Consider the following 137,642-nt stretch of genomic DNA (forward strand, 5'->3'; position numbering starts at 1 on the left):
CACCTGAGGGCCAGGGCCCCGGTGCCGGGTGCTGGAGTGGCCTGGGTCCTGGTCACCGTGGGGTGGCCCTCAGGTGGCCTGTCTCAGGGTGGGTGGTGTCTGCCTGTGCTGAGCGGCCCCCGCTGGCAGCCCTCTGGCCCTCAGCTGGCCTCTTCCAGGCTGCCCGCCAGGCCCCCATCTCCCCTCACCTCCCCGCGGCTCTCCAGTGCCAGCCGTCCCCCTGAGGTTTGAGCAGGACTTGCCAATGATGGACATGTGGCTGTCATGGTCCCCCAGGAGCCTGGTCATGGCCCTCTTGCCAGGCAGCTCTGGGGACACCCTGGCCAGCTACAGGGCCCGTGATGGGTGCAGTGCCCAGGGTGTGCTTCCTTATAGCACTGTCTAGAGTGCCAACAGCCGGCGGGTCTCTGGACCCGTGAACCTTGCCCCTTGGCCTGGCCAGTTGCTGCCCCCAGATCCCAGCCTCCACCTTGCCTCCCCTTGCCCACGCCTGGTCATAAGGCTGCAGGCTGCCTCCTGCCTGTTCTCTGTTCTCACAGGGGCAGGGACTCCACACCGCAGCCCCACCACCTCCCGCTGCGCTGGGCGGAGGGCCCCTCAGCACCCAGCCCGGGGTCCCTGATCACAGGGTAGAGGCTCCCAGCCCCCTCCCAGATCTACGTGTGCGACTGACCCCTGCCTGGCCCTGGCATCCCCTTAACTGCCCTGTGTCCTGCTCTTTGCCATGTGTCGTGGAGGGCTGAGTGGGCGGATTAACTTGTGTTCAAGAGTCAGAGACGAGGGGTCAAGCCAGGCGCGATGGGCAGCGGGCAGACCCAGGCTGGGCTCCCTGCCCGGGCAGAGGAGGGTCCCGCCCCCTCCAGGGCCACTTCAGAGGGAGCCCCCGAGGCCCACCCTGTTCATCTTGATGATGAAGCACGGCTTCCCTTCTCCAAAGCCGAAGTGTGGGTCCAGCAGGCCCGAGCAGTTCTGCAGCATGTCCACGGTGAATTTGCAGGAGAACTTGGTGTGGTTGGGGGCCCTGAAGCTCTCCTGGAAGAAGTACTGCTCAGAGGTGCAGTTGATGTTGTCCTGCTGGGCCGCTGGAGAGTAGCCTGCGGGAACACAGGCCTGCCAGGCGCCCTCCACAGCCCCCGCACCTGCCACCGCCCTCTGTAGCTGGCCGGGCCTTCGAGGGAGCTGGGAGACCCCAGCTGCTGAGTGACTCCTTGGAAAGTGTGGGACCTCAGAGAAGGGCCCTCGCGCCCTACCTGCCAGGAAGCTGCGGAGGGTGTGCGTGAGGCCTGCCCAGGAGCTGTTGTCGGACACGTTGTAGCAAATCTCCAACCCTCTCTCCCCGTAGACATCAGGCCTCAAGGTCACCCCTGGGGAGAGGGCACATGGCTTTCTCCAGGTGCTCGGGTACCCCAAGCATGGCAAGCCCAGCACGGGAGACTGGTCAGCCTGGGCTCAGGGTCAGGGCCTCTCCTGGGGAGGAAGCTGCAGCTGGGCTTGCGCTGGAAACTCAGGGATTCCAAGCACATGTCACCCCTGGGACCCTGCCCGGGAGCCAGGGAGTAGCCAGGCTGGGCCTGATCCAGAAGCTGGGTGCCCAGCCAGCAGGGGAGCCACGTGCGCTGTGGGAGCAGGCGGCTGATGGGACTGACCCCAGGCACACTGCTGTCACTGTCACGGCTCAATGGAGTCTGTGATTGGCTCTCCGTGAAAATGCACACAAGAAGACCCTTCTCTGGGTCTAGCCTGGTTCACAGCGGTTTTGTGTAAAAAATGAAGGCTCAGAGTGCAGGGGAGCAGGAAGTCAGAGAGAGGCCGTCCCTGTGGCACAGGGCAGGCACGTCCTCCATGGCTGCCCTTCCCCTGACATGGGCCTGACGGCAGCTCGCAGCGCACACGCTGGGCTGCCACACGGTCCCGTTTCCAAGGCGACTGCCAGCCCCTCTCCCTGCCATCTGACTCAGCTCTGGTTCCAGCCACAGTGCACTGGGAGTTTGTGGGGGGCCGTGTCCACCCTGCCTGTTCTGCTCCTGTCTGTGTGGCTGGCTTCTGGGTGTGGAAGCTGGGCGCTGCTGTTCTGTGGGTGCTGTGAAGGCAGGGGCTACCCCTGACTTGAAGTGACACCGTCATGTCTTCAGGACAGGCTGACAGACAGGCCTTGGCCTCGGGCAGCCAGGCCCTCTCCCCTCCTCCTCCAGGCCTGTGGCGCGCCAGACACGCCCCTCTCTGACCCTTCCTCCCTGGTCTCCGGGCCCTTGCCAGGGCCTCTTGTGTTCTCCAGAGACGTCCCACCAACATGTGGTGCTTGAAGCGTGTGAGAACAGTTTCCTCGTCTCTGACAGACGTCTGTGGTCATGACCGAAGCTGAAGCAGAGTGGGCCCTGTGATTAGGTCCTGTCCTCTTTGGGGAAGCTGAGCCGTCCCACCTGCACTTACCCGGGGACTTTAGCTGGTCCTGGTAGTCAGGCGTGTACGGGTCGATGGTCTGCATCAGGACGTAGAGGCACAGGGCGAAGAGCCCCGTCATGACCACGTAGAAGGCCACGTAGTACAGGCTGATCCACACTGTGGGAGAGCAGGGTCAGGAGCAGCCTCTCCAGGGGATGTCTGTCCAGCAGGGATGGCACTGCTGAGCTGCAGGGGTCCCGTGGGGACCCTCCTGGCCAGCAGAGCCACAACCGGGTTCTCGGATCCTGAAGGGCGGGTGTCAGGGGTTGGCTCTTCAGGGGCCCACGGACTCTGCTTGCTGAGGACCTGCCTGGTGGGCATGCCCCGAGTAGGTCTGGGCCACCCTGTTTTCTGTGGGGGCGTTTCTGCCTCCTGCAGTGGCCTGAGGGGACACCGGGCCTTTTCTTGTTCTCCTCACCCCCGAGGAAGGGTGCAGGCCCCCGCTGGTGGCCGAGGGGGGCGGACTGTAACCAACCAGCCTGGTCCAGCAGCATCTTGCCCAACTCTGGGGATCAGGGGGCCTCCGGGGTCATCTGGTGACCCTGGCTTCCTGCAAGGGTGAGACCGACACAGATCAGAACCCCTGGACAGGTGCCCCCTGGGGACCCAGGGAGGAGCGCCTCTCAGGGAGGTGAGAAGCCCGGCTGGTGCTCGGGCCTGGGCCTGGAGTTGCACCAGGAGCAGGAGTGGAGCATGGCTCAGTCTCCAGAGCAGGCCTCCCCAGGGAGGGAGGAGGCCCCCTCGCCCGGAGCCCGTGCAGGAGTGGAGCATGGCTCAGTCTCCAGAGCAGGCCTCCCCAGGGAGGGAGGAGGCCCCCTCGCCCGGAGCCCGTGCAGGAGTGGAGCATGGCTCAGTCTCCAGAGCAGGCCACTCCAGGGAGGGAGGAGGCCTCCTCGCCCTGAGCCCGCGCACAGGGAAGCGCCCGCAGGGACGCACGTTGGGAAGGTGATCCCGCGGACTCCGAGGAGGGGCAACACAGGGGGAGGGCGAGTGAGGAAGGGGCCCACAGCCCCTCCACCTGCAGGCAAGTGGCGTGCAGGCCCCAGGTCTGGCTGAGAGGTGACCTGAAGAGGCGTGAGGAAGAGGCAGACGCGATGCCGCTCCCACGGAGCCACAGGAGCGGGCAGCTCTGTCCCTGGCCGGAGCCAGCCTAGGGCTCTGGCCCGCCTCCCCTGCCTCCCTCACCTCCAGCAGGAGTTCTGGATGAGAACCGCCTGTCTAGATTCCGTCCAGTGAACTGCTTCTTTCTGCAAGAATCCTGGGTCTGCCACGGGGCCCCTCCTGACGTCCAGCCCTGCGGGTCAGTGGCCCTCGGCCCCTCATCTCGCACCACCCTGGACAAGCATCCTGAGCAGTGTCCCCACGTTCCCCCCACGTACCCCACCGGATCGGGGTGCGGCCCAGCATCTGCCCCGTGTCTGGGTTCCAGCAGTAGTGCTGGAACTCGGCCATGCGCTGGCCGCAGGACTTCTTCTCCTGCAGCGCGGCCATGTCGCCAGGTGGAGGGCAGCTGTTGTCCTGTGGGCCTTATAGTCTCCGTGCGTGGTCAGAGGCACCGGGAGGCCTTATCAGCTACGGGCTATTGGCTCTCCAAACACAGGCCCGGCCCCTGGAGGCAGCCGACCCTGGCTTCCCTGTTATCACGGCCTGCCCTGTCCTGAGACGCCGGGAGATGCCCTTGGCAGGCGCTGCTCCGATAGCGACGAAAGGCACACGTCTCCCTCAGCAGCAGAGTCAGGGCACAGGGCTGGGCACGCGACTGCCACTCACAGCTTGCCACCTGGGGCCCCGGGCGGGCTGCCCTGGGAGCCATGTCCTTCCACAGCCGGGTAGGACGGAGCCGCCCTGGCCCCTCACAGGACTGAGGCAAAACCCGGCGGGAATAATGGGCGCTGCACATGGAGAATCGGCCAGTGGGGTTGATCCAATGTCATCCATGTCCACCCTGGCTGCCCTCGCATGGTCACCTCCTGGCTGTCCTTGCATGGTCACCTCCTGGCTGTCCTCACATGGCCTCCTCCAGGCTATCCTCACATGGTCACCTCCTGGCTGTCCTCACATGGTCACCTCCTGGCTGCCCTCTCATGGTCACCTCCTGGCTGTCCTCGCATGGTCACCTCCTGGCTGTCCTCACATGGTCACCTCCTGGCTGCCCTCTCATGGTCACCTCCTGGCTGTCCTCGCATGGTCACCTCCTGGCTGTCCTCACATGGTCACCTCCTGGCTGCCCTCTCATGGTTACCTCCTGGCTGTCCTCGCATGGTCACCTCCTGGCTGTCCTCGCATGGTCACCTCCTGGCTGTCCTCGCATGGTCACCTCCTGGCTGTCCTCACATGGTCACCTCCAGGCTGCCCTCGCATGGTCACCTCCTGGCTGCCCTCCCATGGTCACCTCCTGGCAACCCTCGCGTGGTCACCTTCTGGCTGCCCTTGCATGGTCACCTCCTGGCTACCCTCGCATGGTCACCTCCTGGCTGTCCTCGCATGGTCACCTCCAGGCTGCCCTCGCATGGTCACCTCCTGGCTGCCCTCCCATGGTCACCTCCTGGCTGCCCTCTCATGGTCACCTCCTGGCTGTCCTCACATGGTCACCTCCTGGCTGTCCTCACATGGTCACCTCCTGGCTGTCCTCACATGGTCACCTCCTGGCTACCCTCGCGTGGTCACCTCCTGGCTGTCCTCACATGGTCACCTCCTGGCTACCCTCGCGTGGTCACCTCCTGGCTGTCCTCACATGGTCACCTCCTGGCTGTCCTCTCATGGTCACCTCCTGGCTGTCCTCACATGGTCACCTCCTGGCTGTCCTCTCATGGTCACCTCCTGGCTGCCCTCACATGGTCACCTCCTGGCTGCCCTCACGTGGTCACCTCCTGGCTGTCCTCGCGTGGTCACCTCCAGGCTGCCCTCGCGTGGTCACCTCCTGGCTGTCCTCTCGTGGTCACCTCCTGGCTGTCCTCTCGTGGTCACCTCCTGGCTGTCCTCGCATGGTCACCTCCTGGCTGTCCTCGCATGGTCACCTCCAGGCTGCCCTCCCATGGTCACCTCCAGGCTGCCCTCTCATGGTCACCTCCTGGCTGTCCTCGCATGGTCACCTCCAGGCTGCCCTCCCGTGGTCACCTCCAGGCTGCCCTCACGTGGTCACCTCCTGGCTGTCCTCACATGGTCACCTCCTGGCTGTCCTCACATGGTCACCTCCTGGCTGCCCTCTCATGGTCACCTCCTGGCTGTCCTCGCATGGTCACCTCCTGGCTGTCCTCGCATGGTCACCTCCTGGCTGTCCTCGCATGGTCACCTCCTGGCTGTCCTCGCATGGTCACCTCCAGGCTGCCCTCGCATGGTCACCTCCTGGCTGCCCTCCCATGGTCACCTCCTGGCTACCCTCGCGTGGTCACCTTCTGGCTGCCCTTGCATGGTCACCTCCTGGCTACCCTCGCATGGTCACCTCCTGGCTGTCCTCGCATGGTCACCTCCAGGCTGCCCTCGCATGGTCACCTCCTGGCTGCCCTCCCATGGTCACCTCCTGGCTGCCCTCTCATGGTCACCTCCTGGCTGTCCTCACATGGTCACCTCCTGGCTGTCCTCACATGGTCACCTCCTGGCTACCCTCGCGTGGTCACTTCCTGGCTGCTCTCACGTGGTCACCTCCTGGCTGCCCTCGCATGGTCACCTCCTGGCTACCCTCACGTGGTCACCTTCTGGCTGCCCTCGCATGGTCACCTCCTGGCTGCCCTCTCATGGTCACCTCCTGGCTGTCCTCACATGGTCACCTCCTGGCTGTCCTCACATGGTCACCTCCTGGCTACCCTCGCGTGGTCACCTCCTGGCTGCTCTCACGTGGTCACCTCCTGGCTGTCCTCACATGGTCACCTCCTGGCTGTCCTCACATGGTCACCTCCTGGCTGTCCTCTCATGGTCACCTCCTGGCTGCCCTCACATGGTCACCTCCTGGCTGCCCTCACGTGGTCACCTCCTGGCTGTCCTCGCGTGGTCACCTCCAGGCTGCCCTCGCGTGGTCACCTCCTGGCTGTCCTCTCGTGGTCACCTCCTGGCTGTCCTCGCGTGGTCACCTCCAGGCTGCCCTCGCGTGGTCACCTCCTGGCTGTCCTCTCGTGGTCACCTCCTGGCTGCTCTCACGTGGTCACCTCCTGGCTACCCTCGCGTGGTCACCTTCTGGCTGCCCTTGCATGGTCACCTCCTGGCTGCCCTCTCATGGTCACCTCCTGGCTGTCCTCACATGGTCACCTCCTGGCTGTCCTCACATGGTCACCTCCTGGCTACCCTCGCGTGGTCACCTCCTGGCTGCTCTCACGTGGTCACCTCCTGGCTACCCTCGCGTGGTCACCTTCTGGCTGCCCTCGCATGGTCACCTCCTGGCTGCCCTCTCATGGTCACCTCCTGGCTGTCCTCACATGGTCACCTCCTGGCTACCCTCGCGTGGTCACCTTCTGGCTGCCCTTGCATGGTCACCTCCTGGCTGCCCTCTCATGGTCACCTCCTGGCTGTCCTCACATGGTCACCTCCTGGCTGTCCTCACATGGTCACCTCCTGGCTGTCCTCACATGGTCACCTCCTGGCTACCCTCGCGTGGTCACCTCCTGGCTGCTCTCACGTGGTCACCTCCTGGCTACCCTCGCGTGGTCACCTTCTGGCTGCCCTTGCATGGTCACCTCCTGGCTGCCCTCTCATGGTCACCTCCTGGCTGCCCTCTCATGGTCACCTCCTGGCTGTCCTCGCGTGGTCACCTCCAGGCTGCCCTCGCGTGGTCACCTCCTGGCTGTCCTCTCGTGGTCACCTCCTGGCTGCCCTCACGTGGTCACCTCCTGGCTGTCCTCGCGTGGTCACCTCCTGGCTGCCCTAGCATAGTCACCTCCAGGCTGCCCTCACATGGCCTCCTCCTGGCTGCCCTCTCATGGTTACCTCCTGGCTGCCCTCACATGGTCACCTGCAGGCTGTCCTCACATGGCCTCCTCCTGGCTGCCCTCACCTGGTCACCTCCAGGCTGCCCTCTCATGGTCACCTCCTGGCTGCCCTCCCATGGTCACCTGCAGGCTGTCCTCACATGGTCACCTCCTGGCTGCCCTCCCATGGTCACCTCCAGGCTGCCCTCACGTGGTCACCTCCAGGCTGCCCTCACATGGCCTCCTCCTGGCTGCCCTCACATGGCCTCCTCCTGGCTGCCCTCACGTGGCCTCCTCCTGGCTGCCCTCGCGTGGCCTCTTCCTGGCTGCCCTCGCATGGCCTCCTCCTGGCTGCCCTCACCTGGTCACCTCCAGGCTGCCCTCTCATGGTCACCTCCTGGCTGCCCTCACATGGTCACCTGCAGGCTGTCCTCACATGGTCACCTCCTGGCTGCCCTCTCATGGTCACCTCCTGGCTGCCCTCGCGTGGCCTCCTCCTGGCTGCCCTCGCGTGGCCTCTTCCTGGCTGCCCTCGCATGGCCTCCTCCTGGCTGCCCTCACCTGGTCACCTCCAGGCTGCCCTCTCATGGTCACCTCCTGGCTGCCCTCACATGGTCACCTGCAGGCTGTCCTCACATGGTCACCTCCTGGCTGCCCTCTCATGGTCACCTCCTGGTTGCCCTCTCATGGTCACCTTCTGGCTGCCCTTGCATGGTCACCTCCTGGCTGCCCTCTCATGGTCACCTCCTGGCTGCCCTCATGTGGTCACCTCCTGGCTGCCCTCGCATGGTCACCTCCTGGCTGCCCTCGCATGGTCACCTCCTGGCTGCCCTCGCATGGCCTCCTCCTGGCTGCCCTCGCATGGCCTCCTCCCTCCAGGATCCCCTCTCCACGGTCACATCAGGCTCCCCGTTTATCCTCAGGTGTGGCCGCCGGCTCAGGACCCAGGCAGCCACCTGCCTCTTTGGGACGGGGAACGATGAAAACCAAGCAGCCACCATTGTGTGTTCTCTTCGAGGTTGTTTGGAGCTGTCCTCAGGACGCGAACCCTGAACTCAGGTGGAATGGCCTCAGTCTAGCTGGGCCTCCGTGGCTTCCTCATGGACACACGATCTGAGGCACTCTGCGTCCTGACTCAGTCCCAGGCAGTGCCTGCTGAAGTCTAGCTGCTCACAGCCTGTGGCCCAGAACCCAGGTGCTGGGATCTACGCAGTTCTGCCTGGAAATGTGGAGATGCTCTGGAAATGAAGAGAATACCCATTCTTTCTTGAAGGGCTTGAGCTCAGTCTTCCTCACCTGGCCTCTGGGTTTCTGGAAGCAGGCCCTTGTGCAAATGCCACCTGTTGTCAGAGTGGCCTTCCGGACACGTCCCTTGGCAGAGGGGCTGAGACCCAAGCAGTTTCCCCGCAGTAACTGTAACTCTGGGCTCGGGCGACGGGGTCTATTTCCCACCCTCCTGCCTGTCCCTGGCTGGCTGGCACCAGACTTGGCCCAGTGCAGAGTCAGGTCTTTGACCACCACCTGTGGTCAGGGGAGACCACACGAGGAGCCAGAAGTCCCGCCCACCCAGGTCACAGGAGGACTTGGACTTCTGCCCTTCCTGGTCATGGTGAAGCCTGCCTTCTGATGTCCTAGTGCAGTCAGAGAAGACCAGGCAGAACAGAGGAGTCAAATAATTCAAAATGTCTAGGTTTCAACCGGAAGTGCTCGTGCTCGTCACACTAAGAACCAGGAGGATAAAAATGAAAGTCGACCATCTACGAGTGTGATCGTCAGGTGAAGAATGTGGGGGTCAAAACACTCAAGGGCCACTACAAACATGCCTACGGCAAAGGAAACAATGGATAACCCCGGCCTCGAGGAAAGGGAGGAAGCCGGAGAGAGCCAAGGGGAACTGCACGAACCCATCCGTGGATCCATCAGTGAGGTCAGAGCCACGGACGCACCACTCCCCAACCTGAAAGAAGGGGCTGGTCCTCGAAAAGATCAATGAGGTCGACGAACGCCCGTAAGAAACAAGACGCTGGTCACCAGGGTCAGGAGCGAGAGGGGTGCCACCAGGCGCTGTGGGAGGAGGCAGTGGGGTAGTGCGGAGAGGCAGACCTCTGTGGGGAGCGGCAGCGGAGATTGGGCGTCTCTGATGACCTCATGGCTGTGGCGTGCCTGGTGCCTGGGAATGTTCCTGTGCAGGGTGCCCTGCATGAGGAGGCTGTGGCAGAGTCCTGTCAGTTCTGACCTTGACCTCAGGCACACAGCTCCTGGGAACAGAAGACTGCTTATGCTCCACCACCCCAGTGTTTCACCAACAGCTTCCCTGGTTCCTGCCCGCTTTACAGTGACTTTAAACAATGGACTTTCTTGAGAGTTAACATTGCACTTTGCAACTGGATTGCAACTCTGGAAAAGCCACGTAGATGTCCTGGTTTCTGTAACTTTCCTGAATACAAAGAATAATGGTTGCATAGTCTTTAACCTGATAACGAACCTGATAATGAGACATATAAAGATTGCTGGCGTGACTCTTTAGACCTGCATCTCCGCAGAGAGCAGAGCTGCACCTGATCCCAGCTTCATCTTCAAGATCCGTGTTGGTGAATCTTTATTTTCCAATCCCCCTCCGCCCCTCCCTGAACTGAGTTTGGCCGTGCTGGTGGCCAAGGCCTCCTTAGGACACACCACACACCATCTCAGAGATGCTGAACAGTCCTGTGACTACTGAGGAAATCAATTCATAATTTAAAATGTCAAGACAAAAAAATCTCCAGTCCCAGGCTTCACTGGAGAATCCTACCAAATATTTAATGAAGAATTCACACCAATTCTTCACTTTTATCTTCTAGAAAATAGAGGACAAGAATATTTCCCATTCCATTTTGAGACCAGTGTTAGCTGGATCGTAAGCCAGATGACAGCTGGGCTGTGGGCCAGCAGCCCTCGGGAACATGGGCACAAATGTTCTTTAAAACATGGGCAAGTGAATTCAATGATGTACGAAAGCGCACACTGTGACCAAGTGGGATGCGAAGTGGGTTTGTTGTAAAAAAATCAAGCCGAGTTACACACCATATTAACAGAATAAGAGAAAGTCACACGACTGTGTCCATCTATGACTCCATCCGGCACGGTGTGTGAGAGAGCCGAGTGGGAGCCGGGAAGGAGTCCGCTCAGTCTGATTGGAGTATCATCACACGCTGGGGCTCATGGTGGCCCCAAGGGACGTGAGCAAGTCTGCCCAGGCAGGTCGCAGCAGTCACTCAGCCGGGCACTGAGGTTCTTGCCGGCCCAGTGCACAGGAAGAGGAAACGAGGGCTTCGGGCGGAAGGAGGCCTCACCGTCCCCCTCTGCAGGCATGGTGGCACACACCGAAGTCCTGAGAGACTTGAAGGGAAACAGCAGATCAGTGAGCAGGCTTGGCTGTCAGACGCCGATGACGTTCAGAGAGCAGCCATCTTCCTAGGTGCAAGAAACACACACGGATACTCAAAGGGCAGTGCCGTGATGACGGCTCCAACCAAAAAGGCTATCAAGGTGTCGGTCTAACTAGACACGCACATGACGTGGGCGCAGCCCTCTGGGCGGCGTGCGAGGAAGTGGAGGTCTCAGTAAGGAGAACAGGTCCACTGACTCAGCACAGTGGAGACTAAAGTCTCCAAACTGATAACTCTTATCAAAATCCAAGCAAGATTAGCTTGGAGATACAGATAGAAATTATTCTAAAATTTATACAGAAAGCCAAAGGAACCAGAATAGTTTAATATTTTCTTCCATATTTTGAATAAAGAATCTTTGAAAATGTTTCTGACAATCAGGAAAAACTTGGGAGGACCAGGTCTGCCCAGTCTGGAGCTGGTTACAGCTTCAGTAGTCAGGAGAGGCCAGGGGAGATGCAGCTCTGGGGACGCAGCTCTGGGGACGCACTCACGCAGACGTGCCCCACTGACTACTGCAAAGGTGCAGAGGAAATTTGAGGTGTGGAAATAGCCCCTGCCAGGTGGTGTGGAGGCATCTGGACCTGCACCAGACCCTCCACTTAAGCTCCACACCTGGCCACAGATAGCTCAGTGGGCCTCAAACCCAGGGTGACATGTCAGGAAAGACAGAGGAGGGTCTTCAGAAGCCAGGGCCGGGTGAAGTTAGGCTGGACGCCAAGCCTGTCCGTGAGAGGGTGTGGTCAGCTGCACTTCAGACGGTGAACCGTGTCTGCTCTGTGCAGCCACATGAGGAGACGAGGCGGGCAGCTGCCAGGAGAGGACTTGAGAACCCACACTGATAAAGGACGGTGCTGGGGCGTGAAGTTCGCTCCAAACTCAGTGGCAGAAAGCAGACCTTCAGTTAGAGGGGACACGCACAGAGGACACCAGCAGGGGCCCTTGGGAAATGCAGACCCAAGTCCCCGGGGGCACCAGCACCGGCCAGGACTGCAGAGGAGGAGACAGGAGGGCCTCCAGCCGTGGGCCTGTGAGGCAGGGTCTGGTAGGGCAGCCCCCGGAATGGTCTGCAAGCTTCCCAGGGAGCAAAGGCAGCCCTGCCGCACGATCCAGAGTGGCACTTGGGGACAGTCTCACCCACACGGAAGCCACACAGTATCTGCAGTGGCTCTCCTTGTGGTAGTGGAACACGGGAAGCAGTGGCGGGTCCAGCAAGCTGGCTTCGAGTCCAAAGGGAAGGACAGTCGTACGCGCCAACCTGGGTGGCCTCTGAGCCACGCTGAGTGCAGAGCTGGACTGGAGGCTACTGTGAGGTCTGTGCAGACAGCGACCTTGGATGCTCAAGGGCTGCAGACTAGCAGTCGGCAGAGGTGGCCGGGAGGTGTGTGGCACCGAGGCAGCACAGGGTCCTTCTTCCCTGCTGTGCCGGGGTCTGGACTGCTACCCTGGGGGCTCTCTGTGGTTCCTTGCAATGCTGTGATCAGAGATGATTTGGAGTCAAAGCACACCCCACCCTCTGGGCCATGTCTGCTAGGTCTGCGTCACCCTGGGGGAGCAGACGCCTGCCTTTGCCGGCTGGGCGCTTCCTGGCAGAGCCTGGATGCCCACTGTGGGCCCCTCCAGAGCATCTTCCTCAGCCCCATATCTCATGTGGGCCATGACAGGTGTGTCCCCTGGGAGCCACCAGAGAGGGGGGTCTGCGCCTGCCCAGGCCCACTGAGGTGGGATGCCTCAGCAGGATCCAGGTGGCTCTCCTGGCTTGGGCACCAGGGGAAGGCAGCAGAGGTTGCCCCACACCAACAGAGCCATGAGAACCACTGTCCCCTTTGACTCTGGTGACAAGAGGAGGTGAAGTGTTTGGCCCAAGGTCACCTGCAGCTAGGGGGCAGGGCTGGCCTAGCACCGGGCGTGGGGACACCACTGCCCCGCCAGGGTGTTCTCTGAGAACTGGTGCAGCAGCAGTTCCCCCCAAGGTGGACCGGCCACATGGTCTGCAGACCTGTCCTGGCACGGGTCCTCTTCTTTCTGTACCCCTGGGCCCCTCCCCTCTGTAGGCAGGAACAACCCCTGTTCCCACCTCCTTTTCCACACCATGCTGAACACTGTGGTATGTGCGGCCCACCTGGTGAGGCCAACCCTATGGAGATGGAGTTCCTGCCTGTTCTCCTAGGCCCAAAGTGGGCATGTCCCTGTGTGTCACTGTGTGTGTATCAAAGTGTCCCAGGGCACCCTGTCTGAATGTCAGGTGTGCCCAGGTGTGTCCCCATGTGTATTTCCAGGTGTCCCTGCATGTCTGTCTGAATCTCAGGTGTGTCCAGATGTGTCCCTGTGTGTGTTTTGAGGTGTCCTGGTGTGCGTGTCCTGGTGTTCTTCTGCCCAGTCTCTGCTCACTTGTCCTCTTCCACCTGCCTCTCGGGCCCTGCCCAGGCAGCTCTGAGGTCCGGCTCCTGGCCCGTCACCTGTGCTGTCTTTTGCAATCCTGGTCTGAGGAGAAAGTGACTTGGAGCTGGCTGCTCAGCATGGGCCCTGGCCTCTTCTATGGACACCCCTGGACAGCTGTCCTGGGGTTCTCCTCTCTAAGCTTCTATTGGCAGGTGGTTTGCTTCTCACTTGTAATTTCCTTAGCATAAATATTGAATGACTGACCAACCTTACAGAGGATCTCTCTGGGTTCCCTGTCCTTGCTGGCCAGGGTTCCACAAGGACAGGCTCCTGACCCTGGGGCCTGGGTTCGTCCTTCCTGCAGGAAGTACAGGTCTCTGGCTGCAGGGCGCTGAGCTGCCGCCCCGCTGATCCGCTTTGGGGCAGCTTAGGGGATTTCCTTTTCTGAACCTGGTAGTCACCCCCAAGGTGCCCTCCCTGCCCTGGGCTGGGACTTAGGCAGTGCTGCGTCAGCCCCGGGTTCTCTGGGGCTTTGCAGCAGGTCCTTAGGCATCCTTGCCACTGCTGGGAGGTCTTCCTTTGTCCCCAAGGGCAGGAGCAGGCTACAGGCCAAGGGCATCGGGTCAGCGCCAAGGGCTCGACTTGGCTGATGGCGCCTCACGCCTGACGCGGGCAGGAGGCAGTGCCAGCATGGATTTTGGGTCTCTGGAGACAGTGGTGGCCAACTCTGCTTTCATCGCTGCCCGGGGCAGCTTTGACGGGAGCAGCGGCCCTTCTTCCAGGGACAAGAAGTACCGGGCCAAGCTCCGGCTGCCCCCGCTGTCCCAGTGTGAGGGTCTCCGGGACAGCCTCAGCCTGGAGTTCCAGAGTGTGTGCTCGGAGCAGCCCATTGGCAAGCGGCTCTTCCAGCAGTTTCTGAGGACTGACGAGAGGCACGTGCCGGCCGCGGAGCTCTGGCAGGACATCGAGGACTACGACACTGCGGACGATGACCTGCGGCCTCAGAAGGCGCAGGCCATCCTGGCCACGTACCTGGACCCCCAGGCCAAGCTCTTCTGCAGCTTCCTGGATGAGGGGGCCGTGTCGAAGGTGAAGGGGGCGGTGGGGAGCCAGGACGGGCTCTTCCAGCCGCTGCTGCAGGCCACGCTGGCGCACCTGAGCCAGGCGCCCTTCCAGGAGTACCTGGACAGCCTGCACTTCCTGAGGTTCCTGCAGTGGAAGTGGCTGGAGGCCCAGCCTGTCGGCGAGGACTGGTTCCTGGATTTCAGGGTCCTCGGGAAGGGCGGCTTCGGGGAGGTATCCGCCTGCCAGATGAAGGCCACTGGCAAGATGTACGCCTGCAAGAAGCTGAACAAGAAGCGGCTGAAGAAGAGGAAGGGGTGCCAGGTGAGGGCAGCCGCCCAGCGACAGGGACACACTCTTGGGGTCCAGATGGAGGCCGGGGCTGTGGAGGACCTGCCAAGGGCCCGTGTCCCTCGGCACTGGCCCTGGGGCCTGCAGTCCTTATTGGGTTTCTGGCCGGCGGACCCCGCATGTCAGGGATTGCTCTCTGGAGGCCCCCCACCCCCGGAAGTCCAAAGCCTGCTGACGCTGAGACAGAGGAGGCACCGGGGAGGGGGGCCTGGCACCTTGGACTGGCTCCCCCTGTGGGAGGCAGAACCGGCCTGTGGGGCTGAAGTGCAGGGACAGCCTTCCCGGAAGGGGAGAGGGCGGCACTGGCCTGCTCCATGTTTTGTTGGCTCCTCTGCTGGCTCTGGAGTGTCCAGGCAGGGTCAGTGGAAGCTGCTCAGCCTCGAGGGACACAGCTCCTGAGGCCAGGTGTGATTGTGCCCAGGTGGCTGGAGACCGTCTTGAAGGGCAGCTCTGTGGGTAGAATTCTCACGCCAGGCTGTGCACGTCCAACCCACAAGAAGCGTCTCGCCTGACTTCAGCCTCCTTGGGTGCACCTGCAGGGTCAGCAAGCCTGGCCCCTGTCCTGTCCTTCACCAAGGGGCCTCACGCGGTCTCAGGATAAAGATAGACAGTGAAGCAGAGCTCATGGTGCAGAGGCTGGCAGGACAGGGCTGGGTGGCTGCAGGAGGAGTGACTGGACCCAGGAAGGACTGGGAGGGAGGGCCAGTGCTGCTGCAGGGAGGTGGTCATTGGCTGGGTGGTGGGCCTCCCTTGGCTGGAGCTGCCCCAGAGGCCCAGGCCCAGTCTGTGGTGACCTCTCATGCCCATCCTCTGTGGAGTGGGTGTGTGCAGAGGGTTCACGTCATTTCAGTTGCTTTCGAAGCCAGTTCAGTCTGGGGCAAATCTGGCCCCGTTGCCACTGCGGGGGGAGCAGGGTCCCCTCCACGTGCCTTCTGGTCTACAGCCTGAACCCCCTCTCCCTCCAGGGTGCCATGGTGGAGAAGACCATCCTGACCAAGGTGCACAGCAGGTTTATCGTGTCTCTGGCCTACGCGTTCGAGACCAAGACTGACCTCTGCCTGGTGATGACCATCATGAACGGAGGCGACGTAAGGTAGAGGTGGTCCAGACCAGGGTGTGAGCGGAGTGGGCCGCTGGGCCCGGGGAAACCTCCGCGTCCTCCAGGAGCTGGCATTGGTCTCAGCCCCACACTGGGGCAGCAACCCTGCAGTGGCCCTGGCCTGGTTGGTCACAGGCCCCTGTGGTGCCAGCCCACACGGCTCTGGAACCGGAGGAGGCTGAGGGCCTCGCCCGGAGCTGGTGCCTGCTGAGGCCCACCCAGGAGGGAGCAGGGCTGGAGACACCAGGGGCCAGCGTGGACTCCCAGGAAGGTCAGAGGGCCAGGGTCCGAGTGCCAGCTGGTGGCCTGATCTTCTGTCTATAAAATGGGACACCGCCACACCAAGGTTCTTGCTGTCCTGGGGACCTTGCTGTCCTTGCTGCCTGGGCAGGTCCTGGAGCGTGGGCACCAGCCCAGCAGGGGGAGCTGTGGCTGTGAGGTCTGCGCTTGTCCCTCAGACCTGGTCCCCGCCCATGGACCCTGCTCTCTGGCTGCTCGGGTTCTAGTGAGGGACATGAGGTCCACACAAGCAGCCTGTGAGGGCCCAGGGCGGGAGTGGGCGGACCACAGGTCAGCTGGCCTGCGGCTTCTCACCCGCCCTCCTGTTTTCTCTGAGGCCGGGCCTGGCCACTGTCCTCCAGCTCAGGGCACCCACCTCCGTGTAGCTCTGGGCTTCGCTTCTCTTAAGATGTGTACAGCCATGTCAGGGTCAGGGTGGGTTTCAGGGTGGGGCTGGGCAGAGGACCCTGTGAGTCCACCTGGGAGCTCGAGGTTGGGTGAGGACCTCACACACCTGCTGTGGACCATGCATGTCTGCAGGATCTGGTGGCCACTGGGCCCTGGGTCTTCCGTGGTCCTGCAGGTGGCCTTGGGCTCAGAGGCACAGGCCCCAGACCGCAGCTCAGGCCTTTAACAGTCGCGGCTGGGGCGGGAAGCTGGGGCCTCTCCAGAGCAGGCTGAGCCCAGGCCCCAGCGTCCCCCGCGTGCTGGCCTCCAGGTACCACATCTACAACGTGGACGAGGAGAACCCTGGCTTCCCGGAGCCGCGGGCCATCTTCTACACGGCCCAGATCGTGAGCGGCCTCGAGCACCTGCACCAGAGACGGATCGTCTACCGCGACCTCAAGCCCGAGAATGTGCTGCTGGACAATGACGGTGGGCGTGGTGGACGGCTGGCAGTGCCGGGGTTGAGGCTGGCTCAGGCGGTCTCGCTCTTTTAACAGTTTCCCAGCGGTCACTGCAAGAGCTCTGAGTCCTCGGCTCCAGGTGCCCTGGGCTGTGGAATACTAGAGCGGTGACTCCTGTGTGTGAGGTCAGGAGGGTCCCGGGCAGGACACGGCCTGGAGCTCGAGGCCACCCGTGCCACAGGCAGAGGGTGCAGAGGCACGGCCCAGGGCTGGGGCAGAGGACCTGGTGGCATGCAGGGTCACCCCAGCCTGCTGCCCTCCTGCCACCCGGCCAGGAGGGTGTGTGTGCTGCCTGCTGTGTGCACAGGCGCCTGCTGGCTGCTGCCTTGCCAGGCGCCCTTGCTCTGCAGAGCAGTGACCGTGGCCTGTGCTTGCGTCCAGGCAACATCCGCATCTCTGACCTGGGGCTGGCCGTGGAGCTGCAGGAGGGGCAGAGCAAGACCAAGGGCTATGCAGGGACCCCAGGTGAGGCGGGGGCAGGGCCTGGGAGGCTCTGCACCAGGGGAGGTGTGGGCAGGGCCTGAGGCCCACCAGTGGACAGTAAGAGTCCTGCAGGGCTCTGAGCTCACTGCTCCTGGGGTCACCTCTGCCCACCAGCCCGACGTGCCGCTCGCCCACTCACCGCAGCTGCCCTTGGGGTGCGAGGGGCAGGGACCCAGGACCTCAGGCTCCCAGTCTCAGAGAGTGAGGGCATCCAGAGCGCTGGCCAGAGGGGAGCGAGCCGAGGGCGAAGGTCAGGGACTCGCTCCCCCAGTGCCACCCCGCACTGTCCTTGCAGCATGTACCACAGCGCGGGGTCTGTACACGTGTGTCATGCGTGAACACTTGTGAATGCTGGCACCGCCTTGCCCGTGTGTCTGCCTGACCCGTGTGTCTGTGCAGGTATCTGTACACACACACTTGTGCCCTGTGTGCAGGTCGCTGTGCACCAGGGCGTGAGCTTGTGCTGTGCCTCATACTGCCCGCCAGCAGAGGAGTAGGTAGCACACCTGGAGGATAAAAGAAGAGTCTCTGGAGGGGCATACTGCAGGCTCAGGAGTGCTGTGTGACGTTGGGTGATCTGCTTAACGTCTCTGGCCTTTGGTTCTGATGCACACCACAGGGGTTTGTGGTGAGGATTGACTGCAGCTGCTTGCCTAGTAACTGCGCAGAGGCCAGGGCAGAGCCAACCCTGTCTGCTGGGACGCGATGCCCTGCCTGAGCTCTGGCGTGGCAGTGGGCCTGCAGTCGCCACCACTCCCTGGTCAGAGCATGAGCTGGCCCATGGCCGTTGGCAGAGGCCAGGGCCTCCCTGTCTCCCAGTCTCTGCTTGCTGAGGATGGTGCCTTCTGTGTGCAGGGCAGGGACCGGGCATGAGATACCCAAGAGCACAGGACCTGCAGCCCCGGCGGCGTGCGTTGTGTCCAGCGAACCGTCTCGTCCTCGTCTGTGGGACAGCAGGGGCACCTCTGGGTGGCGTGTGGCTTGGGGTGCAGCACCTGGAGTGGCAGGATGGGCTGTGCTGGCTGGGCTGAGGTGGCCCAGGGCAGCGGGGAAGATGGGCCAGGACCCTCCTATTCATGTGCAGCGTGACCGTTACAAACGCCAGTGAGGTGAAGATGAGGGCGCTGGCCATGGTGGCAGCTCAGCTGCTGGCCTGTGGGCCCAGCCTGGCTTCCTGCTGCCTGCATTGGCCTGAGCAAGCTCCGTGGGGGCCATTAGCTCCTGCCCTGCGGCTGCTAGCCCTCTGCATCGTGAGGGTTAAATGGCACAGGGCTCCAGCGGCACTGGGTGGGGGCAGCATGGGGTCAGCTCAGCAGGTGCCGCCAGAGGTGCCCGGGGATGAGGTTCCCCGGCGAGGGGGCAGGGCCTGACCTGTGGCCTCCGCCAAGGCAAGACACCCGGGTGTCATGCCCATTCCTGGGGCACCTGGCTAGGATCTGTGCCCTTGAGTGTTGCACAGAGCGAGCCGAGAAGCCTGCAGGGCCCCTCGGCCCCCGAGAGCCTGTGCGTGACTAGCTTGCCTGGCGTGATCTGCAGGATCTGGGAGTCCGGGCTCCAGAGGGAAAGGAGGCCGGTTCCACGTGTGCAGGGAGCCTCCGCCCAGGGAACGAGGGCCGTGTGGGGTGCCGTAGGTTGTCAGGGCGGGAGGCTGTGGGTCTCCTCGGGTGGAGACCAGCCTGCTGCCAATGTCCGGGGCACAGCACTTTCCGTCCCAAGTCTCAGTAGTGCTGAGATGCTGAGACCCCCCAGGGTGGTCATCGGAGGTTGGCCGGCGGTACGGGGGCAGGGCCGCCGGAAGTGCCACCCGTCTGAGTCTGCGGTTTGTGCCTGGCAGGCTTCATGGCCCCCGAGCTCCTGTGCAGCAAGGAGTACGACTTCTCTGTGGACTACTTTGCCTTGGGCGTCACGCTCTATGAGATGATTGCGGCCAGAGGCCCTTTCCGAGCCCGAGGAGAGAAGGTGGGTGCTGCCCAGCAGCGGTCTTGCCCTGGCCCTCGCGGGCGGGACGGTGGGGTGGCTCTGAGGACCCCTGGGGCGCAGGTTTAGGTCGGGGTCTTGCTCCTGGCATTGCTGACTTGAGGGTGACACCCCTGGCCCCAGAGATGGTCCAGGCCGCAGCCCCCAAGGCTGTGGGTCCTTTGGCCCCAAAGTGAGAGGTGCAGATGAAGCACCCCATGGAACCTGCTGCCCTCCCTGTCTGAATGGCAGGTCGAGCGGAGGCGTGGGACTCATTCACAGGTCACAAAGGGGCTGCTTCTGCACTGTCCCAAGGCCTGGCCAACGCACCTCCACAGCTCCCCGGCTGCCAGGCTGCCCACGGGGATGCAGGTCACAGTGGCTTATGCCCCTGGGACAGTTGCTACTCTTCCTTTCAGTACAGTGAGCTACCCTCCTCCCCAGACCCTAAAAGCCTGCTGCCTCGCATGGGCACAGCGCTGACCTGGGCATCCTGGAGGGAGGTGGCCCTCTCGTGGTCTGCGTCCAACCCTGTCTCCACGAGCATCTCAGAACTCAGGCTCTCCTGCTACTCAAACAAGAGAGAGCCCCTGCAGGTGCCTCTGCCCAGCTCAAGGCCAGCAGGGCGGCTCTGGGTCCATTCCCTTGGCAAGTGTGGACAGAGCCCAGAGGACACGTGGCTGAGGCGGGGCTAAACTAGAAGCCAGGCTCCAGGGTCTCTGGTATGTCCTGCCGATGGGCACAGCACCTCACAGTGCCCTCAGATGCAGCCCTGTCCTGCTCTGAGCCCTTCACCCTCTGACTGTCTGGGGGCCCTGGCTCTGCCTGGTGGGGTGCAGGCCCCTGTGCTGGTCTCCCCAGGACGGGAGTTGGACGGGCTGAATTCTGAGCTCCTGGTGGTCCCCTATGCTCAGTCACTCTCTGCCTCTGCCTCTACCAGGGCTGTGGAGGCCTCGGCAGCCGCTGGGGGTTGCACAGGCTGGGCCACACTGTCTGCACCTCACGTCGCCGGGGCCTGGGCGGTGCTGGGCCTCCACAGTGCTGATCAAGGCGCCCAGACCTGTCCTGTTCCGCCGTGTGCAGTGAGGTCTTGGCCCAGCACCAACTAGGCAGCGTCTTCTGATTCCTATGCTCCCTCCTTCAGATGGAACCCCATGCCAGTTCCCGCAAGCCAACCAGCTTCCTGAAAATCCCCTGCTCCCCACCTTCAGCCTCTGGGGTGTCACCTTAGGACTGCACTCCTGGGGCTTGGTTATTGAGGTCTCACAATGCTGACCCATCTGGGGGCAGCATGCGGAGAGTCCTGTCACCTCCCAGGGCAGAGGGGAAGTTCTGCTGGGCTGCAGGGGTGTTGGGGAGGAGTATCCAGCCTGGCCTGCAGGTGGGCTGCTGGGACATCAGGGAGGAATGTCCAGCCTGGCCTGTGGTGGGCTTGGTGCATCAGGGAGGTGTGTCCAGCCTGGCCTGTGGTGGGCTTGGTGCATCAGGGAGGTGTGTCCAGCCTGGCCTGTGGTGGGCTTGGGGCATCAGGGAGGAGTGTGTCTGGCCTGCAGGTTGAGAACAAGGAGCTCAAGCAGCGAATCCTCTCAGAGCCGGTCAGTTACTCAGACAAGTTCAGCCAGGCCAGCAAGGATTTCTGCGAGGCGCTGCTGGAGAAGGACCCGGAGAAGCGCCTGGGCTTCAGGGACGGCAGCTGCGACGGGCTGCGTGCCCATGCCCTCTTCAGGGACATCAGCTGGAGGCAGCTGGAGGCTGGTACTGTTGGGCACCTGGGCCTGGGGGCTGTCCTGTGTGGGCCTTGGTGGCCTGCCCTGTCCTGGGGCTATGAGGTGGGCAGTGCAGGGATGCCTGTGGACCACAGCTGCCTCCCGCCCAGCACACCACCCAGCCCTCTGTCCATCCCCAGTGTGCCGGGTCTGGGCATTGTGGTGGGGTGTGACCCTGAGTTCAGCTGGGTGCCCACAAGAGGCAGGGAGCCCATGGTGTGAAAAGGTGCTTCACGACCAGTAGCTGTCCTCGAACTGTGTGTCCTCGTGTGTCCACCCGTGTCTTGCCTGTGCCTGCGAGCGTGCGCGGGCAGGTTTGTGATCTGTGCGCATGTGTGCTCCCGGTGTGTCTGTGTGTGCACCCGAGAGTGACGGGGACGACCAGCCGTACCTGCAGGAGCCTGGGGAAGACTTGGACCTCATCTCTGCACAGTGCTCAGGACAGAGCAGGGGCCACGGGGAGAAGCTGACCGGGCAGGGGTCAGAGCCCCCAGAGTAGGAAAGATGGGCTCCACTTGGGAGAGCTGTCAGGACGTGGGCCCCAGGGAGGCCAGGAGTCAGGCGGGTGCTGGTCCAGGAAGCCCCAGGACTGTGCTCCGTTGGGTCAGGGGTGAGGTGGGGCCTCTCACCCTGAGGAAGGCTTGAGTCAGTATCAGAGCAAAGTGCGTGGGGAGGAGGACAGAGGCCTCGGCCTCGGGAACTGCGGCAGCCGCAGCCTCTCTGCACCCACGGGTCTGCTTGGAGGCGGGAGCCAGTGGGGATCTCCCAGAACAGGAACAGCATGCACTGAGAGGGGCCTGGGGGGGTCTATATGCACTGAGAGGGGCCTGGGGGGGTCTATATGCACTGAGAGGGGCCTGGGGGGGGTCTATATGCACTGAGAGGGCCTGGGGGTGTCAATATGCACTGAGAGGGCCTGGGGGGGTCAATATGCACTGAGAGGGGCCTGGGGGGGTCTATATGCACTGAGAGGGGCCTGGGGGATCTATATGCACTGAGAGGGGCCTGGGGGGTCTATATGCACTGAGAGGGGCCTGGGGGGTCTATATGCACTGAGAGGGCCTGGGGGTGTCAATATGCACTGAGAGGGCCTGGGGGGGTCTATATGCACTGAGAAGGCCTGGGGGTGTCAATATGCACTGAGAGGGCCTGGGGGTGTCAATATGCACTGAGAGGGGCCTGGGGGGGTCTATATGCACTGAGAGGGGCCTGGGGGGTCTATATGCACTGAGAGGGGCCTGGGGGGTCTATATGCACTGAGAGGGGCCTGGGGGGTCTATATGCACTGAGAGGGCCTGGGGGGGTCAATATGCACTGAGAGGGCCTGGGGGGGTCTATATGCACTGAGAGGGGCCTGGGGGGTCTATATGCACTGAGAGGGCCTGGGGGGGGTCAATATGCACTGAGAGGGCCTGGGGGGGTCTATATGCACTGAGAGGGGCCTGGGGGGTCTATATGCACTGAGAGGGGCCTGGGGGGTCTATATGCACTGAGAGGGGCCTGGGGGGTCTATATGCACTGAGAGGGGCCTGGGGGGGGTCTATATGCACTGAGAGGGGCCTGGGGGGTCTGCATGCACTGAGAGGGACTGGGGGGGTCTATATGCACTGAGAGGGGCCTGGGGGGTCTATATGCACTGAGAGGGGCCTGGGGGGTCTATATGCACTGAGAGGGGCCTGGGGGGGTCTATATGCACTGAGAGGGGCCTGGGGGGGTCTATATGCACTGAGAGGGGCCTGGGGGGGTCTGCACGCACTGAGAGGGGCCTGGGGGGTCTATATGCACTGAGAGGGGCCTGGGGGGGTCTATATGCACTGAGAGGGGCCTGGGGGGGTCTATACGCACTGAGAGGGCCTGGGGGGTCTATATGCACTGAGAGGGGCTTGGGGGGTGTCTGCACGCATGGGGCCTGTCAGGGACTGGTGTCCTGCATCTGCTGGCTCCTGGGCATGTGAGCAGAGGCTGACTTGGGAGGGAGGGCCAGTGGGGTCAGTCCGCATTGAACTCAACTGCAGTGGCAAGCCCCAGCTGGGGCCCGCTGGGTGCTCTGGGGCCACAGAGAGGTAGAGGGAGCCACAACAGCGGCTAAACTTCCCAGGGAGGGTCAGAGAAGACCGCTGCTCCAGGAGGCTTTGGGATGGGGTCTGGGGAGCCTGCAGGGACGAGGGCCGAGTCCAGCTCTGTCCATGCAGGGGCTAACATCTGTGAGATGCTGGGCCCCTTCCCCAAAGCAGAGCCGTGGTCTCTGCACCCACGGGAGGCCCAAGCTCTGCCCCTCCTGCTTGGGCCCCTCACCTGCGCCTCTCACCTGTGCCTCTCTGTGTCCCCACAGGGATGCTGACTCCTCCCTTCATCCCTGACTCCAGGACCGTCTATGCGAAGAACATTCAGGACGTGGGTGCCTTTTCCACTGTCAAGGGCGTGGTCTTTGACAAAGCAGACATGGAATTCTTCCAGGAATTTGCCTCGGGCAACTGTCCCATTCCCTGGCAGGAGGAGATGATCGAGACGGGCATCTTCGGGGAGCTGAACGTGTGGCGCCCCGACGGGCAGATGCCAGACGACATGAAGGGAATCGCGGTGGAGGAGGCAGCCCCTGCGTCCAAGTCAGGAATGTGTCTGGTCTCCTAGCTGAGCTTCCCAGAGCAACGGCTCTGGGTGGACGGAGGCAGCCCCCGGCGGCCTGCAGGAGCTCCCTCCCTCCCTCCTCCCAGGCCCCATGGCTCAAGGACGAGAAGCCTGCAGGCCCCAGAGCAGCCTGGTGCCAGCCTGGTCGTCCACCTTCTGTCCTATTTCACTCAAAAGATCCAGGAAGTGTTTCAGGTGGAATAAATCAACAACACAGGTGGGCCCAAGGCCCTGCAGAGACGTGCAAGTGGACTCCGTTCTGGGTGGTGCTGGCCATGGTGCAGTCAGAAGCTGGTGGGCAACTCGGGTCTCCTGGGCCTCAATACTGTCCCAGCTGAGGTCCCTCAGTGGAAGGTCAGCTGTCAATAAGCTCAGGGCCAGCAAACCATGGCTTGCACGTGCCCATGCACCTGAGAGTCTGGACTCTGGGCACCGTCCTGGACTCCTCACCTGGCCTGCTCCTCAGGGACTCCCGTTCAGGGACATTGAGTCTTGTGGGGAGTGGAAATGCTGGAACCTCTCTGGCTTGGCTGGGAATCACTGCTACCCACACAGTGGCAGGGGCAGCTACCAGGTAGCCAACACCACTGGGAGGACACCTGTCCTCAGTCCACAGCACCTGTGGCGGACACCCATCTGCGCAGTCCACTCCTCCTGAGCTGATGTCTGTCCTCAGGTAATCTGAAGCTACCAGCTCCCCCAGCTTCTGCTGCCTCTGGGTCTGACTGGGGGAGGTCTTTTCCCAGCCTGGCCCATGCGCACGCGAGGTTGTCACGCAGGACATATGCCCAGCTGAGTCAGCGAGCACAAAGACACACCTGGCCACCCACGCTGCTCTGGGTTCAGGTCCATCACCTGCAGGCACCCTGCCTCTGTCCGGGCCCTTACGTGACCATATTGCAGGGCAGGAACCCACAGGCCTGCCCCACCTGGCAACCTCAGCTCTACGACCCCGACTTCAACACCCTTCCCAGAGGGGCAAGGTGCCTGACGAGAGGTGGCTGGCTCAGGGAGGGCAGAGGTGGGCAGCTCTTCTGCTCCTGCTGACCTCTCACCCCAGCAGTGTCTTCAGGCCCCTCCACTGGGGTGCTCTCTCAGGAATAGTCCCCCTACCTGAGCACAGGTGTCTTCTCTTCCTGCTGACCTGCTTGGCCCTAGGAACTTGTAGCCTTCTAAGTCCTAGATCTTAGGTCCTGTCTGGATCCTGGCCAGCAACTGCGACTCATCTGCTGTGCTTCATGATCTCCTGGAGAGACCAGTGCCCCACTGCTGGAGACGGGCACGTCTCTCAGGAAGTCTGGACACCACTCATGAAAGGCCTGGGGTCCTCCGCAGAGAGTCCCTCAATTCTGACCCTGTCCAGACACCCTCCTGAGACCCCACCACAGGGTGTCTCCTCTTGTACAGCTGTCCCTGGGCATGATGGGAGGTGCCCCACTGCTGACTTCCTGAGACCTGCAGCTGCGGGGGATCATAGGCCCCTCACTTCCACTTTCATAGTCATTCTGGAAACTCTCTGCTCCCTAGGTGGGGCACGAGATGCCCTGGGGATGTTGCAATCAGAAAGGACTTTGGATAAAAAGTTTGTTTAAGTAAAAAAGTATTAAAAATTAACAAAGAGGGGCAGGTTCCTTGGTTTGTGATATGAGTTCCAATTTGCATTCTTTCCTTTAAAATTGCACATACACATGTATGTGCTTACATATACACACCCTGCACACATGCACACAGAACTGCACACTCACCCTACACGCCCCCACACCCCCACACCCCCACACCTGTACACACCTGTGCAATACCCTACATGTCCCTGCACCCACCCGTACACATGCACACCCCATGCACACACCAGCATACATCCCTACACACACCCACACGCATCCCACACACATGCACACACCTCTGCACACACCTGCACACACACCTGTACACACCAGTGCACACACCCTACACATACCTGCACCCACCCATACACATGCACAACCTCTGCACACACCTGCACACACCTGCACACACACATGCCACATCTTCGTATACTCCTCCACACCCTGGCTGCTTAGGGGAGCCTCCTGGCTGGTGGGGAGATCCTCTTGGTTGGGGGAAACTTCTGGCCAGCTGGGGAGCCCCCTGGCTGGGGAGCCTCCTGGATGGGGAGCCCCTGGCTGGGGAGCCCCCTGGTTGGGGAGCCCCTGGATGGGGAGCCCCTGGCTTACTGGGGAGCCCCCTGGATGGGGAGCCCCCTGGATGGGGAGCCCTCTGGCTTACTGGGGAGCCCCCTGGATGGGGAGCCCCTGGCTTACTGGGGAGCCTCCTGGCTTGCTGGGGAGCCCTTGGCTTACTGGGGAGCCCCTGGCTTGCTGGGGAGCCCCCTGAATGGGGAGCCCCCTGGATGGGGAGCCCCCTGGCCAACAGGGAGCCGCCATCAGCCTTTGTTCCTCAGGCAGCAGGTGTTCCTGCTGCACAGGGCAGCCTCTGGCCCAAGTGCTGGATGCACGGAGAGCTGCATCCAATGGTAATGAAATTCCGTGGGTGTCTGACAGTGTCAAGCACAGTGCAGGAAAGAGCAGGGCAGGAGTGGGCTTTGCTAGTGGAGGCTGGGCTCGGTCTTACCAGGGTGCTCAGAGGAACGTCTCCTTCCTGTTAGGAGAGACTTGGGAGCAAAGCCCTGAGGTGAGACTGCCCAAGGGCCTCACATCCATTGTGGGGGGCAACCCTGCAGAACTTTGGAAGCACCCAGGGCCCCCTCAGGACTCAGATCTAACCTGTGTGGCACCAGGGGGACTTCAGCCCACCCGGGTGATGGCAGTGTGCAGGTTTGAAGACACTGAATTAGAACTGGGTCCCACCTGCCCTCGTGCGATGTCCACCTTGATGCTGGGCACCTGGGTGGGAAGGTCACTTTCGCAGCAGCTTCCATCCTGGAGGAGAGGGGTCTGGCAGCATGTTCAAAGGAAGCCAAGGAGTGGGCTGGGCTCTGAGGACTGGGAGGCGCTGGCCCTGCTGAGTGACCCAGTGGACTGCTGCCCCAGGTCCTGGTGGGTTGACGTCACAGCAGCTGTGTGTTCCTGTCTGCAACCTTCACGGATTTGCTGAAAACATGACCCCTTCGTACCTTCTGAGCCACACTGCGTCTTGGAATAGCCATGTGCTGCCCTTGGGGCTCACAGGCAAATGGGCCTGAAGATGAAGCGTGCAGCCGCCAGAAGGTGGTTTTGGAAGGAAACTTCAACTTGATTTTCATGCTTCTTTTATTTTCTGAGTGTATGTTTGTTTTTTGAGACAGGGTCCTGCTAAGTGGCCAGGCTGGCCTTGAACTTGTGGTCCTCCTGCCTCAGGCTCCCCTGGACTGGATAACAGGTGTGGCCTCTGTGCCCTGCTGAAAGGTCTCGGTTTGAAAACACAATACTGAGAAGGATGTGAGGTGGGCTTCTAGGTGGTGCCCGACAACTCAAGGAGCCGACAAGAGCTTGACTGGGTTTTGAAACACACCTCAGTCTTCCGTGTATAGTAACAAAATGCTTTTTCAAGTCCCAACTCTGTCATTCCCCAGACATGTGGACCGAGGGGTCAGTGCCAACGAGAGGTCAGTGCCAATGAGGGGTCAGTGCCAATGAGGGGTGTAAGGAAGGCTGCAGGGCAGGCCCTGGGTTGGGACCGCCTGGTCAGGCGTGGGACCTTCCTGTGCTGCCATAGTTGAGGGCCACAGCTGCTTCAGCAGGGCACGTGGTCAGCCGAAATCTGACCCGCCAGGTGCCAGCAGGCAGCAGGGTCTTGTTTCGGAGCCTGAGTTGGCAGGGTTCAGTTCTCTCCTTTCAACAGCAAGAGCAGGCGGCAGCCCTGTGTGGATTCTTGCTAAACTGGAGGTGTTGGACAGGACTGTGGTTCCAAGTGCTGGACAAGGTGGCCTTGCTCTGGGGAGGGGCGTCACATCCACGTGGGATCACAGCCAACCTGCCGAGTTGCTTGTCGTTTCCTGCTCAGGTCACTGGAAGAGCCCTGGGGTGTCCCCTTACAAAGCACGGGGAGCCCATTAATTTTTAAGAATCTGTGACTGAGGACTCCTGCATCCTGCTCCTTGCTGTTCCATACCTCCATGCAGGCAGCGGGGGCCCTGCTGCCTGGAGCCCCAGCTTGCATTATTCAGGGGTTATTTGGTTTCAGAAGGAGTCATGTTGGACGCCAGCCCCACCCCAGGATCGCTGAGAGCTGAGCCAGGTCTGGCCACCACGTCTCTGCAGAGACTACCCCTCAGGAGGTTGGTGAAGGGGACCCATGTCTGCATTTCATGACACTTTCTTCTCCAAGGGTTTGCAGCTGATAGCGCCTCGTGTTGTTCCAGAGTCTCGCAGGCCTTGTCTTCCTGCTGCAGGGCCCGCGAGTCCCCCACCAGAGCCAGGGAGGTTCAGGGGTTGTTCTGAAGCCCAGCAGATAGTGTGGCTGACCCAGACTCAGGAGCAGAGCTCGTGCGTCTTTTACTGAGGTCTGGGGAGCACCAGCTCACATCTGAGAAGAAAGGGACCCTCGTCCCAGGGAAACTGTCCTGAGTAGCAGGACCGCTGGGAGGCCTCGACTCAGGTGCACACGACTCTTGGCTCTGGTGCCTCTCTGGAGTTGTGCCACTCAGTCCTGCCCTCCAAGGCCACAGCCCAGGCATGGTGGGCACACCTGTAATCCCAGCATCTTGGGAGACTGAGGCAGGTGGATCGCAAGTTGGAGGCCAGCCTGGGCAACTTAGCAAGACCCATCTCAGAAAGGAAATGCCTGTTGGGCTACCCAGTGAAGCCCCTTAACCCCTGTCCCAGCCTTAGGCCTGTCTGCCGTGAAGTCTGGGTCGCAGGGGTGGCTGCTCATGGAGCCACATCCTACACCATATCCACCACCTCCAGAGAGAACTCACAGGCTCCTGCCAGGACTCCCAACAACTTCCAGGTGATGGATGCCAGGCTGGCTGAGGGAGAGAGGGAAGGGTAGAGTAGGCACTCTGTCACACCAAGGGCCAGCCCATCCCTGGGACTTCCCGTTAGCCTCCCCTGCAGGGACTGCTGGGGGCTGTGCTGGCCCTGCCTGGTTGAGAGCGCTGTTGCTTTTCACAGTTTGGTTCCAGGGGAGGCCTGCACCATCTGCCTTTGCAGGGACCCTCCTCTCTCACACTGAACGGAAGTCTAGATCCAGGAAAATATCCACTTTCCCACCTGGAAGGTTCAGTGCTTGAGAGTCAGAACCACCTGGCTCGTATCTTATTTTTGCCATTGGTCAGCTGTTTGACCCTGGGAAAGACGCTTGGCTCTGTGAGCCTCTGTGGACCTGGTGAGGGGCTGTGGGGCGCTGTCAGGGCAGGTGCCAGCTCCCAAGCCTCCGTGCCTGTGCCTCCGAGGGCCACCGTGAGCTCAGCCCGTGTCTGGGTGTGAGAGACGGTTAGGAACCAGGGTCTGCGCCTTGCTCTGGTCCACAGGAAGGCTTCCAGGTGGAGCCGGAAGTACGTGGGCAGGGATTGGATCGGCAGGTGCAAGCTTGTCTCGGCTGCTTGGATGGACCACCTTCTCAGTGTCCGTGGCCACTTAGCCAACATGCGGCAAGGCGGCCTCGTCTCCTCGTTGCGCTCCTGGAGAGCTGAGTCAAATCACACTGTTAAAACTCAGACCCCTGAGGGCGGCTCCCTGAGGAGCGGGGCTGGCGGCAGGGCTGAGGGCGCTGCAGCTGGGCACTGGGGGTATGTCACAGGCGGCTCACGGAAAGGATGCTGCAGGTGGCCTCTGACTCCAGGGTCTGGTTCCTGCAGCACCAGCTCCAGGTGGACACAGGCCAATGGACAGACTGGCTCCTCAGACTGTGGCCTGGGCCAGCACCTTCTGGAAAGGAGGAAGAGCCCTCCCTCCAAGGAAGGCCGTGGTGGCACTGAGAGGTTCCAGGCCACAGTGAGCGTTTGGGAAGGCTTGTTTTCCACCCTGAGCGTCACAGAGGTCAGTGATCTTTTAAGTGACCAGTGCAAGATACCTCAAAGTCGTGCCTGGGAACGGCCACCCCCAAGAGCAGGAGCGTCTGTTGGGCCCCCACACGGGAGAGACGCCACCAGTGCTTTCAGAGTCCTCCTGCACTGGCTGGGAGACCACGCCGTCTCGTTCTGGGGTCATTTCCAGAGGGTGTCCTGTGAGGGCCCTTCAGAGGCAGGACAAATAGGATTACAGGCAGGCACACAGACAGGCGGCAGGCGGGCGGGGATGTGCCAGGGACTTGGCTCATGCGATTATGGAGGCTGAGAAGTCTCACCATCTGCTCCCTGCCACCCACCAGAGGCCAGTGAACCAGGTCGTGGGGTCAGGTCCAAGGCTCAGAACCACAGCAGCCAGAGAGATTTCTGACAGAGGCCCGAGCCCTGGGGATGAAGGTGCCAGGTTCCAGGAGAGGGCAGGTGTCCTCTGCCCTCCTGGTCCTGCCCAGGCCCACCCTGCCAGATGGGTGGCCACATGGAGGTGGAACTTCCCTACTCCCCACCGGCCACGTGCCAATCTCCTCAGGATCACCCTCCCAAAGAGGCCAGAGGTGAGGCCTCAGAGCTGTCTTGGGCTGCCCAGCAAAGCAGTCATGGCGGACAGGCACAAGGACAGCAGGCCCTCAGCCTCCCACGCTCCACCACACACGTCACCACCTCACTCCCACCAGGACTATGCTCAAGAGCAATGGAGACAGCTGCTCTCAACACCCAACTGGCCCTGCACAGCCAGAGCGTCCCTGGCAGGGCGGGAGACAGTGGGTCCCAGTGGGTGCATCTGCAGTGCTCTGCAGCAGGGACAGTGGCTGTGGATGAGCAGTCACGTGTGTGAATTAAGCCAACACGCCCAACAACAGAAGGCAGGAAAATGTGGCCCAGGCTGCACAGACGTTAATATAAAACACGAGAACTTGCAAAACAGTCTGAGAGTGGGTCTGGGGGCTGGGGAGGGGTCTGCAAGAGCGGGCCGCGAGGGACACGGAAGCCTCGGGTGACGGGCGGTGCACCATCTGTGCGTGGTAGTTTTGTGGCGAGGTGCACATCAAAACCCACGCACTCCCACCTCGGAGCTGTGTGGCATGGTACGCCATTGGGCCTCTGAAGCCGCGAGTTAAGAAGACCTTTTGCACGGTCTGTGGCAAGGCCGGAGCGCCTGCCATCTCAGGTGTGCGTCTGTGGGCAGGTCCAGGAGAGCTTATTCCTGCGCCCCGAGGGAAGCGATGTCCTGCTCTTCCCAGGGGCCCAGAGCCCAGGGCCACTTGCTCCACCCTGTGCTGACAGGGCTGAGAGAGCCCCACCCCAGGCCCCTGGCCTGCCCCAGGAGGTGCAGATGGGGTGGACACGGTCACTGTTCCAGGGGGCTCACACGCACACACAGCACGCGGTCAGGTTCACGGTCCTGGATGCCCCGGCCACCGTCCACCCAGCCCACCCACGGCCTCCCCACCCGAGCGAGTGTCCATCCTGTTCTGACAGGCACTTGCACAGGTGGCACCGGACGGGTGTTTGGAGGTCCCCCGTGTTGCAGTGTGTCTTGCTCCTGGTCTTCCACCTGTGTCTGCTGCTGGCTGTGGTGCGTGGACATCTGTCAGGCCCAGGAGTCACTCTGCCGGGTCCGGGCAGTGCTTGGTCACGAGGGGCTGTGGGGTGCAGCCCAGTGCCTTTTCTGTGTCCATGGAGATGGCCGTGTTCTGGGGTGTGGTGCGTCACAGGACTGGCCTGGGATTCCATTTCTCGACAAGCCTGTCATTGTGGGCCGATTCCCTTATTCATGCCCCGCTGGCTTGTGGGGTACTCTCCACATCCAGCGTGGGCAAGGGAAGGGTTTCTGTTGGAGGAAGCTGCCGGCTATAGATTAATCACTAAGAAACTTATTCAATTAAATAAACACAGGAGCCAATTATCTTTTTAAATCGAAGCGGGTGTGACAGATTGAGCGGTGCTAAGATCTGCCTTCGACAACATGGGGAAGCCCACCTTCCCTTTGTTCATAGTCCCACAGGTATAGGGACCGGGAGGCGTGCTTGTGTGAGGAGCAGGAGGGGGAGTTAGGGAACCATCTGCCTCGGGTGTTCCCTGCAGAGCTGGCATCTCAGGCTGAGCCAGAGTCCCTTTCCCCAGTCAGACTGCGTCCCGCTGCTCTCCAAGCCTGATTCTGCTCCTCAGGACGGCACTTGCTCTGTGCTCTTCTTGCCCACCCCTCCCCAGCAGAGCGGCGGGGCGGGTGCTGGTACCATCCCTCCTGCCGTGGATACGCGGATGTACGCAGGTGCTGAGGGTGCTTTTGCCTACCACCCTGTTCCTGCCATCTCGGTGCAGGAGCGCCGCCCACCAGCTCTCCATCCCTCTGCTCCTGGTCCTCCTCAGGGTCTCTGGGCAGGGGCTCCTGCACAGGGGTGCGCAGACCTCACCCTCCCTTTGTAGCCTGCTGCAGGAATGGAGCGCACCCGTGGCGCTGAGCGCTTTCTCCTGCACCCTGCTCTTGGCATTCTCTCTTGTGACCCACAGGAGTGCGTCCACTTAGCCCCAGCACAGTCCAGAGTGAGCCCAACAGTGCGCACGCTCCTCCCATGTCCCCTCCTGGCTTGCCCCTCCCCCCGTGTCCCCTCCTGGCTTGCCCCTCCCCCCATGCCCCCTCCTGGTGTGCCCCCTCCCTGTGCTCCCTTCCTCCTGGCGCTGCACACGCAGGTGGGGTCCAGTTTTGCTGTGGCACACAGTGCTGTGAACAGAGCTTTCTGTGTCTCTGTGCGGGTGTGCAAGCTGGCCACCTCAGTGGCGGCAGTGGGGATAACAGGACATGATCAACATCACCCCACAAGCTGGGCTCTGGTTCCAGGGCCCGGTGGGGCTCAGGACCTCTCTGCTGGTTCTGGGCAGCAGGGCTTAGAGCCAGGGCCTCCTGCGTCCGGGGCGCCGTGGGCCTGAAGGGCTGTCCCCGAGGCTGCTCTCCAGGTGCTGGGCCAGGCCTGCCAGGCTGTGGGCCGGGCTCCCCACTTCAGTGCTGGTCCTGTGTGACCCCAGCATTGTGCCAGCCGCAGGAGAGCGAAGCTGCTGCCTGGCGGTCTCCAAGGGCACCCTGACTGCCAGAGCGAGCACCTACTCGGGTGTCCTCTCAGGTGGCGGCTGCTCCTCAGCTCAGACCCATTTTCAGGGCTGGGTCTGCCCCAGGGCCATGTGCTGCTGGGCAAGGGCTGCACTCGGTCAGGGTCAGGCTGCGCCCTCACAGGGTGTTTTAAGGACAAACAAGTGGCCTCTAAGCAGACTTGTTTTTACCTGCCTCTACCAGGACCCGTGTCCAGTAAGGGCCCCCCTAGGGCCTCACCCTTCTTTCCCACAATCTCATTCAGAGCAGCTCCGAGGGACGGCCTGAAAACCAGGGTGGTCAGTGCTGTGAGTACAGACGCCCAACCCGGGCCTGCTTTCTACTGCCTGCTGGAAACAGCAGGAGCCCAGCTGCTGCCCCAGGGCCCTGTGAAGGGGGTACAGGCCAGGAGCAGGAGGACCCCAGGTGTGCTCCAGCTGGGCTCTGGGCTCTGGCCCACCCGGGCAACTCACGCTTCACTCCTCTGCCGCTCCCTGCACTTGCCAGTGTCCAGGAACCAGCTGGAGGAGTGTGGGGCGGGGTGGGGAGAAGAACAGGAGGGACGCGTGGAGGGCTGGAGGGCGGGAGGGGAAGGGGGAGGGGGCGGGGAGGGGAAGGGAGGCAGGAGAGGCGTGGTGGGAAGGAGGCAGACAGGGCTGGCTGCTTCTGGGCCACCCACAGCCACCAGCAGACCACTGCTCTGCCCAGGGTGAGCAGAGGAGCAGCCCAGGTGTGCCGGCTCCGTGCACCCTCAGGATGCCGCCCCCACCGATGCCCGGGCCCCTGGCCCTGCTGGACACCACAGGTGAGGTGTGTGGCGGGAGCATCCTGTGAGCTCTTTCGGGGTGGGCAGTGAACCTGGAGCCAGAGGGCTGGGGCCTGCAGGTCACAGTGGGGCAGCGGAGCAAGGGAAGACTCTGGACCCAGGGCCTGTCCCACCTGCCTCCTTAGAGCCTGTCTCGGGCACCTTGCGTGGTCAGCTCATCCCTCTCCATTCATGCACCCCTCTGTCTCTCTGGTACCGGGGATAGATCCCAGGGGCATTTTACCACTGAGCCACATCCTCGGCCTTTTCATTTTTTATTTAGAGTCAGGGTCTGGCTGTTACTTAGAGCCTCACTAAGTCGCTGAGTCTGGCCTTGAACTCACGCTCCTCCTGCCTCAGTCTCCTGAGCCACTGGGATAATAGGCGTGGGCCACGGCGCCTGGCTTCTCAGCCCCTCCCTCCCTCCGTGCTCTCCCCTCTCTGCCATGGCCTTCCTCGGTCTGCCTCTCTGCCTCTGTCTCCCGGTCTCCCTTCGCTGGGCTCTGTTCATGTGAAGAGCAGGGATACTGACAAATGGACCCACCCAGCTGCCTCCCCTCCTGGCTCCTCTGCCCCCTTATCCCCGGCTCCAGCGTCTTCTGGGAAATGCTCCTTTCAAGGAACTGGGCAATTTCCTCCTGCGTGAAGGTGGCAAGGTGCCTGCAGCGTTGGGAGGTGCTTGATCTGGGCATGCCCTCCCCCCAACTCCTCCACATAAATTCACGGAACCTCCAATTGTTTAATTTCCAAATCAAGCCCAGTGCAGCTGTGGAGCCGGGCTGGGCTGGGAAAACAGGAAGCCGGGAGCAGCAGCTACCAGGGCTCTGCCAGAGGTGGCCGGCGGCTGCCGTGCAGGGTGCCCTTCCAAGGGCAGAGAACAGCGGCACTCTGGAAAGAAAAGCAGGCTCCCCAGGCCATGTTCCGAGGAGAGCTGGGGCCTGGTGCTGGGTTTCACCGACAGTAAGAACTGCTGCTGCTGAGCCTCCGTATTCTGTTTTGGTCTTTGTCTGTTGTTTGTTTTTTCATTTAAAATGTCTTTACTATGATGAGAATGAAAAATGTCCACAGGCAAAAGTAGTGGAGAAAATACACACAAAGAATGAAAAAGACCCAAGAACTGGTGTTTCTGAAGGGACACCACCCAGGCATCAGGTCCCTGCTGATAAACCACGGCACTAGCCACTGGGCCGCAGCCTCCGTGAGGCACGCCTGGTCTGGTCTCTCGCTTTCCTTTCCTTTTTGTGTTTTTGCTCCTTGTGGCTCCAGACGGTGCGGAGGCGCGAGGTGTGAGCGCATGCCCGTCTGCTCCTGCTTGTTCTTCCTGTGTTGGTTCTGCTCAGCCATGCCAGCCTGAGAGTGCCCTCTGACTGCTTGGGACTGGCCCTGCTTCTGTCCCGGTGCCCAGCGGCCTGAGGGTGCCCTCTGACTGCTCGGGACTGGCTCTCTTCCGTCCCAGTGCCCAGTGGCCTGAGGGTGCCCTCTGCCTGCTCGGGACTAGCTCTCTTCTGTCCTGGTGCCCCGCGGCCTGAGGGTGCCCTCTGCCTGCTCGGGACTGGCTCTCTTCCATCCTGGTGCCCTCCTGCCCCCGTCCCTCTGCTATTTACTTGCAGCTTTTTAAGCTCCTGTGAGGGTGTCCAGGGTAGTTGGTGGTGAGGTTGGCCTCGCCGCAGGGGCAGTTACTCCTCTGCCCTCATCCCTTCCGCCCCCCACTGTCCTCCACCTGGCGGCTCTCCTGTTTCCTGGGCGCCCTGCCCAGCTCACGCCTTCCTGCTCTAGCTAACACATCAGAGGACGCATCCTCCCCTTGGTGTTCAGGGTCTGGCTTATTTTACTCAGCATGTCCTCCAGTTCCATCTATTCACCAGCAAATGACCCGATTTCATTCTTCTTTGTGGCCAAGTAAAACCCTTTGTGCATACACACCGTGGTCGTGTGTTGACCAGCACCTGGGCTGGTTCCATAGCTTGGCTGCTCTGAAGCGGCTGCTGTGGATGTCCATGTGGCTGCGTCCCTGTGGCATGCTGATTCAGAACTTATGGATTCCAACCAAGGAGTGGGACAGCTGGGTCACGTGGTGGCTCCTTTTCTAGTTTTTTGACCCTCGAAGTCCCGCTGTGGTACTCTTGGAAACCCTTTGAGCGAGCGTGTCCGTTGGTGCTGGTGAGTAGCCCGTGAGGACTCCGGCTGCTTTCTGAAAGACCCCACTGCTCCCACTCCCCCCGGCCGCACCTGGAGGCACGCAGTTGTCGCTGCAGGTGGAGGGCACTCGGGAGCAAGGGTGCGTGCTCTGCCTGTGGACAGGAGTGTGGCCGAGGGTGCGGCACCTGCTTGGCCTGCCCAGGCCAGGGCAGCCGGCACTCGATGAGCTGCCAGGGCCGGGGTCTTCCTTCTTGCTTGGTATCAGGCAGCCTGGCACACAGTAGGCGCTCAGTGAAGGGCCAGGTGCAGTTGCTGCTCTGTAGGCTGCACAGGGGTCCTCAGGTCCTGCCCTCTCAGGCAGACAGCTCAGAACACCAACTCCACTGTCACTGGGGTGCTAGCCTTGCTGTGGCCACAAGGGGCTGGGCAGCTCGGCAGAGGTGGCCCTGCCTGGGCAGCATCCTGTGGGCACACACTGGGCCTGTGACAGGCGGCAGGAGCCCCGAGGACATCGCCCTGGGCCTGAGGAGGGAGGGTGAGTGGGAAGAGTGTTCCCCGGACAGAGACTCAGTGGCACAGGGAGCGGCGAAGGGTGGCACTGTGGGGCAGGGCTCGGGAGTGCCCACGGGCAGCCAGAGACCTGTGTGGCGATGCCCGTGGGGCCCAGAATGTGCCCTGCTCCTGCTCTGAGAGGCGGAAGGAGGTGCGGGGGTGTGTCGGGGAGGTGGCCCAGGGCCTTGGGCCTGGGCGTGGAGGGGGAATGAAAGAGGGACAGGGCTGTGCCCAGACCCAGGTCCCCTCTTGGGTGGCTGAAGCCAAGTGTCTGCTCAGTCCTCTCACCAGCCTCTCCGGTCCTCTTCACAGAAGGGTTTGCCAGAAGGAAGAGGACCTCCCTGTGGTTTGTAGGGTCTCTGCTACTGGTGTCTGCCCTCATACTGACCATCGGCCTTGCTGCCACCACTAGGACGGAGAACGTGGCCGTGGGAGGCTACTACCCAGGCATCATTGTGAGTCCAGGGTCCGTGGGGGGCCGGGGCAGGGCTCAGCCTGCCCATGGGGCCAATCGTCCCTGCCAGCCCCGCACAGAGCTGGAGACCCTCACTAGGATCTTGTTATGCAGGATGACCCCCAGTGACCTTCATGTCCTACTCTGAGACGAAGGCCAGTTGAGGTTGCTGGTCAGAAGACCCCAAGACAGAGTGCTGTCCTGCACCATCCAGGCGGCTTGGGGGACTGCAGGGTCATCAGGGGAGGAGGGCGGGTGGTGAAGGTGGAGAAGATCCACAACCCAGGAGCTGGGAAAGGCAGGGGGCCTCCCCGGAGCTGGGAGCACGGAGCCCTGGAGACCCTGGATTTCAGTCCACACGACTGACACCCGCCAGCACTTTGGAAGGTGGACAAGGGCGTCAAAAGCGTCCTGTCAAGAGGCCACGGTTGAAGGTTCTGTTGGCAATGCCCACTTGGGAACAGCAGAACCCTGGGGCTGACACCCTCTGCTGCCCACAGAGATGTCCGAGGGAGTGACAGCCGGCCACAGCAGCTGGTCAGACCTGGCGAACTCGGCTCCCAAAGACAAACTCTCCAATGAATCCCCAAGGGAGACACAGCACCTGCTGCTGCTGGTGACGAAGTAGCCCAGGGCCTGCAGCTTTCCAAGACCTCTGCTGACCCTGGAGCAGCTGTGGGCCTCAGCAGCACCCAGAGCATTTCTGCACAAAGCCTCTTTCTCCTGGTGTCCCCAGGAGAGTGCTGGTCTGCTCTCCCCCAGGCTGGCCCCTTGGAGCAGCTGGACAGGGTCAGGCACTAGCTGCACATTGGCTACTTGCTGATCTTACCCTGGTTGTTGCATATGGTCCCATGTGCACCTTTGTTCCCTGTGCACCCATGTCTCCCTGTGCACCTGTGTCCCCTGTGCACCTGTGTCCCCTGTGTCCCATGTGCCCCCTCTGCCCCCTGTGCCCCTGTGTCCCCTGTGTACCTGTGCCTCCTGTGTATGGTTCAGGACTGTGCCTTCACCAGTTGTGACACAGCTAAGTCTTACTGGTGAATTGCCCGAGGGTCCTGCAAAGGGCCCTCTTCACAGGCCTCTGTCCTCCTTCCACGGGCTCTGGAAGTGGGCCACTGGTTCTGCACACGCCTCATCTGGGTTTCTTGCAGACAGCAAGTCAGACTCACATGGTGGTGCTTCTTGTTTCTTCTCAGTTCACTTACGTAGAATTTTCCCCTTGGAGTTGCATTCATACCTGGAGTTCACTATGGAAGACGCACGTATCCTGGCGTGAACCAGCTCTCTAGTGACCAGACGGAAGTCAGCTTTTAGTTCAGGCAGCTGTGGAGGAAGGTGGCCACTCCACTTTGAGGGGCAGGGAGGTGGCTCCTGCTGAACTCCATGAGGGGCCTGCTCAGTCCACGCGCTGAGCACCATGAGGGGCCTGCTCAGTCCACATGCTGAGCTCCACAAGGGGCCTGCTCAGGCCATGCAGACGCAAGCTGATGCTGCTAGCAGGCCAGCTCCTGAGGCTGTCCAGGGACAGGCCCCTCTGAGCAGACTGCAGGTCTCCTGCAGTCAGTCCCCAAGCGGGCCGTGCAGCAAGTTGGCACACTGCCAAGGGCTGGGGAGCGCTCCGCCATCAGACGCTGCCGCCTCCTCCCAGCCTCAGGTGCTGTGGAGACCGAGATCCGCAGGGCCCAGTGTGTGTTTATCTAGTGGCTACAAAAAAGCCAGGTCAGACAGAGGCTGCCTACCAACAGCTATCAAAGGGGACCCAGAATAGGCCGCCACAGCCTGACCCTGTCTCCAAGGTCACGATGCTCCACCCACTGGACTGTGAGCAACCTGGAGGCTCCTGAGCTGGTGAGCAGCCGCTGCTCCAAAGAGCTGGACCCAGGGTCATGGCTGCCTTCCGCCATGCATGCAGCAGGCAAGGGTGTCTGGGTGGCCTGCACTGTGTGTCTGCATGAAGCTGACCTGTGCTTCTTGTTTTTCCTTTGGCCACAGCTGGGCTTCGGTTCTTTCTTGGGAATCATCGGCATTAACCTGGTGGAGAATAGAAGACAAATGGTAAGAAACACGCCTCTCCTCCAGGGTGGGCTGCAGCCGCGTGGGCCTGGGGAGGGTCATAGCTGCAGCTGGGCGTCTGGGGGAGGGGACCCTGAGGGCAGCCCTGCCTCTTGTGCTGAGCTGGCCCTGGCAGGGCCTCAGTCCAGGAGAGCACCTTCGGTTGCTGGGTTGGTGTTCCGGTTGGCCCAGGCTGAGGACAGGGAGGAAGAACAGACAGGGGGGACCCTGGGTTCAGACATGTCGAATAGCAGCGTTGATCAGGCTAATTTGAAATCTGCTGTGCTTGGTGCGCTGTTTGGGAACTAGAGTCATAAAAATAAATAGCCAATCTTGCAGATTCAGCAGGGCAGCGTGCACCCTTAGGAGCAGTGCTGGAGGGCAGTGGCTGGACGCCAGGCACTGCTTCCCCAGGCCTCGTCAGCTGCACGGCTGCCCTCTGACTGTGTCTCCAGCTGGAAGGACCCACCCTGAGGTTGTCACCACATGAGCGAGCCCGGGACCGATAGTGCTGTACCCTCAGGTCGCCTGTCCCTGATCCTGGCTGAGAGAGGCAGTACCGGCTCTCGTGACCCACAGCAGCCAACAGCCAGGAGCTGCGTGAGCCCTGGTGCTTGGGCAGAGGGCCTGATGCAGGGTGGGGTCCTGGGGACCCTGGGAGTAGATGCTTTGCTGGGTGCAGGGTTGCTCTGTCTCATGGTGGCCGAGAGGGAGAGGGAACCCTGAGCCCACACATCTGCCCCGCTCCCCAGGGCAGGGCTGCTCCTGCTGGATGGCCTGGGCCTGGCACACTGGCCTGGGGACTGGCATCTGGACCAGAGGCATGCCCCGCGGAGGCTGCTGGCTGCCAGGGACCCACCACTTCCCAGGCCAGTGCCCATGGGCCTTCCAGCTTCAGGTGGATGAAAAGTGGAATGTGAAGCTGGGGTGGGCGGAGCTGGTGAGGCAGAGTGCCCTCCAGCTGTGTGCATCCACACCTGCCCGTGTGCGTCCACCTTGCCCTCCAGGCTGCATGCGTCTACACTGCCCTCCAGGGCCAATTCTTTTGCTTCCTATAAAACTGCTGTATGGAAAATAACCATAAATCCACCCACAGAGAACCTGTGACTCCACGGTCCCTATCGCACTCTGAGACGCCACGGTCATTATCAGAGCATCTCTGTGCCAGCAAGAACCTGCTTCCTTCAGCTGTCGTGCCCCACCCCTGGCCCTAAGCACCACTGTGGCTAGGCTCCCTATCCTGGGCTTTCGCTGGAGTAGCTGGCGTGATGTGTGGTGTTTGGTGTCTGGCTTCTTACATCCAGCACCATGCCCTCAAGCCTCCCCGCCCCGTGCAGTGGTGTCGAGGCCCCCGTGCTGTAGTAGGTGTCGGAGTTCCCTTCCTTTTGATGGATGAATACTATTCCCGTGTGGATGCCCCAGTGGCTGTGTCCACTCGCCAGGTGCGGGACATCCAGCCTGCCTTTTCTGGCCTGGCTGACGAGTAGGTGGGAAGCCTCTTGCTTGGTGTCCGCTCCCTGGTGGAAGGACACCAGCTCTGCCTGTCTACCTGGAGTTCTCCTACTGCCCGGGGTGGGCTGCTCTCCTCGCCTGGTGTGGCCCGACAAGGCCTGATGGGGCGTGGGTGCGGCCGGCAGCCCCTTGGCAGTGGCGCCCTCATGGTGTCCTGGGAGTCGCACTTGGTTCCGGTTTTGGTGATGTCTGACCATCTGCTTTTCCCTTCCTTGCTCATGTCCAAGAGGCACTTGTCGGATCCAAGGCCCTCTGGTTCCTTGGAAGGTTCTCATTGCCCCGTTTGGGCCTTTGGTCCACATCGAGTCGAGTTTTGGCTGTGGAGTGAGGAGGCCCATGTCCACTCCTTGGTGCTGTTCGGGAGGTCTGAGTGCCACATGGTCATGGAGACCGTGGAGCAGGAGTGTGAGGCTCTACCAAGGCCTGTCACTCATTCCATGGACACACGCCCTGTCCTTGGCGGGTGCCACACGGTCAGGATGATGAGCTTCGCGGGAGTGTGAGATGGAGAGGCTGAGCCCTCCGACTCCCTTCTGGTCAGCATTGTGCTGGCCAAGCTGGATCCTGTGTGAGTCCACGTGGGCTCAGAATCAAGGGGTCCACCTCTGCAGGGAGCCCGCCGGGGTTCTGGCAGGGACAGTGCTGGACCTGTACGTGGACGTGAGGAGTGTTCCTTTGGTGGCTACGTAGGAACACCGAACGTTTCCCGTTTGCTTAGGTTAGGGCTTCTCTCGACAGCGTTCTTTAGCTCTCAGAGGGAAGTTAGACGTTGCTGAATTCTCCCTGGTGGTTCTCATCAAGGCTTCTGTGAATGGCGTTACTTTCTTATTTTGAGCACGGGTTGTTCCTTGCCTCTGGGTTTTGTGAGTTTGTCGACCTGCACCCTGTTGAACTCTGTTGCTTCCAGTGGCTTTTCAGGGGATCCCTTGGGATTTCTGTTCAAAAGATCGTCACCGCAGATAGCAACAGTTCCTTCCTGTTCTCTGGCTTTGCCAAGAGAACGTGGACCTCACAGTGGCAGGGTAAAACAGCATGGCCACAGTTGCAGGTCTACCTGCAGACAGGTGCAAGTTGGGCCGCCAGGTCCTTGGCCCAGAGACCCTGATGGGCCCGTGGTGCCTACCTCTGCCTCACCTCTGCCTCTTGGAGGTGTCCAGATGGCCTGAGTAGGATGAATGTGCACAGTAGCTGAACCCTGTGCCCACCCTGGACCTCAGCTGTGCCCAGTGCAGGGGTGTGTGCCAATGCGCTGGTGCACGAGGGTGCCACACAGCTGCCCCAGGGTTCAGAGGGCAGCCACCGTGTGCTGTTCCTGAGCACAGGTCAGGTGCTGTCTCCAGCAGCAGACAAGGAGGACCATGTGTCCCGCTGTGTCCAGGTGCACAGGAACACTTCTGTTCAGAGTGTACCTCAGGGAGTCCTAAGGAAAGGTCAAAGTGGATAAGAGCAAGCAAGCCCAGTGCGCCCTCGCCTGTGCACTGCTGGCAGCCCAGGGCAGGTCCTGCGGCACTCTGCCACCTCTTCCTGCCGTCTGGTGGGGCCAGTCCCAGACCTGCACCCTTTCCTCTAAGGGCTTCCCTGGGATCTGCGCATTAGATGTGGCCCCACCACTATCTGTGCTGGTTACGTGTTTGTCTCCAAAGACAGCCAAAGAACGCTCTGCCCTGGGTCGGCCCTGGGCGCCTCTCCACTCCTGCACCAGGCAGATGCCAGCCATTGATTTCACTACCAGCTCTGTGGTCTAGCTGGTTCCTCAAGGTCAGGGATGAAAAGAGCTTGCTAACTGCCGATCCCCTGCCCCCATGTATGCACATACTCATGTGCATGCACACACAAACACATGTGTGCACATAGGTGCAGGCACATATGTGCTCACACGTGTAGACACACACTCACGCATACAAATACTCGCACACACGCATGCACACACATGCACACACATATTCGTGTGTGCACGCTCACACATGAACACGTGTGCATACACACATGTAGGTACACTCACACATGTGCACACACTCCCGCACACACATGCATGCACACACAAACACACACGTGTGCAGAGGCACATGCACACAGGTTGGGATGGCAGTGCACGTGCCTTCCAGTCCGCTTCAGAGCACTTGTGTCTCAAGCTTCCTTAGCCTGTGGCAGTCACACCACCAGCTCAGCCAGATGACTGAGAGGACAGAGCTGTAGGCACAGGACTATGACCTTCAGGAGCACAGGGAGGGGCAGGACCCTCTGAGAAGAGCAGCATGGCCCGCCTGAGGGGTCAGGAGGGAGGCGGATGAGGTGGCCTGTGCAGCAGGCCTGGTGGAGCCCTGCTCCGGGAGGCCTCTGAGTCTTCCGGTGCCCCCCACCAGGAAGCAGCCGGGAGGGTGCAGGTGTGAGGGGGAAGGGTCTCCAGTGCGTGGCCACTCTGCAAGGGCCTGGGTGGTGCACCCTGCGAGGGCCCTGCAGCTGCTGGGACACAGCCACTGGGGCCGAGCCCCGGTCCCTGAAGCAGCCGCCCCTGGGTTTTCAGGAATATCCCTGCTGGGGCCCCCGGGACGGACAGGGAGGCATCTGTGGAGGCCCATTTCCTGAAGTCCTTCCCGTGACCCCTTGCTAATGAATTTGTTGTCTGGGAGGCCGTGAAGAGGAGGGTGGCCCTCCAATGAGGAGGATGACTGAGTGCCAGAGGCGGCTGTGGCCTGGTTCTCTGGGGACCTGGTGTCCTGGTCTCAGGATGAGGTCATGGACAGGAGTGGGGCACGAAGCGGGGCAGGCATGATGGGGGCAGGGCTGGGACTGGAGGTCAGCGAGCGGGAGTGTGCCAGGGGAGGCTCGGTGCTGGAAGAGGCAGGCCGGCGGGGGGCAGGTGCATCGTGTCTCCGTGACCTCGGGAGCTCCGTTTCTCTGGTTCTCAGGGAAATGAGCCTTGGAGGTGGTCAGAGCAGAGGAGGGCAGGGCAGGAGCAGGAGAGGCTGTGGGGCCGGGCTGAGCTGCGTTCAGCAGGCAAACATGACGTGAGGGAGCGGGGCCTTCCTGACTGACCAGGAGATGAGCGTCTGGGTGGCAGGGTCTCTGGTGCCTGGCACTGCCACCAAGCAACCCGGAAGCAAGGTGAAAGGTGTGGGGGCATTGAGGTGGCCAGGGACCTCACAAGAGCTGCGTGCTGAGGCAGGAGGTGGCAAGGCCAGTGAGGGAACGAGGCCAGGCCTCTGGGAAGGTCACCACATGCCCTCACAGGCATCAGCATGGGGACCGTGAGGGCAAGCCGGGGGTGCCAATCCTGGAGCACAGGGCTGCCACCTGCTGGGTCAATGATAGCCAGGGACAACTTGATTCCAGCATGTGGAACGTAGAACAGGCTTGGGTGAAGGACACAGGGAGGAGGCACCTGAGCCCCTGGCATTGGCTGGCTCCAAAAACCACCTGCAGCTGGTCCTTGCCCGGGGCTCATGGCCATCTTGTATCCTGCGGGTGGCCGGCCACCAGCACCAGACAAGCAGCTGTGGACAGCACGTGCTCTGAGCTGTGCTCCAGGCCTGGCCAGCCCGCCTCCTCAGCACTCCATCTTGGCAGGGCCAGGACCCCAGCACCGCTCAGTTCTCCCCGACCCGCCCGCTGCAGGCCCCTGTTCTTCCGCCTGGGCAGGACTGGCTCCATTCCTCAGCCTGCCGTCCCACTGAGCCTGGGCCCAGCTGCCCTCTCCTGGGAACTTGGTTTAGGCAGAAGCTTTTTTGCAAGGGTGACAGGAGGAACTCGGCAAGACTGGTTGAGTGGTGCTGAGCCTACAGGATCCAGGCTGGAGCCAGGGAAGGAGGGCTGGGAAAGGCCACCAGCCACCCATGGCAGGGAGGTTGGGGCTCCTGAAAGCAGAAGAGGTGGGGCGGAGGCTGCTTGCCACCTGCAGCCTCAAACAAATATCCAGCTACTTCTGCAGGAAAGCACAGGGAGGGTGTCTCCCTGGTGTGCCTCGTGCCCACCGGCTGGGCAGGAGGGAGGGTGTCTCCCTGGTGTGCCTTCTGCCCACCGGCTGGGCAGGAGGGAGGATGTCTCCCTGGTGTGCCTTGTGCCCACCGGCTGGGCAGGAGGGATGGTGTCTCCCTGGTGTGCCTCCTGCCCACCGGCTGGGCAGGACTCCACCTCGGTCCTGCTCTTGCACAGGAGCAGTGCAGACCGTGGAGGTCTCAGCGCTGCGCCTGGTCTGCTTCAGGTGTCAGGGCTGCCTCCCACCCTGCCGCCCCTCAGACCTCGCACTTGCTGCCCTCTCTCCAAGGCCACTGAGGGCTCTGCCTCCTCTTTCAGGGCTGGCCCAGGCCTTCCTGCTTCTCAGGCCCAGTGTGCCCCCTTCTGGGCACCCGAGCTTGGTTCTGCCCCGGCCTGGCTCAGTTCCTGGGGGCACCCTGTCTGTCTGCGTCACATCTGCATGCACAGCACTGGAACTCCTGGTACTGCGGGACTCCAGAGCATCTATCCAACTTGAGGATCAATCACGGAGCCCAGGGCCCTTTCTAGCTGGGGAAACTGAGGCAATTATGGCAGGCAAGGGCAGCCATCAGTAGCCAAGTCCACAGGATGGGAACCCCTGGCCTGGTGCAGGTGTCAGGTCTAGGGCCCTCTTCTCTGCTGTTGCAGATGAGACCCGTGGGTCCCTGGGATCCCTGAGCTGGAGGCCCCTGGAGAGAGTTGGCACCGCCCCTGTCCCAGGACAGTCCTGGGGTTAGACATGCTGTTCCACCTGGAATGTCTGTTTTCCTGCGTCCACTTCTTCCATTCTTTCTTGTGATCACAGAGGCGTGACCTTCACCAGTGGTGGAGGATCGAGCTGCACCTCCTGGGCACTGTCTGGGGGCAGTGTGCATGAGAGGGTGCAGGCGGCAGTGCAGAGGGAGGGAGGCAGACTCCAGGGAATGGGAGTAGTGCTGGAGAGGTTTTCTGAGGAGCTGACCTGTCCTGCTTGTCCTCTGCTTCCAGCTGGTGGCGGCCATCGTGTTCATCAGCTTCGGTGTGGTGGCTGCCTTCTGCTGTGCTATTGTGGATGGTGTGTTTGCTGCACAACACATTGTGAGTACCACTCCCTGCCTGTGGGTGGATAACAGCCCCAAAACCACAGACCACAGTGATAGGTACATGATGGAACACAGTCAGCTCTCCTGGGTGACATAATGAAATGGAGAAGGATGTGGTGTGATATCATGCAGAAATAATGACCCAGATGAATATGGTGGAGCAGGAGAGGTGTGAACAGGAGTGTGATGCTCTGAGAGACACAGGGTGGAACAGAAGAGGTGTGAACAGCAGGTATGATGCTCTGAGAGGCACACCGTGGAGCAGGAGAAGGTGTGAGCAGCACTATGATGCTCTGAGAGGCACAGGGTGGAGCAGGAGAAGGTGTGAGCAGCACTATGATGCTCTGAGAGGCACACCGTGGAGCAGGAGAAGGTGTGAACAGCAGGTATGATGCTCTGAGAGGCACACCGTGGAGCAGAAGGTGTGAGCAGCACTATGATGCTCTGAGAGGCACACCGTGGAGCAGGAGAAGGTGTGAGCAGCACTATGATGCTCTGAGAGGTACAGGGTGGAGCAGGAGAAGGTGTGAACAGCAGGTATAATGCTCTGAGAGGCACACCGTGGAGCAGAAGGTGTGAACAGCAGGTATGATGCTCTGAGAGGCACACCGTGGAGCAGGAGAAGGTGTGAGCAGCATTATGATGCTCTGAGAGGCACAGGGTGGAGCAGGAGAAGGTGTGAACAGCAGGTATAATGCTCTGAGAGGCACACCGTGGAGCAGAAGGTGTGAACAGCAGGTATGATGCTCTGAGAGGCACACCGTGGAGCAGAAGGTGTGAACAGCAGGTATGATGCTCTGAGAGGCACACCGTGGAGCAGAAGAAGGTGTGAGCAGCACTATGATGCTCTGAGAGGCACAGGGTGGAGCAGGAGAAGGTGTGAGCAGCACTATGATGATCTGAGAGGCACAGGGTGGAGCAGGAGAAGGTGTGAACAGCAGGTATGATGCTCTGAGAGGCACAGGGTGGAGCAGAAGAAGGTGTGAGCAGCACTATGATGCTCTGAGAGGCACAGGGTGGAGCAGGAGAAGGTGTGAGCAGCACTATGATGCTCTGAGAGGCATAGTGTGGAGTAGAAGAGGTGTCTACAGCAGGTATGTTACACTCATTGATACATCAATCAGTAGGAGGAACTTCTGGCTTCCAATGGTCCACCATGACCCTGTAGATGGCCAGGCTGTAGCAGGGGTGACCTCTGTCTCAGTCTACCCTGGTTGGCAAGTGGTAGTGTATGCACTAACCTTATCTCCCCGGTGGCTGATTGCATAGGTGATTCTTACTGGACGCCATCCCCATCCAATCACTTTTCACTGGGAAGTCTAGTAGGGGTGGATGTAGAAAGTGCCACATTGGAGGTGAAGACCCTGCAGGACTACCATCACTGAACACTGTTCTGGGAGCTTCGATGCTATCTGTCTGAAGCTCTCATGTTGCAGTCTCCATTCACCTCTTCCCCTGCACACCTCTGGTGTTTTTCTTCCTGCCCTTTTGCTCTGGCCCTGGTATGGTTTCCCCAGGAAGAGGACAGCACAATGACAGAGATGTGACTGTTTTCTACAAATGGACCCAGCTAGAGCAGGCCTGGTGTGTGCCATGCCCAGCATCTCCCTCCTGAGAAAACAGGAGTGGTTTTCCTCCTCCAGAATGACCAGGGGTTGCAGACTCTTCTTGGGTCAGAAATAGGAATGCTGTGAGAAGTGGAGGAACACAGTAAGAAAGCCAAATACAGGCTGGGGTCCTAAGTTCTTTACAGATTGTACAACTAGTGGCATTTTACAGTTTCTGTGTGGCCCTCACTATCCTCTGCCACAACAATTGTAAGCATTCTGTAATTGTCAATTTATTGGTATTACTCACTGACTTGTCTATGAATCAGGTGGGAACTCTGCCTTGTCTTGGCATTCTTGTAATTTGAGGCTGTTGCCCTCCATGAATATTGGAAACAAATGGATAAGACAATTGAGTACATGGTAGAGTGTTGGATTGAAAGATAGATGAAAGGATGGATGGAGGAATGATGGATGTTTGTATGTATACATGATGGACAGATGGAAGAATGATGGATGGATGGTGGATGGATGAGTGTGTGGGTGATGATGCATGGGTGAGTGGATGGACAGGTGGAAGGATGATAGATGGATGGTGGATGGGTGGGTGTATGGGTGATGATCCATGGGTGAGTGGATGGACAGGTGGAAGGATGATGGATGGATGGTGGATGGATGAGTGTGTGGGTGATGATGCATGGGTGAGTGGATGGACAGGTGGAAGGATGATGGATGGATGGTGGATGGATGAGTGTGTGGGTGATGATCCATGGGTGAGTGGATGGACAGGTGGAAGGATGATGGATGGATGGTGGATGGATGAGTGTGTGAGTGATGATGCATGGGTGAGTGGATGGACAGGTGGAAGGATGATGGATGGATGGTGGATGGATGAGTGTGTGGGTGATGATCCATGGGTGAGTGGATGGACAGGTGGAAGGATGGTGGATGGACGGTGGATGGATGAGTGTGTGGGTGATGATGCATGGGTGAGTGGATGGACAGGTGGAAGGATGATAGATGGATGGTGGATGGGTGGGTGTAGGGGTGATGATCCATGGGTGAGTGGATGGACAGGTGGAAGGATGGTGGATGGATGGTGGATGGATGAGCGTGTGGGTGATGATGCATGGGTGAGTGGATGGACAGGTGGAAGGATGATGGATGGATGGTGGATGGATGAGTGTGTGGGTGATGATCCATGGGTGAGTGGATGGACAGGTGGAAGGATGGTGGATGGACGGTGGATGGATGAGTGTGTGGGTGATGATGCATGGGTGAGTGGATGGACAGGTGGAAGGATGATGGATGGATGGTGGATGGATGAGTGTGTGGGTGATGATGCATGGGTGAGTGGATGGACAGGTGGAAGGATGATGGATGGATGGTGGATGGATGAGTGTGTGGGTGATGATGCATGGGTGAGTGGATGGACAGGTGGAAGGATGATGGATGGATGGTGGATGGATGAGTGTGTGGGTGATGATGCATGGGTGAGTGGATGGACAGGTGGAAGGATGATGGATGGATGGTGGATGGATGAGTGTGTGGGTGATGATGCATGGGTGAGTGGATGGACAGGTGGAAGGATGATGGATGGATGGTGGATGGATGAGTGTGTGGGTGATGATCCATGGGTGAGTGGATGGACAGGTGGAAGGATGATGGATGGATGGTGGATAGGTGAGTGTATGGGTGATGATGCATGGGTGGCTAGATGGACAGGTGGAAGGATGATGGATGGATGGTGGATAGGTGAGTGTATGGGTGATGATGCATGGGTGGGTAGATGGACAGGTGGAAGGATGATGGATGGATGGTGGATGGATGAGTGTGTGGGTGATGATCCATGGGTGAGTGGATGGACAGGTGGAAGGATGATGGATGGATGGTGGATAGGTGAGTGTATGGGTGATGATGCATGGGTGGCTAGATGGACAGGTGGAAGGATGATGGATGGATGGTGGATAGGTGAGTGTATGGGTGATGATGCATGGGTGGGTAGATGGACAGGTGGAAGGATGATGGATGGATGGTGGATGGATGAGTGTGTGGGTGATGATGCATGGGTGAGTGGATGGACAGGTGGAAGGATGATGGATGGATGGTGGATGGATGAGTGCATGGGTGATGATGCATGGGTGGCTAGATGGACAGGTGGAAGGATGATGGATGGATGGTGGATAGGTGAGTGTATGGGTGATGCATGGGTGGATGGATGGACAGGTGGAAGGATGGTGGATGGATGGGTGGGTGGGTGGTGATGCACAGAAGGTGACTGGACAGACGCATAGGTGACTGAAGGACTGGATGAATAGGTGGATGTTTGGGTGAGTGCTTACATGAGCTGGTTGGATGTCTGAGTGAATTTGCTCAAAATCCTTCTTGCTACCTTCCAAAGTAGAAAAAAGCAGTTTTGCTCTTAGCAAGAGAGGCAGAGCCTGGTGTAGAGTTGTGGGAAGTTCCTCATCAGGCTAAAGGGCCGACTCACCCTTCTCCCGCTGCGTGGCTGGAGGGTGCCCCTGCTCTGGGCTTTTGCTGCACTGCCTCTGCACAGGAGCCAGCTGCACTCTCTGGCAGGCTCTGGCTAGTGTGCTCTGGGCTCTGGGTCCACAGCAGGCAGATCTGGAACAGCCTCTGGCCGCTCCTGATTGGGAATACGATTCTATTTCCTCTGTATTTCTTCTCTAGGAACCACGGCCCCTCAGTATGGGAAGATGTCAGTTCTACTCTAGTGGGGCAGGATACCTGTATGACACCTACCAGACAGAGGTGAGCTCTGGCCGGCCTGGCCTCCCTGACTGACTCAGGAGTCCACGGGTTCTGTCTGGTCATAGGGTGACTGTTTTGATTCCAGCACATCTTCCTGCCACTCTTTCCACTGTGGAGTAGTAGGACACTCATAGCTCCAGGTGTGTTTCTGGGCCAGTTTGATCATTCAATGTCCTGTGCTTTCTTTGGAACCACAGCTGTGGGTTGCTTCTTGGACACATGAGCTGCGGTTCATTCATGTTGCTTCGTGTGGCCTTCCAGCCGGCATTTGTACTGACTCAGTGCTGCTGCCTTTCCTGGGTGGAGGACAGCTGCAGCGAGGTCTCACGCCAGCTGAGGGATGCTAGGAATGACGGGAGCAGGAGGTGGCCTCAGGTGGAGGCCGCTGCAGGTGCACACCAGACCCATGGCAAGTTCACACAGCTGTCCACACAGGGTGGAGTGGGGAGGCCACCCTCTCTCACACTCAGCTCCAGGCGGCTCTGCCTGGTCATCCTACACCAGTGCTGTGGAGATCCGTCACTTTAACTAAATGCGGCCTCTCAAACTGAGCGCTGGTGTCAGAGGAGGGGCAGTGAGTGGCCACCCCCCACCCGACCCACAGAGGTTGTCCAGTGCTTAGGGCATCTTGGAGAGGAGGCGGCTATGACTCACAGCAGCACGGATCCCTGTGGCAGTGGGAGGGAGTCTGGACGTGTGTCCCCCTGCTGCGCCTGGACAGGGCAGGCCCCTGCCAGGATCAGGAAGGTCTTGGCATGAGTGGGGAGGACAAGGTGCTGGGCCCCAGATGGACCTGTCTGTCCCTGTGTCCCCAGGTCACCTGCTACTCCTTCAATGGCAAGTGCCAGCTGAAGGTGAGGAGCAACACCTGCTACTGCTGTGACCTCTACGCCTGCGGGAGGTGAGGTCACCTGGTGCACGGCTTGCAGTAGGCGGGAGAGCAACCTGCCGGCATTGTGGCGTCCCCGGAGCAAGGTCCGCTGGTGGCGCCTGCCTGGGCAAGGCCCATGTGCTGCCTCCTGACCAGCTCGCCCTTTCTCTGCACCAGCGCCTGGTTAGAGTGCGGAACAGGCACCACTGGTGGGGCCAGGAGCTGTGCTGCAGAGGCTGCCCCTCCTCTGCCGGTCACATACTGCCACAGGTGGCCACCAGCGAGTCCCTGCACTGTCCCTTCTCAGGGCCGGAGCTGGGGCCAGTGAGTTGGGACTTGGGGTGCACACTCTGCACCTACCAGTGAGCCCCAGGGGGAGCCGCCCTGGCCAGCCCTGCCAATGCAGATGGACCCCCAGAGCTGTGGAGGGACCCCAGATTGCTTGAGAAAAGTGCCACCTGCTGGCTTGGAGGGCACTTGCAACACAGTGGGGGGCTGCCTGCTGCTGTGCCCAGGGCCAGGCCGGTGCCTGTGTGACAGGCCGCCTCCCGGGGCCCTCTCCCCTCCTGCTGCCATTCCCTCCTGGGCCCTGAGGGAGCAGGTGTCTGCTCTCAGCCTGGCTCTGCTGCTCCCATCCGTCCAAAGGAGGCCCTGTGAGCCCCCAGGACCATGGAAGCCTGGCCGGGGTGGCTGCACCTGGGCAGCACAGGGCTGTGAGGGTGGGTCTTCTTGGCACCTTGGGAAGAAATGCCAACAATTCACAAGGTGCCCTCCCCAGCACCTGGGCCCGGGGGGCTTCATTGGTGTGGGTGTAGGGGGCATTGCCCTGAGCTGCTGCCTGTTCCAGGCAGAGCCAGGGCCTGGACAGGTCTTGCTGATGGGCAGCTGCTGACCCACCTCACGGTGGCTCCCAGTGTGGGGATGTGTGGTGGCAGGTGCCCTTCCTGTGCTGCCCAGGAGCTCGTGGAAAGCACCCCACAGCCCGGTGTTTATGCAGGGAGGCCACCCCCGCCTCCCGAGGTGCACACTTGGGGCCCAGCCTGGGAGCCACCTGTCTGGGGAAGCCGGAGTTGAAGCTCATGCTCCAGGGAGCAGGGACCCCAGAAGGCCAGTAGGGGACACGGAGGCCACAGCTTCCCAGGGCTTTTGCCCCTCTGGAAACAGGGCGCCCACCCCTGCAGCAGCCTGACACCAGGTGCATGGTCCGAGGTGTGCCCGTACTCCAGCCCCACCTGGACGTCTGCCTGCCTGGGAGGGCAAGATGGCCCTGCAGGCATCACCTTCAGGGCTGTGAGGCAGAGGACTGGACGTCAGCCCTGCCCTCTGCCTGCTGGCCCAGTCCAGTGTCACTCATGGAAAGCATGGCTGGCCTCTGCCCTCTCAGTGCAGCCTGGTGCCCAGGGCAGGGGTACGGATGTGGTGTGGCTTTGCCAGAGGCATCCTGGCATCCGTGGCTGCAGATGCACTGAGCCCTCTCACTGTGTGCCTCCCAGAACTAACCTGGCTCCACAGGGCCAGTGTGGACCAAGACTGGCTTCTCTGCACTTGGAGGTGCCCTGCGTGGGGTCGATCTGCCTCCAGTGCTCACTTCTTCCCCAGACCTGCATTGCCCAAGTGTGAGGTCACTAGACCACAGTTCAGCCCTTGAGGTGGTCACCTGGGCACGGGTCACCTGGGCCTCGGGGTGGTCGCCTGGCCACGCTCCAGCCCACAGGGTGTTGACACCGCTCCTCCCTCCTTCTGCAGCACGGAGCCCTCGCCCACCTACTATGAGTTTGTGGGCGTGCGTGGCTGTCAGGATGTGGTCCACCTCTACCGGCTGCTGTGGGTCTCCACGGTGCTGAACGTCCTGGGCCTGTGTGTGGGCATTGTCACGGCTGCAGTCCTGGGGGCCTTCAAGGACATGGTGAGTGGCCCCCTGTGTTTCCAGCCACTGGCCAGAGTGTGGTTCCTTCTGCGGGGCTGCCTAGCAGGAGCGTGCTAGGCCAGCACCTGTGACCACAGTGAGCAGGGCACAGCTGGTGCCACTGCCTGTTGCCACAGGACGACCCCCAGCGCTTGTAGAACCCCAGGTTGTCCCTACCGCAGAGGCAGTCACGCCAAGTCCCCACTTAGGAAACGAAGCTTGGCTCACCTGGGTCACCTGTGGGGTTCATGACCTCCCAGGAGGCAGGTCTGGGCAGTCCTGGCTGGTTGGAATAAGTGTGGGTAGAGGCTCCAGGGCAGCCACTGGCTCTTTCCGGGGACAGTGTGGGCCCCTATGAACTGCTGCTCAGCCTCTTGCTTTCCAGGGCTTCTACTCCCAGAAAGCCCTATGGAGTCAGGGGAGGCCTGGCTTCCCCTATAGTCTCCCTTCTCCCCTCTCACCTGAGGCTGCATCTCCAGGCTCCAACCTGCTTCCAGGTGGAAGTTCCCATCCAATGGGACCAGTTTCGAGGATGCTGGGACTTCCCGTCAGTGACGGGGGCAGTGCTGACAGCCTCTCGTCTCCCGCAGGTCCCTCTGTCCCAGATGGCCTACAGTCGGTCCTCTCCACCTCAGATCCTCTACAACCCTGCCCAGCAGATACTGGCTTACACTGGCTTCTGCCCACCGCCCCCAAGTGTGCCAACCTGCTCGTCCTACCCGCTGCCCCTTCAGGTAGGTGCATGCCACCTGTCCAGCCAGGTGTGCCCTGCACACAGTGGCCAGTGGTGTTGGCTGCTGCCCAGGTGATGGTGGGCCCACTGGGGGCCATACAGGGTGACGTGGCCTTTGGGGCTTGTTGCTGCCCGTGGCTTGGCGACCACGTGGTTCTGCCAGCGCCTGCTTTCCTGGCTGCCAGTTGGCTCCACGCTGAGGAGCACGGCCATCACCCTAGCAGGTGGATGCCCAAGGGCACAGCACAGCGAGCTAGTCGACAGAAGTCAGGTTTGCCCGCACCCTCGACTATGGGGTGGCCCCGCCGGGGCTGTTGGGCAGTGCCGTGGGCCCTGGGCCACCCTGGGGAAGCGCCGTGCTCTCCACAGCTTTGCTTGCTATGCGTGCTGGGCCGTGGCGGCCGTGGTGAAGCAGGCCCCATGGTCCAGCGGAACCTTGACTCAGGGCCTCGGCACTGGGCCTTTGGGCGTTGTCCTCTGGTGGGTGCCTGGGCACTGCAGGGTGTTGGGCAGGCCCTGGTCTCTGCCCATATGTGCAGGGGCCCTGTTGGGGCCACAGAAGCCCTTTCAGAGGTGGCAGTGTCCTCTGGGGCAGGTGGGAGCCCTGGTCCGCCTGAGCCAGGCTTCCTTTCTGGTGGAGGCGCCTGATGGCTTTGGGTGTCATGGAGCAGCCACGCCTGCAGAGCTGCGTGTGGGTCCGTGTGGAAGCGTGCGTCCCAAGGCCTGTGGGAGGCGGGGCTGAAGGCAGGTCTCCAGGTGCTCCACGGGGTCTGTACCCAGGAGGGAGACTCGGGGAGAGGGCGACTTCGGGGACAGGAGTGCACACCCCGGCCCCGGCGGTCACGGGCAGGGTCTGCTGGGGCTCCAGGACTGAGTGGCCAGGCGTCAGCTGCACCAGAGAGCGTGGCCATCTCAGCTCCAGGTCTTCAAGGAGGTGGGGCCAGAAGCAGGTGTGGGGCCAGGTGCCCGGGATCTGAGCAGAGGGTCCCACTAGCTATTCTGACAGGGACACTGTAGGCTGTGGGTCAGGGACATGAGGCCACTGTGCTGGCCCGTCCTCACCCTTCTCTCTGTGCCTGAGTCTTCTCTGCTCATCTGGAAATGAAGCCAGGGCCTTGCACTGGGGCCTTTGGACTCAGGAGGAAGGTAGGGGTCCTTTGCGAGGTTGAGGAGCCCATCCAGGCTTGTGAGTGACAGCTGGAAGGATGTCCAGAGGATTCCCTGGTGGGCGCCATGCCTGGCCCCAGAGGCCAGGGGCTCCTGACCCGGAGAAAACTAGACCCTTTCAGGGTGAGTCTCCTGTTCCTGGGAGGAAGGTGCTGCCTAAAGGCTCAGGAAATGGCAGGAGCATTGGCCGAGGACCCTGCAGTGTGGCTACCAGGAGCAGGTGGCCCCAGCACAAGCTCCAGCCTCCCGCTTCCCCACGAGCTTCCCCGCGCCTGCTTAGGGACGCTGGCCCGGTCCCATCAAGGAAGCCCCTGTCAGCTGGAACCATGCTGTGGGCCAGGGCTCTGCTCTGCCCTCCTCCCCTCATCTGGGGTGTGCTGGACCCAGACAGGGCCCAGGACAGCAGGACTGTTCGGGCCCTGTCAGGAGCTCCCCTGGACCCGGACCCTGGCCTGCACAGGCCCCAGGAACACGCACGGGCGCTCAGCCTGACCCTGCTGCCCAGGAGCAGCCACCAGGGACGTGCCTGTCTGGTGCCTGGACCTTGGGCTGCTGGATCCTGGTGCTGTCTGTTGGCAAAGTCTATCTATGGGGTGTGTGGAAGGCCTGGAGGACACAGGGCCATCCTGCTCTCCCCAGCCTGGACTCCCCCTGGCCGTGGAGAGCCAGTGATCCAGGCAGAGACCAGGTCCTGCGCAAGGCAGGGAGCCACTCCCACGTGCCTGAGAGCATGGCCTGCCTGCTTGGGCTGCGCCTGCCTCCGCCTGCCTCTGCCCTGGGCCCCGCGCTTCAGGCAGGAATCTCCCCTTCCTCCCAGGGGAGGCCCTCGCGCCCTGGCCGAGGGCGGCTGAGCATCCACCAACAGCACGTGTGGGTGTGCAGTCCGACATGTAGATACAACCAGGTTTGGGGGGAGAAGGCCCACGGCCTGGGAGCCATGTTTCCTCAGAAACCAGGCACAGAGAGGGAAGGGCGCATGTTGGTGCTCTGCCAGGTCAGGGTGCTCAGGTCAGGGCACCCAGGTCAGGGCGCTGAGCAGCTCCCGCACCTCAGGTGGCTGGTCTGAGGGTGGCTTTGAGCTGCCAGCCAAAAAAACACTCAAGGTTTCAGGTCGCTCACACCAGCGGCTTCCCAGCATGAAGTGCAGAGGGGTAAGGGAGGCAAGGGCCTCACCTGAGTCCTGTCAGCGAGGGGCTCTGTCCACCTGCTGATGGGGCCACCTGTGGGCAGGTCCTGATCCCAGTGAGGCTCCTTCCACGAGGACTTCCTCTCTGATTCCTGGGGTTTCCCCTGTGATTCCTGGGGTTTCCCTGTGATTCCTGGGGTTTCCTTTGTGATTCCTGGGGTTTCCCCTGTGATTCCTGGGGTTTCCCTGTGATTCCTGGGGTTTCCTCTCTGTTTCCTGGGGTTTCCTCTCTGTTTCCTGGGGTTTCCCCTGTGATTCCTGGGGTTTCCTCTGTGATTACTGGGTTTCCCCTGTGATTCCTGGGGTTTCCCCTGTGGTTCTTGAGTTTCCTCCATGGTTTCTGGGGGTTTCCTCTGTGGTTTCTGTAGGATTCCTTTGTGGTTCTAGGGTTTCCTCTGTGGTTTCTGGGGGTTTTCTCTCTGGTTCTTGGATTTTCTCTGTGGTTCCTGGATTCTTCCTCTGTGGTTCTGGGGTCTCCTCCATGGTTTCTGGGGGTTTCCTCTCTGGTTCTGGGATTTTCTCTGTGGTTCCTGGATTCTTCCTCTGTGGTTCTGGGGTCTCCTTCATGGTTTCTGGGGGTTTCCTCTCTGGTTCTGGGATTTTCTCTGTGGTTCCTGGATTCTTCCTCTGTGGTTCTGGGGTCTCCTCCATGGTTTCTGGGGGTTTCCTCTCTGGTTCTGGGATTTTCTCTGTGGTTCTGGATTCTTCCTCTGTGGTTCTGGGGTCTCCTTCATGGTTTCTGGGGGTTTCCTCTCTGGTTCTGGGATTTTCTCTGTGGTTCTGGATTCTTCCTCTGTGGTTCTGGGGTCTCCTTCATGGTTTCTGGGGGTTTCCTCTCTGGTTCTGGGATTTTCTCTGTGGTTCTGGATTCTTCCTCTGTGGTTCTGGGGTCTCCTTCATGGTTTCTGGGGGTTTCCTCTCTGGTTCTGGGATTTTCTCTGTGGTTCTGGATTCTTCCTCTGTGGTTCTGGGGTCTCCTCCATGGTTTCTGGGGTTTCCTCTCTGGTTCCTGGGTGTTCCTAGTGTGGTTCCTGAGGCTTCCTTTGTGGTTTGTGGTGGTGTAGTACAAGATTTGTGTGGCTGCTCATTTTCAGTGAAGAACAAAGTGGACTCATGTTGGGGAACCAGCTGTTCCAGAGAGCTAGGAGATAGTCCTCTGGAGATTCACTTGGGCCCTGAGGTCAGCAAGGTATGTGGGTTTGGGAGAGAGAAAGAAAGGGAGGAGAGCAGAGGGCCCTGAGCAGGGCTGCAGACCTCGACATAGTGACTTGCTGCCCCTTTGGAGGAGATGCTGCCTTAGGGCTGTGAGGCTGACTGGCCCCTGGGCTCTGCAGCAGGGAGCCACCTGGGAGGGGTGACAGACATGCCTCAAAGTCCCTGAGCACCAGCTGCAGCATTAAATGGCGTGTCCAGTCAGTTTACAAGCTGCATCCTTTGTTAGTCCACAGGAGTCTTTTGTGTATTTATTGAAGTATCAACTTTAAGAAGGAGTTTTTCAACCCTGAGAACTTAAAAGGAGAAAAAAATAAAGAGACTTCCTGGCAGAGGAGAGAGGCCGGAAGATCTGCTGCTTTAAGACTTCCACTATTCCCCAACATTTTCCTTCTCTCTGTCACTTTTGCCCGTCTATGTGACTTTTCAGGGTTCTCCAGAAAAGCAGAACACACAGAGCATGACATAGGAGAGATTTGTTCTAAGTGGTTGGGTCTCACAGCTATGGAGGGGGCAGGTCCACTGTCTGCTGGCCACATGGACTGGAGACAGGGAAGAGCTGACGCTGAACTTGGAATCAAGTGTCTGAAGCAGGACTCCTCCCTTTTCAAAGGCCTCTGCCTTTTCTCTAAGGCCCGTGTCTGGTTAGACAAGGCCCACCTACCTACGCTAGGAAGGGTGATCTGCTTTACTCAGTCATATTTTTTTTTTTTTTCTATTTCCACACTTTCTTTTTTTTATTTTTTATTTTTATTTTTTTTTTATTGTAAACAAATGGGATATATGTTGTTTCTCTGTTTGTACATGGCGTAAAGGCATACCATTTGTGTAATCATAAATTTACATAGAGCAATGTTGTTTGATTCATTCTGTTATTTTTTCCCTTCCCCCCACCCCTCCCACCCCTCTTTACCCTCTATACAGTACTTCCTTCCTCCATACTTGCCCCCCTCCCTAACCCTAACTCTAACCCTTCCCTCCCCCCCATTATGTGTCATCCTCCACTTATCAGCGATATCATTCGTCCTTTGGCTTTTTGAGATCGGCCTATCTCACTTAGCATGATATTCTCCAATTTCATCCATTTGCCTGCAAATGCCATAATTTTATCATTCTTTATGGCTGAGTAATATTCCATTGTTACTCAGTCATATTGATACCACCGTTTACCGGTGACGAGTTCTGCTCCTTCTAATGTTGAATATTGAACACTAGAATAGCACGCCAAGGTTTTATTTAAAGGTAATAATACAGACTTCTCCCGGCAGGAAGAAGGGGGCCATGGCTGATGTTCTAAAGTCCCAAGAAGTGAGCGCACCCGACATCTTTTATAGGTTAAAGTCTCTTTTGTTCTCCAGTTCTCTCCCCCTTATCTCTCCTTCCTGCCTACTCGACTAGGCCTGGTTTTGCCTAGTGAGAAGCCATAGGCAGGAAGAGGGCCAAGGTGATTGAGGCAGGTAAGGGCCCAGGGGCCATTAATCAGCAGCTCCTTGCTTGCAGCCCTTGATAAAGGCAGGTAAATTTGGTAATCAATGGGCTCCAGAGATCCTTAACATTCCATTCTCCCAGGGGCAGTCTCCAGCTTCCAGAGGCAGATGGCTTCATGGCTTCATTTCCTCGATTTGACCCCATCCCCTATTTCTACACTAACTGCCTGTCCCCAATTATGGCTTCAATATATTTAAATTTTAATCTTATGTGGCCGGGTGATCTGTGATCCCAGAGACTTTGGAGGCTGAGGCAGGAGGACCACATGTTTGAGACCAGCCTGTGCAACTTAGTAAGATCCAGTCTCAAAATTAAAGGGCTGGGAATGTAGCTCAGTCACAGAGCACCTCTAAGTTAAATCCCCGGTACTGGGAAAAAAAAAAAAAAAAGAAGTCACTCACATCTGAAAAATGCCTTCCGTGGAACTCCTAGCTGTGTGCGTGATGTGTGCCTTGTCACCTGTGCAGTGCACGCTGATGGCCTCATGTTTCCCTTGAAGGATGAAGTGTTGGGTGAGCCCGGAGAACCTGGCTCCCAGCTGCCCCTGACCCTCTGGGTCAGACCTTGGTGCCAGACTCGAGGCTGAGGGGCAAGGAAACCATGGGGAGGGGCTCCGAGCACCTTCCTCAGGGTCCCTGGAGGCTTTGGGCGCGGTCTGCGCCCAGGAGCCTGCAGCAGTGCTGGCTCTCAGCCCCTCTCTTTGGGCCTGCCTGGCTGGGGGCTCCCTCGGGATCCTGGTTGGGCGGGGCCCTGGGTACAGGAGGGCTGCACACCATGGTGGGCCTGGCGAGTGCTCTGGACAGCGCGCAGGCAGGCCCCTGCTGACTGAGGGTGCCTCTGTTCGATTGCAGCCCTCCAGCATCCTCTCGGCCTCAGCCTCCACTGACCTCCGTCCGCCTGAGGATTTGCCGCCTGCCTCTCAGGACTCCCACCATGGGCCTCCACCCCATGCCCCAACGCCCTGTGTGCCAGCCTACTGCCTCTCGGGGGAGAAGCCGCCCCCTTACGCACCCTGACACTGGGGTGGCAGAATGGAAAGTGACTTGGTTTTGCTTGTTTTTTAAAAACGCCACCTCTAGAAATCCTGCTTCAGCAGCTGACCTCCTCGAGGGCTGGATAGCGTTCTGGAAGGCTGTGCCCTCCTCCCCTTCAGGGGCCCATCCTGAGCCACGAATGAAGGTGGAAGCTGAGTCTGGCCAACACCCGTGGCAGCCCTGCTTCTGCCTCTCTTAGCATGAAGCCAACACCATAGGCTCAGCCCGGCCTCCTTGGTTGAAAGGGGCTGCTCTGACACCTGCCATCACTCACCAAGCCACAGATTCATTCCCTACCTTCCTCTTAACCTCATTCCTTAAGGAAAAGTGTAGATTTTTGTATTTGTGTGTAAGATGGGACTGGGCCCCATCTGACCCTTAGTGCCGTGTTCTACTGACATTTGCTTGGAAAGAAAAGCCATCTCCAACCCTGCTTCCAAAGGCCTGCACTCGAGGCCTGTGTCCTCTTGCCCGCTCAGTGCTGGGACACAGATCTGCCACCTTCGTGTCGAGGCCCATCTGCCGAGTGCTGCCTGGGACCCTGGGGTCCTGTGCTGCTCCTCACACTGCCCAGAGACTGTCCACCTGCAGCCTGCCACCGGGAAGGTGCCATCGAGCATCTGATCTCTGTTCAAGGGGACGCCAGCGCAGATGGCCCGGGCGGGACCCAGGTCTCCCTGCTCTGTCATGCACTGAGGGTCCCATGTGTGGCCACCCTGCCAGCACGGGTGAAGAGACCAGAGTGCTCGCTCTCAGAGATGGCCAGGTCCCGACTGACTGTGCAGAGTCCCTGCATGAGCTGTGAGCCATCGGAATGCGCCCCAGCGTGTGCACATGCTGGGTGGATTCCCTCCAGCCAGAGCGTCCTGGAAATCATCCAAGGCAGGGACAGGCGAGTCTGCCCCAGGACGGTCGCAGAGGGACTCGGCACCTCTCCGACCACCAGGAGGAGGGCTAGGAGGAGAGGCCAGCCCTTCCTGCCCCTTCCCTGCTTCCAGGTCTGCGGGCTGCTTCCCGGGGTTCCCGGGATGCCCAGGCACACAATAAACCTGTCCCCTTCCGCGTGCCTGTCTGTTTATTTCACAGATTCAGCTGCAGCACCTGGAGTGGGGGTGGGGTCTTCCCTCCCCAACGCAGTCCTAGACCCATGGGGAAGAAAGACCAGGGCCTTGGCAGGACAGGGGGCGGGGACTGTTGGACAGGGACAGGGCAGACGTGGCTCCTGCGCCCCCTGCTGGCCGCAGCACACCTCCGCACGCAGAGAACACAGGACTGGCATGTGGAGAACACCTGGCAACCGCCCAGGAGCTACTGACCAGTCTCTGGGTGGCAGAGACGGCCCCTAGATTGCGCACTCATCACTCTTGATTATCATTTTGTTGAAATTAGCCTCAGGAGAACATGACCTGGATCTCTCCTTGGAGCTGACAGCCTTGGGCCCAGCCGGCCTCAAATTCCCTGATCTCCAGGTACCAGACCCCAGCTCTCCTGACCTATAGGAACCAGACCCCAGTGCCCCTGACCTCCAGAAACCAGACCCCAGTGCCCCTGACCTCCAGAAACCAGACCCCAGTGCCCCTGACCTCCAGGAACCAGACCCCAGCTCTCCTGACCTCCAGGAACCAGACCCCAGTGCCCCTGACCTCCAGGAACCAGACCCCAGTGCCCCTGACCTCCAGGAACCAGACCCCAGTGCCCCTGACCTCCGGGAACCAGACCCCAGCTCTCCTGACCTCTGAAATCAGACCCCAGTGCCCCTGACCTCCGGGTACCAGACCCCAGTGCCCCTGGCCTCCAGGAACCAGACCCCAGTGCCCCTGACCTCCAGGAACCAGACCCCAGCTCTCCTGACCTCCAGGAACCAGACCCCAGTGCCCCTGACCTCCAGGAACCAGACCCCAGTGCCCCTGACCTCCAGGAACCAGACCCCAGTGCCCCTGACCTCCGGGAACCAGACCCCAGCTCTCCTGACCTCTGAAATCAGACCCCAGTGCCCCTGACCTCCGGGTACCAGACCCCAGCTCTCCTGACCTCCGGGAACCAGACCCCAGATCCCCATGACTTCTGGGAGCGTGACTCCAGCCTCTTTTTTTGTTTTGGGCCTTGGTGGTTCTTTGTAAGTCGAGTTTCAAAGGCCATTTATGGAACCGTTTGGGGTTTTAGATCCCATGGTCAATGGCCAGTATTGCTGAATCGTTTGACTTGCTTTGACTACATCTTTAAAATTAGCAAAATTAGCAAAAGCAATCCCCTTGACAAATGGCTCTCAGACACACTAAAGTCACATAGCGCTTGGGACCGTTTGTGCCCCTGTTTGTTCCCAGTGTTGACCTGGCCATCTTGCTGTCCCTCGAGCTTCCAGAGCCACATTTCGATTCTCCGGCATGGCCCAGGCCCAGCTGCTCACATGTCTGTGTTGGTCTCCTTGCTCCCTCTCTCCTCAGAGGAGGTGAGGGTGGCAGGGTGGCCCACACACCTGCCATCGGAGTCTGAGCATCCTGCAAAGCAGTCACCTGTAAAGAGAAGCCAGATGCAGTGGGGGAGGTCCTGTCTCAGCGTGTCGGGCACCGAGGGGCCTTGACTTGACAGGGGGGAGGCCAGAGTGGGCCTCCGTGGCACCCCTGGAAGAAGACGGCAGACTGAGACCACCCTTCCCGCCCTGGGAGCGTCCGCCTTCCACGATGTGACAAATACCCACGGAGATGACGGCTGGAGAAAGGTTTATTTCAGCTCATTATTTCAGAGTTTCAGTTCATGGTTGACCACTGCAAACAGAAACACCATGGGGAAGCTGTGGCTGAGGGCGGCCGCCTGCTCGCGGCAGCCGCGAGACTGTGGGTAGACGAGGTCAGCCCTCTCCGGGAACACCCCTGGTGACCTCCCTTCTCCAACAACTTTGAGTCCAGCCCAGCCTCCGTCCCCACCTCCCAGAGGTCCACGATTGGGTCAGTTCACTGTGGACGTCAGAGCCCTTGTGGGCCAACCCTTCCCAAAGCCCAGCTCCGACAGCTGCACTGGGGACCAGGCCCTCAACACGGGCTCCTTGGGGGACATCCAGGTCCAACCCTGCCAGTAATTCATGTCCATGGTCACACAAATGAAGGCTCTAGGGAGGCCACAGTCTGGCTGCTATTGAGAGACAAGCTTCTGTGTCCCTTGACGTGACCAGCTCTGCCTGAGGAGGCCAGGAGGATGGCTCATACACAACGACTTGTGTAGATTTAGGGACTTTTGATAGAATATGAGAACTGGGTAGCACACAGCACCTTACTTGATGGAGGATCATGCCAAGACGGCAAAGCACAGGCCACAGTGACCACCAGCATTCAGCTTTCTGGGGACTCCTGGATTCCAGGCATCAATGCCACCAGTCTGCTGAGGTCACGCATTCTGGACAACATGTGCTTCCAGCTTAACCTGATGGAGCTGGGGGTGGCTCCCTATGGCAGCCCTTTCCAAATCCCCACAGAAGCTGCTTGCTCTGCTCCGAGTCAGATAAGTTCTACTGGTTTCTCATGACCTCTATTAGGCGAATCTGGATCTTACAGGACCACCGTTCTGGTGGCATTTGTGAAGGTCTGTTTAATATCTCACTGGGGATGCTGTCTGAGACCTTCTCTGGACCACGTGACACATCCTGCTCAGCACCTGCTGGTGGAGGGTCAGGTAGCACCAGCCTTAGCACCTGCCCCTCATGTCCACCCAGAGCGGGCAGCTGAGCAGCTCTCGTGACAGTGCAGGTGTGGCCTGCTTTGCTGGTGGTGAACTCTCCGTAAGGAGGAGGCAAGCAAGCAGGCGTGGTGGCATATACCTGCAACCCAGACTGGAGAGGCAGGAGGGTCACAGGCTCCAGGCCAGCGTGGGCAAGTTAGCAAGACCATCTCAGAATAAAAGACAAAAGGCTGGAGGTGTAGCTCAGTGACAGAGTGCTTGCCAGTATGAGAGAGAGAGAGAGAGAGAGAGAGAGAGAGAGAGAGAGAGAGAGAGAGAGAGGAGCGTCCAACACAGTGATGGTGGGGCACTCTTCTCCTCTGAGAGTAGAAGGCGTGGAGGTTGTGACAGGCCAGGGGCACTGAGGGGTGTCTTGGCAAAGACCCCTGTGGCTGGGGTGCTGGCTCCAGGGCTGGCGCGCAGGACACCTCGCCCTGCGCAGTGGTTAAAACAGCAGAGATGGACTTCCTGGCTGCCAAGGGCAACTGAGTTTCCAGGCCTCAGAGCCCTGCTCTGTGGGGTGTCTAGCCTCCTCCATGGGGCTCACGATCCCTGGAACTGTGGCCTTGTGTCCAGTGGTCCTCCCTGTCTGGTCACATGGGGGCTCAACTCTGACTCCCCAAAGCTGGCCTGAGGATCTCTCCAGCAAAGAGAAGCTGGATTGCAGCTATGGTGGGGGCCTCTGCCCACCAGAGCCAGGGCACCGCAATCCCCAAGGATGAGCTTCCTGCATCTGGTGCTACGCTCAGAGTGCAGAGCCGGGGCAGGTCAGCCCTTTCCTGAAGCTCTTCCTGCCAGTGTCCCTTCCAGGCCTGACATTTGTCCTCCCTGGCTGGGTCTTTTCTCTTTCCTAGAGCCAAGAGCTGTTAAGAAACATTAAACTCCAAGGTCAACAATTCTATTCATGCCTACAAAATGTCTTATCTCTGACGCAGCCACAAAGAATGTGGGCCATTCGACCCACAGCTGGTGGCTGCTCCCGCTCCCCGGTGCAGGCAGCCCCCTACCCAGGCTGCATCCCTGGTGCTGGCCTGGCCTGCTCTGTGAGTGGACAGTCCCTGGTCAAGCCTCTGCCTTCGTGTGGAGGGGCCTGGGAGGCCCTCTGCAGCGCACTGCTCCAGAGCTGGGCTTGCAGGTGTGACTCGCTGGGGCTCGGCCTGGAGGGGCTGCTGAGGCCTCTTCTTGGGGTGCTCCCACCCAGCCCGTGGGGGCCCTCCATGGCTCTCCCCGCAGGCTGAGGTGGGCCACCGTGGGCAGTTTCTCACACCTGTTCAGGTGACAGGAGTTCTGAGTACACCCCTTTCCATTTCACAAAACTTTAAAATCACGAATTCCAATACACGCGCAGAAAAAGCGCTTCTCAGAGCTGTGCCCCGGGGTCTGGCCTCTTGCCTCAGGACTGGAGCCCCTCAGGTCACTCTTGCCGGCGCCCCTGCAGGAACCTGCTGTGTGAGCTGGAGGCTCTTTGGGTGAGGGGCGCCTGTCCAGCTGCCTCAGGCCGTGAGGCTTGCTCACAGGGTCACCAGTCTGCAGCTCTTCGTCCCCTGTCTGCGCGCACAGGCGAAGGCTGACAGGAGGCAGGGTCCTGTCTGCGTGTGGTGTGTGCTCCCGAGCAGCTGTTGCACGTGGCTGCATGAGGTGGGTGCTTGCTGGGGCCTGACAGGACGGTGCTCCTGAGACCAGTGCATCTCCTGGGGGTGGGCTCCTGCCATCTCCCTGGGGCTGCGGGGCCTCCGTGGCTGAGTCGCCAGGACGGAGGGGCATCTCCCGTGCTTGCCGTTTGTGTCTTTCCCCTCTCAACCGGCACTGTGCCACCTGGCACCCTTGGCCGCAGGGCCTGCCCTCACCTCTTGCCCACTTTACTGTTGGGTGGTCACTGCCTGATGGGCTTGCAGGAAGTCGTTACCCACTCTGGGTGAGTCCTGTGTTCCCGTGTGTCCCTGGTCTCTTCTAGCAGAGCTTACCGCCTTCCTTCACATGTAAATGCACAACCCAGGATCCTGCCCATCAGAGAGGGGGGACGATGATCCTAAGGAAGTGGATCCATGAGGGCAACAGTGACGTGGGCATGTGGGCAAGGTCTGCGACTTCTCCATCGTCTCGCGTGAGTGTGTCAACAGAGGGTGCCCTGGCACCTGCCGGTGAAGGGCCGCTTTAATGGCCCCGTGCACAGGACCAAACTCCAAGGGGAAGAGTCCTTCTCCAGGGCACCCTAGAAGGAGAGCAATTCGACACAGTGAAGCTGTTAGGGCTCCTTCCTTAAGAAAAAGGGAACTCTGGAATCAGACGGGAAAGCCAGCACCCCGACCTGCTGCCCTGGCAGCAGTCGGACGATCCCTGTGCTGCCCAGCAGCCTCCCTGCCCCTCAGGCACCGCCTGGATCTGCGTGACAGGCAGCTGGAGTGTGGGCTGCAGTGTTTGGCCAGTACAGGTTTCTGCTGTGTTCTGCAGGAGGAGCAGGAAGGCCTGGGGCCCACGGAGCTGAGAAAGCACCAGGAGGCAGAGGTGTCCAAGCCCCCACCGCTCTGTTGCGCCCAAAGGAGGGCAGGGAGAGGCCCAAGCCTGTCCACTGGGCCCAGCCCCAAAGCCAGCGTTTGTTCTTCCCATTCTTGGCCCCAAGAACTCCTGGAGAGAATGAGGGCTGGCTGGGAGGACACTCCCTGAGAACATTCCAGGAGAACATTCCAGAACGACCTCCAAAACAAAGGGAAACCACCCAGGGCCCTGGGGACACAGCAGCGCCAGGGCTGGAGGTGGGCCCGCCCCCGGCTCCCGAGGCTGAATGGTCCCTGCAGGATTGTCTTCCCACGATTCCCAAGGCTGTGCCTCAGGTGGACGGCCTGGGGCTCTGGCCTACAGCTCCAAGCCCTGACTGACCACCATCAGCCCAGTCAGCCACCTGCCATCCTGGAGCCAGTGCAGAGTAGGGGTCGGGTCACCTGTGGTGCGAGCTGGTGCTGCCTGTATGTGAACCCAAATGTGGCTCTGCCCTGCAGGGCCAGCCGCTCCCAGCAAGGCAGGAGCCAGCAGCCTGGAACACAGTCCGGGGTCGGTGCTTATGATCTGGACCCTGGACCCTGCCCTGGGACCCTTGGCGGGCTCCACCATGACTGCATTCCTGGCAGATGGAAGTGGCCTGGGACTGAGCCTTGTCCTGGTCCTCCTCTGGGCAGGAGGAAGACAGCCGCCCACAGGGTCCCTGTGCACCCTTGCTGAGAGTGGTTCCCTTGTCCTCCAGGCAGTGGCCTCCCTGGAGGCTTATTGCTGCTGGGTGAGAGGGTATCCATGACTCTTCCAGCCTCACTTACAGACTTGGAGAAAACTGGCCAGGAGCAGGTGGGCCGGTCCAGGGGAGGCAGGGTGCAGTCCCCACGGACTCCTTTGCTGTGGCTGGTGCTCAAGTCAAGCAGGTCTCACCTGTTCACAGTGGGCAAACCCAGGCTGCTCGAGGCACAGACCACTGTGGGCAGTCACCCTCGAAGTCCACTAACCCTGGAAGCTGCCCGTGCTGGAAAACCTCATGGAGCAGCAAATGGCCAACACGGGGTTAAAAAGGTTTCTGTAAATATTTTATTTCCCATATTTTTGAGTCAGAAAGAAGCATGTGGTAATAAAAATAATAGAGAATTATTTTCTTCAAGTCTGCTCTTCTGTGAGCCGCTGGCCCTCCCCATGCCCGCTCCCGGACCAGCCCCCGAGGGGCTCAGCCTCCACCAGTCCCCTATTCACAGCTATGTTACAAGGAGCTCAGGGAGAGCGTGCAGGAGGGCGGGCTGCTGCTCCTGGCCGGCCTCCCACCTCCGCCTCTGCCCCCCGCCTCCTGCCTCCCTGGCGGGAGGCCACCCCAGAGCAGTCCTGCAGGCAGCCTAGGGTGCGGCCAGCTCCACGGGAGGGCAGGAGTGGGAGGTGATGTCACTGTGCTTGTAGGCAGCCTCATCCAGGTCCAAGGGCCTCCCGTTGACCTCCAGCATCATGCAACCGCGGTAGAAGGCTGTGACAGGCGCCGAAGTCACTGGCACATCTGGGCAGTGGGCGACAAGCACAGTAAGCAGTGAGCCAGGCCCAGGGTTTGCACAGACCTAGAAGGCATGGTCCATGCCTCCCTGGCTGGGGTGACACCCCTGGGAGGGCACACAGCCCAGCCGCAGTGACCTCCACGCCCAGAGGGGCCACCACACTGCCGAAGCCCGGGTCCCCCCAAGGCCTCCCTGATGAAGACCCAGTGGAGTCTGTATGGCCACCAGAACAGAAGTCCTGCAGTTGCTGCAGGCTAGAGTGGCCGCAGAGCAGCAGTCCTTCCTCCCGGCCACACTCCTGGCTCCCGGCAAGCCAAGGAAGGGACAGTTCCAGGTTGGGTACCTGTCCCACCCCTGGGTCTGCATGAGCCAGCAAGGTGCTGCCCACCACCGCTGCTGGACGCGAGAGGGGCTGGCAGCCACTGTCAGCAGCCAACAGTGGCAGATGACCAGCAGGGCAAGGGTGGTGGCCTCACACACTGCCCGGGGCCTGCCTGGCCACCCACTGGGCCTTGGCCTGCCGGGATCTCGGAGGATGTGTCTTGGAGATGTGGGGTGGCTGGGGCTGATCCGGGCCTGCCTGGGCTCCCGGGCCAGCTGGTGGCAGCAGAGCGGAGGTTTCTGGGGAAGCCTGCCAGCTTCCTGCAGAGCTGAGGCCCGCCCCTCCTCCCTCAGCACCAGCCTCGACTGGGCAGAGCCAGGGGCCCAGCAGCACAGCCACCCTCCCCGGACGGCGCAGGGATCCCCACCTGGCAGGCCCCCCACAAAGGTGAGCACGGAGCCCTGCAGGTGCCTCTCCAGGGTGGCCAGCCTCTCCTGCAGCAGGGCAGCACCCACTTCACTCTGGCCCTTGGTGCCGTCCACCTCCAGAGTGACCTTGCCATCCTTCAGGGACACGGTGACCACATGCTCCTGCCCGTCACACACCTTGATCTCCATCAGGGCCAGGGCAACATCCTCAACTGCCAGGACCACCAGCTGTGGGGACACCGAGAGAGGGGTCAGGGTGATGTGGGTGTGCAGGGGCCACCGGCCAGGGCATGCCGGCCACGGGTCCCATTGCCTCTGCTGTCCCACACCAGGCCACACACAGCTCTCCCAGCATCCTCGGAGATCCTAGCAGGCCAAGGCCCACTGTGTGGCCAGGCCGGCCCCAGGCAGCGTGTGAGGCCACCACCTACCACAGTTGGCTGTTGACAGTGGCTACCAGCCCCGCCCCCCCCCGTGTCCAGTAGGAATGGCTGGCAGCACCTTGCTGACTCATGCAGACCCAGGCACCTCTGAGGGGCCAACAGCCGTGGTGACCACTGCCCACCTGGGAGTGAAGAGGGGTCAGCGGGAGGTGAGAGACAAGAGCAGGACAACACTACCTGGCCAGCCATGGGGGACACAGGCCACTCCAGGCACTCGGACGAAGCTAGGTGGCTTCCTAGGGCCCTTGGTGCCTCCAGATGGGGACGTGGGCTCCCAGCCCCGTGTGCCTGTGCTGTGGAGATGCTCTGTGTCCTGGGATCCTCGTGGTCCCTAGCGTGGGGGTTTTGGTGGTGGGGGGCTTGCTGTTTGTCCCGGGTGCTGGGGTGGCTGGGGCTGAGACCCGCCCCAAGGCGGTGGGGTCCAGGGTCCGGTGCGGTGTCTCGCAGCCGCAGAGGGCGCCTACCTGCTTCTTGAGCTTCTTCGTGGAGTGGTAGTCCACCAGGGCCACAGAGAGCGGCACGGCGTGGTCCTCGCCCACCAGCGCGAGCAGTACTCCCGTGTCGGCCGCAGGGCGCACCCGAGCCACCACCTCTATCTCCCAGGCCGTCTCCGTCCCGGCTCCCGGGGCCGTCCGTGCTGCGATGAGAGCCGCCCGTGACAAGGCGTCACGGATGTCGGAAAGACACGAGTGAGAGGCCGCTGGGCCTAGCATGGGGCCACCAGGGGCGCTGGGACACCTGCTCTGGGCCGTGGAGGCGGTGCCTGGCCGGAGGCAGTGTGGGGCACTCCCTGGCCTGAGGCTGAGGACCCTGCTGTCCTGCCACAGTTCCGTCTGGGAAGAGGTGGAGCAGGCCTGGCGGGGGTGGCCACCCTAGCTACACGCCTCCTTCCCTGGGGTGCGTGGGTTCTGGATTCGAGGGCCTCATGCCGACTTCCTTCACGCACACTGCCAGCCTCACATGCACGAGGCGGTCCTGGTGTGTAGCTCAAGACAGCTTGGCTAGAGAGGCAGATCCTGGCTCTCCAGGTGCTCGAATCTGCTGTGACTGGGCCGCCAGAGACCCCTGCCCCTTGTCACTGTGTTTAGACCTCACTAGAGCTGCAGAGTACTGGGGAGCACCTAAGCCGGGGTCTGCAGCAAGGCTGCCTGTTCCTGCCTCCTGCCCCCTCAGACCAAGGCCCTGTGCTGCCCCGGACCACATCCAGCATCTGGCTCTCCGACCCCAGGGGAGTGTGAACAAATGCACGGGATTGGGAAAAGCAAGAGGAGACACGCCGTTCACTGAGAAGGAAGAGGCCGGAGGCCTCCAGCTGTGGTTCCCTGGCAGGGTCCTCCACTGGCCAGAGCTTCTTTCCCCTTGCTTGTCCTCAGCATGGACCTCTAACCTGAGGTCTGGGGGCCTAGCCCATCCCAACTGACTGTGGTGTTTAAGAAATCAAGAGCTCTGCTTTACACGTGCCGAGAGGTCCTGGCTCCACCTCTGCCTTCTGGTCCTTCCCTGGCTTTAGCACCACTAGCCTGATGGACAGAGTCCAGTGCCCATCCCATGGACACAGACCACATAGGTCCCCACGGGCCCAGCTCTTCCCTGCCTCGCCGCAGCCCACTCTCCTGCCAGGTGTCTGTGAAGTGTGCTGAGCAGTGCAGACCCTCCTCACCGGCACTCCTGGGGCTGAGGGCCCTGGGGATGGCCCTGCTCTTCCCGCCACTCCGCCTGCCTTCCTCCCGAGCCCGGGCGCTGCCTCCCTCGGGCAGCCCTTCCTGCATCTGGACCCCTGCACCCCTCAGGCGGGTGGGTGAGGCGGAGCTGCTGCCTGTCTCCATCCTGGACACAGCGAGCTCCTCCTGCCTCAGCACGTCCTCCAAGGACCCGACACTATCCTATACTGGCCTGCTGTGGATCTCCTGCTGCATATCCCTTCCCCACGCCCCCGACTCAGGTGGCGGGACAGCTGGCCACATGGGGGCTGTCCATGCTTGCCTGCCATGCCCCCGGGGCCTGTGCTGGTGTTGGCCTGTCCCCTTGCAGGCCTGGCCTGCCTGGCCATCCCCTGAGACCTTCTGATCGGCCTTCTGAGACCCCGCCACAGTCTGTGCCTCAGGTGCGACCTACCATAGCTGAGGCTGTAGAAGGCAAACCCGCTGCCCGGGAAGAAAGACCCCCTCTCTGTCACGGAGAAGCACTGCATCTTGGAGTTTGCCTTCACTGTTTCCTGGATGGTGCTGTCTTCCCCGTTGAGCCAGTTCCAACTCCGCAGGCAGCCGTCCAGACGGGGGTTGATCTGGAGAGACAGGTGTCCCCAGGTTCCCCAGCCAAGGCACCGTGGCGCCAGAAGTCAGGGAGGCCACGCACTTGGCGCCATCCTGACCCTGGCGGGCTCCCTCTTCTCAGGCACATGGAAATCCCCTGCAGAACCAGGTGGCCCTGTTTTGTCGTTCCTTCAGAGGGCTCTTCGCTCCAGGCAATGGCCGAGTCCGTCTCCACACAGCAGGCCTCCCAGGCACCAGGCAGGTGTGGGGCACCACCCTGCCTGCACAGGTGTGGGGAGACCATGCTCACTGCGGCTCGCCTCCCCTGGGCTGAGCTGTCACCCAGCTGGGCTGCATGCTCTATGTGGCTGTGAGCCCGTCAGCCTCTGGGGTCTCTCCCCACGGGAGGCAAGAGCCCTGTACACTGCCCACAGGTCTGATGTCATGCTGGGCCCAGGCAGGGCATCCCTCTAGTGACCCTCCAGGGTAGGCATCTATGTCTACGCCCCCTGGATGCCAGGCCCATTTCCTGGGCAGAGTGGACATCCCAACCCCAAGCCAAGAGTTCCAGCCATAGGCCTCAAGGGCTGTGATGGAGCCACAGGAGAGTGAGAAAAGCAGCACTGCAACACCACCGCGCCACAGCACAGCCCGGGTGTGTGCGGACCTCGTCCTGAGAGCCGGCCACATCGTTAAAAAGCAACGGCACCAGGCTGCACCGTCAGCTCGGACGAGCAGGAGGCTCATACGGAGGCTGTGAGGCCCCAGCGCGGGGCCCTGGGCCTTCTGCGGCCCGTGCCTGGCTCAGCGCTGGCCCTAGGCATCCTGAGCACCTCCAGCAGCCAGGGGCCCCACTCACAGGCTGGACGAGGTCCTTCTCCTGGAAGGGAAGGCCCCCCACGGTGAGGTTCAGGTGGTACAGGCCTCGGTGCGGTTGGAAGAGCTCCCCAGCCACGGCGATCTGCATGACCGCGTCCTTGTTGACCTTGATCACCAGGTTTCCTTCCAGCTCTTCAACCGAGATCTGCAGGAGGCCGGTGCTCTGAGGGCGGGTGTGGGCACCCCTTCGGCCAGGCCCACGTTGCCTGGCCAGCGAAGCCCCACTTCCTGAGACCAGGCTCATAGTGTGCCGGCCAGCTCCCTGCACGCTGGGGACAGCAGGCACAGGGGCAGGACTGCTCCTTGAAGTGTGTGGGTTGGGTCAGCACCACACGCTAGTGGAAGGGCTGACCTCCCGCACACTCAGGACGGCAGACTCCAGAGACCCCGTGAGGCCATGTGGTAGGGCAGCAGCTCACGGGGACAGAGGTCACATCTGCCGGCCACTACGGGCAGCCCCCACCTCAGGGCCCAGCAGGACTGAGCCCAGAGATGCCTCTGCAGCTCGGCAGCACACCCGCTCCCCTCAGGGCGTTCTCAGCTTCTTGGGACCCCAGACACTAGAGTGCAGGGAGTCGGTCTTCTGTGGCATGTGTGACTGTGCGGGCACACTCCAGACCACTGGGGGATCTGGTCTTGGCCAAACGCATCACCAGAGCCAAACCGAACCTAAAGCAATCTCAATGTTTAAACCCTTCTTGCTGCAAAATAAAATGTCAACACAGAAGCATTCAAATAGCATGAACTTGTACCTCAGTGGCCTTCATGCAGAAAGCAGCTGGGAAGCCAGGCAGGGCACAGAGGCCCAGCACTCTGCATGTCCGCCCTCACGGCCCGCCTGACTGTGCTTCGCCCAGGAAGACCCCAAAGCTCCAGGCCTGAGCATCCGCCCATCCTTGGTCTCTAGCATGTGTACTGCAGGACACCCCACCTCTGCCGCCCATGTGTGGCCCCAGGTCCTAAGGACCCCTGGCCACACTTGGCCCTGGATACGCCTCGAGCCACGCTTCTCTCTTGGCATCTTGGGGTTCTGCTTGTGCAGGGTGCTGCCCCGGGGATTGGCCTGCCCTGGCCACCCCTCCCATGTTAGCCCTGGCCTCCTGGTCTCTTATGTGTCAGGTTGTCCTCCTGGCTGGCCTGTGTGGTTGAAGGCAGGAGAACAGTTTTTATTTCTAAATCCCTCACAGCTAGCTCAGTGTCTGGCGTGGCCTGAATGCTGAATGGACAAATAAATTCCTCTGAGACGTCCCACGCACAGAACCCTTACGCCCATGGCTGTGCACACTGGACTCCATCCTCTGGAGACAGTGCTTCCTCTCTGGCTAAGGTGGGAATGCTAGGCCCTGCAGGACCACCCAGGTCTCCTGCAGCTGCCCTAGGGCACGAGGCCCAGGCCCAGGACTGTCCCAGTGGACATTCCAGCCTGCTGTCCCCTCGGTCACTGTCCCTGGGCCCATCCCCATGCTGCGTGGCATGTGTGCTGTCCACCCTGGAACGGGCTTCTTCCTGCCTTAGGTCTCTGTCTAGCTGTGTGGGAATGCCCTTCCTGCCACGGGAGACCTGGCTACTCTAAGGATGGGCGGGACTAGGACATGACGTGGCAGGTGGGAATGTGAGCAGATGTCTGCAGGGCTTGGTCTGCGGAGTCCAGGGTGGAATTTTCCACTTGTCTTCACTTCTAGGGAAAAGGTGTCTTTCTGTTTCTCTGCCCAGCTCCAAGCCTCTTCTACTGCAGAGCGTCTTGCTCACAGCCTGGAGTACGGGGTGGGCGGGACAGGCGGGTACGTGGAGGGGAGGCTGGGAGTGGGACATCTCTTGCAGGACACCCCTATCAGGAGTGAGGCCAGAGCCAGGGGCAGAGGGTCAGCACAGCCAGGGGCACCCTGGACCTGGTACTTGGGTTCTGCGGGGAGATCAAGCTCGACCACCCTCTGTGGCACTGAGCAGCCCCTGACCTCGATCCCTTGCTGTGGCGTCCTGGACTCCTGCCATCATGTCTGCGTGAGACCTCTGAGGGCAGCCCATGAGGGGAAGCAGGCCCTGAGCAGCACGGGAGCCCCAGGGTGTGAACAAGGGAGCTGGGTCCTGCCTGTGGGCGTCAGCATAAGGCCCAGAGCCAGGTGTGCCCTCGACAAGCCATGTGCGCGGGCCAGGGAGAGCCGGCAGCCCACTCACCGTCTGCCAGGCGCCATGGTTGATGACAGGCCCGCTGCTGGTGACGCGGCCAACGCCGCTGTAGCGGAGCTGCAGCTCCAGCCGGCCGTCCCGCAGGCCCAGGACCACCCAGGTGCTGTCCCTATGGCCTCCAGCAAAGAAGAGGACCCCTTCAGGGTCAAAGGTCCGGAAGTCAAACTCAGCCACCAGCCTGCACACAGCCAAGAAAGAGAGGGGTGTGGGCTGCCCAGCACCAGGCAGCGTGACCTGCAGGATGGAGCGGGCCTTGGCCTGTGGCTCCTCCTGGACCCTGGGCGGCTCTGCTCTCAGGGGACCCCAGTCAGCAGCACGTGCCTCCTCACCTGGTGGGCTGCAGCCTCTTGAAGCGCAGTCTGATCACAGGGGTCCCACTGAACATGCGGCCCAGGTACAAGGACTTCACACTCTTGGCCACGCTGAAGGGCACACATGGCAAGATGTCCTGCCGTGTGAGGGGGGGCACATCAAGAGGGCCACCCTGTAGCTCCCTCTCCCTGCCCTCACGGCAGGTCCTGGCCCCTGTGTTCCCAGGGAGCACACTGCCCACCGCCACCTCTGCCTCCCTGGCTCCGAGGTCCCAGAGTCTGCTGCAGCCTGACGCAGGCCCTGCAGGGCACAGGGCTGCTGGTCCCTGTCTCAACCCCTGTGCTGTCCATGCCTCCCCCCATGGTTCCCTCAGTTTGTCTTTAAGATCATGACTCACCTGAGGACCCTCCCTGCTGTGTTCTGGAAACACTCAGGTGCACATCCACACAGGTTTGCTTGCTTAGCCCAAACCCAAGCACGGGGCAGGCTGCCCCGCAGGGAGCAGGGGCACCCACCCACGCTGCAGGGCAGAGCCAGCCGCCGAGCCCGAGATGCTGCCTCGAGCTTTGGAGCCGCACCAGGCTGGCCAGTGTGAACCGGGTTGCTGTGGAGATTTCGTCAACACAGCCAAACCCCACACAGCACACAGCTCCACCCGTGGGCCTGGGTCCCAGCGCCCTCGGCCAAAGCTGTGTCTCCAGCAGCATTCTGCAGGCCCTGTCGGCTAGAGGGCCCCACTCCCGACCATCCTGAGGCCATGCACCCACCTCGCAGGTGTCCATGTCTGGTGCCAGCTTGAGCCCCCCGCGTCCATTACAGTGGCACGTGTAGCTGCCTGGGGTGTTGACACAGATCTGCTCACAGCGACCCTGCCAGCACTCGTCCACATCTGCTGGCACAGAGACCCAGACTATGCTGGCCGTCGCGCAGCACGCTGGCGGGGGAACTCGGGTTCCCAAGGGTCTCCCCACAGCAGCCTCTGCTCTTTCATGAAGCAAAAGCTGCAGGTGTCTGAGGAAGGTGCTCAGAGCACGCCAAGCCTGCTCACCCCACTCGGCCCAGCTGGTACAACCAGGGCCCCAGGAAACTGAGGGACGTTGGGGTGGCAGGGAGCACTGTGGGGTGGACTCCACAGCTGCCCAGCAGGGGCCAGGGTCCCTCGAGGCTGCCAGAAAGGAGTAAAGTGGAGATGGCCTCACTGCTCTCTGCCCAAGACACACTGGCCTCCCCAGGGAGGAGTCCACCTCGCAGGCCAGTCTTCACAGCAAGAGTGTACTGAGGGTTGGGGCAGTCCAAGCTCAGGGTCTCTGCTCTGTGTCTGTTGTAGGCTGCGGGAGGGGATCATGCATGTGCATGAGTGCATGTGCAGTGTGCTTGTATGCACGTGTCCATGTGTGTAAGTATGTCTGCTAATCTATATACATGAGTATTATGTGTACAAACATACACATGTGGGTACATACCCATGTGCATGTGCGACTGTCATGTGTGTATCTGCATGCAGTGTATATATGCAAGCATGTTTGCATGCATTTTGTGTACATGTGAACTTGTGTGCAGGCATGCATGCAGGTATGTACAAGTGTATGTTTGAGTGAATGCACCATATGTGGATTGCATGTACACGTATGTGTGTGCCTCCACGGGTGTGCGGGTGTGCACATGTACATGCATGTGTCTGTATGGAAGCATGTCAGTGTGCATGTGTGGTCTGCATGTTGGTGATCATGTATGAGTGTGTACATGTGTATGTGTCCATGTTCACGTGTATAATGTGCATGTGCCTATTTGTGCCCACCTGTATATGTGTGTGTGCTGTGGTGTGTGCACACATGATTGTGCCCAGGTATGTTCCTGTGCGTAGAGTATACATGTGTAAGCATGTTCATCAGCATACGTGTGAGTGCATGTGTGTGCACACATGTGTGGGTTGCATGTGTGATGGAAGTAGCCCGGAAGGCAACATGGGAGCTCAGTTTCAGAGTCCTCTTCATTGCAGGAGGTGTCCTGGCCTTTTCCCAACCCTGCTGTGTTGACAGTGGTTTCCTAGAAGACTGGACCGATGGCTGTTACCAACGAAGCCTATGTGTAGGCAGTGACTGACATGTGTCTCTGGGCTCAGGATGGAGGAGGAGGAAACCGTGGGGTACCTTGGCAGGTTTTCTCCTGGGAGCTGTACACATAGCCCTTGTCACAGAGGCAGGAGTAGGAGCCCGGCAGGTTCCTGCAGTGTGTCTCCCCACAGGCATCCGGGTCCGCACACTCGTCTATGTCTGCAAGCAAAGCCAGCGAGCCCAGGCTATGCAGATGAGGCTGGGCCAGCTGCGGCCAGCTGCTGCGGCGACGGGGGAGAGGAGCCCCAGAGACTGAGGAGGAGGACGGAGAGGGGGAGGGCACCACCACCAGGGGCCGACCAGCCCAGTGTCCACACGGAGCGCTCACCCCACCCTGGGCAGCATTAGCTACTTTAGACACCAGTGTTCAGAGTCCACCTAGCGACGGGATGTCCTTACTCTGCTTCTAAAGCACCGAGCATAGGGTGGAGCCAGGGCAGGGAGCTCTAGAGGCTCCAGGTGTGAGGAGGGCCGGAGGGGCCAGAGAGACGTGTGGGTGGCCCTGGGGCTGCAACCTCGACTGAGCTCCCTGCACAGCCACCTGTGGGATCTGGACCCTGAGAGATGCACTAGGGGCCAGGCAGGGCCAGCTGCCTCTGGCTCACCCCTCAGATCTTGGGGGACGGGTGGTCTGGCAGCCCCGCTGAGCCCCGCCTCCCTCGACTACACAGCTCTGAGGGACGCTCATCTCCTCCTGAGACAGGGTCCTGGTGGGGCCTGGCCAGGCCTTACCTTGGCAGGTCCTGCCGTCCGGGGCAAGTGCAAAGCCACTGTGGCAGGCACAGTAGAAGCTGCCCGGCTTGTTGTGGCAGACCTGGTTACAACCTGCGTTCTGCTGGCCACACTCGTCCACATCTGGAAAGACAGAGAGGGGGGCTGAGGCCCACAGGCCCCTGCAGTCCACCACGCTGCCCTGGGAGCCAGAGGGCACAGGGACTGGAGCAGCTGTTGGGGCAACGGCTGTAGATCAGCTCCAAAAGCTCCAGGTGCAAGCAGGAGAGGGTCGGAGGCCAAAAGTGGCCCTGGCCAGTGACTGAGGGTGGATACTGCCCAGCACCACAAGACCCATGAGGCCACAGGCCAGGGCCATTTGGAATGTGCCCATCCATTTGCTTTGGGCCCAGTGGGGCTGTGGGCTCTTGCCCTGAGTGAGGGGATTGCCAGCATTGGCAGGTGGCCCTCGGGCACCAGCCCGGCTCCCTCATGCTCCCTGGGGAGCTCCAGGAAACCCCAGGGAGCAAGTAGATGTGGGGAGGGTGCCCACAAGGGGTCCCATGGTGGGCGCGGTCAGGGGTGCACAGCTGTGGTCAGGGTCAGTGTGAGCTCAGAGGCCCCCACCCTTCCGGAGGTGCTGGGCTCTTACCTTGGTCGCATAGCCGGCCCCCCCAGCCGGCTCTGCACAGGCAGAAGAAGTTACCCATGAGATCCTGGCAGAGTTGGGTTCCCTCCTTATCACAAGGGTTCGGGGTGCACTGGTTGGGCAGGTCTGAGTGGAGACACAAACAGAAAGTCTTGAGAGGCTCCCAGGCCCCCACAGCCAGCTGACTGGCTGGTGCTCAAGGGCGTGCTGGGCTCGGGTGGTGGCCAGGTGGGTTCTCACTAGGGGAGGAGTAGCCGCAGGTGCTCCCAGACCCAAGGGGCCCTAGGAAATGGCAGATGCCCCGGGAGGCAGCTGCTCAGGCAGGTGGGGAGGACTGAGGCAAAGCAGCAGGAGCTTGGGCCTGCCAGTCGGCTGGGGCAGGTCCCTCACAGCCCCTGACAACCCCTGGCTTCTAGGCAGACCAGAACAGTCCACCTGCCCACCAAGCCCAGTTATCCACCTCTCGAGCTTTCTGTCCACAGGGCCTAGCCTCAGTGGGCACTGGCACAGGAGGGAAGTCCCTAGGCCCAAGCCCAGGCCCATGGGCAGGAAGGGTCTTCTAGGACTCGCCCCTGCCCACAGCGTCCCCCGCGAGGGCTCCAGGTCAGGAGTGCCAGCAGGGGTGCGACAGGCTCCCAGCACACTCTCAGCTCCAGGTGAGGGAAACTCCTGACATGGCTACCTCCCAGGAAGGGTCACACACTGGGGAGGCTGCCCTGGCAGAGCTAGGGACCTGCCCGATGGGCAGGAAAGCACTCGCGTGTGAGCCACCAAGTCCTAAGGTCACAGAAGTTGCCAGAAAGAGCTATTGTCATGCCCTGGACTCAAAGAATCCTTTCATGGGCTGCTGGCCGAGCAGATGCAGCCCAGCCCAGCACGCTAAAGCGTGCTCTCTGAGGCACGGGTGGCCCAGGATCAGGGGCTGGTCTGGTTGTCAGGTCCCCTGATCACCAACAGCCAGTGGGTGGCAATTCTGGGAGGCTCGGGAGTCCTGGAGGAGGGGTGCAGCATGGAAGGGCACTGGCTTTCCAGAGTCACAGCGGGACCCTTCCTGACCCGACTGGCTCTGTCCCAATCAACACAGTTTGCAGATGGGCTGGTGCCGGGCCTCCACTCCACCACACAGGGCTGCTTTCCAGAGACAGACGCTGACCCTCTTCCGCGACCCCCACTTCCCCCTCCCTCCAGGCGTAACCATGGCTGCTGGGTTAGAGGCATGGGCCTGGTGGCTGCAGACATCTGAATCTGGAATGGTCTCGTCCTGGTGAGGGTGGCCATCCTTACTCCCCAGCTGCCCTGAGACCACGGTCATCAGTCACCTGGCTGTCCCACCCACCCAGGCCCAGCCACTGTGCACACAGCAGAGGGCAGGGCTGGTCAGTCTCTCTCCCAGCACCAGGGTCTGTGGCCTCCTCCTGCAGCAGGATGTTTTCCCCTAGGCCTAGGCCAGGAGCCCCTGAGCCAGGTGGCCACTCCTTTCTCATGGAGTGACCAGCCAACGGGGACACCATGTGACCATTCCTCAGAGGAAAAGGGAGCCTCGGCTCCTTGCTCCTTGTTATCCCACAGAAGGATGGCCCGTGAGTCAGGTGGCAGGGTCATGGCTGTGAGGGGCTGCGCTGGCTTCCTGCAGAGAGGTGTTGGCTCCGGGCTTCTCCACCTACCTGCTACCCACTCAGGCAGAGGCCTCCACTCACTCCACCTCCTCTGGGGATAGTCTCAGGCACCAAGGAGCTGGGCACTCATGCAACATGTCCCTCATCCTTAAGGAGCACTGGCGGGTATGGGCCACAGCCTGTCCCTGGCTCCCATCTGAGCTGTGCCTGTGGCTATAAGGAGTCTGGATGAGGTGGCAAGTGGGCCTCTGGTGGCAAGGCTACTCTGCACCAAGCTCGGCAGAGGGCTGGCCAGCAGGGGCACGCCTCTTTGCGGCCTGCCTATGGCCACCTCGGTGAGTTGCTTTTGCACAAATCAGCCAACTCCTATGGGGCTTGGGAGACTTGACATCGCATTGCCCTGCTGGACATGGCTGTGAGCTGGCCGAGTCCTCCGGAGGCTGCTTCACCTCCCTTGCACCCGCTGCACTTGGGGACACGCAGGGTGAAGCCAAGCTGCACCAGAGGAGCGGAGAGCCGCAGGTGCCTGCCTTGATGGAGAGGGCCTAGAGGCGGTGGTGTCAGGCGTGGTGGGCGCTCATGCTCCTGAGGCCCGAGACCTGCCACAGGAGGGCAGGGGGAGACGGAGTGTGCTCCCACTTAACCATTTGGCTAAAGGGTCACGGTGATTTTGAGGTATGCACCTGTGGACTCAGCAGGGAGAGCTAGCTGATTTGGCCTTGAATTTTCCTAGAATGCTATGCCACCCCTTCATAAAATCTGTCCCTTGGCCAAGGGACAGTACCAACTTCCACTGGGATGGGGCTGCTCTTAAAGAGTCCCCCACAGGAGCCAGCTCCATGACGCCTGTCCCTCCGTCCCTAGGTAATGTAAATGCACCCACCGTCACCTCCTTTCCCTGTTGGAAATTTTTCTCCAGGACAGAAGCAAAGACCGAGTCTCTCCCTGTGCAGGTCCCAGTGAACTTCTGTGTAGTCAGGTTGACACATTCAGGAAGAGTAGAAGGAGGGACGGCCTCCGCAGCCCCGAGCAAGGCTGGACTCCAAGCCTTGCGCATGTTCATGCAGAGGCAGTCTCAGCCTCTTCACGGGCAGCAGCTCAGGGAATGTGAGGCCAGCTGGGACCTGGCAACATGTGCCGTCCACTGCCGGCCTTTGCTCTGGCCACGAGAAAGGGGCCTTGTTCCCTGAGGGAGCACCCTCATGGCCAGGCTCACGGGCCTCTCCTGAGCACAGTCTGAGATGGCGGGACAGGACCCCTGTCCCTGCTGGGTACTTGCTGGCATGGTGAGGAAGCTCAGCTGGAGAACCCGGACTATCCGCTCAAAGGTAGAGAAATGGAAACGGAGGCTCTTCCTGCATGAAGGGAGTGAGCAGTCTGTGCTCTGGCAGGGTCTCTGTGCTCGGCAGCAGCGGCCACTGCTGGCCCTGAGAATAGCCCGCAGGTTCTGGGCCCCAGAGGCTGGTCACGAATCGGCGCCTGTCTAGGGCTGCTTCTGGACTCTGGCACATTCGGAAATGACCTGTGAGGCTGCTGAGCTGCTGGTTCACTTCTAACTGGAGGGCAGGAACGCAGGCTCCGACACGCCCCGGACTCCACACAAGACTGCTCATCAAGGAGCCAGTGAGCACGTGTGGGGGCTGGGCTGTCCCAGGGCCAGGCTCATAGGGAGGGTGACCCTACCTGGGCAGCTCGCGGGCTGCCAGGGCACCCTGCACCGGATGTGGGCTTCCTCCTGTGCATGAGGAGCAGCTGGAGAGGCACCGAGTGCGTCTGGCGCAGCCTCAGCTGGGGCCTGTCCTCCCTGGGCAGGCCTCCCTCCTGCCCACTCCTCCGGCCTCCTGCTGCGTACGCAGTCTCCAGTCCCATCTGGAGGGCGTCATCGCGACTCAGAACATGACTCGGGACATCAAGGGACTGTGGTGCCATGAAGAAATCAGCCAAAGCAGAGAACTCCACAGACACTGGAGCGAAACCCGGCGAGAGAGGCTGGTAGTCTCCAGACAGGCGGGCGAGCTAGAGGACACTGAGGGAATGACCCACTAGCAGAACAACCACAGCCAGGGCTCAGCCCAGCAGGGAGCGTGGTGAGGAGAGAGAGCGCTGGGCAGAAACAGGCTTTGCCACCAGGAGGGACACTGCGTCGGAGGAGGGCTGAGCCCCACTGAGCAGGGACAGAAGGCAGGGTGAGGGGACATGCAGGGCTCGCTCTGGTTCCACCTGACAACCCGCCAATCTGTGAACTCACTAGACAGACTGTCAGGGACGACAGTAGGCCTGGAGCTAGGGTCTCCCAGGAGGGGCAGCAGGCACAGAGGGCAGGCGGGCAGGGCAGAGAACCCCGCGCAGGCTGGGCCGAGCAGCGGCCAGTGGATGGGACAGTCTCCCCTCACACCCTCCTGCAACACTCGGACACACTGACCCCACTGGAGGAAGACAGAGTCCACTGTACAAAAGGAAGGTTGAGTGTGAAGGAAGAAGATTCAGGAAGGCCGGCTGCTCCCTGTGGTCACAGGGGAGCTCAAGAGCCCCCTGCCCAGGCCTCCGACGCACACGCTGGAGCAGGGGAAAGGGCAGCTTACCCCGGACACAGGCAGCAAAGTCCGGGCTCCTGCTGTACGGAGATCCATGCTTGTTGACACACTCTGCAAGGGAGACACCGCGCTGTCACTGCCGCCCGGGCAGGGCGAGCTCAGGGCCCGAGCCACGGCTGCCGCTCGACCCCCAGTACCTTGGTCCACAGCCCCAGGCGTGCGGCTCTCTTATAGCACAGGACACGTCAACCACAGGAAAGCGCCCCGTGGCAGAGCCTGCGCCTGAGCCAGCATGGCAGCCGACCCTCCTGGCTCACAGAATACTGAGGAACGTCCAGGAAGCCTCCTGACACCATCAGAGAGGAACATCAATGTCCAGGTGACCCCAGGCCTCAGTCAGAGAGCAGAACTTCCATGGCAAGGTGACCCCGTTAGAAGGCACTGTTCTTACTCTGGGGGCTCCCTCCTGCCACCCACATGCTGGACACAGCTGGACAAGGGGCACTCCAGGAAGGAGTCCAGGGCGGAGGTCCTGTCTTTTGAACATGTGTGTCCAGGGAGTGGCGCTCAGCCACTTGGCCTGGTCCTGCAGTTGGTCACTGCTGCTGTCCACTGCTGCTGAGGACACTGGTGTGGACAACACAGGCCAACAGATTTGACCAAGTGCACTTTAGAGTCAGAAAGACCCAGAGCACATCTACAAGCATCAAAGCATGTCGGTCCTCAGAGGGCAACCCAGGACCCCCGTGGGACGTGCTGGGTCAGGGTCATCGTCCCCAGAGGGCGACTCTTTCTTTCTCGCCACGGGCACTGTGGGTCTCCAGAGCCCTGCCCACGCCCACCTACGGCTCTGAAGGCTGTGGAGTCTGCTTGTGCGTTCCTGCCCTGCACACGCAACACAAGCGTTTCTCAAGGTTTCTGTTTTAACCATCGGTGTGGTGACCACAGTCAGTACAGCCCCCATGAACGCAGCTCTTCAGGGTCCTCAGGGATATCAGAGTCCTGAGACCAGGAAGTCTGAGGACACCAAACCAATCACATTTCCAGATGGCAGGTGGAGCCTGGAGCCAAAGCAGGGGAGGGTCTGCCGGGGGGTCGGCAGAAAGTCAGGGCACAGCAAACTCCTGCCTCTGCCTGCTCGCTCTGCATCCCCACTCAGTCTTCCCTCCAGCAGAAGCTTGGTGACAGGGTCCCTCCAGTGTGCGCCGAGCCTCCCAACCCACCCTTGCGACGGCTAGGGGGTAGAGGTCAGACTTACCGAGGTATCTTGGGTAGAAGTAGTCCTGCGGAAAGAGAAGGCGGGCATGAGGCTGCGGGCAGCACAAACCGTGGCTGGCTAAGCAGACCTCAGGAGACAGACTGGTGGGCAGGTGTGGAGGGAGGTGGAACTCAAGCCCTCGGAAACACAGGCCCCTTCCAGGCCACTGCCAGGAAGGAAGATGGCACCAGGAGAGAAGGCAGGAGGTGGCATCTGCTGATCAGGGCCTGCAGGAGGGCTGCAGAGCCTCAGCATGCCTGTCTGATCACTTCCAGGTGCAAGCAAATCAGGGTCACCCAGCTACTTGGAAAGTGCCACCGGAAGTGGCTCAGGGCAACACGATGAGGGGGACAAGGGCCTTCTAGGTGGAACCAGGCCTCTCCCAAGGCCAGTAGAGCCAGACGCCCTGTGCCTGATTTGCATCCACTGCATCTGTGAGCTGGCTCTGTGGAGGAGTCAGGGAGGCACTCATGGGTCCTTTCACCCTGAACGCAACCTTCGCAAGGCCCACTGCATACAAGTGGGCTACTGCACTCTGGGGCCACTGCCAACTGGAGACTTCATCAGGTTCATCCGGGGTTCAAACAGGCTCCAGTGCCCAGTCCAGCTAGTCACAATGGCAGTTTGGCGCTGCACATCCTGACTGGAGTGACCACAGAGGGATGTGTGAATGGCAGCCATGGCTCGGGGGGTGGGGGCTCTGCTCTTCCAGGCTCCATTGAACTGCGCACCCACCCCAATGGAAAGACCCAGAGGCAGGTGGTTGTGGAATCTGCCCCAGATCAGGAAGCAGGAAGGACTGGGAGGCTGAGGATGCACAAGCACCTGTGGGCCCTTGGTGACAGGCAGAGCGACAGATGCTGGTGGCCCCCAGGCCCCCTCCCTCCCTCATGCTCAGGCTTCCCTGCGTGGGCTCTGCACAGCACCCTGATGCCTTCAGGCTGGCCTCATACCCCTGCTGCTGTTGGAGGGACTGGCGGGGCGCCTTGGGGGCTCAGTAGCTGCAGACTGTGGGGACCGGCTTGGATGTCTATCCAGACAGCTGAATTTGGACGCCTACTCCTCTTAGCATTTCTGAGGGCTGTCAGCAGGGGCACTGGGAGAGGTCTAGGGTTGGGAGATGCCTGCCTTTATCTCTCTTTTCTGCTTTTAGCCATGGGAGGCAAACTCCAAGAACAGAGAAACCAGCAAGGTCAATGAACTTGGTAAATTTTGAGAGCTGGGGTGGATGTCTCATTCTTCTCCCCAAAGACACACAGGCAGTGGTCAGGGCTAATCAAGGGCAAGCCTTGGTGTTCTAAAGTGAAAGATGTAGGATGATGTGGAAAGTCCCTGCCCAGGTTCAGGAAACCAAGAATTAGACTAAGAAAGAATCAAAACCAAAAGGCAACTTGTGAGTGACACCTGATTACATGTAAGTGTCTGCATCGCCACCTTCCCAAGGTGAGTTCCATTTTAAAAAATGACTAGTATGGACCAATGATGGATGATGGATAGATGATGAGTGGATGGACAAATGGATGGATGGATGAATGACTGGTGGATGGATGCTGGTTGGATGGATGGATAATGAATGGATGGGTGAATGGATGGATAGATGATGGATAAATGGATAGATGATGGATGATGGATGGATGATGGATGGATGGATGAATAAATGTATGGGTGATGGATGGATGGATGGATGACTGGATGGAGGGATGAATAAATGAATAGATGATGGATGGATGGATGGATGACTGGATGGAGGGATGAATAAATGCATGGGTGATGGATGGATGGACAAATGGATGGATAGATGATGGATGATGGATAGGTAGATGGATAAGGACAAATGATAAATGGATGGGTGGATGGATGGGTAGATGATGGATCAATGACATGTGTAATCTCTTCTAATATGAGCTCTGTTGCTGCAAAAAGTTGCTGTTAATAGATTAGCCAGGCCAGTCTCCCATCAGTGACAACCATACCTGTGGGAACAAGCAGGCTCTGAAATCTCTGGACCACGTACCTATCCATGTGCTTGGTTATGTGGAAGGGGTGGGAGCAGGCAGCATGTGCAAATGTGCCTGGTAATCCAGGGTAGAGACAGCTAAATCCTGAATAAGCAAAGCTAAAGCAACTGCACCTAAAAGAGATACACACACTACCAAAAGAAAAACTTGTCCTGAGAAGGTGCTGACCTCTAGGAATGAATGTGACTAAGGGTGCCAGACAAACTTGGCCTAAAGTCACAGAACCAAACAGCACTGCACTTCACCACCCATCCCCACCCATTATGTAAGTCACCTAGGTACACAAACCTCATCTGAGACCCCCAAGGAGTCTGCTCTCCCTCATGGTCCCCAAGAGGAGGCTGATATTGGAACCAAGGACTACCTCACATGCACACTCACCCTCTTTCTGCTGGACCAGGGAGGAACAAGGCCTGTGGGAATGGGGTGGGTGTGGGTAAGGTTGGGAGGGGACCATTTGTCACCTGGAAATATTCTTCCATGGTGATTTACATACACTTTGATCAAACCATTTAAGACAGAGACATGAGCAAAGTCAGAGGCCACTGCACTAGGAGCTGAAGCTGTGAGAGGCAAAGGATCACAGCTATCTGCATGTACCCACCCAGGGCTGGTCATTTCCAAGAGGCCCCAGGGATCATTGCTGAAAACATGGGTGGACGACTGATGAATGGCAGATGAATGGATGGATGATAGATGACTCATGGATGATGGATGGATGGATACAGATGGATGGTGAATGCATGGATGGATGGATAGTGGATGGATGGTGGTTGGATGGATGATGGATGACTCATGGATGGATGATGGATGGACAGATGGATAGATGACTCATGGATGGATAGTGGATGGACAGATGATACAGATGGATGGTGAATGCATGGATGGACGGTGGATGGATGATGGATGGACAGATGGATAGATGACTCATGGATGGATAGTGGATGGACAGATGATACAGATGGATGGTGAATGCATGGATGGACGGTGGATGGATGATGGATGGACAGATGGATAGATGACTCATGCATGTATGGATGATACGAATGGATGGTGAATGCATGGATGGATGACTCATGGATGGTGGATGGATATGGATGGATGGAAGATGACTCATGGATGGACGGATGATACAGATGGATGACTCATGCATGTATGGATGATACGAATGGATGGTGAATGCATGGATGGATGACTCATGGATAGTGGATGGATGGATGACTCATGGATGGTGGATGGATATGGATGGATGGAGGATGGATATGGATGGATGGTGACTTGAATGGATGAGTGAATGAATGAGTGATCAAATGAATAGACAAGTACAAGGGCATACAGTTTTCACTCAAGTAGACAAAGCACCAGATTCTCCATTTTATTTATATCATAGACAAGCATCGTGAAGAAAAATAGAAATCAGTGCCTCATCTTGTCCCTTGCAATAACATGGACGTATTAATGTCAGGTTCCTCAGGTTCACCAACCTCCAGTGCAGTTTTGACACCTGAATTCTCATGTTACCTGACCTCCTTCTGCCATTCACTGCATGTAAGATGCAAAAACTTTGTCTCCTGGAAAACTTGCCTCCTTGTGGGCACAACCAGCAGGGACTGCATGGCACGCAGCCGTCTCCTGGCCAGACAGGAGCCCTGCGCCCAGAGACGTGACTCGGAGGGCTCCTGCGGCTCAGGGTGCTGCTGCTGGGGAGGTACTGGTGTAAGCACCCAACCAGCTCCTCCCGTGGCTGCCCCTGGCTGCGCTCCTGTGCTCTCGGTGTGCAGCACAAAGCCGTGGCTACGTGCCTTCAGGGACCCTCACCGGACAGGGGTTTGGTCCAGCCGGGCCTGATGTGAGGTCTTGGAACCTCTTGTGAAGCTACAGAAAAGCATCCTGGTGAGCTGAGCCCCTCGCCACAGACCCTCATTACTGCCTCCTTCATCTCTGCTCCTACTGCTCTGTCACCCACATGGGCCCCTCGAAAGCAGGTAAGGAAGATGGGACAGATGGTGGTGAAGCCCCTGAGACGCCAGAAGCCCTGAGTTGGCCCGCCTGCCTTTGCCAACACCAAGGCCCTGGTCAGCCTGGAGGGACCTTTGTGCCCCAGTGGCCACACATGTGGCAAAAATCAGGAGTAACAGAACTGCCCGTGCTCTGCCCTGGGACAGGCTCTGAAATCCAGTTCCAAAATGACCCAGCAACCTTGGCAAACTTCTTCTGATCAGAGCAGGCGGCTGGCCTCCCCAGCTCCACCTCGGATCCAAGGATCTGGGTTCCAGGTCATCATCCTGATCTCTTCTGGGCCCTTTCCTGCCAGATGGGGAGGATGGTTTCCTGTCCTCCTGATCAAACCAGGCCTGAGGGCAGATTCATTTTCCAAAAATGGCCAAAACCCGTAAGAGACCCATCCAACACACACAAGACAGACACTGTCAGACCACAATTGCTGAGCTGACAGCCACTCTCATGGCTGGGGTCCAGCAAGGCCCCTACCCACCAGGACTTCTAGTCCCAACCCTTGGTGTGGAGCCAGCTGCCTCCAGCCCTGCCTCTCACCCTGGATGGGCCTCGCAGAAGGCTCACCAGCACCACTCTGAGTGCTGGGAGCTGATGCAGAAAGTGACCAAGCCCTTCCAGGGGGACTCTGCACACAACTTTTGGGTGGGGACGTTCCGGATCCTCATGCAAGAGCAGGCCTAGGCTGCGGCGTGGCCAGTCGTAGCCAGTCATGGATGCTCGCCGTGTGCCAAGAGCTCCCTTTGCTAAGTTGCTTGCTTTAGTAACTAACGGTCCGTATTTTTATTTCCACTCACAACTCCTGAGGCTGCAAGCTGAGCCTGCGGGAGTGCATTGACTCTGCTCACTAAGAGCAGCCCTCAAGCTGCTTCCTGTGGGCAACAGCCAGGAGAACCCACCACGCCTTCCACCACGCTGTCTTGCCAGCAAGCAGGCTTCCCAGGAAGGGCCCTGTGGGCAGGACCGCCAGAGCCGAGCAAGGTGGTCACTGCTGTCAAGAGCCTCTGCAGACCCCTGGGCCGGCAGGAGAGCACTGGCCCCTGGGCACTGTCCTGGCACAGACCTTGTGGGCACTCAAGTCCTCCAGCATGGGTCCTGCCAAGTCCTCGTCCTTTCTTCCTCCAAACTCACTCCTCAGACTCACCTGCTGCCTGCTTCAGAGGCCACAGAACAGACACTGCACTGCCCACACAGGCACTCCCAGGATTGCCCCACGGAGGACACCTGGGCCACCGTAAGGGAGACAGGCCCAGTGGGGCACAGTCGGTCCACCCTGCAAGGCTGCGGGGCCCGGGGACGGCACGCCTGCCCTCTTCCTCCCTCAGGTCACTCCAGAGCACGCTCCTCTGGAATAGACCCTGGGCCCAACCAGGTCACAGGTGACTGGGTGAGTCTGCAGCTGCCGCCATGTCCCTACTCACAGGAACCTGCTGACCGTGACGGGGCCTGCGCCAGCAGGAACACGGGACAGCGACAGCCACGTGGCATCAGAGCCACTTTTCAGGACAGAACTCGAAGCATGTCACCACTGAGTTACCCTGACTCTGGCTAAAGGGGGCTCCCCCAGGGCCGTGGGCACCGTCACACTCCTGCGACTCCGCCCGGCTGCAGAGGGCAGCCACCGAGGATGCAGCAGAACCCAGGGCTCGAGGACACGGTGAGACCCGGGCTCCCCAGCGTGTGTGTCCCTGTGTCAGTGTGTGTCTGAGGACACGTGCAGGTGCAGGGGCTGCGTGTGTCAGTGTGTGTGTCTGTGTGTCAGTGTGTGTGTCTATGTGTCTGAGGACACGTGCACATCCTGTGCGTGTCAGTGTGTATGTCTGTGTGTCAGTGTGTGTCTATGTGTCTGAGCACACGTGCACATCCTGTGTGTGTCAGTGTGTGTGTCTGTGTGTCAGTGTGTGTGTCTGAGCACATGTGCACATCCTGTGTGTGTCAGTGTATGTGTCTGTGTGTCAGTGTGTGTGTCTGAGGACACGTGCACATCCTGTGTGTGTCAGTGTGTATGTCTGTGTGTCAGTGTGTGTGTCTGAGCACATGTGCACATCCTGTGTGTGTCAGTGTGTATGTTTGTGTGTCAGTGTGTGTATCTGAGGACACGTGCACATCCTGTGTCAGTGTGTGTCTGTGTGTCAGTGTGTGTGTCTGAGGACATGTGCACATCCTGTGTGTGTCAGTGTGTGTGTCTATGTGTCTGAGGACACATGCACATCCTGTGTGTGTCAGTGTATGTGTCCATGTGTCAGTGTGTGTGTCTGAGGATACATGCAGGTCCTACGTGTCTCAGTATGTATGTGTGTCTGTGTGTCAGTGTGTATCTCATGACGTGCACATCCTGACCATGTGTCCTGTATGTGCCTGTGTGTCTGTGTGTGCATATGTCTGTGTATCAGTGTGTGTCTGAGTACACATGCACATCCTGACCATGTGTTCTGCCTTTCAGTGTGTGTGCATCTGCGTTGTCTGTGTGTCAGTGTGTGTCTGAGTACATGTGCACATCCTGACCATGTGTTCTATGTATCTGTGTGTGCATGTTCTGTGGGTCAGTGCGTGTCTGAGGTCACATGCACAACCTGACCATGTGTTCTGTGTGCGTCTGTGTGCGTCTGAGTACACGTGCACATCCTGACCATGTGTTCCGTGTATCTGTACGTGCATGTTCTGTGGGTCAGTGCGTGTCTGAGGACACGTGCACATCCTGACCATGTGTTCTGTGTGCGTCTGTGTGTGTCTGAGGACACGTGCACATCCTGACCATGTGTTCCGTGTATCTGTGTGTGCATGTTCTGTGGGTCAGTGCGTGTCTGAGGACATGTGCACATCCTGATCACGTGTTCTGCGTGTCAGTGTGTGTGCATCTGCGTGTGGGGGGTCTGTTGGGGCAGCTGTAAAGCAGGGTGTGGTGGGGGTCTCAGCCTGGATGTCCCTTCCCAAGAGGTGCAGCTTCCAAGTCTTGGAGGCTCCCTCTCTCCTCCTGGGAACTCCACAGGCCAGGCCAAGAACTGGGCCCTGCCCCCAGGGCTGTCCATGGAGAACCGCATGCTTCCTTTGGTGGGGAGGTGACATCCCCCGACTGATCTTGAAGAATCCACAACTGCAGGAAGAAGTTCTTTGGAAGGCAGACGCACCTCGCACAAGGCCAGTGGGGCTTTCGCTTTTAAAACTGACCGCACCCCAAATCCTACCAGAGCTCATCACCAGCTGCTGAGGCGGGGAAGGTGGTGGGGGAGGGAGCAGGGACGAGGGGGCGGAGCCGGAGCCCCTGGCAGTCCTGCAGCCAGGCCGCCACCCTCACACCCCGCTGTAAACACTGCACTTTGTATCTCAAATAAAACAAGCGCTAATCAGGAACCGCTGGGTTTCCGCCTCCAGGCGGGAATCCCAGTCTTGACCAGGTCCTCCGGAAGCAAAGAGATTCTATCCGGCTAGGGCCTTGGTAAGAGGACCCTGCGCCAGGCAGCCGCGGGGGCAGCCCTGCAGAACCGCCTGGGCCTCTCTGACCGGGCGCTGGACCGACCAGGGGAGGCACCATGCAGGAAGGGAGGGCAGCACGGTGAAAGGGAAGCCAGATAAGAGGAGCACGGGAGGGGAGGAGGGGCCAGGCTTGTCACCCGCAGGGGCACACCCGGAGAGGGAGGAATGCAGCCGCAGGGAGGTGCCACAGGAAGAGCCCAAGGAGGCCTCCCTCCGGCAGAAGGTGTGGGAAAGCCCGCAGGGCCGGCGGCCGCTGTACTCCACGCCCAGCTGTGGGGAGAACCCTGAAGGCCTAGGGCCATCCCTGACAGAGGAGAGAACCCGCTAGGGCCCTGGAGACTGAGCCCTGGCTCCAGCTGCCCAGGCCCACACAGCGGGGGACAGAGCAAAGCTTCCACTCTCCCGCTCCCGAGGAGGGAGCGGCTGGCCTCTGCCCAGGAGAGGGGCTGGATGTGGGCAGGCGTGCTGTGCAAGACCTCTCACAGGGGGCCAGGACAAAATACCAGCTTCCAGCTCCCTAAATCCCTAAGTGGCCAGCATGGGGCGGGCCGGTGGGCTTTTCCCAGTGGGAGGTCCTGGCCTGACACAGCCACTGGTCCATATCTGGTCTGGCCACAGCCCTCTCATTCCTGCACACCAGGACCCAGGTCCCGGCAACTGGAACCCAGGCCATGCACCTTATCCGGACATCCCAGGAGGCCCACTGAAAACGTGCTGAAGAGTTGTGTGTCCAGGCAAGAAAAGCTGAGTGCCTGTTTCTCAGGGAGAGCCCCAGGCTCTCTGCCACCCACAGCCCTGCCTCCAGGTCCTCCTTCCTCAGGGCATGAGCAGTCATGGTCCCTGGAGCTCTCCTGTCCCCTGGCCCCAGGTCTCTGCATGGCTATGCATCAGCACGGGGTGCAGCCGGGAGGTGGACACCTGGTCTGCAGAGCCTAGCTCTGAGCAGACCCAGACTGCCCTGCATGCCACCCCGCCTGAGAAAAGAGAAGGAAGCACACCAGGAGCTCTGGCAGTCCCACCAGTGGCTGGAAGAGGCACAGGCAGGTGGTCTGACCAGGAAGCTGACAGACACAGGGACAATGTAGGTGTTAGCTGGTCCCGGAGCTGGGAAGGAGGAGAAGTCTGGAAAATTACAGATAGCTCTGATGTGAAGGGAGTCTGGACTCCTGAGGGGCCAGACTGTCAGGATAGGAGAGGAAGACCTGCCCGAGTCATACAGCTCAGCTGCCCATAAACCCGGACAGGAGTGCAGCCCCCATCCAAGGCCCAGGGTCTGTGTTGAGGCCATGGGGCTCTGAGTACTTATTTCTTTTTCTTGTCTTCAATTCACATCCTTGTAAACAGAGTTATAATTAAAATATAAAAGCAAGTAAAACCAGAGGGGCCTGACTCTGGGAAAAGCAGCTTGTCTGTCTGGGCAGCCAGGAGAAGCCAGCTCGGGTCCTGGGAAGCAGGGCTGCAGAGGGCCAGGCTCCTTGGGCTGGGCGGGAGCCTGGCTGTGCTCAGCTCTTGTCACCACAGGCCCCGTCCCAGATGAGGGTGGGGTGGGAGGGCACTGCCCTAGCCAACACTCCCACAGTCGGGTGAGGAGGGCACGGGAGTCCTGCCTCAGCCCCAGGACCTTCTACAGGGGTCACCACCAAAGACACGGAAAAGAGCCAGGCTAGAAGGCGCGTGAACTGCTCCCCAGAGGACCGCAGGCGGGCTCACGGAAGGCAGCAGGCTTCTCCAGCCCGCGGCAGCCCTGGCCACTGGCATGCAGCAGTGTCACCCTGCGCAGACACAGGTCTGAAAGGGGCGGGCCAGCCAACCATTAGAAACGCCAGTCGAAATACAGGCCCACGTGGGCCACAGGGACCCGTCCTTTAATCAACTGTGGTATTTTACCCCAGAATTTTAAAGATAAAACTCCAGCAGAGCCGAACACGTAGCTGTCAAATCGCTGATCTGGTGGCACCAGACACAGGTTGGGCCACACCGCTCCAAAGCATTGCACTAGAGTCCCGCAGGGCCTGCCCAGGCCTGTTCCTAAGTATCCTCCGCTCTTCCTGCAGAGACTACTGTCCACCCACGGGCTGCTGTCTGCTGGGTTCCCCAAAGACACTGTGAACACAAGCATTTCCCGGGCCATAGCCTGCGAGGCCAGCCCTGGGCCTGCCCGCTCCTCCCCACCGCCCTGTGTCTGTTTTCTGCACAATTCCTTAATCATATTTTTGGACCTGCTGCTGCAAGCAATTCCAGCCTTGAGGTCTTTCAATTCCTCTTTCAGGAAAAGCCTCAGGCTCTCTGGAGGAGCACCAAGATGCGGCCCTCACCTCCACTCCAGCTGGAGGGCCATTAAAGGAAGGCCTGGGTTTTAACCTCTGTGTTTCCTCTACTTTGAAAACAGACGCCCTGCTTCATCCTGAGGGACAGCAGCATCTTATTTTGAACACTCCTTTAAAGTGTTTCTCTCAGGGCTGCTGCACATCCCCAACCACATCCCACTCCGGGACCTGCCTCCCCTGTCCCCTCTAGGAAACAGCCTGGGGTCACCAGGGAAAGGCTCAAGAGGGCCATGAAGCCGCTGGGAGGCCTTCGCCTGTGACCTTCAACCGGGAGCTTTCTGGGTCTGAGTTATGGGGTGAGCCCCGATGCCCCTCCACCAGGGCTCACCAGGACAGTGAGCCCCCTGGGCTCCCGTGTGCGGAGAGCGAGGGGCTTCCGGATGCCGGCCCGCCCGCCCCGGCCTCGCGCCGCTCACCGTCTCGGGGTCGTTCTCGAACACCTCCCGGGCCTCCTCCTTGTTGCACAGCTCCTCGACGCACTCCCGCTCCAGGTGGCCCTGCTTGGCCTCCTCGAAGACCTGGTAGGCGCGGCGCTGCCTGGGCCGCAGGAACTGCGCGGCCTCACGCGCCCGCAGCAGCACCGCTGGCGGGAGAGGGTGCACGTCAACCTGCGCCCCGGGCTGGGGACCGCGGGGTCGGGATGCCGCGCGGGGCTGCGGCGGGGCCGAGGTCTCGAGGGCGGGGATGCGGGGATGCGCCTGGGAGACGGGGTCTGCGGGGGCAGGGAGGCCCCCAGGGACAGAGGAGCCGCAGGGGGCGCGCTGTCCCGGGCGGCCAGGTCGGGGGCGGGGATGCGCGGGGGCTGCAGGGCCGCCTGCCCGAGGACCGCGGCGGGGCCCCGGGATGCCGCAGGGGTGCGCCAGGGCCGTGCCGCGGGGGCCGAGCTGCCGCGGCGGCTGCGATGCCCAGGCGCCCTCCCGGAGGTGGGGTCCCGGGCCTGCGCCGGACCCACCGTGCGCCGGCTCGGAGGCCAGCAGGAGCAGCAGCAGCGCGGTGCCCAGGGCGGCGGCGGGCCCGAGCGGCGGCGGCATGGCGGGGCCGGGCCGGCGGGCGGCCGGGAGCGCGCGCGGTCAGAGCGCCCGGGAGGCCGTGGCGAGCCGCGGGCGCCGCGGGGCAGTGGCTCCGGTCATCCCGTCCCGGCGACACTGAAGGTCACATCCCGGCGGCGGCACCGGCGCGGGGCGAGTGGGCGGGGGCGGCGGCCGGGGCGGGGCGGCCCAGCAACGACGCGGGCCGCGGGGCCGCGCTCGGCTGCGTCCGCGGACGCAGGGGAAAGCAGGTCACCCGCCGCGGGCGGTTCCGCGCAGCGCCCGACTCGGCGCGCACGTCCTGGGAAAGGAGGCTCGGAGGCTCGGTGCAATCAGGAGTGCGCTTCTTCACCGGGAAGCGTCCAAAGGAAGGAGGAGGAAGCAGGTCCCGCTCGGCTGGACCACGGAGCCGATCGCCTCCCAGTCGGAACGCCTCTTAAACCTCTTTCCGCCACCCGGCCCCCTCCGCTCGGCAACGCATCCTTTTTGGTTTCTTCGTTCTTGGGCATAACTCCTCAAGACTGGGGCCCAGGGAGTGAGGTTATTTCTTTTATGGTCTGTTTTCCATGATGATGGGATGCAGAACCCGAGGTTTCCCAGCCTAAAGCACACTGCGCTTGTCCTAAGACTTTCTGTCTCTTGTCTCTGAATATTTTGCAAAGTCACAAGCAACACACAAACAAAGCCCAACCCTGGCGGACCACTCAGGGGAGTCCTGCGGCAGGCGGTGAGCCTGGCCTCCTTCCAGGAGGAGGGACCTGGAAACCAGACTGGAGAATCCTGTTTCTAAATCCCCACACCCAAAATGGTGATGGAAAGGGACAGTGAGTCATCCCCCCCAACAGCTGGCCACTTTGCCTTCTAAGCTGAGCGCCCTGATTCTTGGGAGAATGGAATGTCGTTGCTGGGAAATTTTTTGACCAGGTCCTTGATTTTAAAGTGGGGTTTATGATCATGGAACATGTGAGTTCCAAAGAAATGATGAATGTCCATAGGAATGATCTTCAAGGAGAACTAAAACTTGCTTAAGTCATGCATGTCGGTGTTTGAGTGCCAGGGCACTCCCAGAAAGGCTCCCGGTGATGCAAGCACCCAGGTCCCCAAGGCTGCCTCAGCCCTGCAAACACCACTGAGCTTGGACAGTGTCATGTTAACTGTCCTGCCCTCCCTTAAGGAGGAGCACTGGTTTCCAAAATATGGGTTGTGTCAATGAATGACCGTAGAGCACAGCAGTGAGCCAGGCACTTGTCATGTTCTGGACCCTAAACTAGGGGACATGGTAGACTTCAAGAAGGGTGTAAACTTCTGGCAGAGTTTCTGCACGCATTGGTGAAGGTTTGAAGAAGAGTCTGTGCTCCTGCAGCGCTCTGCTCTCCCTGGCATGTGAGGGCAGAGAGCTTCTCTGGGCAGTCTGCACCAGGTGTGGCCCCTGCTTCAGGTGATCTGGTGTCAGCATGGCCTCAGCAGGATGCCGTCTTCCAGGTCTGCTGCCCGAGTTTAGCCTGGTCCTCGCTCCCCCTCCCCATGTTCTGAAGCATCCTCTCTACCCAGTTATCTCCCAACAGCAGTGCCTCCCATGGTGTAGATGCTTCTTTTAATCAAATGCATCCACTTGCTCGTTTTGATTCAGATCACTGAACATTGCAGGAAACAGATATGGAGAGCAGAGGAGGATTTCCGACCCAAGAGAACTTCAAATTTCAGCCTAGTTACCAGTGCAAAAAATGTACTGTTAGGCAGAAATGGAAAATGGGTAAGAAACAGTCTGGATAATGTGTTTCAAAAGTGGAAACAGTCGTCAGCACTGCCTTGTGCCCAGAGACAGCAACAAAGTGGACCGTTCAGCCCTGCTAGGGTCAGGAGTTCAGACCAGGTGGCAGGCAACCCACACGACATCTCCTCTTTCCTGCCCAGAAAGCAGGGGTAGGGTGGGGTGGAAGTGGGGTGTCTGGGCAAGTGCAGGGTCTGCAGGCCCCTGCTGCCATCGCCTTCTCGTTGTGACGTTTCTGTGGCAATAGACCCCTTCATGTATGTAGCACCTGCAGGTAGAGAACTTGCTGTCTTACCTTAAAGCCACGGCCAGCTTTCGGTCACCACAGGTTGTTGTGCGGTTCTTAGAACCATGAGCGGAAGCACACAGTGCGTGCACACTCTGACACTTTCGTCTGTACCTGTGACTTCAGGGTGTCTATGTGGTGCGTGTGTTGATACTGATGCTGAGCTGCTAGCGTCTGACACTGTTTATCGCTCACCTCTTGACAGACATTTGGCTTGTTTCTGGAGTTTTCATCATCATGAATCTGCTGTGAACAATTGTGTACAAGTCATCCATGCAAATACGCTTCCGCCTCCTGAAACACCTAGGAGCGTGTTGAGGCGGTCATTGCGTTTTTAAGGAAATCCCAACCCCTTCCGAGGGCTCACCACTGCAACACTGCGAGCTGTGCCTGCTGCGCGTCAGCGCCAAGGCCCGCCAGGTCTGTGGGGGATGGGGGTGTTCCTCGGTTAAACACGCACTTCCCTAGTAACTTAGGAATCAGAGCAGATTTTCATGAGCTGCCGCTATTCAAATTCCTTCTCTGGGGAAGTGTCTGCTTAAGCTCTGTTTCTTTCTTTTAGCTTGGGATGCTTGCCTTTCAGATTGCTTTTTGTTGAATTTCAAGAATTCTTTACATATTTTGGATAAAAGCCCCTTATCAGTTGTGTGGTCTGCAAATATTCCAAGTCTGTGGCTGGTGTCTTCATTTTATCAAAATCGTCTTTCAAAAAATGGAATTTTAAAAAACGAGTGCATTTTAATGATATGAAATAATGGGCTTCACTGTGGCATGTGCACACATGCAAATGACTTACTGTGGCCCTGGCCACCTCTGCCCCTGGTTCCCTTCCTCTCCTCAGATAGTCTCCCTGCTGCTGCCTTGTTGTCCCCCAGATCCCAATGGAAGGAAAACATGTGACAGCTGTCCTTGTGTGTCTGGCTCATTCTGCATCACCCTATGATCTCTGACTCCAGCTGTTTCCCTGCAAACGACACAATTTCATTCTTTCTGGCTGCATAATACTCCATTTTGTAAGCGTGCCACATTTTCTTTATCCTTGCATCACCTGGGTTGATCCCACAACTTGGTTAATGTGAGTTGTGCCATGATAAACTTGGGCATGCTGGAGTCTCTGCAGTACAGTGGTGTTAATTCCTTTGGGTGGTGTAGAGGGGTTGATGGTGGCTCACTTTCTTTTAAAATAGTTATTTATTTATTTATTTTATTCTTAGTAAGTACATATCAATTTCATTTTGGAACAGGAAAAATGCGGATGTTTCAGAGTAATCTTAGTAAAGTAATATGTAGTATTGAAATTTTTTTCATTATCTTTTTTTTGACAGTAATAAGTATTTTTAAAAATTCTTCATACATGTATATAGGGTAATAATGTCTGTCTCATTCCTTAATCCTTTCCATCCCCACTGCCCTCTGTACAATCTTGCCCAAACCAGAATGGAGGCTCCTCATGCAGCTAGAAAGAGAGCCACTATAGCTAAGGAACTGAACAGACACTTCACAGAAGAAGAAATACAACTGATCAACAAACATGAAAAAATGCTCATTGTTTCTTGCAATTAGCGAAATGCAAATCAAAACTTCTCTAAAATTTCATCTCACTCCAGTCAGAATGGCAATTATCAAGAATATGAGCAACAATAAGTGTTGGTGAGGATGTGGGAGAAGGCACACTCATACCCTGCCGGTGGGACTGCAGATTGGTGCAGCCACTCTGGAGAGCAGTGTGGAGATGCCTCAGAAAACCTGGAGTGGACCCACCATTTGACCTGGCTATCCCGCGCCTCGGTTTATCTGAAGGCGGATGACGTGGAAATCTTTGCATGCACTTATGGCCACTTGCAGGTCTTTTGAGAGATGTGCCTCGTTTCATTTGCCCAATGGCTGGCTGGTTGTTTTTCTCTGGTGTTAGCTTTGCGTTTGTCTGTTCTGCTATCAACCCTCTGTCGGAAGAGTGGCTGGCAGGGCTCTCCCCCTTGGTCCTTCCCTTTGATGTGTAGAGTCATCGATGCTCCAATCTGTTGGTTTTTGCTCTTGCTTCCTGGAGTCTTCTTCTGGAACTCTTGGGTCTTAAAGCCTCGCCCCAGGTTTTCTTCCAGCAAAATTCTTAATTTTTAAGTACAACTTGCAGTGTTTTTGCTAATGGGTTCTGCTCATGGTGTCAGCTTTGCCTAACCAAAGCCACGTGACTTTCTTTGGGACGCTAACACCTAGGAGCGGACCCACTTTGAGTTGGTGCTCCTTTCTCCCCTTCGGTGACCCATGTGAACAGCGGCGACGGGCATTGCCACCGTTTGAACAAGCAGTGTTGAGGTGTAGCTCAAGCCGCCTGTCCACACGCATGTGCTCAGGAAGTGTGCTGTCTCTGCACAGTCTGTGGAGCCTGTTCTTTCTGGTGACTTGCCCTGCACCCTCGCTGGCCCTTGGCTGACCGTGGATGTGTGGTCTTCCTGTGGACCCCGTCCTGCGCACATTCTCGTCTCTCTGGCAGTCATCGCCACACAGTACTGGCGGGGGAAGCCCGGCAGCAGCTGTTCCATCGGGGGTGTGCTCCTCCAGCACTCTGCCTCCCAACTGGCTGTCCCCAACCCGGGTCTCCACAAGTGTCTGGGATCAGCTGGCCGTTTTCTGCACAGACTGCTGAGTGCTGACCAGGACGGGCCCAGTGTGAAGGCCAGCTTTCCATCCGTGCCCAGGGAATGCCTGGCAGTCTCTGGGTCTGAAGGCCCCTCAGGGACTCGGTGTGCACCCTGGCACATGCGGAGGATCGTGCTGAACGTCCACCCTTTCCACGTTGTGAGTGTGTTGGTTTCCGCTTTGGCCTGATCGACCGAATGTCTTACGTTTGCCTGGCTCGCAGGCAGTCGCGGCCTGGGCTCCCCCTCGAGGCCCCGGCCCTCCCCTTCCCTGGTCTGCATACGGTGCTGACAGTGGTGTCCCAGCCTGTGCTCATCCGAGTGGAAGTGACCTCTTCTCTGACCAGCGAAGCCAGCCATGTGCTCTTCCTAGGTGCTCCTTGTGGGCTGGGAAAGTTCACCTCTATTTCCAGTGTTCCGTGAGGCGTTTCTTCCTAAAGTCAGGAAAGAGCACTGGAGGCTCCTTCTGCGCCGTGGGCCGTTCTTTCCATGCATGGGGGTGGCTGTGACCGGCGATCCATGTCAGGCAGGACCTGCAGCCCTGTGCAAACCCACCGGTCACGACTCCCCACTTCAGTTTGCAAGCTGCTGCTGGGAATCTCCCCTGTCCACACCTGCTTCCCTCCTGGCTGCTTCCCGGGGCAGTGACTTGCTGGACCCTGGCAGGCCCTGGGCCCCCTGCTGTGCCGTCTGGGCCTCCTGGTCACCGGGATTCACCCTCCGCCCCTACAGGCCCTGTGAGCCCGCTCCTCTGGTCCCATGTCCAGTGCCTGGAAACCGCCGTTATGTGTGTGCTGTTTTAGCTGCCTCAGCAGGAGTGACCACCTGGTCCCCTGCCGTCTTCAGCAGCGCAGGAGTCCCGGGCGGGCTTTAAGGAAGGCTGTTCCCCAGCGTGTTCTGCTGCTCACTGGAGGCCCTGACGCGGGTGCTCTGTGCACGGCGGTCTTAGTGACACGGAATGCCACGGAGGGCCTGGGTTCACCCCGTGGGTCGGACTCTCGGTTCCTCTGGATCTGGGTGCGAGAGTGTGTGTGTGTGGATGACGGGGTCACGATGGGACGCAGTGGCTTGCACGAGGGCCTCAGCCCTTCTATGGAGGCCTCGCCCAGGGCGCCCGCTTGCCCGCTTTCCAGTACATCCCCAGCTCCAAAGCTCAGGAGCCCTGGGGTGTGGGCTGTGTTCTCTTGCTGGTCTCCCTGGGGCTGGAGCTGCCATGGAGGGGGCCTGGTGCCAGGGCCCAGGGTGAGGCCGCGGCTGAGGGGGACTGCAGCTCACCTGGGAAGCCGCCCCTATTGGGTGGCAGGGGTCTGCCTTCTCCTGAAGTTCTGTGTAATGGAATAATTGGTAAACTAAGAGAAAATTCATGAGTCCTGAGCCCCGAAAACTTCCCTCTGACTGGGCAGGTGAAGGCAGGCTGTGGGGAGGGCTCTGAGTGCCCCTGGTCTCTAGAGGGTGGACACGGCCCTCTCCACATGGGCCAGAACCCTCCTCGGGGTGAGGCGCTCTGGTTCGGTCTGCCCCTGCTGCCCCTGGAGGCCTAGGAAGGGCTGGGGAGACTGTCCCGCGGGGCTTGGTGCAGCATGTGACAGACGCGGCCTTGGCCCCCATGGGGGGGGCACGTGAGCACGGCACGGAGGCCAGGGAGCAGGGCGGCGTCCCCCGCAGACTGCCACTTGCTGAGCAATGGCTTTTGCAAACTGATGAGCTTCGCTTCCGTGAACTTGAAAGAGGAACCTGGAGGCCCGGGTCTGGAAGAGGCCGATAAATGCCACGCTGGGGCGTCTCCAGCGCACCACAGCTCACTGTGCCACAGGAGGGACGCAGCTGTCTTCACGCAGCGGCGTCTGACCTTCCAGGACAGTCCACCCATCTGCGAGAAGCGCAGGGCAGCTCCGCTCCACCAGCTGGACTCATGTCCTTGAAAGGTCATAGGTGCTGGGCATGCAGAGTCCAGGGGCAGCTGGGCAAAGCCACAGCTGGGGATGCTTGAAGCCACAGATGTGTGTTCTCTAGCAGTCCTGGAGCCTGGGAGTCCAGAAGCCCGGGTAAGGCAGGGCTGGACTCCCCCTGGGCTCCCGGGCCTGCCGCCCACCAGCCCTGCCCGGGCTCCGGTGTTCCTGGCTCCTGTGTACACACTTGGTCTCAGGTCATCTTCACACAAGGCGCCTCTAGGGGTGTGCCTTGGTGTCCCTCTGCTCTGTGCAAGGACGCAGTGCTATTGGACGAGGCTCCTCCTTCCTCCATATGACCTCCTTGCCGTCACTGGCTATGTCTGCAATGACCCCACCTCCAGGTGAGGCTGCGTTCTGAGTGCCGGGTGGACGCTGACGTGTGGCTAGGGGAGATGATTGGCAGAACTGGAGGAGACTCCAGGGACGTGTCTTCCCCTGCTCGTCACAAGGTGGGATCTGTCTCTGCATTTCCCGACCGTGCCTGGGTTGCTCCTGCCCTGGGGTGGCCAGTTCCTGGTCTGTTCTCCTGTCTCAGGGGTTGGACAGAGAGCAGCTTTTTGGTGCTGGGCCTGGCTCCCAGGCAGATAGAGGACAAACTATGTCAAGGTCTCTGGTTGACTGAGTGGGTGGAGCAGGTGGGAGCAGGCAGAGCTGGTTCCTGGAGTGCTTTAAAAAGCACAGCTCTCTTAAAGCAGGAGTGTGAGAGCTGATTTCTGGGTGAGGTGCAAAGGATGCCAGTGGCCTTCAAAGACACTGAGTGCAGAGACAGAGCTTTTCTTGTGAGCTAATATTTGCCTCTTTACTGGGAAAGATCTGTGGGTCCATGTGTAACTCAGAGTCAGGTTGGAATTCCTGTAAGTAGCAAGGTGGATGTGGCAATTGCTGGATGCGGATCGTCCCAGGTGACTGGGAAGGGGACTTCCGCCAACCCAGAGGGACTCTGCAGGGCGCTGGCCTTCTGTCCCAGGCGGGCTGGGGTCAGGTCTCTGTCTGTGAAGCGGCCGTGCTCCTAAGACTGCAGGTGGGGTTGACTCTAGCCTGATCAGCGTCCTGGGCGGGTCATGGAGTTGGTGGCTCTAAACACAAGAACTGTTTGCACTGCAAACTCCTTTATGACGGAGGTGCAGTTCCTGGTTTATGGATTTCAAAACATGGTGGTCGGCTTTGTGAAGTTGGGCAGGTGTGCCTGGAGGTGCCTGGGCTGCTGGTCTTCTTGAAGGCATATGCGGGATGACTTTGTGTCTGATGGTTGGGGTCAGTGAGGTCAGGCCTGGGACCCATGGCGAGCCAGCCCGCCTGGCCCCTTGGGACGGAACCTCGGGTCGGCCAGGCTTTTTCCTGCTCCCATGAGCTTATGGTCCCAGGGGACCCCTGTGGCCCCTGCTCCCTCCTGAAATCTGGAGACTAGATTTCTCAGTCTCTGGAGTAGAAGTGGAATGACAGGCAGCGCGCCCACGGGGCACAGAACCCCCGAGGGAAAGGGCTGCTGGCGCCTCCTGGTGTCTCTCCCAGGGCCCCTGGGCCTACACCCTGAACCCAGGTTATGCCTGTTCGTGGGGCGAGAACCTGGCTCATAGGTTGGATCTGCTTCCTTCAGGGCCGGCTGCTCCTCCCTAAGCCACCGGCATCGGTTGACCAGGATCAGAGAGGAACTGAGGATGCGTGGGGACAGTGTGAGGTGGCTGCAGTGAGGAGAGAGGCCTCCCCGCCAAGGCCCAGCCAGCAGCCCTTGTCCCTCCTGTGGCCACAGCCCACGGTCTCACGGGGTGGAGGTGGCTTGGCTGAACACACCCTGGACTCTTCCATCTCCTTGGAGGCAGCACAGCCTCCTGGTCCCTGGGAATGGGCCGTGGGAGATGAGGAGCGGGAAGGCTGGAGGGCTGGGCCGGGACGTGGGCAGCTGCTTCGAAAGCCAGGCCCACACAGGCCGAAGGCGCAGAGGCCACGTGCTCAGAAGCCACGGTGTGCTTGGGGCCTCTGTGACCACCTGCAGACGTGCTTGGCAGCAGGTGGTGGGGCTGCTTGGAGCCCAGTCGCCCCTGAGAGGCAGCAAGCCTGGGCAGGGCTCAAGGCCCACATGTGGACAAGCTCGGAGGACACCTATGCCCCGGCCCTGGGCCCCGTGCTCTGCACCCCATGCCGACATCCTGACCAGGTGAGGCTGGCTTTGGGCCTCACCCAAAAGTTTAGGTAAGGCCACCTTCACTGGCCAGGGCTGCGGAAATCGGGTTTCACCCATTACATAGAGTCTCGTATTTGAGTCTGAGTCTGCGCCCAGGCCTGGTGAACTGAGATGCAGCCCCTGCAAGCTGAAGGACGTCCCAAGAGCATGACCCCTGGGGACGTGGCAGAGGAGGGCGGCTGCGGCTCTGCACGCCGGCGGTCAAGGCGGTCAGGACTCTGCTGTTTGGTCCTTGTGGGCTTGGTCCCAAAGCCCAAGAGGATCTGGTCTCCAGCCCAGTGTGCTGGTGTGGGGTCTGCGGCTGCTGGCCCACGGGCAGGCCCCGTGTGCAGTGGCGCCATCGCGTCCACCTGCCGCCTCCCTGCCCACCACACCTCCCACGCTGCCCGACAAGGCCCTCCCTGAGCAGGAGGCAGTGACGCGGAGCCCAGGCTGTGGCACCAGCTGCGCAGTGTCCCGTCTCTCCCCATGAGGACAAGCACCCGTCTTGGCCTGATGGGAGGCTGCCCAGCTGCGCTCCCCGGCCGCCCCGGAGGTCGCTGGCTCCCGCACTCCAAGCCCCCTAAAGCCTGGATGGCTTGAGGTGCCAACAGCCCCACTTCACGGGAGGATGAAGACAAAACTCAGACACGGAAGTGAAGGAAACCCCTTGGCTCAGCCAGCAGAGACCTGCGGGCACCCCCCAGTGGGCCTCCGCGTCCTCCCCAGCTGCCTCCTGCTCTGTGCTTGGTAGCAGGACCAGAGAGGCCCGGCCCTGGCGCTGAGGTGCACAGCGGCTGCGCTTGCAGCAGGGAAGTCCACCACAGAGCTTCCAGACAAGCAGAGCACACTGCCCGACCCACCCCTTCCGCCAGTCACAGCCCTGGGGCGCTACGCCCACTTCCTCAGGGTTATTTGAACCTGTCCCAGACGTCAGGTTGCTGTGTCCATGAATATTTCAGAAGGTCTTCCTAAAGATAAGAAGTAAGACCCACACAGCCTCAGTTCTGCATCACACCTGGAGAGACAGCCCTCAGGACCGGACTCCCCGCTGGCAGCCTCGCTCCTGCTGTCCCGTGGCCTCCCTCCTGAAGGGCCTCCCTCCTGAAGAGCCTCCCTCCTGAAGTGCCTCCCTCCCTGCTCCTTACTATCCCATGGCTTCCCTCCTGCATGGCCTCCCTCCTGCATGGACTCCCTCTTGAAGGGCCTCCCTCCCTGCCTGGCCTCCCTCCCTGCCTGCAGTGTCTCCCACCCTGCATGGACTCTAGGTCTGTCCCTCTGTCCCCCTATTTTTCTTGGCCATTTGGCTTCTGCCCCCACTTTGCTGAGGTCTGGGGTTTGTCCACTGGGCTGGTCCCTGCCTCACCCATGTCAGGGCCTGCGTGGCTCAGGGCTGGGGCCTTGGCTGCCCCGGCAGGGCCTGCGGGGTGGTTGCGGACGCACAGCCTGCCTGCTGGGTCTTGGCCTGGCCCTCGTGCTCACTCTGGTGCAGCCTGGGAAGGCCTCGTTTGTCTTTCCTTTGCCAATTTTCAGGAGAAGAGCGGACTTTCTCGCCTCCAGGGTGCCTCCTGCTTTTGCCACTCTCTGGGTGCTACGAACTCTGGGCTTAGCACAGCTGGATGTTACCCCATCGTGTCGCTCCCTGTCCCCAGCGTCCCTGTGTCCTTCAGCCTGGTACCTGATGGGAAGGCCAAGATGCTTAGTGATGTTTCCTGGTTGGGATTTTTAGAGTGGAAACGGCATGAGTGGGGTTACTGAGAAGAAGAGCTTCCCTCTTTCTGCCTTAGTAACTTCTCCCCAACATCTCCCGAGAAGGGCCAGACCAGGAGCAGTCTCCTGTGCTGCCCCAGGGTCCCCTCTCACGCCAAGGCGTCCGGAGACAGCAGCACCTTAGCCTGAAGTGGAGGCAGCAGAGCAAAGTGGTTGGTCTCCTGGCCTCTCCTTGTGAGCTTCTAACACCCCACAGGAACCCCCAGGCCTGCAGCCCCCCAGCGACAGGTCTGGACAGAGCATCAGGCTGCTCAGCCCTGCTACAGTGGCCAGGGGACACCCAGATCCAAGGTTGGGTCTGTGGCCGACCCCCAGTGTGGCCAGTCATCCCATGGTGTCCTCCAAGGACCCACAGGGAAGGCAGCCAGGCCTGGGCACAGGGGGCTGTTTCTTGGAGAGGCCCGAGCCCCGAGCTCCGGGAACATGTGTGAAGAGCTGGGTCCCCGCCGTGGAATCCATGGTGCACAGGAGGTCACAGGGCCTGGACAGCAAAGACCCAACCAGAGGAATAGGTGGGAGGAGCTCCAGCCTGGCTCTGGTCATCCTCACAGGGCCGGGGGAGGCTGCTAGGTGGAGCTGGCCTTGCTGGGGACGGCAGGACCGAGGTCTTCCTGCTACCCGGAAGAGTATCTCAGTGAGGGTCCTCAACCCACCCCTCCTGCATCTTCAGACGGGCATGCAGGGCCCTCCAGGCTCTTCCCATGGAGAGCCTGGTGGTCACTCAGCCCATCTGAGGGGTCGGGGTCATCAGGTCCTCGCCCTCTCCCTGCACCCTCTCCTGGGGTGTAGCTGCCACCCACGCTGCAGGACTGGGGGCACCAGGCCCACACTGCTGTTTGGTACTCACATGTCTGAGGGTGAAGTTCACTCCCTGTGCAGTGCTGCCCCCAGGAAGCATGGCTGGGGTCCATGCTGCTGTGGGAGGAGCAGCTCTACGGTCCTGGTGCTGGTCTCCGTGCTGAGCCTGCCTGTGCCTCGACCTCGGTCCCAAGTCCAGGCTGGAGAACCTGCCCTGACCCTGGGCATCTGGCTCAGACCCGCAGGCAGCATGGCCTCTTCCCTGAGGCTGTGGTCAGCAGAAGACACTCTCACTAGAGTCTCCAGAACCTCACCTGCTCCATGTGCGGAAGAGGAGACAAGGTAAACGCTGCGACCTTCGGCGGCTCTGGCCGCCTGGCTGCTTTGCTGAAGGGCGCCAGGGCCTCTGGTCAGCATGGAAAGGGGGGGTGGTTCTGCCCCTGCTCTGGTCTGGAGCGGAACGGCCTCTCTAAGCTCGGTGGCCCCAGTGCCCTCCACCCCTTGGTCCTGTGGGCTAATCCCGCATGAACAAGTTCTTTATCCTGTGATCCCGTCAGGGGCTCAGCTCCGTTTCTAGATAGGACTTACCTGGAGTTCAGTCAGCTCTGCACGCAGGTGCGAGAAGCGGCTCTGGGCGCCTGGCCCAGAGTGGGCAGGCTGCTCTCGCAGTTGCCGGGCCTGGGTCTGCGGCCGCTCCCTGAGGACAGGGCTTTCCAGGCTGCTCTTTCCTCTCCTGTGTCTCCAGGATGCCCAGGAGCAAGGCGGCCCCACAGCGCGTCCTCAGCTCTCTCGGGGCGTCCAGACAGGCGCCCTGCAGAGCCAGCCTTCCTCCCCGCTGCCTCCCTTCCACCCCCACGCCCTCACCCTGCCGAGGAACCTCAGTGTGAGACAAGAGCAGGAATCCCTCATCGGCAGAGCGCTGCTGTCACCTGGGGACCGTCCACCACGTGACGCTTCTGTTGTGAATCCTCAGTGCCAACCGGGGGAGCCCGCGTCCCCTCTCAGACAGGGTGCCTGAGCTCAGTGCCAGCGTCGCTAACCCTGGAGACCAGCCCCACTCCCCTCCTGGCCACCGACGTGCCCTGCTGAGCCTCTGCCTGGGAGGTGCAGGACTTGGACCGTTCAGCCCCAGGGCCTGGAGTGACCTGAGGGAGAGCTCTGCAGGAAGGCCCCTGTGGTGCAGAGGCCCAGGTGCCCGCCAGCCCAGGGCCTCCAATCTTGGCACCAACAGGTACCCAGAGTCAGACGTGAGCAACTGGGCACTGGGCGCCCAGCAGGAAGGCCGTTTGACTCCCTGGGGCCACGTCCCAGAGGTACCAGTGCCGCGCCAGCATGCGGGGGGCCTGGGAGCATCTCTGCGGGTGTGTGGTGCCTCCGTGCTCCTCAGACACCCAGGTGCGGGCATCGTAGCCACCTCCATCGCTCCCAAGTTTTGAACAAGCAAATGTATCTCTTAGCTTAAAAATCAATTGCAATAAATTAATTGATCAGGTAAAATACAGCCATAGAACATCCCCAGCTAAGGGTGGTCGAGTATCAGGGTTTCACAGCAGGAAAAGCCTCACCAGCTGACCGAGGCCCACTTGCCTGGGAATTGCCAGCCGAAGGAGCTGTTGCTGGGAGCATGAACTTCGGCTTCCGACCTGACAGGTCAGCGCGTCTCCACCTGGGGGGAAGAACAAGTTTCTCTCGTGTACAGTGTGTGTGGACGGAGACTTTAGCAGCCCTCCTTCAGTGGTGGATGGAATAGCTGGTCAGCATGGATTGTAAGGTGCAATAAAGCTGGTTATGGCCACACCTGCAATCCCAGCACTCTGGGGACATAGGCAGGAGGGTCATAAGGTCAAGGGCCACTCAAGGAGACCCTGTCTCAAAATAAAACGTAAAAAGGGCTGGGGATGTGGCTCAGTGGCTAAGCACCCCTGGGTTCAATCCCTGGTACAAAGAAATGAAAAAGCAAAGCCAAGCAAAGCTGAGGGTGACCCATCTCTGGAAAGCAGCTGGCGGTCAGACCTCCTGCGTCCTCTGGGAACCTTCGGGCGTGTCCCAGCACCAGTGAAACCTCCCTGCAAGAGCAGGCAGAGGCCGGCCCAACCCAGGGTGTGGAGGCCTGGGGAGGGAGAGGGAGCTAAAGCAGATTGGACAGGCTGGGCGGCTGGCAGTCACAGCAGGGTGGGAAGCCTTGGCCCTGCAGAGAGCCCAAGAGGCCCAGCAGTCAAGACACTGTAGAAACACCTGACGCCCTGAGGAATCCAGCAGGTGCCGGGAAGAGCTGGGCAAGCCCAGCTCCACTCCTGCCACAGGACTGAGACACATTGCTCAGCTCCGATAGGAGGAGCACCGGGGTAAATGCGCGCGATTGGCTGATTGCAATTGGGGTGGACAAAGGGGAGGGCTGTGGTTAAAGTGGCTAGACTGGATCTTGCATCCCAACTAAGGCTATTCTGAAAACGGACCATCAACTTCCTACTTCTCTCATTCACGGGGAAGACGGCCTAGGCACCCCTTACTCAGCACGCCCACCCAGCCTCTGCCAAGCAGGCTGAGTGGCCTCGGCAGCAGGGGAAGCAACGCCCATCAGATGTGGGCAGGAGACCTGGACGGTGGACGGTCTCCAGCCCCCAGGGAGAGGCAGAGGTCCCCCGAGCCGGCCTCACTCGTCCAGGGTCAGTCGCAGCACTGACAGCACTGGGTCCGAAGCAGAGCTGGCTGGCCACTGGTGGGTGGGAGCCTGGCAGCTGGCAGCCACCAGGGTGGCCCTGGGAAGAGGAGGCCAAGTGTGGGGGAGGACACTGCTTGGGAAAGTAACGCTGGCAACTTGGAGTGCTAAGCCAAATTTAGTTTGGGGAGAGGAACAGGAGATCCTGAGCAGGCCACCCCAGTGGGCACTGGCCCTGTCCGGATGCCCATTCTGGATGCCCAGCCATGCTATTCCCTCCTCCACACAGGGAGATCCCAGGCATGCCTCTGGCTCTTCTGCCCAGCCCAGGTGTGGGACACACCTGTCAGAGGAGTTCATTTTTGTTTTGGGGTGGGGGACAAGGGATCAGGGACCACAAGACCCAGGCCTACATGGTGCTTCCAGGAGGACGGTCACTGAGAGGGTGTTGGGAGAGGAAAGACTCACACACAATCCCAACTGCTCAGCTTGGCAGAGCGCCCAGGCAGTCCCTAGCGCTCCTTCTTGGGCAGCTCTCCACCTGCCCCGCCAGAGGCCTGTGCTCTGCTCCCACTGCAGACGTGTGCCTGCTTGGACGGCCCGGGCCTCTGCACCTCCTGCTGTGCAGGGGCCAGTCCTCAGGACATCTCACCTCACATCCCCGCTGCAGAGAGCTGGGCGGCAGATGCTGGGACATGCCTGGGTGACCCAGAGCAGAGAAGTCCCAGGCCCCTGAGGAGTCGGGTTGTTCTGGAGGCTGGACTGGGGATGTGACCCTGGCACCCCCACCCTCTGGGTGCAGCCTTGAAAGTGCTGGCATAGGCTGGGCGGGTAGCTGGGCATGGAGAAGCCAGGGTGAGGTCAGGGAGCAGCCTGGACCGCGACCCCGGCTGGCAGTGGCCAGCACTGCCCGAAAGAAATGGGAGATTTGAGATGAAACTAGGTTCCCTGCTTCACCAACTTCTTTCTGGGTTCTTGTCTCATAAATTTGGAGAATGAAACCCATAGACAGGAACCTCAGGCAAGCACAGGCGGGGACGGTTTGTGTGAGTGAGCATGGAGACTCCTGCCACGGGCAGCCAACCTGATGGCAGGGATGCCCGTCGTGCGTGCTAGGCTAGGGCTTGGGTGGCACTTTGGGTGTGAGCAGTGATCACAATCTGCGCTAAACATGCTTTGGGAAAGTGCGGGAGCCATTGGCTCATCCCTCAGCCTTCCCGTAATGCCCTCTGGTGGGCGGCCGCACGCCAGGGGAGCCCCTGGTCTCTGCAGGTGAAGAGGCCTTGGTGAGGCCCTCCGGTGCCCCGGCTGGCCAGCCTGGTGTGATCTCTGCATCTGAACAAGACCTTAACTGGGCCCCTTACCCTGACCGCCTGACCATTATCTGTTCTTATTCTGGGAGGTGGCCAACCTCTGGGAGGGGTCCTGGGTGGCACTGGCCTCCCATGGGGCCACCTTCAGACTTGAGAGGAGGCTCAGCGTCTGCACAGCCTGGAACTGGATTCACGGGGCTCAGACATCATGAAGCCCGAGTGTGGACGACTGGGTTTCTGTCAACAAACGTGGGCTGCCAGCCCGAGAGGCCTGGGTTCTGAGCAGGCCTCAGAGCCCAGGAGCAGGTGGGTTGCTCGGGCTGTGGCCTTTCCATGGTGTGCCGAACGCAGCAGTCCACCCTCCACGGCCACCTGTGTGCGGACGTGAGGCTGCCGAGGGGCTGTGTGCAGCCCGCCACAGGGCGGCAGCCTGAGGGGGTCCCATCCTTCAGCAGAGGAGCACCCCTGCCTGCAGGCAGGGTGAGCTCGCGCCCCAGGAGCCCCGCTGCAGTGGGACATCCCCCAGGGCAGCTCCGGGGCATCCACAGGCAAGGTGCATGCTGGGTCTGGGTGTGAGGTGTCCCCACAAGCTGCGTGAGACAACTGGAGGAGTTCAGAGGGGAAACGATTGGGTGTGAGAGTCTTACCCCAATCAGTGAATTGACCCCTGATGGGTTAACTGAGTGTAACTGTGGGCAGCTGGGTGTGGCTGGAGGAGGTGGGCATGGGGCGTGGCTGCGGGGTGGACATTTGTATCTGGCCAGTGGAGTCTCTCTGCTCCCTGATCACCATGATGTGAGTGGCTTCCCTCTGCCACACTCTCCCGCCATGATGTTCAGCTTCACCTTGGGCCCCCAGGATTGGAGCTGGCCTTCCAGGGACTGAGCCCTCTGAAACTGTGGGCCCTGATCACCTCCTCCTCCTCTGCTCCTGTGCTGTTGGGTCTGTCAGCGATGAGAAGCGACTCCAGCAGCCCGCCCAGCTTTGAGAGCAGCGTCGCGTCTCAGCCACTACCAAGATGGCGCTCTTGAGTGCAGGGTCCTTTTGTCGGCTGGGATGGAGCCCTGGGCCTCCTGCGTGCCAGGCAAGCACTCTGCCACTGAGCCCCTGAGTGATTTTTATTAGTTGGCTGGGTGCCCTGAGGAGTCCGGCATGTGCTTGGAAGCACTTGGCAGGGCAGAGCGCCGCCTGCAGAAGGCACACTGCCCACAGTCTGGCCAGCAAGCACACTGGGTGGGCAGTCCCCTGTGTTGATCCCTAGGGCAGCACTGCCCCTGGCTCTGATAGGAGGAGTTTGGGGTCACAATGTGCGTGAGTGGCTGCTTTTAAAACTGGGGTGGGCAAAGGGAAGGGCTGTAGTTAACATGGCCAGACTGGATACATTCGGGCCATCCTCTGGAGACCGGGTCCAGAAATTTAGATAGATGGGCCACAGGCTGCCTTTCTCACATCCCAATTTACAATCAAGGCAGAATATTCCATTCTGAACATGGACCACCAGACTCATTTCTCACAGTGGAAGTGTCCACATTACAGACCACTGAAGGGCGAGGAGGACCCCAGAGGAGCAGAGGTTGCCAGCCACGCAGCTGTCCTCCCGTGTTCTTGAATCTAGTGTCTCTGACAGTGGCTGCAGACGTGGGAACACGTGGTGGCTCAGAGCAAACAGCTTTCCCACAGCGTGATTGTGCTGTGGACACCGACTGCTTTTCTGCATACAGTCAGCGCCTTTCAAGTTCACTGAACATCCTTGGAGCCCATGTCACAGGCTCCAGGGACGTTCATCACGGGCTGCATAGGCGGGGTGCAGGGCCCACGGTCAGAAGTTTGGTTGCTTGTAAACCTTCACACCCAGTGTCCGTATCCTGCAGATACGGACACTCACACAGGGGAGGCTTTGGGGAGGAACTGGAGTTGGTCATGAGCTTCAGGCTGAGGACGGGTAAACAGTGACAGCGATGAGAGTCGGACAAGACTCCTTTTCTGCAGACCGAGGAGAGATTCAGAGAGCTCAAGCGTCCCCAGAAGAGGGCGAGACCCACCCGGCTTGGTCTGCAGGCTGAAGTGAAGCACCGGAAGTGCCCGTGTGCACTGCTACTTCGGCTTGTGCCATGTCTCGCTCACTCAGTGACCCACCGAGGCTGAGGGAAGGGCTCTGCTCCCTGGCAGGCCTTTGTCCTCATGGCTGCACCACAAGGCCCCGGGCCTGTGCTTTGTGCACCCAGCTCTGTCACCGCCCATCTGCATGTGGCCAGCACCTCTCATTATCTAGTTTCTTCTTATCGTCTCTTAACCAGATTTGCTGTTTCCCATATCCCTCTGGTGCACAGGGCTTGGCTGGCCAGCCTGGCACACCCCCACTTCCCAGGAGGCATTGGGCGGCTCCTGAATCGCCCCACTCCTTCCCCTCTCCGGTGCTGAGCTTGCGCCTACTCCTGGACGGGGGCCCAGACCCGACTCTGCAGTTGGTCAGACTGTCTGCATTCGGGAAGGAGCAGTGCTCCATCCAGGTTCTGGCAAGTCACTGTCCCTGAGGTCTCAGCCTCCACACTATAAGGCCTGAGCCGCGAGGCCGCCCCGTGGGAGGCTGTGGCAGCGAGGGAGGTCAGCACAGACCCTCAGCACACCTCTGCGTTGGCGCCACTTATCCTTTCTGCTGCTGTGCCTTGCCTTCATTTCTTGCTGGGTCCCACTGAACGGGTGGCACCTGTGCAGTGGGGTCGGGAGCCCCTTCCTGGGCTCACGACCAACTCCAGATGCCGCCAGGAGAGGCAGGTAAACCTGGAGGCTGGGACCGCTCACTCTTTTGCGGTCAAAGTGACCTTGCTGTCCAGTGCATGCTCCTGGTCAGCCTGGTGGTCCTCCGGTCTACACCTGGCACAGGTGCTACAGCTGTCTCTCCGACAGCTTCAGGACTGAGCTGCTGTGATGACAGGTGAAACCTCACGTCCCCACAGAAGGAGCAGCTTAGGGACCCGGGTTGGCAGGCCTGGCTCCTTGGAGGTGGCTCTGCCTGATGCCCGGCAGCTAGCTGTGCCCGGGAATGCCCTCCGGCTCCCAGGCCGCTTCTCCTTGAGCTGATCTTGAAGTCTGGAGGGTGTTGAATGCACTAGGCAAAAGCAGCTGGGAGCCTGTCCAGGAGGGGCCTGTTTGTGGAGGGCTGGTGATGGACGCGGACGCCACCGGGAGAGGTGGCGAACCTGGCTCAACTGAGAAGCAGTCAGGAGGCTCCTTTGGCTTCCAGTCGCCATGGCTCTCCTCTGTGAGGCTGCTGCCCAGAGTCGGCCATCATTGGTTCAGGGTAGTCCCCTTCCTGACCGCGTCCTCTGGGTGAGATGATTCTGGTTGACGTGTCCTCATACTGAGCTGGCCTCACCCTCAGGGCAAACACAGGGTGGGAGGCATTGTTCTCTCACCATGTGGCTTGCTAAAGTTTCGCTCTTGATTACTCTTTGAGATTCTAAGACTGATTTTATGGAAGTGTGACTGACCTATGGTGGACAGTAGCCCACCAGAGTGTGCCACACAATGACAGTGGCGTGTGCCCCAAAGCCACCAGTCCAGAGGTGCCCAGCCACCCAGCTTTAGGCGACCTCCATGCCGTTGTCCCCTGCCCTAGTCTCTGCTGGGACGCTCTGCCACCACCTGCTCACCCAGCTTCTCCGCACTGCAGATGCTGTGATTTTCTTGTCCGTTCCCTGTTGATGAACAGGGGGTCTCTTCCAGGTTTTGTGGCTGAGAGTCAGGATGCCGCATATGAGCCTGTGTGCACAAAGCTCTTCACCCTCTGGAGGGGTGGCCCACGGGCAGAGTGGGCGTCCCCTGGCTGGACTGGCAGCTGCCACATACTCACTGGTGCCTGCCCTGCTCGGGCTCCTGCTGCCTCCCTGTGGTGTCACCGCGCGTGTCCTGGGAACAAGCAGAGCCAGTGACCTGTGTCCATGACGTCACGTCTCCTGGGGCTGCTCCTGTCCCTCCCCACCCTAAGTCGCAGCCATCGAGAGGTGGGATGTTCACATCCAGCGACCCAGCATGGTTCAGGAGCGCACACGGAAAGCGTGTTCTTGTCCAGGACCTGGGTCCGGTTTCCTCGGTGTCTTTCCTAAGCAGTTTCACCCCCATCTCCTTCCATGATCTAGGGAATCTCCCCTCCCAGCACACTGCCCAGGTGGCTCACCCAACTATCCAGTGCGAAGCAGCCCGGCGTGGCTGGCCTGCACTCTGCTGAGACCCTCCTGGTGTCTCCACATTCCGCAGGCTGATCTTTTCCGTTTTATTTTGCTTTTCATGCCCTGGGGATCAACCCTGGGGCCTCATGCATGCTGGAAGTGCTCGACTGTGGACAGCACCCCACCTCGTGCTAAGGTTTATTCAGGATTTCCCCATCCGTATTGAGGAAGGGTCTTGCTCAATGGCTTTATTGTGTCTGACTTTGGTGTTAACATAATCATAGGTCCAGAAACAGAGTTGAGATATGTTCTCACCAGTTCTATTTTCTGAAAAATATTCTATATGATCACTGAAAATTCCTTGAACACTTGGTAGAGTTCTCCAGGGGGGATGTCTGGGTCTGGAGACTCCCTTTAGGAGCTTTTAAACAATGGGTTTCTCTAACAAGAGGCAGGTCCACTTTAAAGCCTGTTTACAAGGGGAGAACTGTGCTGTGCCCTGTGAGGGCGCGTGGAGCTCTGGTGGCTGTGGTGTGAGGTCCCACCTGGTGGTGTGTGGAGCTCTGGTGGCTGTGGTCTGTGTTCCACCTGGTGGTGTGTGGAGCTCTGGTGGCTGTGGTCTGTGGTCTCACCTGGTGGTGTGTGGAGCTCTGGTGGCTGTGGCCTGAGGACCCACCTGGTGGTGTGTGGAGCTCTGGTGGCTGTGGCCTGAGGACCCACCTGGTGGTGTGTGGAGCTCTGGTGGCTGTGGCCTGAGGACCCACCTGGTGGTGTGTGGAGCTCTGGTGGCTGTGGTCTGAGGTCCCATCTGGTGGTGTGTGGAGCTCTGGTGGCTGTGGTCTAGGGTCCCACCTGGTGGTGTGTGGAGCTCTGGTGGCTGTGGCCTGAGTTCCCACCTGGTGATGTGTGGCGCTCTGGTGGCTGTGGCCTGAGGACCCACCTGGTGGTGTGTGGAGCTCTGGTGGCTGTGGTCTAGGTCCCACCTGGTGGTGTGTGGAGCTCTGGTGGCTGTGGCCTGAGTTCCCACTTGGTGATGTGTGGCGCTCTGGTGGCTGTGGCCTGAGGACCCACCTGGTGGTGTGTGGAGCTCTGGTGGCTGTGGTCTAGGGTCCCACCTGGTGGTGTGTGGAGCTCTGGTGGCTGTGGTCTGAGTTCCCACCTGGTGGTGTGTGGCGCTCTGGTGGCTGTGGCCTGAGGACCCACCTGGTGGTGTGTGGAACTCTGGTGGCTGTGGTCTAGGGTCCCACCTGGTGGTGTGTGGAGCTCTGGTGGCTGTGGTCTGAGGTCCCACCTGGTGGTGTGTGGAGCTCTGGTGGCTTCGATCTGAGGTCCCACCCTGGTGGTGTGTGGAACTCTGGTGGCTGTTGTCTGTGGTCCCACCTGGTGGTGTGTGGAGCTCTGGTGGCTGTGGTCTAGGGTCCCACCCTGGTGGTGTGTGGAGCTCTGGTGGCTGTGGTCTGAGGTCCCACCTGGTGGTGTGTTGAGCTCTGGTGGCTGTGGCCTGTGGTCCCACCCCTGGTGGTGTGTGGAGCTCTGGTGGCTGTGGCCTGTGGTCCCACCCCTGGTGGTGTGTGGAGCTCTGGTGGCTGTGGTCTAGGGTCCCACCCTGGTGGTGTGTGGAGCTCTGGTGGCTGTGGCCTGAGGACCCACCTGGTGGTGTGTGGAACTCTGGTGGCTGTGGTCTGTGGTCCCACCTGGTGGTGTGTGGAGCTCTGGTGGCTGTGGCCTGTGGTCCCACCCCTGGTGGTGTGTGAAGCTCTGGGCAGACTTCCTGCTGCATGCACTGGTGCAGTGCCTGTGGTGTGGTTCTTTGTGCTACTGTTGGACACCCTATCTCTGTCCTCTGGCAGCAAGTTGATCTGTTGTGAATCTCAGAGGCAATTCTGTTCACTGACACTTTTTTTCTGTTTCACATCCTTCGTTTTGATCCCACCTGACCAGTTTTCCATCTGGGTGTTCAGGTTCATTTTGCTCCTTGTTTCTGGGCTCTGGATGGGAGAATGGCATTGATTGTAGATGGCCCCTGCCCGCTGTTGGTACTGCTCACTGCACCCCTCAGGTCTTCCTGTGCTGGACTGAATTTCATCCTCCATGTGCACAGCTGTTGTTTGACTTTCTGAGGCTTCCTCTGCAGCCCAGAGCTTCTTAGTGTGTGCTGCTTATATTTGAATGTTTGGGCTTTCCCAAACACTCTGTTCATCTCTCTGTTCTTGGTTCCTGGCTGAAGATTGTAGCTAGCCAACTCTTTCTGTATGCTTCAGTTCTTTCAGCATTGATGAGACTTGTCTCGTGGCCCAGGTCTATCTTGGCGAATGTCCACAGTCTTGGGAAGCTGTTGTTCTGGTGTTATATAAACATTGATTGGACCATTGCTGATGGTGTTGTTGAGTTCAGTATCCTTGCTGAATTTCCGTCTAGTTATTTTATCAGTTTTTGAGAAACAGTTGTTGAGGTCTCCAGTCACAGTTGTGGATTTGTTCCTTTTTCCTTAACATCCTCTGTTTGCTCCATGTATCTTCATCTCTGTTGTGGGTGCAAGACAATGGGGTTTCTATGTGGATTTAGTGGATTGAACTTTGTATCACGTCCCTCTTTGTCCCGGGCATTGTTATCTCTTCTGGAGTCTGTTTTCTCTGATGTAAAACAATCACTTCTGATTTCTTTTGATAGATGTTTTCAACTGTCATCCTGACCCAATTGTCAAGTTAGAAGAGTTTCTTGTAACTAGAGTACAGTGGGGTCAGGTTTTTATTCCATTCTTCCAATCTTTGTCTTTGGATTCACATGCTTAGACCCTTTACATTTAGTGTACTTATAGATATGTTAGGACTTGCATCTGCCATTTTAGTTTTTGTTTTCTATTTTTCACTTCCGTTTTTTCTTCCTTTGTAGTTTACTTCAACAATTTTTAGAATTCCACCTTGAATTGTCTACAGTGTTTTTATTTTTTAGTGGTTGCTCTAGATACAACGTTCTTGACTTAGTGTGGCTAGGCTGGAGAGTTTTCAGAGAATGAAACCAAGGATCCTGGAATCGTGTTTGAAGAACAGGCTGGTCCAAGCCCCAGCCAATGACCCTTTGATCCCCAGGCCTCTTCCCATCTTTGGTAAACACCCAGGAGCCCCGGGGCATATCTCTAGCTAGAGGAGGAGAGATTTGGAGTGAGGGGATAGCTGGTATGACTGGGCTGCTGCCAAACATGGGAACAAGGATGGGAGCTAGAGACCCCCAGCCAAAGCTGAGCACTGTAGAGGTGCTGAGGATGTGATTCTGGAAGCTCAGAGTCCAGCATGAAGGCCCTGGCAGGGCTAGCCCTTTCTGGAGGCTCAGGACAGGGAATATCCTGCCCTCTGCCATCCTGCCTAACATTCTCTGTTGGGGACCATGTTACTCCAATCCAGGATCCACCACCTCTGGCTACTCTTCTCTGTGGGCACACGCCGGAGTACCCCCTGTGATCTATGTGGAAGACAGGGCTGTGGACAAACCCCTGAGTCCTCCTGTGTGGAGGACAGCTATGGACACACCCTTGAGTCCTCCCTGTGATTTGTGTGGACAGCCTTGGACACAACCTTGAGTCCCTTCTGGGCCCTGTATGGAGAAAGGGGCTGTGGACACACACTGAGTCTCCATGGGCTGTGCATGGAGGACAGCCTGTGGACACACCTTGAGTCCTCCCTGGGAATTGCATGGAGGACAGTCTGTAGACACAAACCAAGTCCTCCACGTTCCTTGCATGGAGGACAGCCTGTGGACACACCCCAAGTCTTCCCTCTACTCTCCTGGAGGACAGCCTGTGGACACACCCCGAGTCCTCCCTGTACTCTGTTTGGGACAGCCTGTGGACACACCCCGAGTCCTCCCTGTACTCTGTGGGGGACAGCCTGTGGACACACCCCGAGTCCTCCCTGTACTCTGTGGGGGACAGCCTGTGGACACACCCCGAGTCCTCCCTGTACTCTGTGGGGGACAGCCTGTGGACACACCCCGAGTCCTCCCTGTACTCTGTGGGGGACAGCCTGTGGACACACCCCGAGTCCTCCCTGTACTCTGTGGGGGACAGCCTGTGGACACACCCCGAGTCCTCCCTGTACTCTGTGGGGGACAGCCTGTGGACACACCCCGAGTCCTCCCTGTACTCTGTTTGGGACAGCCTGTGGACACACCCCGAGTCCTCCCTGTACTCTGTGGGGGACAGCCTGTGGACACACCCCGAGTCCTCCCTGTACTCTGTTTGGGACAGCCTGTGGACACACCCCGAGTCCTCCCTGTACTCTGTGGGTGACAGCCTGTGGACACACCCCGAGTCCTCCCTGTACTCTGTTTGGGACAGCCTGTGGACACACCCCGAGTCCTCCCTGTACTCTGTGGAGGACAGCCTGTGGACACACCCGAGTCCTCCCTGTACTCTGTGGGGGACAGCCTGTGGACACACCCCGAGTCCTCCCTGTACTCTGTGGAGGACAGCCTGTGGACACACCCGAGTCCTCCCTGTACTCTGTGGGTGACAGCCTGTGGACACACCCGAGTCCTCCCTGTACTCTGTGGGGGACAGCCTGTGGACACACCCCGAGTCCTCCCTGTACTCTGTGGGGGACAGCCTGTGGACACACCCCGAGTCCTCCCTGTACTCTGTGGGGGACAGCCTGTGGACACACCCCGAGTCCTCCCTGTACTCTGTGGGGGACAGCCTGTGGACACACCCCGAGTCCTCCCTGTACTCTGTGGGGGACAGCCTGTGGACACACCCCGAGTCCTCCCTGTACTCTGTGGGGGACAGCCTGTGGACACACCCCGAGTCCTCCCTGTACTCTGTGGGGGACAGCCTGTGGACACACCCCGAGTCCTCCCTGTACTCTGTTTGGGACAGCCTGTGGACACACCCCGAGTCCTCCCTGTACTCTGTGGGGGACAGCCTGTGGACACACCCCGAGTCCTCCCTGTACTCTGTTTGGGACAGCCTGTGGACACACCCCGAGTCCTCCCTGTACTCTGTGGGTGACAGCCTGTGGACACACCCCGAGTCCTCCCTGTACTCTGTTTGGGACAGCCTGTGGACACACCCCGAGTCCTCCCTGTACTCTGTGGAGGACAGCCTGTGGACACACCCGAGTCCTCCCTGTACTCTGTGGGGGACAGCCTGTGGACACACCCCGAGTCCTCCCTGTACTCTGTTTGGGACAGCCTGTGGACACACCCCGAGTCCTCCCTGTACTCTGTGGAGGACAGCCTGTGGACACACCCAAGTCCTCCCTGTACTCTGTGGGGGACCGCCTGTGGACACAACCTGGCTGCAGCCATGCCCTACGGGAGGTACAGGGTTGAAGCAGGGCTCGGGGTGTCTGTTCGCTGAGCTGCTGGGCTTGTGGAACTCTATCTTGCCTTCCTGCCCAGGGTTTGCAGCCTTGGCATGTTGAGGGGTTAACGATGTCAGCTCAGGAACCACAAAATAAACACCACGTCCTTTCCCAATCCGTCTGTTGATTTCGCAATCAGCCACAGCTTATGGGGTTCCAGTGGATTCCTGAGGCTGCCCTGCTGCTGGGAGGAGGCAGGGCTGCACGTGGGTGGACCACGTGGACCTCCTGGAGTGGGCAGCACGTCTTGCCTGGGCACTCGTGGCACCTCCTCCTGGCTGACAGAGTCACTGCCTGAGGTGGACGCAGAGGAATTCCGGAGTCCCCCCGGCCAGAACCCTGCTCTCCGACAGCCATGTCCGAACACCTCAGTTGTCCTGCTGTGCAGACACATGAACTGGGCTCCAGGTCAGACCTGTCCTCGGACACAGAGCCCCTGAGCACGGAAGGTGATCCTGGAGTCCCTGGTCTTGCTGCTGCTGAGGGTTGGACCCGGGTCTCACCTCAGGACCAGGAAGGAGCATCTTGTCCATGGCCGGTCAGGTAGATGGACTCTTGTGACGGTGATGTCATGCATGTCCCCGGAAAGTGGTATCCAAGGCTGGTGGACACGTGGCCCGCCGTGGAGACGGGCTGGCGTTGGGGAAGACAGGCCCCGAGTGTGCAGCCTGCACACAGCAGACCCGTCCGCACCAGCTGGCAGCTCTGCTGTGGTCTAGTTCCCTCCGCAGAGGACACCAGCTCTCACATGGCCTCACGCTCACTGCGTGGGCAAGTGCTTTAAAGTCTTGATGCTCCACAGCTGAGCTTCCGAGTTCCTGGTGATACTTGGAAAACCTTCTGGTTAAGCCATGCTAGGCTTTCAGTGGGATCCCCCTACCAGCTGCAGATCTGGGGAGAGACAGTGGGGCCCCCACTGCCTCCCTGCAAGTAGCCGCTTCCAGCTGGGACCAGCACAGTCAGCAGACTGAGCCAGCAGCTCACTGCACCGTCAGGACCCTGAGCGGCCAGCCTGTGTGCTAACGTGGCAAAACCCTGCTCGGGTGCCTGGGACCCAGGCCAGGACTAGTAAGGCCCTGCATGTCACAACCGGAGCTGAGCTGGGGAGTCCAGAAGCTCCTTTAAGGTTGCAAACCAGGTCCTCTGATCCCAAACGATGCTCCCGGGAGGGGCTCTCAGAGTTGAGCTGAACGACCCAAGGACACGGCCTCCCTGTTGTTGGGAGGGTCCCAGTCCTGGGGATGGACACTCAGGAGTCCTTCTCTGGGTCGGTGACAGCTGTGGGCTCTCACATACCTTTCTTCTGGAAAGCCCTTCCCAGTGAGACACATACCCCAGGGCTCGAGCCTCCTGCAGCTGTGGCCAGTCAGACCTGGCTGTCCACAGACTGGCCGAGCCTGTGATGGCGGGTGAGATGACCAGTCTGCAGTGTGGAAAGGGAAACCCTCAGCCTTTCTTGAGATCGTCTGTTGAAGGGTGAGGCAGAACCAGGCCTGGGGGTCACTTTCCACCAGGTGGGAAGGCTGTCCCAAGATGAGGCCCATGGTGGCCCTCAGGGGTGAGTAGAGGCAGCAAGAGCTAAGATGATGTGACCCCGAGGGCCAGACCCGGTTGGACCTGAAGGCAGAGATCTCGTAGTTACAGGACTGGTAAAGCCCCTTCGGTGTGGCTGAAGGTGGCTGGGCTGCATCTCGGCTGCCCGTGCCCAGCAGTCCCCTGACATCTCGTCACACATGCTGGGCTCCCTCCCCTATTGCTGCAACCTGGGGACAGATGTGAGATGGCACTTCCCTGCAGACTTTGGGTTCGGCCTGAGGCAGGAGGTGCAACAGGCCCTGCACCGCATGTGCTCACAGCCGGGAGGCAGCAGCTGCGCCCGTTGGGTGGGCTGTGCTGTCCTGGGAGGGGCGGAGCGGACAGCCCTTGGCACAGTCGCAGAGGCCTCCAGCTGTGCTGCTGGGCAGCGGTTGCAGTCTGGTATCCTGGGCAGAGGCACCGGCTTGCTCCCGAAGTCAGGGTGGGGTCCTCGTGGCCCCCGCAGCCGAGAAGCCTCACGGTGGTGAGCGGGTGTCCTGCGCCTGCTGCAGCTGAGGGAGGAGGCCTCCCGGTGCGGAGCGCGGTGACTCCCTCTGTCAAGGGCTCCCCAACAGGCCCCACAGGCAGGAGCCCTTGGCCCAGCGCTGAGCTGACGTGGGGTCCTGGGCTCAGGAGGCCTGTGTCCAGACGCGGCAGGACCTGTCCTCAGAGCCCCGTGCGTCCTCTCCCTGGGGGCTGGGGTGGTGCTGCTAGCGGTGTGCAGGGCTGGCACTGCGCCCTTCTCCCCAGAGGCAGGATTTCCCCAGAAGCTCGGGTTAAGCCAGGCAAAGCTCCAAAACACAGGCAGAACTTCTTCTTTCAGCTTTTACTGCATTTTAAAAATGCTCCGCATTTCCTCAACAGAATGTGAGCACCTGACCCTTTCCCTGCCCGGGAGGCCCCATCAGCCTCTCCCCTGCACCGCCCTGGCCACACCTATGGACTCCAAATTGAAGTTCTGGAATTCTGTGGTCCTGGAACCACCAGTATTTATGCCCACTGCATGTGCTGGTCACTGTGTGTGTCCACCACAGTGTGTTCCAGTCCCTGCATGTGCAGCTCACTCTGCCGGTCACCATGTGTGATGGTCCCTGTAGGTGCTGGTCCCTGCAGATGCAGGTCACTGAGCTGATCACCATGTGTGTTGGTCCCTGCAGGTGCAGGTCACTGTACTGGTCACCGTGTGTGATGGTCCCTGCAGGTGCTGGTCCCTGCAGGTGCTGGTCCCTGCAGGTGCTGGTCACTGAGCTGGTCACCATGTGTGCTGGTCCCTGCAGGTGCTGGTCACTGAGCTGGTCACCATGTGTGCTGGTCCCTGCAGGTGCTGGTCCTTGCAGGTGCTGGTCACTGTACTGGTCACCGTGTGTGATGGTCCCTGTAGGTGCTGGTCCCTGCAGGTGCAGGTCACTGTACTGGTCACCATGTGCGTTGGTCCCTGCAGGTGCTGGTCACTGTACTGGTCACCATGTGTGATGATCCCTGTAGGTGCTGGTCCCTGCAGGTGCTGGTCACTGAGCTGGTCACCATGTGTGCTGGTCTCTGCAGGTGCTGGTCACTGAGCTGGTCACCATGTGTGCTGGTCCCTGCAGGTGCTGGTCCCTGCAGGTGCTGGTCACTGTACTGGTCACCATGTGTGATGATCCCTATAGGTACTGGTCCCTGCAGGTGCTGGTCACTGAGCTGGTCACCATGTATGCTGGTCCCTGCAGGTGCTGGTCCCTGCAGGTGCAGGTCACTGAGCTGGTCACCATGTGTGCTGGTCCCTGCAGGTGCTGGTCCCTGTGCTGGTCACCATGTGTGCTGGTCCCTGCAGGTGTGGTCACTGTGCTGGTCACCATGTGTGCTGGTCTTGGGCGTGCAGGTTGCTGTGTGTGCAGACAGTTCAGAGAGGGCCTGCTGGGAAACCCTCTGAAATCGCGCTGTTCTTGTCCTCCTGAGCAGCGTGGGGTTAACACAGCAGACCCCTCAGTGCTACCAGACCAAGGGGTGCTGGGCTCTCTCGGAGGGGAAAGGGTCCTTGCCTGGAGGGGGTGGAGTCACCGGGAGGTGCTCTGGGTCCCAGGACCCTGGGGTCCACCAGGCAGTCCCCAGCTCAGGGAAGGGTGCTGGGAGCAGCTGTGCCCTCCAGCTGCCCTGGGAAATGGCTGTCCACAGTTCCGTCCCTGCAGCAGGTAATCTTTCCTGATGGTCCTCCGGGGCTTCTCCCAGCAGGGCACTTGGCCCTGGGCAGAACCCTGGTCCCAGAGAAGGGTCCAGCTGGAATGTCTTGTGTTCTCTGTTCATCAAATTGGGTGCACCTTCAGCCTCAGCCTCCTGAAGCATGGAGCTCCACATTAAGATGTTGGTGGAGGGCACACCTGTGGTCCCAGCAATGGGAGGCTGAGGCAGGAGGGTGGCCTGCTGGAGGCCACCCTGGCAACCTAACAAGGCCCCGTCACAAAGTGAGAAGTGAGGGAGGCTGGGGTGTGGCCTAGTGGCGGAGCACCCGGTTCAGTTCCAGCACCAACACAAACAGGCACACAGGAAGCTGGCAACTTGGTGGGGGCCACAGGGCCCGCCTGACGGGCACTTCCCGCTCGCTGGTGCCGTGGCCCGTGCCGGTCCTGGCTTGCCTGTGAGGGCGAGCCTGCCCTACACAGGCCCCTGTCTCTGAGTGAGTGAGTCTCATGGTGGTCTCCAGATCACGGGCCATGCCCGAGGGCCTCGGTGGGAGCAGCCTGGGCCCGAGGGCCTGGGAGGGTCACTGATTGTCCTGCGCGGTCTGCCTCACGACATTTTAACTGATACCTTGACTCCATGGCTCCCTGTGAGACAGCCAGCTGGGTGGGCAAGGCTCATGGGGCAGCCAGGAGTGGCCCTGTGCTGCTGGGCGGCTGGCCTGGAGCCATAGCCCCTCCCCTTCTCCGACCACGGCTGCTGTCCACGTCTGGGCTGCTGCTTCTGGTTGTCATTCTGGGGTTGCCAGATCAGATGCTCTGCACTGGCTCCTGTTAGCTCCCGCCCCACGGGTCCCAGCTCCACTCTGCTGCTGGTACGTCCCGCTGGGACTCGCTGTGTTCCTCAGTAAGTCCCTGCACTGTGAAGTGTCCCTGGCGTGCTGAACCCCGTTGGGTCACATGTCACCGGGCTGCCCTCCCGGTGACTAGGAGTGAGTGTGGTCAGCCCCTCTGGATGCTGCTGGGCCTTCTGCCTGGCGATGCTGCTTCCTTACGCCTGTCCTCTGCTTTGCCTGTGTTCCTCACAGCCTGCCTCGCCTGCACCCTGCTGCCCTGCGTCCCCCTCCTGGCCTCTGTCCTCCTGTTGTGCTGTGCACTCCCTCCTCGGGGCCTCCCTGCACAGCTCCTCCGTGTCCACGCACTGCCGTTTGGTCCCAGGTCTTCTTCTGCCTCACTTTCCCCTTCATTTTGCTGGAGCGCATCCTCGAGGAGCCTTCTGAGACACACGGGGTGAATGTCTAGGGAACACGAGTGGCAGGAAGCTTCACCCTAACTCCATGCCCTGCTCCCTTTTGCTGGAACCAATCTCCAAGTCAAAGGTCACTTTTCAGGGGCTAAGAATTGAACCCCACCTGTCCTGTCCACTTTCAGACCTGGTTCCTCTTCCCCGATGTGCCCTTGGCAGGGGTCACTGCTGCTGGTGGCAGTCCCTGCTCGGCCCCAGGAAGCTCCCAGCCCACCGCTATGCCCACGCTCTCTTCCTGTTGCTGCCACTGGCCAGATGGGTCCTCAGTGTGGGTTGCGTGTTTTGCAAGCTACGTGTGGACTGTGGCTATAGACTGTGTGCGGGGTGGGTCTGTGCTTCCCACGGTGCCCTCTGCCTGGCAGGGACGCTGGCTGCGTCTCGCCCAGTCTTCTCCTGGGAGCAGGGTGGAGGTACAGGCTCCTCCGCTGGTAGTGGCTCTCAGTGCTGGCTCAGGTGGGGAGGGTCTGTCCCGTCAGGCTCTGGGGAGGGGCCGTGAGACAGGGGCTGAAGCCTGGGCTGACCATCAAAGTCAGTCTTGCCTGCATTGCACCGAGTGATGGGGCTGACTGTGCTTCCAGGTTGGTGGACATGCCCACTGGCCAGGAGGGTGACGCCACCCAGCTCCAGGAGACAGGCTGCTGCTGGACCCTCCCGACCTTGCCCTGTGGTCTGCTGGCCAACCCCTCTGTCCTCATCTCACCCTCTGCACTACCCCAGAGAGTGAGAATGAGCCTTCCCCAAGTCCCTCGAGCTGTTTGGCAACTCACTAAAAATGTCGTGGGAAGGCCTGACTTGAGGCCAAGTTGGACAGAGCACAGGACATTGGCAAACCACAAGTGGCCGCTGGCCACTGATGTGAGGCATCCTGCGGGACTGGGTCCTTCCGCCTACGGGCCAGACATGAGCTTCCAGAAGTGGGTGCCGGGGCTGCATTGTGCTCCAGGGCAGCCCGTGGGTCGATAGGGGACCTGGGTCGGGGGAACGGCTCTGCTTGGGGCCTAATGCCGGAGTAAACACGCTTTCCTGTGGCCTCCGCCTCTCTTCTGATAAGGGCCAACCTCATCCTGCACTCACGGCCTCCTCTAAAAGCATCTCCTGAGGCCCACCTCCATTCCCTCAGCTCGCGGGCGGCTTCACCGCGGGGCTTGAGTGTACAGTGACCGGCAGCCGGCAAGCAGGTTTGTCCTAAGGTCTTCACAGAACACAGGTGCGGCCTCAGCTGCCCCCCAGTCAGGTGGGTCCTCCCAGAGCCACGGTCAACCTTCGGAAACAAGGGGCTTCCTTCCTGGCCTCCAGTCTCCGCCGCTCCACGGAGGGCACTCCTGCGGGTGGCTGGCAGGATTTGCGCACCTGAGTCCCTGCAGACACGGAGCCCTTTGTTAGTGATCCTGCCTGCTGTCAGGCCTGCCTCCCCCGGCACTACGCAGCTGCTCCGTGGAGGAGCAGGCTGGCATCACAGGTGACCGGGACCCGGGACAGGTGCCCAGTGCCCCAGCCCAAGGGTGCTGTGCTGCTCTGTTGACCAGCTCTAAAGCAGGTCTGGGGAGCCGAAGAGACAGGAGGCCATGCCCCCACAAACAGCAGAAGGCCCAGCTGTGGGTGGACCTGGAGTGTTCCTGGAGGTTTCGAGGTCAAAGGCTGGGTCTCCAGTGCAGCAGGGTTCAGAGAGGGTTCAGACTGATCCTGAGGGCTCTGAGCTCAGCTGTACATGGATCCTTGGAAGACTGAAGGGACTCGGGACCCGTGGAGGTGTAGGACGTGGGACCAGTTGGAGCAGGTAGGTCCCTGGCGTGTCCCTGGCCTCTTTCTCTGCTTCCTGTCTGCCCTGAGCTGAGGGCTCCTCTGCACACCCTTCCGCCATGAGGTTTCTGCCTGGGAGCCATTGGCCATGGACTGAAACCTCACAACCACAAGCCAAAGCAAAGCCTCCCTCCTTTAGGCTGCTCTGCCAGGCATTTCGTTGGCAGTGATGAAAGCTGGTCCACACGGGGACCGAGGGTTTGCCGAGGATGCTAGACTCACAGAGACAGCCAGCAGGGTGGGTGTGAGCCTCGATCCAGCCGGTCACCCTCCTGCCGCAGCCTCGTGTCCAGAGCTGCCGACCATGGCACAGGGCGGGCTGTCTCCAGCAAGCCCACAGCATGGCCATTGTAGGAGCAGCTGGGCTTTCTTCTCTTGTCCAGGAGAGACACTGTGGGCTGCGCCCTCCACCTGGTGGAGCTGGCCTTGAGTTCAGGGTGGCAGGAACAGAGCAGGTGAAAAAAACACTGTGTGATGCTCACCCGGAGCTCTCCAACGGCCGGCCAGTGCTGGACTAAGCCAGGACTGTGGTACAGAGCAGGACAGAGAGCTGGACAGACTTGTGGAGGCAGAGAAGTCAGGGCCTGAGCTGGGCTGTCCTGCACTCTGGCCGTGAGCTGCGAACAGTGCCATCTGTGGGGAGTCCGATCCTTTTACTGCAGAAAAGGAAGCCAACTCTCAACTTCACGAGGGACCGTAGGGGACCCTGTGTAGCCAAATCTACTGAAGTGTCAGCAAATGTCTCCGTCCACTCCAGCGAAAGCCTTTTCTCCAGCGAAAGCCTTAGGCGGGGCGGCTGATAAGCAGCAGAACACACTGGGCACAGTGCAGAGCCTGGGAAGGCCAGAGATCCATGTCCATGGAGGCCAGTCCCTCGGGGCGCTGCCTCCTGTGCCCTGGTGCCCTTGTGCAGGATGAGTACAGGTCTCCCAAGACCTCTCTCTCTCTCTCTTTCTGACGTGGGGTCTCGCTGTGTTGCCTAGGCAGGTCCTGCGCTCTTGGGCTCAGGGACCCTCCTGTGCTCTGAGAGGCTGGGCCTTCCAGGCAGAGCCCTGCAACCTGAGCGCCTCCCCCAAACCCCACCTCCCCCCGACTTCCCCAGGGCTGGGGGCTGCCATTCAGACCACGGCAGGTCGTTCCCACCTCCCGATTCCAAGGCTGACTACACAGTCAGTCAGGCTGCAGTGTGGGCTGGCTGAGGATGGACGTAGACCAGCACAGCAGGACGGACGGAGCCCAGGAGGGAAGCCGGCACCGGGCCAGGGGCTCGCAGATGTGGGGACCGCGCAGTGGGAAGGAGGGAAGCTTCAACAGACAGCTCAGGGACAACTGGGAGCCATGTGCAGACCCCACGTGAGGCCTGCACCTACTTCCTGTGCACAAATTGATTTGAATGGACAGATGGCCCAAATATGAATGTTAAATGTAGCCGGTTGTGGTGGCACATGCCCGTCATCCCAGGGTCTGGGGAGACTGAAGCAGAAGGTTGTGAGTTCAAAGCCAGCCTCAGCAACTTAGCAAGGCCCAAGGCAACTCAGTGAGACCCTGTCTCTAAATTTAAAAAGGGCTGGGGGAGAGGCTGAGTGGTTAAGCACCCCTGGGTTCGATCCCTGTTACCAAAAAGAAGACTGAAACTCTACAACTACTGGAGGGAAAAGGTAAGTCCTCTCAACCATGGGGCGGCTGTGGATTCTTAGCGCTGACAGGGGAGGCAAAGGCAGGAGGAGAAACACAGGCCCCTGGACGGTGCCGTCAACTGCCCACACCAGCAGTCACTGACAAGAAAGGGAGAGGATGGCCTGCAAAGCAGAGGAAGACCGGTGAGACAGACCTGACCAGGACCCGGGTCCGAAACCTGAGGCTCCACGAGGAGGTACCAGCAAGCGCAGCCAGCTCCGTGGCATCCCGGCCAGAGCAAAGCCAGCAGGGCCCCTGGCCCCACGAAACCCCCAGCCTTTCTAGGGAGCGGGAGGCGAGGGCCGGGAGGCAGCAGCCACACGTGTCACTAGCAGAGCATGGAAACAGCCCAGCACCCACCCTGGGCCCCAGGTGCTCACCCAGAACAGGCAAAAGTGCCCCACATACACCATCCTTGATGTAAGTCCACATAGCCCCAGAGTCCAGCGGCCGGTTGGTGGGGACAAGCAGAGTTCCCTGATGGAATGCAGCTGCCCTCTTGGGAGGAGGCCGAGGGCGTTCCTGGGAAGAGCCCAGATGCAGGTCCACAGGTGGCAGGCTCCCTTCTACGCAAAGCAGTGGACGGCTCACTGGGGCAGTGGCTGGGGAGGGTGCAATAGGCCCTCACAGGGGGACGCCAGGGCTTTGAGCAACAAGGGAGGCAGGGCTGCCTGGCACGTGGATGCTCGCAGTGGCTGCCCTTGATTCTGGGCCAGGTCTTCTCTCCCACTCCCTCCTCCTGGCCAGAGGGTGCCTGAGAGGGACGCCTGTCCCTCGCCCTGCACAGTGGACTCTTCCCTGCAGGGACGCACTGGTCCCAAACTCAAGGCCATGCATGACCCCACAGTGGGAGCAGCGCACTGATGTGGCACACCCGCCCAGCCACTCTGCCCAGCGAGACCAGAAGGAGCAGCCGCCGAGACTCAGCAGCTCCCATGTCTGCCTGGCTCCCCACCTGAGGCCATGCAGCTCTGGCCCTGCTTGCTCCAGGGGCCTTGGATGGTGCAGACACCCTCCATCTCCAGCTCTGGAGACCAGGCTCCTTCCCCGCCACCTCCCGGAGGTGTGTCCGGCCTGGACGAGCGTGCGGCCCAGGCCTGCAGTGACCCACAGGCTCCACGAGGTTCTTGGAGGAGGAAATGCTGTGTTCTTCCAGATGTTTCGAAACCTGAACCCTCCATGTGGCCAGAGGATTTAGACGGGAACTGGAATTTTGTTGACAGGCTCCCGTGGTGTCATGTGCCGTGTCAGAACAAGCAGGGCACAGGGTCCTGGCCTCCGTCCCTGCTGAGGCAAGAGCGTCTGAGAAGGCGACCACATTCCCGACGTGGGAGGCCGGGCTGTGTTTTATGGGCTCTGTTAAGGGACTGGAGCAGAGAAGCCTGTTTTTGTGGATAGAGACTGATTTGGGGAGAAGGAGTGGGGGCTGAGGCTGGATGGCCACCTGACTTGATGGTGAAGCTTCACTTGGCCACATGGCCTTGCAGACGAGCGGGAAGCCTCCCTGGACACTGGGCATTGAGCCAGGGTCCTGATCAGCAGGGAGAGGAAGGCCGGCCTGGACGCCCTGAGAGGAGGGGTGCGGAGCCTCGAGGGCAAGCAGAGCGGCCAGAGCCGAGGGGGCCACCCGTCCACGCCCGCTGCCCTCGTCTCCCTACCCTTGCTCGTGCTGGCCCATCAAGGACTGTGGCCGCAGAGCCTGCCGCAGGTGCCTCAGCTCCTGTCTGTTCCTGGAAACAGAACGCAGATCTACCTCACGGCGCCAGGCTCTGGACGGCTGGGGACATGGAGGGGCTCCTGTGCTCTCTGTCCAGGCCTTGGGGGCGGACTTCCCTCTCCGCAGACTCCAGGTCTGTCCTCCTCGTGCGCAACACAGCTCCCTCTCTGATCCTGGTGGAGGAGACACCAGGGCTCCCTGCAGGCAGGGATCCGGCCACGGCCGGAGGAGCCAAGTCCTGACTGCACTGGGCCCAGCCAGAAGGTCGGATCCGCAGGCCTGGGCATCCGGCCCGGTGGGGTGGTTCTCTCCTGCTCAGGCCCCTCAGGACCACCCACACCTCCAGACGTGCCCAGCAGGGAGCAGGCAACAGGCAGCAGCTCTGCTGGGGTGGACCGGGAACCGGCTGCCCTCCTGGGCCCAGCGAGGCCCCGCACCTGCACAAGGCGAGCCCACACAGCCCCTTTTCCTGCTGCGTGTGACTCCCTGAGTCTGGGAGGGGAGGAGACCTCGGACCCAGCCCCAGGGCCTCACATTTCCAGGAGGCCTGACTGTAGTGAGCCTTCCGGCTGGCTAGGTCCTGCTGCTTCCTGGCTCTCAGGCCAAGACGGGTTGGGGACAGCACTGTGCAGCATGGATCCCTGAGTCACCTGTGCAGTGGTGAAGCTCAGATGCCCGTCCTTGCTCCGAGGGGGGCTCCTGGGTGGCTGTGTGGCGGGCGGGGCAGCCAGGAGCCGCTGAGCAGACGCCCTGGGCACCTTTCTTCGGGTGTTGCTGGAGCTTCCCGAAGCCCTGTACTCACAGCTCCGTCTCCCCAGAAGCGGCTGTTGCCCACGGTGTCTCCTCCGTCAGCTGCGCCCAGCTGTGCCCGCTGCAGTTCCGCGCTGCAGATGGGTCCTGGTGTGAGTAGCAGGCGTGACATCTCCATGTCAAACATGCTCAACATGCACTGTGCCTCACGGCCACCGTGTCAGCATCTTGCTCTGCTGACCTGAATCTGTCTCGCTACGATGGATGTGACCCGTTCTGCTTTTTTGGTTCGCTGTCATCTTTGTTCAGGAGTGTGCGACACACAATGAGATGCCCATGTCCATGCTGTGCGTCGATGCTGTGACGTGCATGCACCCTGGAAGCCATTGCTGGTCACATGACGAGCATGTTCCTTGCCCATGACTTCCAGGCTTCACGCTGCCGCCCGCCCCCCGACCTTATGTCCTGTGAAGGACGGGCAGGCTCTGGAGTTGTGAGGAGTGGCCCGCTGCCCCACTGTCCTGCAGGCTCACTGCTCTGAGATCACCAGAGCTCGCTGTTCTGGTGCCCTGGGTGGGTTTGCCTGTCGCTTATCCAGGCCAGGGTGGACATTTGTGTTCTTCTGGCCTGGCTGATGGGCTGTGAAGTGGGAGTCCCCAGCATCTGGCCGAGCAGCCGCCAGGTGCTTCCCAGGCGCTGAGCTGGCAGTTGAGACCTCTTCATCTTACCACCCCTGGGGTCAGCCCATGTCTCCCAACGGCTTGGACTGGCATGTCCCTGATGACTGCCGCCCTTTCAGACCCTCTGTGGCTCCAGGGCCCTCCGGGTGTCTTCTTAGGTGACATGTCCATTCCAAGGTGTCAACGTGTCAGCTCGTGTGACTAAGGAAAGCAACTTAGAGGAATATTTATTAGACTCGAGGTTCCAGAGTCTTCCATCCATGGTTGCTGCTCCGTGGCTCTGGGCCCCAGGCAAGGCCCAGCATCGTGGTAGAAGGACATGGCTGAGGAAGGCTGTCAGCTCGTGGCAGCTGGGCAGCGGAGGGAAGTAGGGGTGGGAATGAGACACAGCCCCCGAGTGCTGCCCCAGGCCCCCTCCCCCCAGGCCCCAGGTGCTGCAGTCTGCACCTCCCCCCGGTCCCCTCGACTTTAACCCAACCAAGGGTCAACCAACCGGGGAGGGCAAAGCCCTCAGCGTCCACCACTCCCCACAGCCCCCGAACCTGCCCCACAGAGACCAGGCATCAGCACAGGAGCTGGCAGGGACGTTCGGGTCGACCCCAGCAGACACGCTGACCACCTCTGAACCGAGTGCCCAGCCTCGTGCTGAGAGGGAAGGCTTCCTCGTGCTCTGGACAGGTCCTTGCTGGTTCTGCAAGCATTTGCTCAGGGCGATTGTCCGCCTTTCACTTTCTTTCAGCGTCTCTTAACAGTAACAAGTTAGATCGGTGAAATTAAAGTGCACTGCTTTGAACTTTTTATGTGATATCGAAAAAAAATGCTTTCCAAACGGGAGGAGCGATCATTTCGTCTTGCATTCCTTGACCGTTGTGGCTCTGACGCATGGACAACGATGGCCACTTCAGCCTCAGTTAGAAAGGGGTGTGAACCAGGGAGTGAGGACGGCTCGGGAAGGTCGCTCTTCACTGCGACGCCACCAGGCGTTGGTCAGAAGTGCATTGGCTCAGCCCGCGCGAGCACTGCGGGCCCCCACTGCTCAGTGTCTCTTAAGACCATGGAATCCCAGATTTCCCCTCACCTGCTCACTGCCTGTTAGGAATAGGGGTCCCACCCCTTCCCTCAGCTGCTCCTGGTCTCTTAGTATGGCCACTTCCCACACTTTTCCTCCAGCATCTGAGTCCAGGTGTGACCATCCACAGCCAAGGCCTCTCTCCCTCCGTCCTGCCCACTTTCCCTGTGGTTAGTTCAGTGGCTGGGCCTCCACAGATCATGCTGGGAAGATGGTAAGTACTGTGCACCTCTAACTCTGTGCGGAAGGACTGGCAGCTTCCTGCAAAGAACTGGCACAGAAGTGCCACGGAGGCTCTGCCTCCTGAGGCCTCCCTGGGCACCAGGTGGTCCTCCAGCCGGGGCAGATCTGCACAGCCCCAGGTGGGCTCTGCGGGTCTCCGTTTCCCCATGAGCTCATCTGGCCCTAGTAGAGGACAGTGACTCGTCACCACATGCAGGCCTGTGACCCACAGCCCCACAGGGAACAGCCACGTCCAGTCACAAGAGTACCCCCGCGCGCTGCCCTTTCCAGCCCTGGCCATGTCTTCTCCTCAGCCTCTGTAACTTGCTGATCTGAGAATGTCACAAAGTGGAGTTTGGCAGAGACCTCCGAGGGCAGACCTCTGCATCTGCCGGTCCTTCACAGTGTCCATGGTGGTGTGGTGTCCTGACCATGGTCAGGACCAGGCTCACCCGTCACATTCGTGTGTGTGCAAGCTCTGGAGTCTGCAGGTAGGTGCCCAGGAGTATTTTGCTGTTCATTGGAGGGCATGTGCTTAATTGCCTTGGACACAGCCCGCAAGCAGGGGGACATGAGGCAGTGCAGGCCAGGACTGCAGTGCAAGGAAGCATTCGCAAGAGTCCTCTCAACACACAAGCAAACAGACCACACGTATTTGTACTTTATTTTTTCTTTTGAGGTGAGGACTTGCTGATGCTAGCCTCAGACTCAAGATCCTCCTGCCTCAGCCTCCTGCGTAGCTGCCATCACAGGTGGGCACCACCATGCCCAGCTTCTTGGAAAATTGATCCACAATAAGGGGCCAAGATAATGCCATGATGAAAGAAAGCTTCTTAAAAATAGTGTCAGATTTATGTTCAGGGAGAAACTCTGGTCTTTAAGTCAAACAACACACACACACACACAAATTGGAAATGGATTAAAGCCCAAATTCTAAATTCTAGAATATCAAACTTCTGCAAGGAAACAGGAGAGAGACTCTGCCCTGGGGCGGGCAAGGTTTTCTTAGCTCTAACACAAGAAGCAGGAAGCTTTTTGTTTGTTTGTTTGTTTTTTTCAGATAAAAAAGACTGATATTCTTTATTCTGCACTTAAAAGAAGTATGTCTTTTGTCTTACATTGGAAATATTTTTTAGAATATTACTTCTCCCTTTTTTGCAGCTAGTTTATAGTGATAGCACTAATATTCATGCCTTATCACAACATTCCCAAGTGTTTACAAGGTTACACAATCCTTTATCCATATAAATCTTTTAAAAAGAAAACTCCAGTTTCAAATAAAACAGCCTCTGCACTTCCTATTTATTTATTTATTTTTGGTGTAATCATAAATTTACTTAGGGTAATGTTGTTTGATTCATTCTGTTATTTTTTCCCTTCCCCCCACCCCTCCCACCCCTCTTTTCCCTCTATATAGTCCTTCCTTCCTCCATTCTTGCCCCCCTCCCATCCCCCATTGTGTGACATCATCTGCTTTTTAGTGAGATCATTCGTCCTTTGGTTTTTTGAGATTGGCTTATCTCACTTAGCATGATATTCTCCAATTTCATCCATTTGCCTGCAAATGCCATGATTTTATCATTCTTTATGGCTGAGTAATATTCCTTTGTGTATATATACCACAGTTTTTATCCATTCATAAATTGAAGGACATCTAGGTAGGAAGCAGTTTTAAAGAGTGATTGTACTTCATTGAATCAAAAACTGCTCTTTGAAAGTCACCATTAAGGAAAAAAGTCAGCTCAGGCACACCCCGGGGGGTGGGCAGCAGGCACAGGGAGTCAGCTCAGGCACACCCCGGGGGGTGGGCAGCAGGCACAGGGAGTCAGCTCCCCTCTGCCCAGGCCACACTCCACCCCTGCGCATTTGCCCAAAGAGACACGGGATGCATCCACACAGCTGTTTCAACACCAAAACCCACAGACACGAAAGGCTAGCGCCTGGCAGAGCGCGCACTGTGCACACAGGAAACACCACCAACTGCCCGAGCTGCACAGACTCAAGCAGCAGGCCTCAGGGGCCTTGCCAAGGGAAGAGGCAGGCTCGGCGGCCATGCTTCTGTCCCGTGGATCTCTGAGCCTGAGGTCCGTGCGTGGCCAGACCCGGTAGAGGGGGATCTGCAGAAGAGCCCCTCACGGTGGCCAAGGTGGTGGGCTGGTTTGGAGCAGGCTGGTTCAGAACGAGGGTCCTGTGCGAGGCCACAGACCAGGACAGACCCAAAGGTGCGGGGGCGCCCGGCATATAGAACTCATGCCAAGGGAATGTGCCTGGCGGATAACAGCCCATGCCAGAGGTTGGAAACTTCCTCTGGAAGATGTTGGCAAGGACTCGTCGTAAGTTGGGCTCTGCTAAGGCCTTCCTTGGAAGACGCTGGCAAGGACTCGTCGTAAGTTGAGTAAAGCCGGAGCCCCTTCTTTAAAATATTGACTTTTTCCCTTTCTTGTTTTTCTAATGAAAGCTCACCTTGCTACAGTGAGTGATTATGCTCAATAAAGCTTCTCAGTTGAGGGATGGTAGGAACACAAACAATTCAAATCATTTCCAACAAAATAAGTTCAATTGATTACACTAAACACTAATTTTCCTATGGGGAACGCTGAACATTCTGAAGCAACATGTTTTGTGATGTTGTTAGCTTTAGGTAAAGGTTAAATCTTAAAGAAAAATGTGCGTCAGCATGTTCTGTAGGTTTCGGGTCAAGAAGAGCCCATTACGGAAAAATGTTAAGTGTCAGGTGGCACTAGTTGGCTGATTTTACAACCTAACTTCTGTTATCTATTGAAACTTTTAAAGAAGTGGGAGCAAGGGTATATAAGCTGTAAAGGAGTTCAATAAAGTTGTCAGCATTCCAACACTGACCCGAGTCCGTGTGGTTTGCTGTCCATCGCCGACGCTGCGCCGCTTAATTCTTTGGGGGCTTTTGCTTTTCAGGCCATTGAGGACCCTTGGACTCTGCTGCTAGGGCTGGTCCCCGGCACAAAGGGGAGCATCCTGTGGGCACAAGCCACCCACTGGGCCTTGAAAGGGACCGTCCTAACCAGGCGTCCCCTCCGCCTGCGTCTGAAAGTCCTGTCCTGCCTGCTTGCCGCCTGCTCTCTGCTCGTGTTTGGCAGCACCTCCGCCTTCCAGAGCCACACGGCAGACTTTGTCTTTTGACAATGGGATGTTTCCGTGGCAGGTGTATCCCTCAGTCACCAACTTGTAACTGGAAGTCTGTGAATGGTTCGCACTTTCCCTTTCCTTTCTGCAGGGCTGAGAACTGGAGCCAGGGTCCCACCCTATGCCAGGCAAATGCTCCGCTGTGAAACCACCCAGCCTGCACTTCAATGAATCATGTGATCGCAACACTTAACAAGGCCAGAATCGATGGGGCTGCTCTGTTCTGCCCACTCCCCCTGCATGTCCACTCCTCTGGAGGTGGGTCGGGACAAGAGCATCCCTCCTGACCACCCTGCATGGTGCCCACCCTCCCCACCCTCCAGAGCTGTCGGCTGGTGCTCACCTGGCATCCTGGCATCTGGGGGCCTGGTGGTCCCTCAGCATTCCACCCTCAATCTGCTCCTGGGTGACTGCTCGGCTGCGGCCACCAGCAGGGTGCATACAGTTGCCCTCCCCTGCTCTGGCCGTGGTGTGCGTCTACAGCCTACCTTCCCAGATCCCCCAGGCAGAGCCCTCTGTGAGGACCAACTGGGGCCTCCCTGGGCCTGTCACCACTGTGGGGTCCGCAGCCCGCCGTCCTGAATGGCTCCTGGCCCTCAGCACTGGTGGTGGGTCCTGCCCGCTGGGCGAACGACTGTGTCTCCAGACCTAAGTCAGAGAGCAACCTGCTGGGAGGAGCCCAGGCCTGGGGAGGCCACGGCTGTGAGGCGGTGCCCAGCTGGGGTCAGTGGCCAAGGGCGACTCTGAGGAAAACCGGCTTGCCCTGCCCCTTGCCCCCGACCCTGGGAGCCCGCGCTAGCCTGCATGCTAGCTTTGAACGCGGCCTGCTCCTCCTCCCTGGCCTCCTCCTGATCCTCTCCTCCCTAATCTCAGGAAGCAGGGTTTCTCTAAATCACTTCCTTAACACCCCCTATTCCCCTTCATGGGACAGAATCACAGCCATGGGACAAGAGTCCCCTGTGCTTCTTCTTTGATAGCAAAGCAATAAAACTTCTTTTCCTTGTTCTCAAAACCATGTCCTCATACTGGATTTGGCCTTGGGGACGAGGACTGCTTTCGGTAACACCCGGGCAGGCCCTCCATTCTGCGTTTGACTTGACCCGTGTTCTTGAGCCCCAGCCCCGACCTGTGGTGGTTTGCTGGGGTCTCAGCCTGGCTGGGTGTGGTTGGTTCCCATACCCAGCCCCTGCCCAGCAGTGCCTCAGCTGCTCAGCAGGAAGGAGCAGAAGGCCCTGAGAAACCCTTTCAGAAACTGCCCAGGAGGCAGAGGCCCACGTTTCTTTCTGAGAAAACTTGGCCCTGTGCTATTTAAAGAATGAACCCTTGCTTGGTGAGCTGGCCAGGGATCCAGAACTAACAGCCTGGGCCAGCCTGGCTGGGCTGGGCAGCGCCCTTGCTCTGCAGCCCCTAACACCCCCAACTTTGCAGGGTCTCCCTGGAACCTGCCTCCCCCTCTGTGGGGAGGGAAGGCTGGTGGAGTGCGTCCCCTGAGCCTCCCTCTGTGGGGCCGTCGGGAAGTCACTGGCATCAGTATGTGACTTTCTGTTACCATGGCAATGCTATTTGGGTAAACTGTCCACTTCCAGGCTTGCCAGGCCTGTGGCCATGTTCTCCCCTCTGCTCTGCTGCCAGCCACTGGCCGGAAGCTGCCGCATGCCCCACACCTCCAGCCAGTGCCCATGACCACTAAGAACACAGGATGTGCCACATGGGCCCCACCGAGGAACGTGGTACAACCTGGGCAGAGACAGCCAGGCTGAAGCACTCGGTTGCAGGACACCACAGAGCTCGAAGCTCCCGGCAGGAACAGGAACTGTGTCAGGTCTCCAGGGAGCCCTAGGGCCAAGCAAGAGAGAAGAGGGTTCCCTGGCCTCAATTCTGGCTCCACGCGCAGGGTTTGCCAGAAGACAAGACAGCTCTCTTCCTGCTGGGCCTGCCCCAGGGCCAGTGCTGAACTCGAGGTTCCAGCCAGACTGGACTTTTAGGCCAGCACGAGCGGGTCCCTGGACACAGGGCAGGTGGAACAGGCGGGGTGTGGAGAAGCCCCAGTCCCAGAGCCTCGGAGGTCTCCAGGGCTGCCCCGTCCCAGATGGGTGGACCCTCCACGCCTTTCTGGCTCCTCCCATCTCCCCTGCACACACCTGCCTCCCGGGGTCCCATGTCTGGCTGACCAGGTCCTGGAAGGGTGTCTTCACGACAAAGGCAGGCCCTATCCTGCTGGGAACTCGGCTCTTCCTCTAACTGTGAGAGAGATCCTCAAAACCTACCCAACCTGCATCCACAGTGGCAGCTGGGGTTAGGGTATTGGGGATTGAATCCAGGTGCTACCAGGGTCTCACTAAGTTGCTGAGGCTGGTCTCCAACTTGTGATCCTCCTGCCTTGGCCTCCTGAGTCACTGGGCTCACAGGTGTGTGTCTCCATGCCTGGCTACACGTTGGCAATTTGGGCGATTTTTAGGAAACAACTGCTTAAGAGAGAGAGAGAGAGAGAGTGTGTGTGTGTGTGTGTGAGAGAGAGAGAGAGAGAGAAAGTGAGGGAGAGAGAGAGAGAGAGAGAGAGAGAGCGAGCGAGCTGCTGATACCCTGCACAGCTTTTGTGTGACAGAAGTACCATAGAGGCAGACAGGCAAGACCAGCACTGGCACCATCTGCAGAGCCAGGGAGGGCACAGGGGAACTTCTAGTTGTTCTTGGCACTGAAAGGGCCAGAACACTAACAGGTGAAGCTGGTGAGAGAAGTGAGACATGCTCTGAGACTGATTGCTGAAAGCTAATTGGAGCCAGATGCGGTGGCACAGGCTGGTAATCCCAGCCACTTGGGAGACTGAGGCAGGAGGCCACAGGTTACAGGCCAGCCTGGGCAACCCAGTGAGACGCTTTCTCAAAATAAGAAATAAAAAGAACTGGGGGTGTGGCTCAATGGTACAGTGCCTTGGGTCTACACCCAGCACTGTGAAGAAAAAAGGAAAGAAAGGTGAGACAGGTCGGCCATGGGCTGAGCTGCATCCTACTCAGGCAAACTGGGGCCAAAAGGAACCCGGAGACCCTCTTCTCAGGGCTTGCCCGCTGCACAACACAGAATCCTTCCCAGAGCCTCAGGGAAGCGTCCCTCCACCCAGGTGCCATGC

General features: G+C 59.8%; 4 protein-coding genes and 1 long non-coding RNA gene across 9 annotated transcripts in view; 3 read left to right on the top strand and 2 right to left on the bottom strand.

Annotated features, from left to right (window-relative positions):
* Nucleotides 1-3,933, bottom strand: part of ATP4B (ATPase H+/K+ transporting subunit beta) — a gene marked incomplete at both ends in the record, with an annotated part of 5,418 nt that extends 1,485 nt beyond the window's left edge. Inside the window, 4 exons of the mRNA XM_079136267.1 lie at nucleotides 895-1,094; nucleotides 1,251-1,364; nucleotides 2,431-2,559; nucleotides 3,822-3,933. Coding sequence (XP_078992393.1) covers nucleotides 895-1,094; nucleotides 1,251-1,364; nucleotides 2,431-2,559; nucleotides 3,822-3,933 — 555 coding nt within the window. The remainder of the gene's footprint in view (nucleotides 1-894; nucleotides 1,095-1,250; nucleotides 1,365-2,430; nucleotides 2,560-3,821) is intronic.
* Nucleotides 3,934-13,840: 9,907 nt separating this feature from the next.
* GRK1 (G protein-coupled receptor kinase 1) lies at nucleotides 13,841-24,172 on the top strand (the record flags this gene model as incomplete). Its single annotated transcript, XM_079137422.1, has 7 exons — nucleotides 13,841-14,536; nucleotides 15,529-15,656; nucleotides 16,660-16,817; nucleotides 17,231-17,314; nucleotides 19,167-19,291; nucleotides 20,842-21,043; nucleotides 23,387-24,172. 7 exons carry the CDS (start codon nucleotides 13,841-13,843, stop codon nucleotides 23,683-23,685), a joined length of 1,692 nt encoding a protein of 563 aa, XP_078993548.1. The 3' UTR covers nucleotides 23,686-24,172.
* A 9,225-nt stretch (nucleotides 24,173-33,397) lies between these two features.
* TMEM255B (transmembrane protein 255B) lies at nucleotides 33,398-60,296 on the top strand. Of its 4 annotated transcripts, none has more exons than XM_079137423.1 (9): nucleotides 33,398-33,558; nucleotides 36,562-36,704; nucleotides 38,696-38,758; nucleotides 45,230-45,319; nucleotides 49,563-49,643; nucleotides 50,459-50,544; nucleotides 52,261-52,420; nucleotides 53,011-53,154; nucleotides 59,058-60,296. In XM_079137423.1, the coding sequence occupies exons 1-9, from the start codon at nucleotides 33,510-33,512 to the stop codon at nucleotides 59,220-59,222; spliced, it is 981 nt and encodes a 326-aa protein (XP_078993549.1). In that variant the 5' UTR covers nucleotides 33,398-33,509; the 3' UTR covers nucleotides 59,223-60,296. The 4 variants fall into 4 exon arrangements, with proteins under 4 accessions (XP_078993549.1, XP_078993551.1, XP_078993552.1 ...); XM_079137425.1 differs by having other exon boundaries at nucleotides 59,286-60,296; XM_079137426.1 differs by lacking the exon at nucleotides 53,011-53,154.
* A 6,202-nt stretch (nucleotides 60,297-66,498) lies between these two features.
* GAS6 (growth arrest specific 6) lies at nucleotides 66,499-94,180 on the bottom strand. 2 transcript variants are annotated; one of them, XM_079137891.1, is made up of 15 exons: nucleotides 93,457-94,180; nucleotides 92,921-93,087; nucleotides 82,673-82,697; nucleotides 81,463-81,525; nucleotides 77,268-77,390; nucleotides 76,637-76,759; nucleotides 75,941-76,063; nucleotides 74,558-74,679; nucleotides 73,808-73,926; nucleotides 73,467-73,656; nucleotides 71,272-71,436; nucleotides 70,276-70,444; nucleotides 68,625-68,797; nucleotides 67,717-67,945; nucleotides 66,499-66,972 (listed from the first exon to the last, which is right to left on the bottom strand). In XM_079137891.1, the coding sequence occupies exons 1-15, from the start codon at nucleotides 93,533-93,535 to the stop codon at nucleotides 66,818-66,820; spliced, it is 2,025 nt and encodes a 674-aa protein (XP_078994017.1). In that variant the 5' UTR covers nucleotides 93,536-94,180; the 3' UTR covers nucleotides 66,499-66,817. The 2 variants fall into 2 exon arrangements, with proteins under 2 accessions (XP_078994017.1, XP_078994018.1); XM_079137892.1 differs by lacking the exons at nucleotides 81,463-81,525; nucleotides 82,673-82,697; nucleotides 92,921-93,087; nucleotides 93,457-94,180 and adding an exon at nucleotides 79,764-79,904.
* A 26,719-nt stretch (nucleotides 94,181-120,899) lies between these two features.
* On the top strand, nucleotides 120,900-121,701 carry LOC306659528. Its single transcript, XR_013763327.1, has 3 exons — nucleotides 120,900-121,076; nucleotides 121,213-121,568; nucleotides 121,645-121,701. It is a non-coding gene; the product is annotated as an uncharacterized lncRNA (long non-coding RNA).
* The last annotated feature ends 15,941 nt before the right edge of the window (nucleotides 121,702-137,642 follow it).

Source organism: Sciurus vulgaris (genome assembly GCF_902686455.1).
Source record: "Sciurus vulgaris genome assembly, chromosome: 4".
NCBI classification, from domain to species: Eukaryota; Metazoa; Chordata; class Mammalia; order Rodentia; family Sciuridae; genus Sciurus; species Sciurus vulgaris.

Excerpts from the sequence above, each read along its gene's own strand:
- GAS6 (XM_079137891.1), bottom strand. The coding sequence starts at position 93,535 with ATGCCGCCGCCGCTCGGGCCCGCCGCCGCCCTGGGCACCGCGCTGCTG. Across the intron at positions 81,526-82,672 it reads CTTCTACCCAAGATACCTCG|AGTGTGTCAACAAGCATGGA; the intron begins GTAAGTCTGACC and ends TCTCCCTTGCAG. Across the intron at positions 70,445-71,271 it reads AGAAGGACCTCGTCCAGCCT|ATCAACCCCCGTCTGGACGG; the intron begins GTGAGTGGGGCC and ends CTGTCTCTCCAG.
- TMEM255B (XM_079137423.1), top strand. The coding sequence starts at position 33,510 with ATGCCGCCCCCACCGATGCCCGGGCCCCTGGCCCTGCTGGACACCACA. Across the intron at positions 36,705-38,695 it reads GCTACTACCCAGGCATCATT|CTGGGCTTCGGTTCTTTCTT; the intron begins GTGAGTCCAGGG and ends CTTTGGCCACAG. Across the intron at positions 52,421-53,010 it reads TGGGGGCCTTCAAGGACATG|GTCCCTCTGTCCCAGATGGC; the intron begins GTGAGTGGCCCC and ends CGTCTCCCGCAG.